This window comes from Amblyomma mixtum, chromosome 3 (genome assembly GCF_055824585.1).
Source record: "Amblyomma mixtum isolate Tamu chromosome 3, ASM5582458v1, whole genome shotgun sequence".
NCBI lineage: Eukaryota > Metazoa > Arthropoda > Arachnida > Ixodida > Ixodidae > Amblyomma > Amblyomma mixtum.
In genome coordinates, this window is record NC_143014.1 from 21918796 (window position 1) to 22062974 (window position 144179).

Below are 144179 nucleotides of genomic sequence, written 5' to 3' on the forward strand. Positions count from 1 at the left end.
ACAGATGTGCGTGCTGCAACACTTTTGGAGATAACTTATATATACCCGATTCACTTTTTGCCCTACCGGGATAGAAACCTAGAGCCATTTTTGGTGATGAACTGGAAGCGTGTGAGGCTACCGCCGCAGTGCACCTTTTCTTGAAAAACAGTTGTCTGCGATGAGCGCACGCCATGGTATTATACATGGATTTGAACGTCTCAAACATGGGCTGCGTGGAACGCTTCAGTGGAGGGCTCCGTATTAATATATGCGACTTGGGCTTATTTCACCCGCATTGACATACACAGCACACTAGTGCTATTGTATTTCGCCTCCACTGAAATGCGGCTGTCGTGGTCTGCATCGAAACCGCGATCTTGAGATCAGCGACCGGAAGTCTGGGTGCCGCGGTGCCGAGGCCTTCCTACCCACGAATAAAAGATTTTTTGATAGACTGCACACGCATTTAACCGCGGCAACTTGTCCGTACCTGTCGCAAAGTGATTCCCGCTCAATTTTGACGTTCTTGACGGTGCCCAAGGGCGGCCACGATCGTCGAGCCGGCGAACTGCTTTTATCCACGCTTCGCGTCGAAGGCGGTCCCGGGAAGCGTTCGGAGAGCGAAAAAATTCGGCTTTGCTTCCCTTTACATATTGGACATTGCAGCCGTATGCAACACATGTCGTAGGCATCGCCAAATGCGTCGTGCTGAGCGCCCGAAGGCTGCAGCAAAGCACCCCGCCGCGTAGGAAGCCGGTTTGTTTACACTTCCAGTATGTTTCGCGACACCGCCGCCAGGGGATGGGCGCATGCGCAGTCGCGCCGTGAAAAAGGCGGAATCCTCGCACACCTCGCCGTGGAAGGTCGGTGGCGTTCGCGGCTGGGGGACCAGAATTGAGCAGGTGGGCTTCTGCCGCTGGTCGTTGTTGCCGCATCAGCCCTCCGCACAGCGGGTGGAGCTCTGGTCTTAGGGGTGACTGACCTTGAGAGTCAGCGTATCGGAGTCAAATCCGCGTTCATATACGGTTGGCTGTAAAACGCGTGCATTATGTAGAGTACAGGCCACCGAGCGTTGATGCCGCGTACTTGCAAGTCCTCAAAAGCGAGCTGACAATTTACAATAGAATTTTAAGAACTCCCGCTACCGAACTCCGGCTTCCGCGCCCAGCGACCAGCGGTCCAGAGCTTTCGCCCGAATCCCGTGCTCATTGCGTCATGCAGCGCTCGTTACGTCAGTAGCGGAATGCCATCATGGGTTAGCCGCGCCAGCACCGTCGACGCCAAACCAGTTTAGGAGGCGTTGGCTCCGCCCCCTGGGATTCCCACGCGCGTCGGCGGAGGGGCGGAGTGCCTGGAGCCGGCGGACCGACATTCCAGCCTGCAAAAAGTGACGAGAGGAGAGGGAAAGGCGCGGAGACGCGGAAATTCAAATTTTGACTTTAAATAACTCAGCTTCCACAGAACAAATAAAAAAAATTTGCTGAGGGATATTTGTGACGTGTTTTTAAGCACCCTAGGCATATCACATCTTTGTTGAGACCCCTTTCACAGCCCCTTTATTTGACATTTCACATGCTACATGGTCAGCTAACAAGCACGAGTTTACAGCAATAAGAAACCCTTTGTACAAGATGTGAACGAACTTCAATTTAGATGATGCTGCGAAAGAAGTTAACCCTGTAAAACAAATACTGCTCAGGGCTGTCGGAAGGTGCAGTGGTTGTGATCAGACCTCATGCAAGCACATCTCCGACTTCAATTTGAAGGGCCAGTCAGCATTAACTGCAGGAGTACAAACAACCATGACCACCCTACTGCTGTGTCAGTGGACAATGCTCAGCCACCGGTGTGTCGCCTAGTTTACCCACACCTGGTGACCGCTTGACACCAAGCTAGCTTCCGAGACACCCAAGTAAATGCTGGACCTAGCCCACAGCTCGCAGTTCAACCATTCTATGCAACTTGGCGAGGCAAAACAAGAGTTGTCTAACAAGTGTTTCTCCTGCATTTATCATGTAGCCAGGTGCTCTGGAAGAGTTCAACAGAGGCAGCTGCAAGTGCTGCACAGCTAAGGCAGTCTGCCTAATCGGCCACACACAGGCCTACACTAGCTTATGTGCTTGGCATAAGTAAAGCCACAGCTCTGCCAAGTAAGTTTGTTTATGGTGCTTAACGTCCCAAAGCGACTCAGGCTATGAGGGATGCCGTATTTCAGGGCTCCGGAAAATTTCGATCACCTAGGGTTCTTTAACATGCACTGACGTCGCACTATACATGGGCCTCTAGCATATTGCCTCCGTCAAAATGAGACTGCCACGGCCAAGATCAAACCTGTGTCTTTCACGTCAACAGCCGAGTGCCATAACCACTGAGCCACTGCGACAGCCCCTGCAAGTACACCCCTGTCAAGCGCACAAGTTAAGTGCACTTACGAGGAGTGCACTTCAGCATCCCGAGGGACACTTTAGGCTACGCGGTGCTAAACGGGAAAGCAGAGTGCACTCGTAGTAAAAAAAAAAAATGGCGACAGAAAATGAGCGGAATTTCTGAAGTGGTCGATGGAAAAGAAAAAGTACTCATAATAACTGATTGCTTAACGTGAGAGCGCAAAGAAAACAAGGTTCAACAGTTTTTAACAATGAAAAAAAAAAGAAATAGAAGAAAAGCCAAGACCAGCCAAGACTATCCAGAATTGCGGCAACAAACAAGATGGCGGCGGGCAGCGATGTTGCATCTGATCACGTTTCCTTGTTTTGTTGCTTCGCTTGTAGCTATACCGAAGGAATTTTTTTCCCGAAAACAATGTTATAGCATGTCAAATAAAGTTATAAGTACTTTTTATGCACTATACATATTTTGCCCTTGAAGTCGCTGCTGGCAAGGGTACGCACTCAGCCCTCAAAGTGTGGTCCGTGAACGCACTCCTAGCGGAGTGCACTCTTCCGCGAGTGACACTGCACTTCCGCCGTTTAGATGTGCCAAATAACTTGGCCGCTTGACAGGGGTATAAGACCACTTGTCCCTGGACCCTCGCAAATTTTTATAACAGCAGTTGTTAAAGTGACAGCCGTTTTACTGTCACGATTGAGACGAGCAGGGAGAAACAATGCTCAGGCCAACTTTATGCCTGAGTAAATAAGGCACTTTGAGTGCACTGGCATGACAACGCAGTTACCCTCGCCGCTGTGGCTCGACAAAATCTGGCTGCATCGGGTGAAAATACAAGCGCTTTTGAAAGCATGCAGGCAAAGCAACCTCTCCAGTGCATGTAACTAGTCAAAAAAGTCAAATTTTGTCGAGCCACAGTGCCACGGGTAATAGAGCTTTCAAATTTTTAAAAACTGATATGGCTATTACCAATGACCGGCTACAAATCTATAATTGCAACAAGGTGCCTAACTGTACCAGCTAAAAAGTTAATTATTCAAAATCAGTTAACCAGCTTACTACTTGAAGGTGCACTGAAGAGGAATCTGAACTCTTTTCACCGCAGGAACTTGATCTGCACGTTCTGAGCATTCTTAGAAACTGAATTATTGTCCTGTGATTTTGGTAATTTATATGGGATTAAACATCCCGGCTCCCGCCTTTTTTTGAACTCACCGCAGACGGTAGGAGGAGTCAACTAACGCGTGGAGTGCCTTACAGGCAGTCGCGTGGCGGCTTCCCTTTCGCTTTTATTTTGTTTTTTAGGTTTCTGTGAATAAATAGATCCGGTCAGAGGCAATATAGCTGCAAATCAGGCCCACGGAAATCAAAATATATGTGCACTCTTCGCTTTCGCTGATCGCTCTGCATCACTCCACCGATGGCAGAGCGGCAAGCCGACATGGGACTGCCTGAAAGCCACTCCACACGTTGGTCGACTCCTCCTACCATTGGTGGTGAGTTAAAAAAAAAGACAGGAGCCAGGACATTTTAATCTTGTTTAAATTAAGGAAATTGGCCGCACAGGACAATAATTTGAAGTTTCTGCGGATGTTCAGAACGTGTAAATCGAGTTTCCACGGTAAAAAGACTAGTACAGATTTCTCTTTAGTGCATCTTTAAGACGATTCACCGGTTTTCTGGAGTCCGCCAACACTGGTAACACTATGTTGCAAAAGCCATATTTTTACCCCAAAAAGCCAATTTTTGAAAGTGTTCGCTGAAGCACCCCGTTTAGTTTGATTTGGTTTATTCGGTTTAATATGCCAAAGCGACTAAGGCTGTGAGGAACGCCGTAGTAGAGGAATCCAGAAATTTTGACCACCTGGGGCTCTTTAACGTGCACCGACATTGCACAGTACATGGGCCTCTAGCACTTCGCCTCCATCGAAATGCAACCACCGCGACTGAGATCAAACCCGCATCTTTCGGGTCAGCAGCCGAGCACCATAACCACTGAGCCACTGCGGCAGTCACTGAAACAACCAGTATACAGACAAAGGCATTAACCATACACAGGACAACATACACAGAAACGGAGTGAGCGACGACTACATTGCATAAAAAGACATTCCTCCTCAAAGTGACAGATGACTAGATCCAGACATAAAATCGTACTTTTTACTTTTTTTTATTATTGACTATGTACATTATATACACCTATACTGCCTATCCAGAGAGGTCATTGGCCTCGTAGAGTGTCTGGTCATACAGCTCAGCCTTGACGATCCTGCCACCAAAGAACCGGCCATTCAACGCATCTCTTGCACTTGCAGACTCTGGAAACAGCAATAACAGCCACTATCACCATTCTGCTGGGCATTCAATACAGGGATAAACTAGGCAACACCAATGCTGGCTAAATAAGAACGATGCTTGGAAGAAAATCCTGCTATTTTTATCACTGAACTCCACCACTTTGCACTATTCATGAAGGGTGCCGATGAAGTGAGATCAGACAACCATTGTTTAGCAATACTGCACTTTGCACAAAAATTTTATTCAAATGGCATTAAAAAGACATCAAAGCAAACACTGAGTCATGCCAGACTGCTGCTATGCTCATAATAAAGGCTTGCTAAAGTAAGTCTGGTCATGCATGGGACTTCTATATTTCTTCAGACTTTGTCAGTGACTGTGATTCCCTTCATGTTATGCTCAGTCCACACAATTTGCAATGAAGTGGAGGCTAGAGCTGCTGCCAGCCAATAAGCAGCACGATAATGACTGCACTGCATCCCTATATGGTCCAATAAGCTTGGTTAATGTACAGAAGAAATTAGGTGGTTTGGAATGCACCTATGTTTTTCTGGAGCATACATTTCTTCCTTGCAGTTTAAAAAAAAATACAAAAGTGGATTTTCTGCACAGGACAGTAAGACTTTACGAAATGGCTGAGCAATGAAAAGCTTGGAATACAAGCGAGCTCCTCATAGCCACCATTTTCTGGTGCCCAGCCACAGAACTGAGTACACCCCATAGATTGCACTCCAGCGCCAACAAATTATGAAACTCTTGTCAACACTTTTTCTTGGTAACAGACAACATTGCAGAAGAAAAAACTCCACGAGAAAGCCCCAATTTCAATTTCCCATTTTCTTTAATTCTGCAATTTTATTTCCACATTCCTCAGCAATCCAACTATTTGTGGAAGAAAGTACTTATGGCTCGTAAACTAGTTCATTCTGCGAACACTACTAACGACTACCCCCTGCTATTCCTAGAAACTATGCTAGGGATTCTCTTAGCCTCTGGAGCCCCAACAACTAAAAATAGGTGCTGAGGAACCCGACATACCTTGGTTTACATCCCTTCCTTCCTAGCATGCATGCAAATGCATGGCCAGCAAAAAATTACGAAATTCAATTAACGATGACTGGCTTTACAGCAAAACCTCGTTAGTTCAAAGTCACTGGGTCAGTGAAAAATACTCGAATTAACCGGTTTTTCATATTAACCGGCCACAGCAAAAAAAAATGGACCCAGACAAAAATTTCATTGTGGGAAAAGGTTACTTTTACAGGACGAACTTATCAATTACCGTATACTGCCGGGTTAAAATCAACCATCCAGCTCATAGCCCTTGCTGGCCGAAAAAAAAAAAAAGCTGACTCCAAATATAAGCAGACTCATAACCCCCCCTTAGACCTTCAATAAACCGGGCTGGTGTAAGCTGTTGCTTCGAATTATCAAGTCAAGTTTACATCACAAATTTCGAAACTGCAGAAAGTCTTCCAAATAGCCACGATTTCGAATTGCCGAAGTTTTGCTGCATAGTAAAACAGTATGCTATGAAAAATTACAGCGTGATTAGTGCCAAAATACAGTGAGCGGTAGAAAGGGAGGAAGTTGAGGCGTTCAAGGAACCCAGCATGAGAATCTGTCATCTATTATGCCAACATACCAAAGCCCTTTTTTTTTTGGCAAATGTCATCCTCTGCTAGTAAAAATAATTACACCTAGTGTGTACAGTCCCTCGGAGCTAAACACAATATTCACTACCATGAGATCACTATGGCCCACCTTGTGCCTGAGAGAATTCGACGAAAATCTTGACGACAATGTCAGCATTCTCGTCCTCAGACTGCCGCTCCTGGTAAATAATGACCCTCTTGACAGAGCCAAACCGGCCACACTCATCCGTCACTTCGGACTCAAGCTCATCGTCCAGGTCCTCCACACCCACCATGTTGCGCAGCACCACTACACAAGACTGTAAGAGGCCAAAAAGATTTCAAAAAGTTACACCTTGTTTATGCATTTGATCATCAGGTATTGCTAGCATGGTTATCAGGCCTTGGACAGGAGTAGGCATTTGAAAAAGACAGCCTGCCAGCAAGCTTTTACACAAAACACAGCTGCAACCATCAAAGCACGGCTGATGAGCACTTTGAACAGGCAACCTGTGTGACGTAGTGCAAGTCATGCACACGCGCCTAGCCGGACAGAAGTCGCCCCCATTTCTGTTATCTAACCGCTTGCCTATATAACTGCTCGCCTTCTTGAATAAAGCGTCATTCATGCACCATGCTCCGTCGTGTCCACATGGTGTCAGAAGTGGCCGGTTAGCGACCGCGCAACGCAACCGGGCAACGTAACCGACGGCAGAAGCACGGCAATCCGGGAGGCCCGGGTAATTGCATCGGACCAGAGCCATGACAGACGCCGAGCAGCACGTCCCCCAGCCCTGCCGCCCCCGTCACTTCGCTGCTGCCACCACCGAAGGCCCTGGATACAACGGGAGATGTCTGGCATAGCTGGGAAGCATGGAGGCAAGAGTTCGAGCTCTTCTCAACTGCAACCTACCTGGACCAGCAACCGGAAAGGGCTACAGACATTCTTGGGTATGGCGAACTTCGTTTCCCGCTTCATTCCTAATATGTCAACGCTCACAGCATTGCTCCGAGAACTTTTGAAAAAAAATGCTGCATGGGTTTGGGAAGACAGACATCAAAAAAGCTTTGAAGCACTGCGCGAAGCACTAGCAACGGCTCCCATATTGGCATATTACCAGAAGGGCAAACCAATCACCCTATCTGTAGACGCCAGCCAAAACGGAATTGGCACTGTGATAATGCAGGATGGACACCCCTTAGCTTACTCATCTCGCTCGCTGACAGAAGCGCAGCAAAGGTACGCGCAGATAGAGAAAGAGATGCTAGCAATCGTCCATGGCTGTGAAAAATTCAAGGACTACATTTTCGGGCAGCCAGAAGTCATTGTGGAATCTCATCACAAGCCGCTCGAAATGATTTTCAAGAAGCCATTATGCCAGTGCCCTCTCCGCCTGCAGCATATGCGTCCAAACCTACAAAAATACCATATAAATGTCAAGTATACTCCGGGAAAACAACTGTTCATCGCTGACGCATTATCACGTTTTCCTAATAAAGCACAGCTCGTAGAACATTGCGCGCATTTCCACGTTAACACTATCGCTTGTCTTCAAGCTTCAGACAGGCGCCTGGAGCAAGTTCTGCGGGAGACGGACCGTGACCCAAGCATGGTGAAACTTCGCCAGTATGCAAGCACAGCGTGGCCCATTGACAAGGCTGACGTCACTCCAGAGTTACGCAGCTACTGGAGCTTCCGCGACGAGCTGCATACTGAATCCAGACGTGTTCCGGAGCAATCGCCTTATCATTCCTGCCAGACTGCGCAGTGAGGTACTGGCTTCTCTTCATGCTGCGCACACAGCAGCAGAAAAAATGAAGGCACGCGCCCGAACCGTTGTCTTCTGGCCAAGTATAAACAGCGATATTGAAGAAGTCGCTCAACGCTGTCAAACATGCCAAAAGTACAAATCAAGAAATGCGAGACTACCGCTGTTAAGTCACGAGATACCAACTCTGCCCTGGGAGTCAGTAGGAGCTGATATTTGTCATCACAACGGTGCCGAGTACTTAGTTGTTGTTTACTTCTACTCTTTCTTTTTTTAAATCAGGCTTGTGCAAGCGCCGTCAGCCAACAAGGTTATTGCAGCATGCAATGACATCTTCGCAACACATGGCTTCCCAAGGCGACTTTGCACAGACAACGGACCACCCTTCAGTAGCCAACAGTTCAAGGATTACGCCGATAAGATTGGCCTGCAACACGTCCGGTCTAGTCCGTACTATCCCCGCTCGAATGGAATGGCAGAAAGAGCAGTACAGGAAGCTAAGAAGCTGTTAAGGCGGTTCCGTTTCGGCAGCACTGAGTTTTGTGCCGCATTGCTTGAGTGTCGAAATTCACCTCTGGACTCTTCTCTGAAGTCTCCTGTACAGAGGCTCATGGGCCGACAGACAAGAACGCTGCTTCCTGTACCAACCAGCCACCTACAGCCACAAACATTGCCACCCAAGACCGTGCGACGAAGACTAGAAGACATCAGGAGCAAGCAACGCTGCTTCTACAACAGAGGTACACGGCCTCTTCCAGAGCTTCGCACTGGCTCGACCACAACTATGTACAACGTGCCCTCAAGATCATGGTCCCCTGTCACGGTCGTACAGCGGGCTGAGACTCCTCGTGCCTACATCGTCAAAACGGAAGAGGGTCAACAGTTTCAGCGCACAAGAGAACACCTCAATCCGGCTCCTCCTCCCTCGTCTCCAGACCACGAGACTCCCGCGCCGCTGCCAGCTGTGGGAGTCCCAGACACTACAGGGACATCCGAATCTACACAACTCCGCAGGAGTGAACGGAAGCGCCAACCACCACGAAGATACCCGGCGCCTGAGTTCTGAAACTCTGCTTGTTTCGACGATAAAAAAAAAAAAAAGAGAGAGAGAGAGAGAGAGAGAGAGAGAGGGGAGATGTGACGTAGTGCAAGTCATGCACACGCGCCTAGCCGGACAGAAGCCGCCCCCATTTCTGTTATCTAACCGCTTGCCTATATAACCGCTCGCCTTCTTGAATAAAGCGTCATTCATGCACCATGCTTCGTCGTGTCCACAACCTGCTCTTGCACTTCTGTTTTTACAGTTATAAGAGAACACACTGAAGTTTAATATACCATTCTCTTCCAAAAATTAGTTCGAAGTCTCCAGACCAGGTTCAGTGTATTTTACACTTCTCTAATCACATTTTCTTCATGAAGTCTTTCAATGCAGCTTTTTGCATCTCCTACACATTAAAAATCTTCGTGTGGGTGGAAAACATGACCAGCTGGCACTGATCAATCAGGTCGGGCAACCAGAGGGCATGCTCCCAGTCAACATTTCGGCGGCAACAGCACTCATGACAAGCAAGTCCTGACGCCTATACGTGCATATTAGACTGCTCAAAGCCATGGGGAACAGAGACACAGTCTTTTCACCGCCATGAAAAATTAAATGGCTTAATAGCACTATGTGCACCTCTGTCACACACCACATATATCAGAAGAAACTTCAAACAAAAAATAAAGTATCATCCAGGCTATCACACACAATGAGAATAACACAAACGAATTCCCCACCGGTGCAAAGATTGCAATGCGCTGCTTTCCACAAGTAAAATACAGAAGCAAGAAAACAACCATAGATTTCACATGAAATGCTACCCTTTCGGCCACATAATAAAAGTATAAAATGAACAAAACCCAATGCAGGTGCCAATGAAAGCCTTTCAAAGCTTTCCGATATCAAGAAAATTCGCCAGCTGATCCCACTACACTGTTATAATTTTTCCTCCTAGCCAAATATGTAGTGTGGCTCAAAAAAAAAAAAAACATTTTCAAATTTTACGAGACCAGGCTGCGGATACGCCATGAACCAAATCAATCAAAATATAACCAGAATGCGCGTAACTGCATCATTGCTATACAACGTATTTACTCGCAAACAGGTGCACTCGCATATTAGGCGTACCCCAGTTTGGTAGCGAAAAATCATTTTTTTATTTCTACACACAATAGGCGCACCCCGAACTTGGAACTGTCACCAATACTATATTTACACGATTGCAAGCCAACGCCCTCCCGCCTACCTCATCTCAGGTGAAAAAAGAGAAACATGCACGCACATTCCACAACCCAAGCTTATTTTAACAAAGTTTTTGCTGAACTGACTACTACCCACTAGCCTTCGCAGCTACTGCGGAGCCACAGCATTTACAACGACATCTAGTAGAACAGCCGCGCATGCTGAATTCCACACACAGTTTTCAGGGATGCTCACTTTACATGTCTCTTTGAAAAGCTTCATCTCCAGCTGGAAACCTTCTAGACTTCAGCCCATGAAAACCTCAGCGCTTGTAGTCACATACGAAAATTTAGGCACACTGCACTTGCAACTGCCACACTTCTCGGCCACGTTGAATTTCCCGCCCACTGCACGCTTGCTGTGTTCAAGAGCAAACTCTCAGTCGTGTAGCTATTAAGGTGCTTGCCCGTTGCGCTAAAATAGCAATGCTCGGCAGCTGCACAGGAAAGCCACAACTACGGTGAACTAACACGCAACCACAACTCCCGTGCCTTTGACAGCCACAAAAGCCACAAAAAGCTGGAGCTGGTGATACTGATGCCGATATGGGTAACGGGAGCTCGCGGTGAAGGAAAAAGTTGACGATGACGATGATGGCCCGCAGCCTCTCGCACCATCCTCCGTGGGCGGTACACACGGAAACTCCTGCACGCGTGACAAATTTTGACAGATACTGGCTCTGGGGCACAAATGCACTTGCAGGCGGAAAAACATCGCCCCAGTGCCATCAATGACATTGGGGGCTGTTGTTCTGGGTCATTGTCACAATGAGCCACCCCTCTCTAGGAAATGAAAATTTACAAAGCTTCTCACTTCAACAACACGCACACACAAAATGGGCTTGTTGCGCTGGATATTCATGTCAATTTCAGCGAGACAAGTTACATTATTATACCAGCTAACCTGGAATCAATTCGGAGTGTACACACACACACTCTCATGATTGGTTGGTTGGTTGGTTTATGGGGTTTAACGTCCCAAAGCGACTGAGGCTATGAGAGACGCCGTAGTGGAGGGCTCCGGAAATTTCGACCACCTGGGGTTCTTTACCGTGCACTGACATCGCACAGTACACGGGCCTCGAATTTCTCCTCCAAAGAAATTCAGCCGCCGCGGCCGGGATCGAACCCGCGTCTTTCGGGCCAGCAGCCGAGCACCATAGCCACTGAGCCACCGCGGCGGCGGTTACACTCACGAATATCGAGACAACTCACCTCAGTGCGCCGCATCAGCTTTCGCATGAGCATATGCCTTGCATTGGAACCCTTTATCATCATGTTCTCCTGCTGCTGCAACGTCTGAGGCTCCAGTTCCTCGGCAATCTTCTTGGCCAGATCATCTTCTTCCTTAGGCGCCTCAGTGGCAGGCACTTGGCTCACCACTGGCTGCTTCAATGCTGCCTGGTTTAGCACCACTTGGTTCAGAGCAGCCTGGGTTATGGTAGCCTGGCTGAGTGCAGTCTCAACAGCTGCTGTTGTCGTAGCAAGGGCAGCCGCTCCAAGAAGGTCAGTGGCAGGCTTGGCTGACGCAAGTGGTAGCGTGGTCACTATGCTCGGAGGTGGGATGAGTGCTGCTGCCGTGGGTGGCATTGGTGTCACGCCTGCAACACAATCACCCAGTCCGTACATTTCATTCAACCATAGTCCCCTTTTTTCAATCTGAAAGCAAGTTGGCCCCAAACACAGGCGCAGAAAAAATGCAACAGAGTTGCACCTCAATACATCGAGCATAGATATATCAAACTCTTCCTTAATATTTTAAGGAATTTTAAACACATGCAACTTATACTTTATATACTGCACAGCTCAATGCCAAGCGGCGCTCACACAGGCAACTGGCAGTGCGGCAAAAGTTGATGCCTTTATCTCGCAGCAGTGTTCCTGTGCAGAGCATATCAATCTCACACCCATAGACAGCACCCTGGAAACAGTTGTGTGGTAACCTTGGAGTAACCATTCTGTGCTCACATCGGCTGTCACAGAGGAGGTGACTATGGCGATAGCTTTCATTCTAGCGTACCATTTTCCACATGACACTGCCATAGTGCAGAGTGGCCACCCTAGCTGGCATTTGACCTGCCATGGCTGTGCGCTCCAGAATTACCTTGAGCACCTTCAAAACAGTACTAAAATTTCAGAGGCAAAAGTTGTCCGAGTTACCATCCCTTCAATGGCTATACAGCGTGGCTCTTACGTGCTTTTTTTTTAAATTTCATATAGTGAATTTCAGCTATATCAAACTGTTTGAACTTTTCTCACATGTTAGAGAGAAAATATGAGGGTTTCTAAGAGTTAAACACGAGCACACCAGCGGTATTTACTAGTGTAAGTATTAGGTAGCTCTTAATTTTCACTAGGTAAGGCTTGAAAGGAGTGATTGCAAAAGTGCCTTCCATATTATTACCGCCCCAATTGTACTTCAAGCCTTATTCTTAAAAGAGGAGAGAAAAAAATTTGGAGATCAGAGTGACATGACCATGTCTTAATTGCCTTCAGCTTTTACCAAAAAGAAAGTAGTAAAGAACTTCGCCCTAGCTAAGACTTGTATCCGGATTCAAACAATGAGGAGAGAGTTATGTTTGGTCTCGGCAACAAGCAGAGCTTTGCATCACGATTGCATGATTACAAGTTGGCAGCCTTTGAAAGCTTGAAGTGTTAAAGCGGCTCTGAAACACTTTCTGAGGTGAGTACACAAAATCGCTCAATCACAACATCATCACATCATGAACACCTCAGCCAAATAATACACTAATACCCCTGTCACACTAGCATTTTAAATGTCATTTGAACCTAATGGCATTCGATGCATCGAAGGTCATTCGGTCTCTTTCGGTGCTACACGGAAAAAAATAATGTCATTCGAAAATGATGGCATCGACGATCAGTGAAAAAAAATAGTCCAACTGAACGACATCAGCGAGCAGAAAATATGTTTGAAATTGCTGTGTAGTATTTCAAAAGCGGGTGAGAACATTTGTGTGCCGTATTACAGTTGAACCTCGATATAACGAAGTCCTACTTGCAGCCGAAAATTTCGTTACATCGCGAATGTCGTTACGTCGAGGTTCCCATGTTTCAGCTGTCAAAATAAAGTATAACTGGTTCAGGAACACTGCTTGTTGATGGGAACTTGTAAATCACTTATTGAGGAAATACGCAAGAAAATCGAGTAATAGTATCGCTAACAAGGGCACCGGATGTTTTTTTCTACATCAGGAGCATAATGAGTGATAGCAAACACCGCGACGGCATCATTTTTCTCCGTGTGCGCATAGCAAAAGAACGAGCGCAGCGCCTAGTACTGAAAGCCGCCACAAGATGGCGCTACTGGTATCATCATCATCAGCATTGAACATTTGCAGCCGGGGACGCATCAGAGAAAAATAAAGAAAAATGTTCGCATCGCTCACGCCGGCGCGGTGGGATTGTGCTCGCGGCGCGGTTATACTCCGACGTAGCGCGAGCGCGCGCGGCACGGCGACGTCACGTCCGCGAAACAGCGGCGCCCGATCGCCAGCGTGTTCGGCGGCTACCGGCGCGCTCTGACGGCGCCCGGCACGGAATGCAGCCGGCTGCATTTCGCGCGGGCCGCGCCGAGAGTGCGCCGAAGCTGCCCACCCAGAATGCACCGCGCGCGCCTCCCACGCCACGCCTCCCCTCTACTATAGAGGCTAGAAGGTTTACCTAGTGTCGTGACCGGACAGGTGGGGGTGAAATATCTCGCTATGCATCGACAGATGGCGCTGCCGCCCGCTGGCGTGCGATGGGCGTCGCAGCCTCCAAGCCTCTACGGGTGAATGCTTCTTTTTTTTTTTATTCCAGGACTTCTGGTTTAGTTGGTTGCTCGCTTAGGGTCTGTTAAAGAAAGTGAGAAATCTTCCGCAGGCTCCTTAGATGGTCAGCATGTTAGCGCGCGCCGCGACATAACTGAAGTGTCGCCGATGGGCGCTACACGTCGCGCCATAAACACTAGCTGCAACGCAACAAGCGCGACTTACTTGCAGACGATGTCGAAGGGGAAGAAAAAAAAAACTGGACATAGAACAGCAGGGTGGGAAGTTTTTATTGCAGAGAGTTTCGCGCAAGCATGTGCCGACAAGGGACTTCCTGAGGGCTCTGCGCGCTCCGCACGGCTACTGGCACCGCCTCATTTTAAGAAGCTTTTTTTTCTCTCTCTGCGCACCGCGCTCCTTGTTCACTGCTTTTACGAAGAAATGCAGTCTTGTCAGTGCGTAAAACTTAATCAGTTCTGCCGTAACTTGACGACCATGCACTTCGCAACCAACGTCTTCAAATTCCCGCCCCTGAAGAAAATGCAGGAAACTAATCATACTATCTGCTTGTAGCTTGTTGCGGTTGAAAAAAACCGTAAATGCGTTTTCCAACTTTCCTACCAGCTCCTCAATTGGCTTTGCTGGGTACACTAAGCCTCCATGATCAAAAGTTTGAGTAAGCGAGGCATTTTTGTTGGACTTAGCTTGCAGAGGCAAGGTACTGAAACAACTTGCACATTCAGGGCAAGGAAACTTTTTAAGGAGTTTTCTCACTACATAACCAGCAACATAAAAAATTAACCGGCTGTCACTTTTTTTGTCCACACAACTGGTATGATCCCCCTCACCACTATGCTTGTCGAGTACCTCTGCAGCAGATGACAGGTCTCCACCATCTAGCAAGCCATCCACAAGTTCAGTAATTCTTGCGTTTTTTTCTTTGGGCACATCTGACGGCTGCAAGAGAGCAGTCACAACTTCTGATGACACATTTGTTCCTTTTGGTGGCTTTGCAAGGCTGTAGAAGGCCAAATTATTAATAATGATCAAAAACTGTCCCACTGAAGGATGATCGTTGCAGCCGAAACACTGACGCACAATTCCAAATACGTTTTCCATTCTGTCTTGACTCAGGTTTGCAGTTAATAAATACTTGTACTGCAGTGATGTTGTCAAGTATTCTAGAAGTGACAGTGTGCTCTGTAATGTCACCCGCAGCCCAAGCGCAGTCCCTGCACTTAAAAAACCACCACCATGCTGTGCAGCATATTGCTCCCATTCTCTCAGGAAAGCAATGAAATCATTTAGAAACTGCACACTTCCTGATTTAGCTCTAAGGCCTTTTGTTGGGACCCTAGAAGACATGACAAAAATAAGTTTCTCCATGAGCTTTACAAATTTCTCCGTTGGTTCAGTGCGTGAGTTGCAGGTTTTCTCCAAGTGATCCCGATAAAAAAAAATCCCTTTGAGTACCTCCTCACTAAAGAGCTGGAATGCCAGATTTACGCGCATTTTTTCAAATGAATTTGGGCGTAAATGGGCCTTTGTGATATGGGGCATCACTTTAAGCGTGACAGATTCTTTGTCCAGCTTCCAAGCTTCTTCAATTACATCCACATGGACATGCCCACTCGGGATCTGTGTGCCTTTCCCCAGAAATGCATTCCGAACGCACTTCACCAGGTGGGGAAAGTCCGAAATGAAGTGAATGCTTCTTCCCTTGTCAACAGGATGGGGAACTTTGCACTTGATCTCTGTGCATGAAGCTGCGCAAGGGAGAAAGCAGAACGAACATTATTGACAGACTGAAAAAGAAGAACTCCTGGTTAGTTTTAACAGAACAGCTAACATACCTTTGATGCCAAACAGCTTCCATAAGCACCGATTCCAGGGAGCACCATCACTCGTCCAGAAATCGACGAACAGGCCAGATTTCTCGGCCAGGATTGTGGCCTCCAGAAGTATTTTTGAAAGGGTAGATGCCTTTACATTGCCCTTAGCTGCAAATACTCCGAGAATTTGAGTCCATTTTCCTGCAAATATGGGAAATGCACTGTGAGTAATGTAATAATGAGCATCAGCAGTGTACATAAGCTACATTTGCTAACGTGAACTGCAGCACAAATATATATATATATAAACAAATATGCAGAACTATAAGGTATTAATTTCATTAACGCACCTTGGAATGGCTGGAACATAATCACAAGGCCATGGTCACTCAGGGTTGTCTTGCTGTTGTTGTCGCTGAATGGACCAAGGTCCACAAAACCACTCAGTTCCCCAGATGATGTCACACTGATGTTTTCAGACAGCTTGATCTTGCCAAAGACGAGACCACCATGAAGGCTAAATTCTTCCATTTTCCTCGTCTTCTCTTTAAGCGCAGAAAAGACGCTACTACTAAAACCAAATGTGCTCTTAAAGCCCTGCAGGTACTTGGCTAAGCATGACTTGCTTGGCAAAGCCATAATTTCGTGTCGTCAAATGTTCGTACAGCTGCGGGCTTCGCATCCGCATGAGGATGCACTCCAGAATCCATAGCTGGTCATAACACATTCCCCGGGTTGATTTCCTAGAGGCTGCCTCAAAGCATGCTTTGACCGCAAGGCGCTGTTTTGGTGGGAGGCCACTGATTTTGGCTTCCAGCACAGTCGTTGGGATTGACTGGGTTAATTCTCTGAGTTCTTGAACACTCTTGTTGGCTTGAGACAGTTTTTTCTTTGCCCGGAATAGGTGAACGGATTTTCGCTTCCGGGCATTGTTTTGCTTGAAAGCCGCTGCTCGCTTCTTGCCCCTGTTCATATGGTTTAGGATAAGCCTTCTAGTGTATTTGCATCGAAGACAAGACTTTCCATCGGGCATTGTCACAAAGCAACTTTTCGAGAAGAACGATTTCCCATACTGGGTGCATTGGCCAGGTGAGATAGGTTCAACCTCACAGCCTGGGCAAAGAAGCAAATTATCGGTCTTCCTCAAAGCTGCAAGGGCGTCCTCTTCACACTGTACGCGAAGCTCATCAACTTTAATGTTTCGGCAATACACTGTGCAAACATAATCTGCAGCTGCGGCACATGTCGAAAATGTTACGTGCTTGGTTACGCACACATCACCTGGCTCAGCACTTGTGTGCCACCCAAAGCACAGAACTTCTGGGTTGTTCGACAGAACAATTTTGCTGCATGACGGTGAGGGCGGGACGATGTCTTTCAACGGATGCGGTTTGTGCGGCGGCATATCTGATGAAGTCTCTTCGCCACCAAAATCTGCGCAGTCGCTGTTTGTTTGGCTGCATGATGCCCAGCGCTTCGGGGCTGGTGTACAGTTGTCCGCTAAGTTTCTCTTCTTCCTTTTTCGTGGGACAGGCTTCGTCATGTAGGAGGGAGCATCCGGAAATATTGTCGGGACGGCGTCGTCGGTGAGCGCTGGCCGCTCGCGATCTATTTCCACAAGTTTCCCGTTTATAAGATGCTGAAACGTCCTTTGAATATATCGTTCGTCAAAATGCCTCTAACACACAACACAGCTGTCATCCAAAGTCTTGTCATCTCGTTTTATGTTCCGAGCCCACTCTTACAAACGAAGGGGGTCCGACGGGGCACGGAACAACGACACTTTTTCTTTTGACGACTTGTAGCCTCCTTTACAAAGTGGCACAAAACAAGTCCTACCTTTCTTGGTCGGCATTTTCACGTGCAATGCAGGTAAATCACTCTTTGAGCACAATCAGCGACGGGAACGACACAAAATCACGCACGAATCGCGGCCCACGTGCATTTCCCGACGGAGCGAACTGCGAGAGAAGCGGCGCGCCCAGCTCGCCTAAAGGCTACAGCGCCACCTACGCTATGCATCCGAAACGGTTTCACAGCGGCCTATGGATATGGCGGCCGTTCACGACACTAGGTAAACCTTCTAGCCTCTATACCTCTACCCCCTTCGCCACTCGCCTCCTCTGCCAGGGCACGTTTTTTTTTTTTTTTTTTTCGCCGCTCACCCGTTTTAAAGGTACGACCACACTAGCTCCACGAGTTTGTCAACACTGAAGACTTTTTTTTGTTGTTGTCTACGAGGACATCGCACGCAAAAAAAAAAACAGAAAAACGAACGGACGCTGCAAGAAAATTCCGGTTTGCGCTTTCACGTTCAGAGTCTACAGCTCGCCAGTGGCGTCATGGCGCGGCGCGTCTTGAAACTTCCATGCCGCGGGCTTTGTATGCGCACGACAGATGGCGCGGCGGTACGTTCTCGCAGATTCCCACACTGCCGGCAAAATTGTCGCGTAAAAGGGCAAATACAAACTGCGTTTCGTCTCGGCTAAACTTTTAGCTCTCATTCGATTGTCAAGGTAGCTCCTGGCACATGCATGCGATGCGCAAGGACTTCGTTACATCGAAAGTGCGGAGCAAAATTACTTCGTTAAATCGCGAAAAAAAATACATGGTTTTCAATGGGGAAGTGATTGGGAAATGAAAAAAATGCGTTACATCGCGAATTTCGTTACATTGAGGTTCGTTACATCGAGGTTCGACTGTATAAGCTTAAAATATTATTTGCAGCCATTCTGCACCACTTTAGCCATCAAAAGCCAAACCAAGTGCAAAGTCAACCACAAATCCGATAAACGTAAACAAACAAAATGGCTGACATGGCGGCGTGCGGACAAGCGCAGAGCTTGGAAATGACTTCCAAAAGGTGAACTGCTCAGTTACGTCTTTAAGTACCTTCGAGCTTAATAAACAGGGCACGCCAGCCAGCAAGAATCACGCATCCCAAAATGACCAACGGTCGTGGGAAAGACGCTGCTTCGCGCTCGGCCGATGCTGTAGGCTGCTGAGACCGAGAGTAATAACTATCCACGACAGCCTCTAGTGTGAACAGATTCACACCAACATTAACTTTTTTTTAGCAGAACTAAATAAATGCACTTTCTAGGTTTGGCAGTGTGCATATTATTTTTTCGCGTCGCTTGTTCCTGCTGCGTATCTGGTGTCCAGAGTACGCATTCAGTTCGAGATCGAATGCGAATGAGTTCCCCTAACTCATTCGATGGCGAATGTCATTCGAACCTAATGACATTACATGTTCCCGTGTAGCAGTCGAATAATGACATTAGGTGCTAATGTCATTCGATTCGAATGACATTAAATTTGCTAGTGTGACAGGGGTATAATACACACAGCAGAGAACCCACAATTGCACATGAAAGTTGGAGAATCCTTTCCAGCGACTATTTCATGCTCGTGTCCTCCTATGTGTCGCTCATCTGCGTAAGTCAGTTAAGAGATGGCTGTTGGTTAGATTATTTGAGACGTCATGCAGCCGCCATCGCTGTGGCCAGTCAACAGCGTTGCTTTGGCGGGTGAGGAACCACTCCTGTGGCTTTCATACACTGACATAAGACACTGCACTTTCCATAGCCTTTCAAGTTTCAAGAGCAATTCAAGAGCATAACGGTAGGCATGGGCTGATTACCACAGAATCAATGCTTCTAGAACCACTTCTTCGGCATTAGTCATTCCAAAAACTATTGCACGTGAGCCCCAGAGCTGAAAACAATCAATATTTCTAGTCAAATCACGCTGAAGAAGCTGATCAGAACTACCTCATTTCAGGCAAATTGCATAAAGCTTAGAATTAAATTTTGATAAAAGCAAAATGCAAGGAAGCTTTCCTTCCGCACTGAGAATGCTCACCGGGCTGAAGAAGTTGCTATCGCCCTCGCGGTTGCAGATCCCCAGTGCAAGGTTGTCATTTCTGACTCGCATTTCACTTGCGAGAGCTATGTCAAGGGCGAGGTATGTCCTCTAGCCTATCACACACTCTATAACGCCATTAGAGACGCCGAACCCACGCCTAGACGCATTGCGTGGGCGCCAGCCCATCAGGGACCCCCTGGAAATGAAGCTGCAAATGTGGCTGCCTGAGCACTTATCCTCCGGGCACCTACTTCCGCATCCTCGCCAACCGCTGAGCCTAGCAGACCACTTCTGCAGTTTCAAGAAATTATTGACGACTACAAAAACAGGCATCGCCAGATTTCTCCACCTGCAAAGGGACTGTCGAAGGCAGATGAATGCATTCTGCGACAGCTACAGACGAACATCTACTGGAGTCCCGCAATGGCTGCTCACTATGACCCGAAAATGAATCCTTTTTGCCCACACTCTGACGAGCTGTCTTCTCTATCCCACATGGTGTGGGCCTGTCAGCACAGTCCCCACATCCCTCCCCACCGCCACTAAAGCGGCTTGGGAGACCTTCCTCCTTGAGTGCGATGGCGCAAGCTGACCTCACACGCCGAGCTCGCGAGGAGACGGGATCTGGCAGCATCCCGGACTAAGGACGCGGACCAAGATGATGCCAGCCAAACTTTATCTGTACTGGTACACTTCCACAATGACTAACCATGCAGTGTTTTTTTTTTTACACGGCGAGACTTCTAATGGTATCACATTAAAAGCTTAACATGGGAGTCTGCGCAACCTGAAAAATGCACCCTTCAGTGCCTGGTGCACCTCTAGGCAGGGAGAAAATTCAGCTTTTAGTGCGAAAGCACTACTTCACGGGGTCAAACCCACCAAGCATCTTGTGGCGTTCATGACCTTGAAGGTGCACGAAAAAAATACAGCTGCGACTGGGTTTTGAGCCCGCGGCGGCGCGAACAGATCAGCTTCGCTGGCCACTGCACGAGAGCACTATGCTATCGGCGCAGCCGATCACGCCTGGTGTTAAAGTGCAACACACACTCGCGCTGTGCATTGCACATCGTCATCTTCGTCAACTTCCATTGGCGGCGCGAACAGATCAGATCAGCTTGACCTTGATCAGAGCTTAACCTGAGTTTAATATCGTCGCCAGACGTGCCAATGACCCAGCAAAGCAAAACCATTAACAGGCTAAACACATGCTTCCGCACGCCTACTCTGTTTAATTACCTTAAAACCCAACCACTTTTTTCACGCTTCCAGTATTCCAAAATCTTTTAAGGGCACCTGTGGAAATCACATCAGAAGCCACAACTTACCAGTGATGATGCCCGGTGCATTGGCAGCCAGCACTGGCTGCGGGAGCACACCCGGTGGACCAACTAGGCCAGGTGGCACCAGGGTGGGAATAGTGAGGCCTGGTGGAGGGATGACCGCTGCCGCAGTTGAAGAACCTATGACTCCAGGAGATGACAGCCCCAAAGCCTGTGAAGACAGTGCCAGGATTTGCTCAGAGGACCACACTGGCACCAGCACTGCGCAACAGTGCTTCTACTCCCAGCAAACCAAAAACCTCTCAGAGACGTCTAGCTAGATGTCTCTCAGAGGTTTTTTTGTTTGCTGGGCTGCTTTGTGGTAAGAGATGTGCTCCCCTACTGAAAGTACAAAGGATGCATTTACTAGTGCACACAACGCCCAAGAACTATATCAAACCCCTGTGAAGAGGCGCAGCCCTTTTCACCAGCTGCACACACCACAGTGCACTCAGTTAAGCTAATCCCATGGTCTGAACATACCGCTCCACACAGCTGCAGGGCATGCAGTAGTGTTTCTCCACAAAAAAATTTTGCTTACATAAATTCAACAAAGAAACTAGAAGGTTGAAGGCACACGTTAGGTGCATGTGTACACGTTACAGCACCTGAATTAAACCCTGGGGGGTAAATTGTAAATTTCATGAATAAACAAAGATGTGCTTGGTTCATGTAATGCAATATCCAAGGCATTGTGCTTCACATCTACAAACAGCAAGCAAAAAGAATGCAACTGAGTACAGTCGAGCCTGCATATGTTCAACCTGGATATTTTGAATTATCAGCTATACTGAACACATAGACGATCCCCTTAAAAATCCTGTGTAAAAGTATAGGACAGTTGGGTAGTCTACTGAACTCTCATTCCGCCAGTCATTCGATATATCAAATGACGCACTGTGCCCCAGCATGTGGCGCTTCTAACGATGCTGTTCAATCACTTTTCGCACGCGGAGATGGGTCAACTGTGTGGCAGCAACCACAGGATGAGGTGGATGTCTCTGGAACTCAATTCCACAACACATTGCTGTCATGCGGTGAAGCCAACCCAGCTAATCAAAGCCTATGCACGGCTTTAGCCAGGTGTGCTTTGCTGCCAAAGAAACCCAAGTATACCTCAATTTTAGTAAGCAATTATTGTAATTATAGTGTACTCATAAAGCCACAGCATGTCACTGCAAGAAGCATGGAGGCAGGAAAGAACTCTGGATTATTTGAAGCCGCTCCAGCCCTCCCCGTCTCGGCGCGCTTGCGCAGCAGGCATTGTAGCGGGCGCCACCACTGCGCTCCGTGTCACCACTGGCTGCACCGTCGGCCAAAGACTCCCAGTAGCGAGAGTGCGTGACTCCCGGAATACTTTTTGCCAAGCAGCTCGGATAGCGAGGGCCTCTCCCGAGCTTTCCTTCCTCCATGGCAAGAAGCTTGTTTGCTAAGTGTTCCTGCTTCTAGGTTACACATATCTACTGCCATTTTTATATATCAAATTATGATACATAGGACTACTTTGCCATCCCCTTTGAAATCAATATATCCGGGTTCGACTGCACTGTTATACACAAGCTGTTCAAGGTTGAAACAGCACACAAGAAATTGATTTCAACTACAAAATGAATGGCAAGTGCATGCCGCCACTTATTCTGTATACAAGTTTTTCATGTACAGAATTATTATTACAATTGTATTATTATTATTATTATTATTATTATTATTATTATTATTATTATTATTATTATTACAGTTGACTCTCAATAACTCGAACTTGGAGGAGGTTGAAAATTTGTTCAAATTAAGGGGAGCCAGTTAACTCTTTCCTTACTGCACAAAAATGGCTGAATTTGGTTGGTTGGTTTATTAGGGAGTTAACGTCCCAAAGCGACTCAGGCTATGAGGGACGCCGGAGTGAAGGGTTTCGAAAATTTCGACCACCTGGGGTTCTTCGTGTACTGACATCGCAGAGCACACGGGCCTCTAGAATTTCACCTTCATTGAAATTCGGCCGCCACAGCCGGGATCGAACCCACGTCTTTCGGGTCAGCAGCCGAGCCCCATAACCACTGAGCCACTGCGGCGGGGTGGCTGAACTTGGGGTGTATTGAAAGAATTTTTTTTTCTTTTTATGAGAATCACCAAACATCGCACATTGCAATGCATGACATTGTAGCTTACTAGTTGCACTTTTGAACTAAACAAACGCCAGAGTTGTGCTGCAAAACTTTTGAAAATGCATTGGTTAAACAAGCTGCTAACACAAAAAAACAATAAAATTAAAATATGTAAAACCTTGCACATGTTCTTAGTTACCATTCTTGCAATTTTCAGCTGCACACATAATACCCTGCACCTTCCGTGGCCTTTCAAGTTAGGCAACATGACTGGTGTGCCGCTGGAGGAAGCAGCTGCATGAGGACATGAAGTGGAGGTAGATGTGGGATGTGCTTTATGTTACACTTGTTCTGAGCTCTGTTTTTGTTATAGCAGCACTTGCAGTCCCTACTTTTTTAAATTTTTTTTTGGTTGGTAGTAATGAAAAATAATTGGTGTATCTTGATGAGGCAGCGGGGTCATAGCTGAATTTTAGTCCATGGTCATTTCGATAACTGAATAATAATCACCACTCCCATTGTCACTTTCTCTGTTGTAACTGACGATTACGATTTCTTGCACGTTTCCGTGTCACCAACTATGAATTCCCAGGCACAACAGCTGAACCGACACCGCACTGGGGCGATGGGCATAAGTCGCCGCGAGACATGTGAAGTCATGAATGCATGTGCGCACAAAACAGAGAATAACGCCGTCCCTACAAAAATACACGGAATAAAGACAGCAATTTTAGACACTCAGATTTCACAGAAAGTGGTACTTTCACTTCGGTATCACTAACAATGAAAGCCAACTGCAAGCACTGAAGGTGGCGTAAGCACTTGCACAGCTCACAGAACACAATTTCCTATCTATCTACCACACTAGCAAACATGCACAATATTTGACGGCAGGTTTTAAAAAATGTAAACCCGAAAATGAAGGGCCCAGTACAAGAAGTTGAAAAAAATGAAGCCTGTATTGAATATGCAAAGTCTTTGGGCACTTGCTAAGTTTTCAAAAATTCTAGTTATTCAATTAAAGCTCCATACCTAGAATAAAGAACCTCGTCTTCTACTTACGAATTTTGATACTTGCTTTCTCTGCGGAGACAATGTCATAAAAGCAGCATTCTAGACACATCAAGCTCAGTAATTTTCAGCAATTTAAATATTTTTTGTTAAATAATTATGCCACCATCAAGGAGTTGACTGCTCTTTTGAAGACTACAGATCTATCCCAATCAATACAATAAAAACCAAGCATGTTTATTTTGCTGCTAATAACCGTGTGCCGCAAATAACAACGGGCATACTTTTGACAAAATTTGAGAAGAGCTAAATTCAGCCACGTGCAGGCAGCAGCCTTGCCCTGACGCCCGATTACAGTATTCACATGATTGTAAGTTCGAGTTTTCACGCCTGATTATGGGTCATCTGCTGCATGTAGAAGTGTATTATTTGGCTCGGATTTTCATGAAAACACAATCCAGTAATTGAGCGAGTTGATCTGCTCTCCTTGGAAGGTGTTTCAGAGCCCCTCGACGATTCACCGATTTTGTGGTGTCAGCCAACACTTTTAATACTATCCCGTTAAAGCCCTATTTCTGAAAATTAATCTTCTTGGAAATACCCTGTGTACTCCAGTCTGATTAAGCCCGGCAAAGCTCTGCTGGCCTTGGCTCCCTCCCTCTGATATATTTTCTTATCTTTCTCTTGAGAGGGCCGATAACAGGGCAGCTGCTGCCATCGCTGGTTTACTTTGTTTTCTCTGGCCGCACTCTCAGCACTTCGCTTCCGTGCTGCAGCCACTCTGGGGAGGGAGGGGATAGCAGCTCCGATAGTGCAGCTAAGCTGGCAAGCAGAGGGTGGGTTTTCACTGCTAGCCCAGTAGCTTGAGATTCAGATCTTTCTATTGCCCTCTCCACAACAGCATCCCTTCGTTTCATCTTCTTCCCTTCTTTCTCCCATCACCGCCCTTTTTGCTTTCTTCTCTTTCCATCTCTTCTTTCAACCTCTCTGCTGGCAACAGCGTCAGAAGTGCACTTTGGGCGGATGGAAGCTGGACAGACAAAACTTGCGGACAAAGAGCGGAATGTAACCAGTATAAATGCATTCCTGCATTAAAGTCCTATACCAGTAGATCGCTCTTCAGGGAGTCAATATCTTGCAATTCCATTTCCCCACCAATCACTACTAGCAGACTATACAAGCCTTGCTTCAGCCTGTCACCCATGCCAAACAAGTGCTTACGAGGGCATTGTTGGCAACTGCGTCCATTGCCTGAATCTTGGCCGTTGCTGCTGCTGCCGCCACAGCTGCAGCAGTTGGCATGCAGCTCTGCGCACTGGGCGGGGTGAGGGCGTTGGGCGGCGTGATGGCCTGCAAGAAAAAAAGCAGAGCCTGTATTCGGACTGCCCCGTAGAGCACACCACTAAGCAGCAGCAGCTATGACAGCTGCCACTGAAAACAATACAAGACTCCAAAAGTACCATTTGAGCCTGTCCCTTGTCCACATAGGTGCATTCATACCCAGTCAAATACACCAGGTACTTAACTAAAGGCCCCTTCCCCCTTAAATGCTCTGCAGCACTGAAATCAGCAGTTTGGTTAAGCTAATCTGACCAGGCTCAGTGGCACTTTGCCCTATGACTCATGTAATACCCCTCTGTGCTGAAAGTGCGCAAATTGCAAAAATGTGCAAATGAAATCGCACTGCTAGGAGCGACGGCTTCGTGGTGACTACGGAAATGATCCGCATGAAAGCAATCACTATTGCTCAGCACATGAACATTCGACCTGCAGACTTCAAAGCTAGTCGAGGGTGGCTTCAATGTTTTGTGAAACGGCACCAACCCTCCATCTGTTGTCGAACAACATTGTGCTGGAAGCTTCCAGCCGAATATGAGGACAAAATAATGAAGTTTCATCACTTTGTAACGCACATCAGAGGAAGCATGAGTAAGAACTCTCAAATAGGCAATGCTCATCAGACCCCGATCTGGTTCAATGCCCCTGAACATTACACAGTGGAAGCTAAAGGGGCCAAAAGTGCCTCCGTGCACACTGCTGGCACCAAACGGCAAAGGTGCACAGTGATGCTTTGCATCACTGCTGATCGAAGGAATCTTCTACCCCAAGAGAATACTGTGGGGACGCGCTTTACTCGTTCCCTGGGGTTCGCATCTCCGCAGTGCACCCTCAACTCGTCCCCTTTAGTTAGCTTCCCCACAACGCACTCTCTCCTTAGCATGGTCAGTTACCAACAAGAGAGGGCACAGGCACCGCAGCGCCACGGATGGTGCAATTGCTGCGTGCACGGGGGAGAGAGCTCTCTTCTGCTCGGGACTGGGGAAGTGTGTTGACGTTCGGCGCGAGGCTCTGCTCTTCACTGGCTGGCGCGAAGCCTCGTGGAGAGGAACGTTCCCCCGCACCTCGTCCTGTCCGGCCGCGGAGTATCCCTTGCCCTAGCGTGGGCGAACATTCATTCGTAACTGTGCTGGTGAGTCGGACGTTCTCGATTCCTCAGCGTATCTTGTTGCTAGCTGGCATCATTGTTGTAGCAATAAATGCCTTGTGTGTGTCGGCCAGAGTGTCGTTCCTTTGTTCCCTGAGAGCAAGGCCCGCCATGGTCGGCGTGCGCTCGGTAGCATACGCGACCACGGGATGGGGTCCGTGCGGTTTTGAACTGGGTCAGCTGCGCTTAAGCGGGGAGAATGTACTTATCTCAATTAAAACCCCATAAGACTCAGCCAAGAGAGAAGATCCCCTAGGGTATTGTAGTCCGGGTGCAAGAAAAAGGCTGGACGTCCAATGAATTGGTCATAGGGTGGCTGAAAACAGTGTGGCAGAACCGACCGGGAGGCCTATTACGCTGCAAAGCCCTTCTTGTGCTCGACAGCCTTAGAGGGCACTTAACAGACCTAGTGAAGACTCGGCTGACAGACTGCTGCACGGACTTGGCCGTAATTCCTGGTGGCCTGACAGGAGTGCTGCAGCCGCTTGGTGTTTGCGTTAACCGGCCATTCAAGACAGAATTTCGGCAGTGCCACACCAAGTGGATGGCTGCGGGCAACCACAGAACAACTCCGACAGGGCGGCGGAAGCGAGCGTCCCTCCTGCAAATGTGCTCTTGGATTCTGCACGCGTGGCGTTCGTTGTCAGTGCACACCATCTCAAAAGAGTTTTAGAGTCGGAGGGCTGTCAAACGCCAAGGATGGCACAGAGGACGACCAGCTTTGGGAGCACGCCAATGAAGCAAGCTCGTCCGACAGCGGTGAGAGGGCCGATGAGCTGAGCTCGTCCGACGGTGATTAACGCGAAAGAGGCGATGAATGGTGAAATAAAATTTTCGTATCTGTCGCCACCTTTTTAATTATCTAACACAGTAGTCGCAGCGGCACCACAGTGTGTTAATGTATAGCTATAGGCCTGACTCGTGTATAACCCGCACCCGAGAAAATTTGGTGAAAAAAAAAGTGCAGCTTATACAAGAGTATATATGGTAATTAAAACAGCAAAATGCAATGCAAAAGTTCATTACAGCTGCATAAGAAATTACCTAACTATGCTCTAAACTTTGCAAGATAACTTTTGGTCCACGACCAGCACCTCAAAATGTGATTGCATATTTGAAACCAACAGACATATTTGCGTGCAAAGTTACACCAAATTCTATCCATAAATAAAAAAAAAAGTAAGAACCTCGTTCTCTTTTAAAAGGAGTCTACTGTATGACAGTCAACTTATTAAAGACCAAGTAGACACAGTAATGGGTTACAAATAATTTTTTTGTTTCCTGAGCACACAAGTAAGGCACAAAGGGTAGGGAATTTCAAGTGACCCCAACTGATTCACACCACTGAGATTCTACTATTTCTGTAACCATGGCAACACTTCTAGGGTATACAGGTGCCAGAGTCAAGGCCACACGGGCAAGCAGGCGGTGGCAGCAGCCCAGCACCATGAATGGCTACTTACCCTTCCAACTCGAAGATACTGTCCACCAAGGTCAAAAAGATTCATTGAAGCAATAGCTTCATTCGCCCCCACATTGGTTTCATACTCAATGAAGCCGTACTCTCTGGAAAGAACAGAGAGGTACGAGTTGGAAGACAACCATACAATGCAGAGCAAAGAGATGAGAGAAAAGGGAATACAGCCTGAAAGGTCGCACTAGTATTTATTTCTTGCATTTCCTAAGGAATGTTACCATAGGAAAACACAATGACACTGGAACAACAATCTGTTAGAACAGGCTGTAAAAATAACAATAAAAGCGACCTGCCTGCAACCAGGACTTACAGCAGAATCTTAGCAATTTGAGACCAGTTTATAAAATCACGGTCTATGCACTCAGCACTGCAACCCGAAATGTGAATTACGGCAGCCGACCCATCTCTCAGACTCCAATGACTCAGAATTGCACAATATGTTTGCTCCTCTGACGAACCGTCACGTACCTCACAGGAATATGTCTTTCTCAGAAGTATACAGCCCAAGGGGTCTGCTTCTGAGCCCTGCAGTGCGGCTCCTCTTGCATACTGAGGGAGCCGAATCTCACGAAGGCAGGAGGAATTCAAGTCCTAAACCCTCCCAAGCTTAGAACTGTCAAATGTGCAAAAGAGACCCGCTACACGGCTTGGAAGCAAACCCCTTTGGCTGTATAGTTTTGACAAAAACTGTACAGGGTCGTCCACTCTTTGTGCGAGAAAGCAAGCACATGGCCACACTCTTTAGAGGGCCACTACATGCGACACAGCCGCTCGCCACAGCATGCAGTAGGAGACGATGGACCTGTATCTACAGCTTTGCATTTTATGCACAGCTGTGCCGGACACAATGGCCCTCCAAAACGCACTCGTGTGTTTGCACTAAGAGCGGACGACCCTGTACATATTCGTGACCGATTATTCGGACTCTGTGGAGTTAAAAAAAAAGTTTTTCAGACCAAAAATAGACAGCACCAACTTTGTGAACATTGTGTTTTCGACTGAAAGTTGGTTTCTCTGAGCCAACGTTGATGCGAGCAGGCATCGCTGTCACAAACAACCGGCCTTCCAGCCATGACAGGTGTCACGCCATCTTGGATTTAAACAGTCATTCGACAGACAGGCTTGGGTGGTCTTGCTACTTGTTATTCGGTAGTGCCCCTCAAATTAAGGCACGCCTTTTGTTGCCATCAAGGTGCCCTACAATGAAAAGCATGCACACGATCACGTTGAAAATGGTGGTTTATGGGGTTTAGCGTCCCAAAACAACTCGGGCTTTCGACCACCTGAGGATCTTGCACTACATATTGAAAATGAGACAGCGGCAGCACGCACAACGGTTCAGATGATGCCGCCTGAGTACAATCTTCTAGACCACTATAGCTGTGGCACGTAGGGAGGGAAATGTCAGTGGTGCTCGCTTCTCCTTGCAGATCGCAACCACTGTTACCCTGAGAAACCGATTCTGTTCCCCTGGCACAGGGCGTGCACTGCGATGCATTGGCGGCATGAGGTGGTGCGAACATGACACAGGCATAACTTTTGCCCAAATACAATCTAATTTTATTGCCTGCAAATTAAACAAGAGAAACAGCAAAGTTTGCAATTTTTGAGGTCAGTTTTTCTCAGTGAAACAATTTTTTTTCGTTAATTTCAAAGATTTTTTGGACTGTTTAATTCAAGACACTGACATTCCTTCAGTGCATCTCCAAAGGTTAGCTTTCCCAAATGGACCCGCAGGTGCTATTGGTGCTACGCAGCATGTGTAGACTGATGATGATGATGATGTGGATTTTCCATGCCGTAGGCAGCAGGCACATACCCAGCCAACCAGATTATGTGTTTTTCACTTGTGCCCACGTTGTGACGCAGTTCACACATATGGTGCGTCGTGCTGCCATAGGCAATTTCGCAGAGGCTCTTGCTTTCTCCATGTACGGCAGTTGCAAAAAGGCAGAGCCTCCCCTTTTCCATGAAATTAAAAATTATTGAACGAGTTGAACGAGGCGAGATGAAATCTGAAGTTGCCGCAGCGTACAAGATTCCGAGAAGCATGCCCAGCCCTGTTTTGAAGAACAAGGCCGACATTCGGGCTAAACAGAGAGAGGAGACCCAGCAGAAAAAGCGAGTCTCTGCGACGTTTGCAAAATGTGCTTTCGGTTCTGATAAACCTACCAACATTTTGCGAAGTGGCTAAAGTATTGGAATGGCGACCCGGTAGGCCAAGGTCACAACGTCTCCCTCATCGTAGACAACGGCTGTGCCCACCACTGCAGGGCTACTTTCAGCAACACTGCACTTTGTTTCCTGCCACCGAACAACATCGGTGCTTCAACCCTTGCACAACGGGGTAATTCGCACGGTGAAGGTTGGTTGTAGGAAGTGTCAGACTGAACAGCTCCTGCAGAACTCGCGGACTGAAAGACACCTAAAAATCGACCTCTTAGGCATCCTGTCTATGATAAGTGGGTCATGGAATGATTTGAAAAACGAAACTATACTTTCAGACATATGGTCTACTGTACCAGAGAAGACAGAGCAAATTCTTTGTCAGGTGAGCTCGACGAAGCAGTCACGAGTCTTGATTTGTTGAACCAGTTGTCCAAATTTCCTGGTGCTATTTGTGATGGGCAGCAGTAGGTAACTTTGCCTTCGCGGACGACAACACTGAGACCATGGGAGAGCTTGCAGACTAAAGCATCGCCGGTGTCGTAGTTAATATTACCGCGTATCATTGCATTGTGTGTTCGTTCACGCTCAAGGCAGCAGGAAAGGGTCGTTATCACTTTTGTTCGTGGCGCGAGAAGCGACCAGACTAATCTCGATTGTTCGCAGCCATGAAAGGCTGCATCTAGGTTTTTCCAGATTACCGTAGATGATCTTGACCTGTTATCTGGAAGTTTCCTTGCCGGCTTTAAATTGAGCGATGCCGCGAGCGGCGGACATTCGTAGTTCAACGACCGCCGAGCACGCTTGTTGCTTACGCCGCCGCCGAGCGATTCAGTTCTTTTGCGGGCGCAAGTCAGCCCAAATAAAGAGCTTCGTTTCCAAGACTGGTTGGTGTCTTCCTGACTGCTGGACTGCCGTCACTACAACGTGACATCTGGTGGAGGTGCTGGGTAGCCTTCCAGGTACCGGACAACCCCTGCAAGTCGCGACGCCAGCCCTTTGAGTTATTCGCCGGAAGACCTGACTCCAGTCTATCACGCAGCCTCTGGAGTCTCCAGCCATGACTTACGCCGCAGCAGTGCGCCATCCTGTACCTCGACGATGGGACCCAAGCCCCTATCGCCCTTAGCCAGCTGCGCTGGAGCGCCGCCCTCTCGCCCCAACTCACCCGTCCTACGAGCGTCGTACACGGCCGAGGAAATGCGTCGAGTGGAGAACACCAGACCAGCGCCGCCCACAATGCTTCCACTGCGGAGAAGCCGGTCACATTCTCCGGTACCGCCCATACAGGAGAATGGGCATCCGAGGGTTCCCTTACGACGCCCCACGACCCCGACCGGGCCAGCGACCAGCCGAAATCGAGCATTTTTTCCGTCGGGAAGGATGCTCATCGCCGAGCCGCCTATCGCGTTCTCCGTCGCCATCGTCATCGCGCTAAGTATCTCCTAACCGAGGCTACGCAGTGCGTGGACGCATCCCCAGCCCCCGAAGGTTAAACTGAATAAAGCAGCCTCTGGAGGTGAGGTTGCTTCTGAGCGCAAGAACTAAGATCCTCCATCGACGAAAACAGAAGACCATGCCCCCTACGACGACGACGAACCCTACGACAACGACGACCCCTACGGCAACGACAACCCCTACGACGACGACGACCCCTACGACGACGACGACCCCTACGACGACGACGACCCCTACGACGACGACGACCCCTACGACGACGACGACCCCTACGACAACGACGATCCCTACGACGACGACGATCCCTACGACGACGACGATCCCTACGACGACGACGATCCCTACGACGACGACGACTACTACGATGACAAATACGACGAAAAAAACTACGACAACACCGACGACGACGACACGGCCAGACTTGAAGCTTTTACCGCTGCCCTTGCACCTTATTAGGAACGCTAAAGGACTCTAAGTTCTCGAAGCATTCTCCGTGTTTATTTTCATTTTAAAGCATCGAGACGATGCTTCTTTGGAAGGGGGGTAATACCGCGTATCATTGCATTGTGTGTTCGTTCACGCTCAAGGCAGCAGGAAAGGGTCGTTATCACTTTTGTTCGTGGCGCGAGAAGCGACCAGACTAATCTCGATTGTTCGCAGCCATGAAAGGCTGCATCTAGGTTTTTCCAGATTACCGTAGATGATCTTGACCTGTTATCTGGAAGTTTCCTTGCCGGCTTTAAATTGAGCGATGCCGCGAGCGGCGGACATTCGTAGTTCAACGACCGACGAGCACGCTTGTTGCTTACGCCGCCGCCGAGCGATTCAGTTCTTTTGCGGGCGCAAGTCAGCCCAAATAAAGAGCTTCGTTTCCAAGACTGGTTGGTGTCTTCCTGACTGCTGGACTGCCGTCACTACAACGTGACAATATTTCCTGTCTTTTTTTTTTTCAGTGACTTGTGCCTCGTTCTTTCTGCATTTATAGCCCGCTTTACTTTTTTTTTTTTACCCGTGCGCACCGCGTGCTTTGTCTCACGGCCCCAAGGACTTTAAAAAGTTGGCTTTTCCTCACAGCTTCCGAACTTGGAGGTGAAGCTATCTCAGGAGTACAGTTTTTTGTCTTTGGTATGCATTTACCTCAGTCTACGCTGAAGAGAAAAGTATACAACAGCTGTATCCTACCGGTACTCACCTATGGGGCGGAAACGTGGAGGCTAACAAAGAGGGTTCAGCTTAAGTTAAGAACAACGCAGCGAGCCATGGAAAGGAAAATGATAGGTGTAACGTTAAGAGATCGAAAGAGGGCGAAGTGGGTGAGGGAACAAACGCGGGTTAATGACATCTTAGTTAAAATGAAGAGGAAGAAATGGGCTTGGGCAGGGCATGTAATGCGAAGGCAAGATAACCGCTGGTCCTTAAGGGTAACGGAGTGGATTCCAAGAGAAAGCAAACGTAACAGGGGACGGCAGAAAGTTAGGTGGGCGGATGAGATTAAGAAGTTTGCGGGATACAGTGGCAGCAACTGACAAAGGACAGGGTTAATTGGAGAGACATGGGAGAGGCCTTTTCCATGCAGTGGGTATAGTCAGGCTGATGATGATGATGATGATGATGATGACGACGACGACGATGATGATGACCTCCGAATATCGCGTGCCGCGTTGTCGTCATTCCGCGGGAGGTACGTCGCCATGGCCAGACCCTCTTTACTATAGCAGTTTTATTTGAAAAAAAAAAAAAAAATCTTTAGAGTACCTGAAAAAAACATGCACAGTCATCTATAGGAGGTGAAATGGGACTGCAGTTTCATTTCACTATATCAGAGTTTACTATAGCGGGGTTATACCGTATGTGCACGCAATTTTTTCCTCTCACACTCATTGGATCGCAACGAAATTTTGAACAGATGTACCTCGGGGTGCACAGTGTGTGCAAATCTTGTTTATATAACCAGTCTTACCATATTTTTATTACAGTTTCGTAACAAATGATTTGCACACAAAAGAAAATAACACTACTTTTCATCATTTTTTTTTCTGTCGAAAAACATGTCAGATGAAATTACTTCACGTAGATTTGAACATCCTGTGGCTTATAGTGGACCACCCAGTACATTTTAAAATGTTCAGTCATAACAATTACTACTAAAACTGTGTACACAAGAAAGGCATACAATATACATTTCATAGAGCATAGAAATTCAACGACTGTAGCCATCAAAGCACTGATTACACACACCATAAGAGGAGCTCGATTTATACCAGCTGTGCAGGTTTCTGCTCCCTAACTTCATTATTAAAAAAAAAGTTTCCTCAAGTAGCGTCTCCTCTTAACCGGGAGAATTAATGCAACTCAATGGGACATTTTTAGTTTTATTTTAGGTTTTATTGTACCTTCCTGCATGCAATGCAGATGCTCTATCGAGCGAACTAAAGAGGCAGTGGCTTTGAGAACATGCACACATCTCTTACTTGTGTTTCCCAGGGGTAGATGACGGTATCAGTTTGCAGCTCCTGATTTTGCCAAATGCTTCAAACACACTGTGGCGACAAAGATAAGATGCAAGCACAATGTTGGTTCCATGACACTTACAAAAGCCAAGCAAATTTACCCACAGGAATATTCTCCTTTCAGTACATACATTCTAATTATGACAGTTAAAACACCCAGCACTATGTCAATAATTCAAGTTACTGATTTAAGTTTTAGGCACACTGAACAGACAATGACAACCAAGTAACATCAAGTGCACTCAAATAAAATAAATGCCCAAACACAAAAAAAATTAAATGCTCATGGGCATAAGGCAGTACAGTCAAACCTCGCAATAACAAAGTAATGCTTCAAGCAAAAATGTGTGTTATATCTGGTATTCGTCATAAAGGTAGGCGTCTAAATTCGCCTTAAAAGGCAAATATGGGACTTTTTCAACGACCACACGTTTTACTCAAGCTAGTATTAGGGTAGCTTCTGCGATGAATTGTATATATAATGTGAAAATTCATCGATGGTGTAGAGGGCCTAAGACATTAGTACTACCTAGTGCTCACATAGAAAAGAAATTTTATAGATGGCTGCTAGTAAAAGCTAAAAAGAGGGTTGGGTAACCTCAGCAGCTATCCTTGGCTGCGCAAGGATGTCGAGGCTCCCAACGACCCAAATAAAGAGCTCAGCCTTCATCTCAAGAATGAGAAAGTGGCTGAGGTCTACTAAAATAACAGCAAAGCAGATGGTCAGAATTTAGAGATTCCCGAGAAATCCTGCTTCTCTTAAAAAGCTAAGAACGCAAGACATGTCAGCGATTGCATTATCCCCAAAAAGCAGTGTTGGATGAAAGAGACTATGTTAAATTTGAATGAAGTACTTTTTCCTTAGTTTTTCAAGTTTCACAAAAGAGAATAAGGTGCGGTTAATCGCTAATTCTTCTCCATATTCTTCACAAACAGGTTTGTCTTGTTTGGTTAACAGGAAGTTGTGTGTAAGGTGTGTGTGGCCTATTTGGAGACAGCAGAGAATCACTTCCTTGAAATGTTCCTAGTGCACACGACATCCACTCACCTAAAACCGGCTTTAACAAGTGTAGTTTGTTATTTACCTCCTTGTTCCAAGATGACTGCCATTTTTCTCTTAATTTAGGCTGTATTAAGTTCACACAATACATAAAGGGCATATTTACTTTCTTTATTTTCTTGCCACGAGCTTGAGCAGCGCATAAATCTGCTCTCTCATTGCCTTTTATTCCGACATGACTCGGGACCCAACGCAATATTATGTTTTGCCTCCTTGTGATGTTGCTGTTCCTATGTTGTGTATGATGTCCCCAAGTAGAGGAGTGATTGCATTATTATGGTTGACACTCAATTACCAGATCTAATTGTTCTAACCAATAATGTGCCTTGACAGCACTGCTATAAGCAGCTTATTTTACCATAGAACACATGGTGAAGCTGATGGTGCCACGACTGACCACTGTTATGTCCGATATATTGTTACAACCAGTATAAGTGGGCCTGACTGTATCGCCGAAATCGTAATATTTAATATTTTAATCTTCTCCAGAAATGCTCGTTTCGAACCGATTGTATCGCAATGCAGTGGCCATTTTTGGCACGGAAAGGAGGTGGCATCCAGATTAGGCGCTGCCTTTCTGACTGGTTGTGCGTCCAGTTTGCATACTGCTCCTTTACACTCGTGATATGGATCCAAAACATTATGTCTCTGAGTACTCAAAGCTTTTTGCATGCAACAAAAGCTGGAAAGAAGCATTAATAGCGAACGAAAGCTAATAAGAATAACGTTACGGGTGGCACTTTCCGTTCTGCTTCAAACCTTTGAGAGGGTGAGTGTTGTTCAAACCACACCAAGGAGGCAGCGAAAAAAAAAAAAGCCAGTCGACACACGTTGCCCTAAAATGTGAAGAGAAAGGCCGGACAGCCGACAGCCTTGCAATCCTACCAACAAAGAACCATTGGGGAGCTTCCTTTGTTGTTGGTCACCTCTGCCCTGTCTACGGTGCCATCAACAACTGCAAGCAAGCTTCCGCTGCATGTGTGCTAGGCGCGGTTCTGATTGGTGGTGCCCAATCTCAGCACTAGGGTGAGTGAAATGAGTGAGTTAAACGTGCTGATGTCTGATCTTTCCATTTCAAATTTTCAAAGTGCAGTAACTTTCCTTGGCATGCTCCGATTTCAATATTTTTTTGCACTGGTCTCAGGAACGCATGATAAATCTACTTAATGATATAAGTTGGTACCGAGGAAAACACTGCGATGCCCCTTTAACACTGCAGTTTTTTTTAAATCCCATCTGGCTAGGGCACAGAAAACTTAACAAGGGAAGAACAGGAAAACACAAGCTCAGGCTTGCTATTTTTTGCCTTTCTGTTCCTGAACAAGCCTTCCGTAGAAAAAACTGAAAATTCTTCAAAACCTTAACTCTACTTCATGAGGTTGGCATCCTGTCATCCTCTTCACGTGTGAATTAGGTCTGTGTGTTGTGGTTTGCATGTGTCTTCTTTTCTCCACATTTTTCACATGCTGTGTTTATACCGAAGAATGTACCACTCACGAGCCTGTGATTTCATGTCGGTGGCGAGAAATGAGTGGGAGCAAACAACGCACAAATGGCTCACAAAGAGTGGTCTACAGACATTAAGGCTTTCTGGTAAAGCCCTAGCATGATGGAGGTGCACACAAAGATTGAAAGAGATGCTCACCTCTGAATGTCGGATTCTGTCAGATCCTGGTGGACGGATGCGATGTAGATGCGGTTGTAGGTCTTGGCCTCTTCCATAATCTGGTCCAGAATAGGTGCTGCCTGTGGCATGTTGCTAGGTCGTCCAACCTGAACCAAGCAGTGGAGAAAGCCAGCTAAGGCATTAGCACGCACACAGTTCACACACAGATGAATACAGTAGCCAACCAATTTTTCAGAACATTTCGGACTTTATTGAAGTAACGTCACAAACATCACAAAAAAGTGTACATATTAAAAATTACTACTTGGACCCTCTGGAGTTCAAAAGTTCAGATTTTTTGGACTAGAACAGATGGCACCAAGACTTCGTGGAGTCCAAATGTTTGCTTTTCCAGCCCAACTTTGCTGCAAGTGAGCATCGTTGCCACAACAGCCCAACTCTTCACCATAGTGGAAGGCACCACCTTGCATTAAAACAGATTCGACCAGATTGATTAACATGTATAGGCCTAGCAGTTTCTGTTCCTCATTATTGCCACTCGATTTAAAGGCATGTTTCATTAACATTGAGCTGGCCACAAAAGAGACGCAAGCCTGGACACATGATCGCATTGATAACAGGGCAGCAGTAGCTCCCGCTGGGGCTCATACAGTGTTGCCCAAGGTGCAGGGGCAACAAGGAAAAGGGGGGAGACAGGTTCTCCCACATCATGAATGGCAGTTTGCCAATATCCCCCAAGAGAAATGTATACAACAGCTGCATCTTCCCGGCACTCACCGATGGGGCAGAAATGTGGAGGCTAACAAAGAGGGTTCAGCTTAAGTTAAGGACAATGCAGGGAGCTATGGAAAGAAAAATGATAGGTGTAACTCTAAGAGACCGGAAGCGGGCGGAGTGGGTCAGGGATCAAACACGGGTTAATAACATCCTAGTCGAAATCAAGAGAAAGAAATGGGCTTGGGCAGGGCACGCAATGCAAAGGCAAGATAACCGCTGGTCCTTAAAGGCCCAACTCCAATCCCACTTCCGAGGCGTCGCGCCACGCGCTGGCGTGCTGAGCACCGCGCAGCATCGGGCGTCGAGAGAGGCACACATTTCCATTCTCCGGCAACTGGCTCGCGCTGCTCGCGTCTGGGTTGATGTTGCTAAAAGCAGTTCGACTGCCAAGAGTGGTGAGAGGTAGTAATTCGCGTAAATAAATGATATTAAAACGTGTGGAATGTACTTGGTACACAAATAATTAAGCACGCCTTTTCACTGTGATGCTGTATTGCAAAACCTGCAGCGCCATCGACACTCGCTCACTCTGTGCTCGCGTGCGGCGCCGCACGTCAAATATCTGGCAGGGACAGATCGAAGCGTCGACGCTCGCGCTGCTCGCGTGTGACGTCGCGCGCATGCGCAGACTGGTTCTGGCTGACGCGCGTGACGCCTGGCGCGCGGTGACGCGCGGCGCAAGTGTGTTTGGAGTTGAGGCTTAAGGGTGACGGAGCGGATTCCAATAGATGGTTTGGTTTGGTTTGGTTTATGGAGTTTAACGTCCCAAAGCAACTAAGGCTATGAGAGACGCCGTAGTGGAGGGCTCCGGAAATTTCGACCACCTGGGGTTCTTTAACGTGCACTGACATCGCACAGTACACGGGCCTCTAGAATTTCGCCTCCAAAGAAATTCAACCGCCTCGGCCGGGATCGAACCCGCGCCTTTCGGGTCAGCAGCCGAGCACCATAGCCACTGAGCCACCACGGCGGGCTAGGATTCCAATAGAAGGCAAACGCAGCAGAGAGTGAAAGATCCTGCGTCTTTTGGGTATTTAAAGTATTCAAGAAAGAGTTAAGCGCCGTTGCACGTAAGTCTATCTTTCTTCAGAAAAACAACCAATCAAAATTGGTAAGGGGTTGACCTATACTCAGAGCAGACCTATTTGCGGAGTCTAAAGTAGTTTTGGAGGAGCAGTGGGCAGTACGCACCCCGTGCTCATGCCCATTCCCGGCAGGATGCACGGGGCTCCAGGTGTCAAAAAAAAAAAAAAAGTTGTTAATTCGTATGAAAATTGGTTCCAATAAACAAAATTTTAATTGCATGCTGTTTACCTGGTTCTTTTGTTCTGGCGGTAGCTTCCACTGACGAGTGGTAGCCAGCATGAGGGCAAACTGCCAATCATCTCAGAAGCCTGAGTCGTGCCAAAATCCGTAACTACAGACCATTTGCAGTTCGGTTTGCCGCTAGTCTGTTGGGCCCCACATGAGTGTGGAAGGCAGGGTGGAGCACAATTTTTCGCTTTTGATCTGCACTGGCTTCACACTGTTGTCCTTGTGATCCGTTCATTGTGTGTTTTGTTGCTTTGGATTGCGTGTGCCATGACGCCATGCCATGGGAAACTACAGAACAAAATGAGCCGGGTGGGGGCGCATGGGTCGACTTATATTTACAGTAAACTTTTTTTTGACCACTAAGAGCTATGAGTTAGGGGGTAGCCTTTTACGCGTCAGTATGTGGTAATCGCAAAGTTAGTCCAATAAAGGCAGCGTGTTTCCACACCAAAATTTTTGCCTTGGTCCCATTTTTTTTTTTCTGTGTTCATTAATTTGAAAACCCCAAATATTTTTCGTGGTCCCAATTACTACAAAGTAACGAGGTTTTACTGTATCTGCTTCAGAATCCACCTTGCATTATATTCAAAATCAAAGTACAAATATAGCTTGGTTTCTATTTTCCGCGCTGCTCCTCGAGATAGTTCCAACAACCGAGCTTTTGACCTGTGAGGGGTCAGCTTTTTGTCAACCTTGGGCAGTAGAGGCAAAGTGCATGGCTTGCACGGGCATAAGACAGAGTGGCTACGAACATGCACGGCCGGTCTCGACGCGCTCGCACGCTCTCTCTTACGGCCTGCGCATGAGGGGCAGTTGCTACCTATCACCGCAACTCTTCGGGGGCGCTGCGAGCCAACCCTCTCAGCTCGAAGGGAGCCGCTGAAATGTACCCTCGAGGTAGCCTTGGCGCGCGCTGGTTCGGATACTTTGCACATATTGCTCAACGGCTGCTCCGAGCACTGAACAAAAACCTGACAAAAGTATCTTATGCAGCCACCGCTATCGGCACGCAAAGCAGGGAACTAGTAGATGGATCTCAAAACATTGAAGTTGGCATGCAGTGATGGCACATAGTATTAGCGGGCAGGGCTGTATCATTTGCGACTGACAGGAATAAAAGTGAGGCAAGATATTTCACTGAGAAACCAGGGTTACGAAAAATTTATTTTCATCTTCAGGGCTGGCACACTCTCTGTCAGCACTTAAAAATGTATGAAGAAAACAAATGCACTTGCCCCTTAAAAACGTTCAAATGTATCTGTGCCACCTGTTCTCACTGCGCGAAACATGCCAGATCAGAAAAAGATACTTTGCTCTTTGAAACTCCGACATCGTTTCACATACAGTGGACTCCTTTTAAGGGGAGATGCTACCCGGAAAAACTTTATTTTTTGTCACAGCTCAATGAAACTTGCACCATTTAAAGAGTTTGAGCTCTTCTTTTCAAATTTGCTCTTAGTTTTTTGATAGCTCATTTGGTTCATTTCTTGCACACCATACAATGCTAGAAACAATGCATGTTTGTGCACACTTTGGTGATTACAGGAAGTGTAACAGTACACTAAAAGTTAGCTCATATTGCCCCAATGAACAGTAGAATTCAATAACGCATAAAAATATAGTGTTCCATTACTGTTCTCTTCTAGAAAAAATTTCGAATGTGAAGTTTCAGTTCTACCATTCCCAACAAAGAAACTTTTGAAATTATTTTACTTAATATGTTTGGTAAAAGCTTTAAAAGTAGCTTCTTTGAATTCAGGACGTGCTAAAGCTTAACCATGCCAATTTTCATTGCGATTGGACTGCAAAAAGTGCTCAAAGTTTAGGACAAAAATGGGACAAAATGATGGTTTGGTTTGGTTTATGGGGTTTAACGTCCCAAAGCGACTAAGGCTATGAGAGACGCCGTAGTGGAGGGCTCCGGAAATTTCGACCGCCTGGGGTTCTTTAACGTGCACTGACATCGCAGAGTACACGGGCCTCGAATTTCTCCTCCAAAGAAATGAGGAACAGAGAAAAACGCGTTTGAAAGTTTAAAAACATGTTTACTACCGTACTACTCAGTCAATGTTAATGAAATTTGCACAGAATGCCAGCAAGGATGTCTCATAAGAGGGCACAAAGCTAGAAGGCACCAGCCCCATATGTCAGCCCCTCACAGTCCTTGTGAGCCGACTCTTCCAGACGGGCCTTCTTCGTGCCTGCCTCGCCTGCAGTCAGCTGTCTGGCTTGTTCACGGTTTTCGGCGGCAGCTTTCGTCACGGCAGCATGCACTTTTCTGCCAATAGCAGTAAAAGCCTTGCTGTGGTGCACCGGTTTCGCAAAACCCATTATCGCACAAAACCGCAAAAGCTGCTCATGTCCGACGCCGATCACGCGCTCAGCGACCACAGATTTCACGTTCACGGTGAAGGTAACGCGTGCACTGCCGCGGACGGACGCCTCATCACTGCCATTGCACGATCGAGATATGCGGCTTGAAGAATACTTTGATGAAACAACTGTTGTCGGACACGCGTTCCAAAAACGATACGAGTCCTTTCCGTTTTGCGGCCGATTCTCTGACAGAGATAACATCGTCAGCAGGCGGGGCACCCCGAGCCGTTGACAAGGTCGTGTATGCACATTCGTAAACATTGGTAAATTGGTTTTTGAGGAAAGGAAATGGCGCAGTATCTGTCTCACATATATCGGCGGACACCTGAACCGTGCCGTAAGAGAAGGGAGGAAGGTGGGAGATAAAGAAGAAAGAGGTGCCATAGTGGAGGTCTCCGGAATAATTTTGGCCACCTGGGGGTCTTTAACGTGCACTGATATCGCACAGCACACGGGCGCCTCTTGAGTTTCGCCTCCATAGAAACGAGGCCGCCGCGGTCGGGTTCGAACCCGGGTACTCCGGCTCGGTAGACGAGGGCCTTACCACTGTGCTACCGCGGCGGGTTAACTTAAAAAAAAAACGCCCAGGAGAGCTAGAAACGACGACTTTGGATAGTGAAGTTCACCATTCTCTTGAGTACACAGAAGTTTTTACAGAGGACTGCTAGTGTTGTTCATCGTCACAAGCATGTAAGCAAGGTGTGCGGAGCATGAGGCAGCTGCATAGATGACTTCACATGGCAAACCTTTCGTTCACGCTTTTAATCAAAGCAACACAACAGTACACCATAGCCACAAAATGATATGCGCAGCTTCACTACACTTGCTGAGAAACGTCACCTTGTCAGCAAGACGCGCGAAGCATGAGGCACATGGCAGACCTTTCATTCACAAGCTAAACACAGTGACAAAACCAGCACCGTCAAACACGAGAAAAAATGTGCCCATGCGCGCTGAATGTGCAAAATCTGCTCCCGCGCTGCCGCAGAAAGGGTCGGCTCGCAGCGCCCTCTTGCGGAGATCAGCTGTGGGGCAGCGCAGAGAAAAATACTTTGTCCTCTCGGCGCCTGCTCAGGCCATAAGGAGAGAGCGAGAGACCGGCTGTGGAACACGGAAAGCAGGTGGCATGAGCCACTGAGGAAAGGAAGGCAGTGAAAGAGCTGTATAGGGAAGAGCCAATGAACACAGTAGCTCAAAACACGAAGCAGCGGTGACAAGAAACTAAAGTGTGGCAGCACAGCAGTGACGACGGCTTGGAGCTTAGCCAAGCTGTGTGAAATGAGGTGTGATGAACAGCCCCACTGCTCACACACAGATACAATGCAAATGATCATATAAAGAGGAACGTATGAGAAAAGGCTCCTTCAATGATGGCTTGTCCCCAGCAGGCGAAGGCTACATGAGAGATCACTAATGTTTGCTACCTACATTGTGGGACTTTGGAGTGCTCACAGTGATAAGCAAGGTGTGTATAATATGCAGAATTATCAATGCTTCAAGTCGTCGTCTTGCATCGTGGGGGAAAGGCATGGTGTCCTATGACAGCATGGACTGTCTTTAATGTAAGGTTTAAGTGGAACATTGGTGTCAGGTCACAGGTGCATGAGCTGGAAGGCGTCCATACAGCAAGCAGTTCTGACTTGAAAAATAAACCATGCTGCTTCTGACAAGCAGTTCGCATGCCGCAGGAAGGCTGACACGGAAGCTTTAGTAAAGGCCATTTGCTTGCAGAAAGTAAGCATCATGTTATAACCATCTTGCATAAATGCTACTATAACACTGGTCATGAAGCTTCAATGTACTTCTATGATCTTCAAAAGCTACCTGGAGTAGCCACACTATTGCTGCTTCTAATTTGAGTTTGGCATCATTGGCACGAATCTGAAGCACATGGCACCAGGTGTGACAAGTTGTGCGTGCATGTAACCAAAACTTCTGTCAGCACTGCTTAGTCAACTGCTGTAGAAAAGGAGAAGTGAAGAACTCTCTTGGCAAGAATACTTGTGCTCAACCAGAAATGCCAGCAAAATGCTTTTATCTCCCCTGCACTACTAAGTGCTACTGCTGTGCTGTCTCCATACACTTTTTGTGTCCAACAGTTACTGCATGTTATCATACAAGTGGTAATGCTTTGTGGCCACCTTAAAGCATTACCATTCCTTCCATTTTTTACAGAAAACTAATTTCTCACAAAAAGTGGAGTACCGCACAATGGCAACTTATAACATTCTACGGTCGAACCCGATTATATCGAACTCAGATTGAATTAACCTTTATATTGAATAACTTCTGAGCCCCGTAAGGCTACAATGTGAACGAATAGGAAAACGTACAGCTACATCATACAAAAATTAGATTCAGTAGATAAAACTTCAGACAACACCGGGCGACTGAAGAAGCTGGCTCTCCTGCGCTCAACACACCTCCGGGGGTTAGCGTCCCTGCAGGTCCGATCGAACTCTGGACAACTTCAGTCGACCCAAGAAGCAGGCTTTCCCCGAGCACATCGCTGGAGGTTAGCTTTCCCGCACGGGCCTGCGGGTGCTATGGTGCTGCGTAGCGCAGACAGACCAATGATGACTGATTTTTCATGACGCAGGCGGCGGGCGCGTACCCAGCTGCGCAGGATATGCATCTTTTGCCCGTTGCACCAGTTGCGGGCATGCTGTTCGCAAGTATGGTGTGTTGAGCTGCCATCGGCAATTTCACATGGTTTTCGTTGTCTCTGTGCATGCGCAATGGCAGCCGCGAAACGGTAGCACCTCTCCTTTTCCGTGAAACTAAAAATTGCCAATTGAGTAGAACAAGGTGAGAAGAAATACGAAGTCACCACAGCGTACAAGATTCCAAGAACCACACTGAGCACCATTTTGAAGAACAAGGCTAATGCGGGAAAGAAACCCGGAGCTTGTGGCACCAGATCTGTACACACAGCTGTGTAAGAAGATGTTGAGAAAACTGCATACAAATGGTTCCTCGGCATCTGCCTCACCGTAGACAACAGCTGTGCCCACCACTGCAGTGCTTGTTTCAGCAACATTGCACTTCGCTTCCTGCCACCAAAACGCTATGTCAGTGCTTCAACCCTTGGAACAGGGGATAACCCACACAGTGAAGATTAGTTGTAAGAAACATCTAACTAAACGGCTCCTGCAGAGCCCAAGGACTGGAAGAGACCCAAAAACTGACCTCTTAAGCACCCTACCTGTGCTAAGTGGGTCATCAAAAACGAAACTATACAGAACTGCTTTCGACGTTCTGGCCTCTGTTTTCCAAGAGAAGACTGAGCAAATTCATTGTCAGGTGAGCTTGACGAATCTGCCGCGGGTCTTGATATGTGGAACCAGTTGTTCGAATTTCCTGAAGTTATTTGAAGTGGGGAAGCCATAGATGATTTTGTTCCGCAGACGACAAATGAAACCATGGGAGAGTTTGCAGACGAAGAAATCGCTGCCGACATCATGGATAACCAGGACACCTCTGATGCAAATTGTGACGAGGATGTGAGAGGATCTGCGCTACATGCTCCGTGCGCTCAGCATGGTTCGTCGATATTGTGCGCTAGTAGAAGGCTGCGGTCTAAGCTGTTCGGAGTGCAACGATAACCCTGAAAAAGGTGTTTTCTCCGAGGCAATGAAGATAAAACAAAAAATTCCAGACTATTTCACTCGGTAATCGGCACGCAGTAAGTGGCCATGATAGAAATACATTTTTTCCCATCTCAATGTGTTTGTATGCTGCTAAATTTACTGCTACTTTTATATCGAATTGCAAGTTACACTGAACACACTTTTTTGAGTTGAGTATATGCGGGTTCGACTGTACTGTAGTACAGATAGGAGTGAGGAGGTAAATCACCCACCTTGATGTTGCGGCCACCAATGAGCACACCATTCATCTGTTCCAAGGCCAGCTGGGCTGCTTCGGGCAGTTCATACTCAACAAAGGCAAAGCCTTTGTGTTTCTGCGTCACTGGGTCCCAGGACATGTTGATGGACTTTATGGGGCCGAAAGGCCGGAACGCTTGCTTGATGGTGTCCTCCTTGAGCTCGAAACTGATGCTGCCCACGTACACCCTGCACCACCCGTGTGGACGACTCACCCTCTGTGCAAATGGCACATTCACACACCCACAACAATGGTCCCCTGGTTCAACTACTAACCTCAAGGTTTCTACATTCTGCTCAAACTCCAGCAAAGCGTTTTATGAAACCAACAAGCAATTAAGTGGCAGTCCGGCGCAAGATCTTGTCAACCTCTAGGAGCTCACTGTCTTGACTGTCCTCTCCCAAGTAGGCACTGCAATTCTCCAGTTATAACAACGCCCTTTAGACACAAAGGATGTTCCAAAATTCGACTTATCGGATATGCTTGATTCCAGTGCGCACCTTTTATCCGGAAAATATTGCCTAAATATTACGTGTTATAATGGAGTACAAAAATGAAACTATGCCAGCAACACCCTATTATCATCTGCGTCACAAAGTGGCGGTTTGGTATTTCTTACTTCATTGTGACATTAGAGTGGTTGCAATAAAGACTGCTTATTCCAAGCAAGAAGAAAATTCATTTCTTCATGAAAGTATGAATATCTGATGCTCTTTACAATCGAAGGCATTGCATTTTTTAGCATGAAAGCGCTACTTCACCAGCAAAGCTGGAAAGCTCAAGGTATCCGGGAAGCCTCAACCTTTGACCTTTGGCTGGCCAGTGGCAGAGGAATTGCGCAGCGAACATCGCTGCCATAAACAACAGAGCTTTCGCCATCAACACCGCTACGGAAAGTGCCATCTTGAATTCAAAGGGATTTAATTGGACGAATTGGCTTGAATGTACTTGACAATTTGTGTACCTCATTGTTGCTCTATCGCGGTGGCTATAAAGAAGACAGCGTCAGTGTCCACTGTGGCTCAGATGACGCCCTATCCTGGTGGGAAAAAGATGGGTGGGCAGTCTGGGGCATTCTCTTCTGCATGCTTCTTACCGCGACCCTCGCCTTGTGCATTCAGCAGCAACGAAGAGGATCAATGTGTAGAAAATCATTTTTTTGTGAAGACTTTTGTAAAAAAGTGCAAAACAACGGTAATGTAAAGGTCCTAAAAAGTTATTTCGTACCACCTAGTGATGACAAAGAACAAGAATTTTAGAAATGGCTAATGGTACAAGCTTTAAAGAAGGTCAGGTAACCTCAATGACCATCCTTGGCTGGGCAAGGACTTTGAGGCTCCCAACAAATCGAACAGATACATAAGCCTTCCTCTCAGCAGTGAGAAAGTGGCTGAGGTGGGATTAAAAAGTCTGGTCGTTGCAATAAATTGACTATATTTTATGAAATCTGCAGTTTGTTTAAAATATCTGCTCTCTTAAATGCTTAAAAACACATGATACATAAATGAGTGCATCTTCCCCCAAGAGCAATGTTGGTTGGAATGGTATATGTTCACTGTAAAACACAGTAAAATGTCCTCCCTGTTTCCAGTTTCCTGCACAAAAATAAAACATGATTTGTGATTTACTGTTAGGTCGTCTCAGCACTGTTCACATAGTGGCTTGTCTTGTTTTGTCAGTATGAAGTTATGTGCAAGGTGTGTGTGCACCCTATACAAAGGCAGCAGAGAATCACTCCCTTGAAACACTTCCTGATCCGTGCATGACTTCCATTCACCTAAAACTGGCTTTATCAAGTGTAGTTTGTTATTTACTTTGTTGTTCCAAATGGACTACCATTTTTTCCTTACTTTAAGATGTACTAAGTTCGTGCAATCTTTAAATGGTATATTTTCTTTTTCTGCTTACTTGTCATACAAGTCTGCTCTCGTCTTTAATTCCGACATGACTCGGGACCCAGCAGAGTTTTATGTTTTTTTCCTTGAGCTGTGGCTATTATTGTAGCAACAGAGTGATCCGTTCGGCGTTTTAATCACTCGCCACCACACACATTCTTTTTCTACAACACAACAACCACCATTTATTTACATGGATGAGAAAAGGCGGCACACTCCACCATCGCCCATGGCAAATCCACAACACCTGCACACACTCCTAAAACATACTGCCGACTCCCTCACTCACACTGCCTGACAACCCGTCTCTGTCCCCACCGCGACCGTCCCGACCCTCTCCCAGAAAAGGGCATATAATCCCCTCCGAGGTCGTCGTGCGGGGAGGTTCGGCGCGTTCGGCGCCCACTGGTCTCAAGGTAAGGGGGTAATGCCCTGTGCGGCTACCAACGTCCGTTCTAACAATTATTATGTTCAGTAAAATACCACCAAGTAGTGGAGTGACTGCATTTCTACAGTGAAGAGCTGTAAGTACACTTTAGAAGTCTGTGTTATTCATACTGTTTTGTGAGGCTCTCGGTTACTATTTTTTCTATGGCTGCACAGACTGTGCAACATTCAGCAGTGAAGATGGATCCACACTGTGGAAGTCTTCCTATTTCCTTCCAATTTCCTTGTACCACTGCGCTTCCATCGTAAACATCAGTTTTTGAACCACCAGTGTAAAGGTCCACCAAACCACTGTATTTTACTTCGAGTGCAAGAAATTCCTGTACACTCGACAACCGAAAATCCGCACTCCTTAATTTTTCGGACATGCTTAATTATTCTGACTTTTTCGCGGCATCGCAACACGGCCCATAAAGTCTATGAATGAGAGAGCTTGAAATTTTGGGCACACCGCCACTGACTGCTCAATGTTTCACACCTCGTTTGCACTCGCCGCCAATACCCAAGCCGCCATATTATGTGTATAGTGGAACCTCTAATTAGAACTGCAAGAAATATCGAGAACCTCATCAAACAAAACAAAAGCCAAGCTAAAAGGAGCCTCACAAATGGCAGGGCTATTCTACACGAGTCAGCACATTGCACCTGCGCTGTTTCGAACCACATAAACTTGAACACTAGTCACAGTTCACGGAACTCATTCATCCTCAAGTCTTTCGTCCAGATTACAGGAAGAAGAGTGAAGAGCGTGGGAGGTGTACGGCTTCACGTAGACGGTGAGAGCGGAAGAAAATGATGGTGCATATCAAAGCAAGAAAATCGGTCAACAACTGCAGTTTCGATGACAGGCAGGGCGCACACATTATGCACAAGCCACCTCAGAATGCATATCACTGGTTACGATGCCAATTTTGGCTCCAGTCACTAGGCCTAATTACGGACAAAACGCCAATGGAGTGCTTGCTTCAGCCTTTCGTCGGTTCTTATCGCTTCCCCATCTTCGTCTTCTTATCGCTACGGGCCTTTCATACTATGGGCGTAGCGCAGTTCCCACAGCGGCGGGTTCGCTTTCACATCTAGACTTTGTCCCAGCTGATGCGTTCATTGGTGACGTGCCGAAGGCAGTACCGCCACCGTACGCAGAGCTCGTGAAAGCGGTCGCCATGCGTCGTGCACACAGACGATGGGCACCGAGATTTAGTGATCAGGAGCTTCACAAGTGCACATAACTACTGACCGCACCCTCCAGCAAAAGTGAATAAGTTAGTGATTTTTTCTGGTGAAATTTAACTTTTCGGACAATTTTGTGGTCCCTATAGAGTCCGTAATATCGGTCATTGACTGTAATTACATGTTCTGGAGTTTGCTTTTTACGGAACTATGTAAGATTGAAATTGCAGATTGCAGGAAAGTTGCACCATGGAGGCAGTGGATCTCATCTTTGCGCAATGCCCGGTAATGTGTTTAGTACGACGAGATTCAGACACCTCTTCAAAATGCAAGAGCTGTGGCCTTACAGCTTGCGGCTGTTGTAAACAGTGTTCTAGATAGGCACTTTGTGACTATGGGGTAACATAGAAGTTTTGGCAGTGAACAAATTTTTAAAATATATGAGCATGCAAGCATGGCTCTCCTGTCTGCAAGTGGAGGTTTGTTGGTTTCTACATAGAGACTGTTTATGGGCACTGTCCTATATGCACCAGTTGAAAGACGCAAGCCTTAATTTTGTACTGGGTCCAGTTGTTTCAAGTAGGACGGCCTAAGCAGGAGCGCACAACACAGCGATAAATTTGTAGAAGGCATGCCCAATCAGAACCATAGTGTTCGCGTGAAAGAACTTCAAGTATGTTCAGATATTGGGAAGCTTTCTTTTTAAAAGCGTTTATGCAAAATAGGAAAGCGAGTTTTCTGTCAGAAGTTGTGCCTAGAAACTTGTGTTCATTTGTTACGGGTAACTGTGTTTTATTCAGGTGTAATGTGGGATCAGTCTGTAAGCCTTGTTTCAGTGAAAAAAGATTGGCCACTGTTTTCAGAAACCATTTCTGTCTGCCCAAGTTGCCAGTTTATTTATTGTTAACTCGATTTGTCTTTCAAATGTTGATATGTTGGTGGATGTGCAAGCTATCTGACAATCATCAACACAGACTGAATATGTAATGGACCTTGGGAATGCAGTGGAACCTCGATTATATGTCGCCCGGTTACGTGACGACACGCATTTTACAACGAATCGGTTTGGTCCTGGCAAAACTCCCATAGAGACAATGTATTAAAATCCTCGATTATTCGACGCAATTATAAGCCAACTCTGCTTCGTACAAAGGCTCTGGTACAGCGCAGAAAAAAAAAAAAGCTCCAAGCAGACGCAGGCCGTCCCGTAGGCACATTGTAGCCAGCTGATAATGAATGCGAAATCTTCCCCTTAAAAGAAGTCCCAACGAAAACAGCGCAAACTTCACGAAGGACGCAGAGAGGAGACGAGACACAGGCGCTGTCTCACACACAGACACAGCGCCCGTGTCTCGTCTCCCCGTGAATTTTGCGCTGTTTTCGTTGTGATGAAAAACCAACTAGCTCGTGATGTGTTCCCCAAAAGAAAGCAAAAGCACTCGAAAAGGCGGCTCCCGTCAACCACAGCGGTAGCCGGGGCATAAAGAAAGGCCGTGCCAACCGCGCACCGGGCCTGCTTTTTCTTTTTTTTTTTAACGGCAAGCCCTCTGGCAACAAGAATGTTGTACTACTGCATTTTAGCTGAGAAAAAAAAAAAAAAAGCAGGATCAAATCTGTGACGTCGAATAAGCACTCTGCAAGGACATTTATCACCGCCTTAGTGATACTACAAATATTAAAAATTAAATGGGAAACAGATGAGTCTTATTTTCAGATCCGAAACTGACACAAGCACTGGAATGTGCCACCACTTCCTCTATCCGGCATGGGCCGCTGCTTCTCTTTGTGCTGCAGAGCGCTCTGATAGCGTGCTTTCCTTCTTGGTCTGCATAGAATTTGGCGTATTTTCGGCTGCGACCGGTGTGGCTCACGATGTCACGGAGTCGAAAGCCGCTGACCCTGGGAGAAAAACTTCGAATAATAGAAGAGGCCGAGAAACGGAAAGGAGCTACAAACGAGGACATGGACGACGTTACGGAAGCTAGCATGTCTATTATTACCTATGCAGATGTGTTGCGCAGCGTCGACAACATTCGGCGGTTCGTTTGTGCTCACGACAAAGACTGTGACCTGCTGTCAGATGTTGCAACTCTTGAGAGGAAACTAATGCGTCGCGGCTGGGCAAATGCCCACAAAAAAATCGCAGATTTATTTTAAAGGTGAGAATTAACAGTTGCTCACACTTCCTGTGAACAAATGCTTGAGTGTTGACATTTTTCTTTCTTTTTGCCACACGCTTGCCACACGCTTGTTCAGGTCGTTGCTATCGGTTTTTCGGGCAAGACTGAACGCTACTGCCCATATTCTTCGTTTTTCGATTATACGATGCCCGGATTACACGAAGGTTTTGCGTGGTCCTCTCAAAGTCGTATAATCGAGGTTCCAATGTATTGTGCTCAAAGAATTCATTTTTACAATACAGAGTGTTGTGCTTAAAACAAACCCTTGAGGAACTCCATTTTCCTGAATGAAATTCCTTGAAAGGTTTGAACCTATGCGTACATGGAATGAACAATTACATAAGTTCAACATCCTGCCAAGGATGCCAAGCTCAGCCAGGTCGTTAAGAATACCAAACCTCCGGGTTGCATCATAGGCCTTCTTTAAGTAAAAAAGCTTTTCGGACAGTATTTTCAAGTCGAACTAAACGGTCAGTTGTCAAGCATTCCTTTTTACTGATGAACATCGAGAAGCTTACGGGTTCCTATAACGAAGGTTAATCTAATATATTCAAGACACTTTCAAAAGGTTTTGCAAGACAGCTGCTGAGAGCTAAGGGTCTAACTGCAGGAGAGGTTCGTGGTTTTCCTGGTTTTAAAAATGGAACGATAATGGCTTTCAAGCTTCGGGTATTTTCCCCCGATACCCAAACTTTGTTTAAAAATCCCAAAGGTGCTTCTACAGCATGCTCAGAGAGATGGGCTAGCTTTTGATACTGCATGTCATCAGGGTCGGGTGCAGTTGGCTTGCCAGCAGGCAGTACTGTATGGATCTCTTCAACCGCAATTAAATTACTGTATGATTCACATGTACTACCCCTTGTCAGCAGTAGTTTCTCAGCTCTGTTTCCGTATTTTAGAAATGATTCTGTGTAGTGTGATGAACTGGAAACTGCAGAAAAATATTCGCCCAAAATGTCTGCCTGTTCTTCTAATCTTGTCTGTATATCATAGGCAGTCAGGAGGGGAAATGGGAATGGGGAGTAATTGCCATTTAGTTTTTGAACCTTCCTCCACATTTTTTTATTTTGATGTGGTTGAGCTGTTTATGGACAGCACAAAACTTTGCCACAGTTCTTTCGGCACTGTGGCGGATGTATCAGGCTTTCGCTCTCGCTTTTTTTAAATTTATGAAATTCTTCTGCGCTGAGTATCTCCGAAAAATTCCCCAGGCTCAGTTTTGTTTCTTCTTTGCTTCTCTACATTCTTGTGCATACCAAACTTTGCAATTTTGTTTTACCGCTCCAGAGGACTGAAGAATTCGTAAAATTGAAAATTGGTAACATAGTAACTGTCTCACAAATCTCTATGGACACCCAAACCATGCCATACAGGAAGGGATAAATAAATGGTGGGATCAAAGAAATGGTTTGTGGTTTATGAGGGTTTAACGTCCCAAAGCGACTCAGGCTATGAGAGACGCCGCTGAGAAGGGCTCTGGAAAATTCGACCACCTGGGGTTGTTTAACGTGCACTGACATCGCACAGTACACGGGCCTCTATAATTTCGCCTCCATCGAAATTCTAGCCGCCCGCTTCATCACCACACAATGGGGAAGCAGTCTAGACTTAATGCTTCAGCGAAACTCTGCTGATTCAAACCATGCTATTGACAAAGTGGAAACAAAGTCCCACTACTTTACTGACCACCGGAGCGTCTTCATTGGTATAAACAATAAAGTTCAAGCTGTTACGTAAACCGCATGTCTTACTTTCAAGCGAAACCTAAGCATAGCCAGGGGTATGTACCTCTCTCTACTCTACCAGGTTTAACCAGAGCTAAACCACAGCCAATTTTTTCTCTCACAGTCGAACACCAGCTTCCACACAACAATGCTGGACAAGAAGGCTGCACCTTGCAGTATGACTTACCTATACAGACATCTACATGCCCCTGCTCGTGCCTCCGGGCAGCCATCAGAATCATCAGGAAAAGGTTTGATGGCAGCACAGTGCATTTTCAGTGGTCACATAACATTGGCACACCGTGTTACAAATGTCCACTTCCCCAGCAATGTTTTAATGGTTTGGCACCAATCAATACAATCCAGATGTTGAAATTCGGCAGCTATTCCAGGTGCCAAGCAACTAAGGGGCCTCCATACTGCTCGTCATCCTCAAATAAAGACTTGTTGGCCTTGAACGGAACATGTCCCTTAAACAGCTCTGGACAGCTATGCTTTCTGGACAGTTGCCGAGTTGTTTCCAGGTTTTAAGAATGATTTCTACTGACTTTCGGACAAAAGCTGACCTGCATTCTTTGTTCATCTCAAAGTCCATCACAAAAAACACCAAGCATCAAACACACAGCACTACATAAACAGAGATATCAAATGAATACGTCTGTAGAGGGACATGAAATTTTAAGGCTCCCTTTCTAGCCAAGCCAGTGCTGTCACACAATTCCTTCGTTTCACAGGTACAACTGAAGTTTAAATGTCAGTACTAGCCCTGAATTTTAATTCTTATGTTGCATTAGCCATTTCGTCCTTATGACCCAAACATTAATTGGCCGATGTAGACCTGAGCCTTCATGTTCATAACGAACACCTGAGTGCTTTACTACACTTGAAGCAACAGGCTGTCACAGTGCTGATGCTCGGCATCCCACAGCCCCTGCATAATGTAAAACGAGGATAAAGGAACTTACCGACACATGAGCACCAGCGCCTGATGCCGTTGCAGCGTCTTCTGTTGCTGCAATCAAAGAAAGAGGATCAACAAGAATGGCAGCTAGCTACAGACAGACCATTTCAACATCATGTGCCTACCAACCCAACAGAAAACAACAGATGGTGCCGCCACTTGTAGGTTGATCTCGCGGCGAATACCAAGTCACGTGACAACGATTTAATGTGACGTCATGCCAAGTCATGAGACAGATGACTGCAAAGAGTTCAGGTCCCGTGACAAGTGAGCCACATGCCAGTTTTAAGAACACACCCCAATCCCCACCCCCTAATCCATGAAGGTGTAGATAAAATCCCAGCGATGGCATCACTGGCTGACCTGAAGGTAGTGGCAGCATTCCCGACTACATTCGCACCAAGACTTTGAGCAACCGTTTGTCCTACAGCATTCCAGGCACTGTCATAGCATTTCTCTTTGCATATAGCTTACATGCTTTAGTCAAGTTGGAGGCTAGCTTGCAACAGGGGTTCGGACCGATGACATATGCACCTTCAGTTGCATTCTTTAGGGCACGGTTGAGGTGCCCACCGAGATGTCATGTGAGAGCTACTGTGCCCTTTCCTTTCCTTAAAAACCTCTCCTTTCCTCAAAAGACCTGCTGTCACATTCCTCCACGTAAGCAGACTTAAGTGCCCTCAGAATTTTGTCATTATTAAGTGTTTATAAAACTTAAAAGCGTTACAAAGTTTCAAATGGCTTCTGCAACTAGTGCATTAGTCTCTGCATGCCATCACAGAAGAATGAGGGCAGTTGTTCTGACTCATACATCTTGGACCTCACACCACAGGATTCCTGGCTGTTTCCCAACAAACAAGAACACCTTAAAGGGGCCCTGAACGGGCTTCCAATAAAGTTTCAATATGCCTAGGATGTTAAAGGACGCCGCTTCACAAATATCTTCCAGCAAGAATTTTCTTAATGCATTTTGTGGAAGCTGAGTTATCTCCCATCAAAATCTGAATTTACACGTCTTCGCGCCTTCCTCTCTCCTCTTGTCCCTTTTTCGAAAACTTGCATGTCTGCGCCTCTGCCGGCCCCACCCACTCGGTCCCTCCGCCGGCTGCCACCACGAGCTGGAGGAGGGGGTGGAGCTTGCGGCCATGGGAGCTGCATGACGTCAGAAAAGAGGTGTCACGGCGAACCAATGGTAGCGCTTCGCTGGGGACGTAAAGAGCGTGGCACGACGCGTTGTCCGCGGATTCGGGTGAAAGTTCGGCACTGCAGGTCGCTGCGAGGTGCTGGAGTGCGAACTTTTAAAGTTATACTGCAAATGATCGGTTCGCTTTTGAAGTCCAGTAGGCGGTATGAACACTCGGTGGCCTGTACTCTACATAATGCAAGCGTATTATAGGCACCCTCGAACACCCTTTTCAGGGTCCCTTTAAGGCTTCTAGGTGTCAGCCACACTCATTCTTTCATGATGCAGAAACAGATGGCATATCGACTATACTGAAAAGCCATGGATCTAAACTAACAACAAAGTTAGAGCCTAGGAGGCAAAACTTAATGAACATCCACCTGAACGTGAACAAGACTAATACTGCTGTCACACGGGCACTTTCGATCGCGATCGGTCTCGAGCGCGGTTGAAGTTTCAAGCGCGATCGAGATGGACAGCTGCTACACGTATCCACTCGATCGCGATCAACTAGTTGAAATGCTGCATACGAGATGGCGCTGCTTGTACTATCATCATCACCTGTGATTTTTTAATAAATTTATAATAACAATAGTTAATAAAACTTTCTTGTGAAAATATCAAACTGAGCAGCAAAAACACCTTAATTACTTTCTGCTGCAACCAGCAGTGGACTTGATAGCGAACAGCAGCAAAACAACGCTCGGTGCACGCGTGAATGGTAGCGCCATCTAGTGACAAGGCGCCAAAGCACATCAACGCTGTGATGAAGAAGTTTTCTTCCGTAATTACTGGTAGCTAGGGTCAGTGCATTGCAAGCCTTTTTTTCGTTCCAAGAAGAAAAACTGCAAATAATAGAAAATGTAACAACTGACTAAAAGCAAGACAACTGCTTCGCCAGGTGTCGCTCTTGCGAGGTAAACACACTGCATTTAGTTAGGCCTAAGAGCTTGAAAATCGCCAAATTATCTGAAAAACAGGGGCTAGCTGTCGCTTAAATCTCTACGCGTGGGCGAGAGTGTGCGAAATAAAAGCGAACCGCTACCATTTGAGCGAGCTATCGCGTCGAAGAATCAAGCGGTGACATGTGTTTATTCCGAAGCGGGCGAGCAGGGCGCCGCCATCTTGTCAACGCATCCCCTCGATCGTGCTCCATGCGCTCGAGCAGGATCAAGGTCGATCGCGATTGAATTCGCCGTGTAGCAACGCCGGATCTGCATCGAGTTCGATTTCGATCGACTCGATCGCGATCGAAAGCGCCCGTGTGACAGCAGTATAAGAGACACCCACCTGCTGCTGGTGGGCAATGGTCTGCTTCATGAGCACACTCTTGATGCTCTGCTCCATTGCAAATTTCTTGGCTCTTGTAACCATCTCGAGCTGCTCAGCTGTCAGCTTCATGAGGCCAAAGCCAATAAGTGGTGGCGAGGCTTTGAGGGCCCCAGGCCCTGCGAGCACTGGACCCATCTGCTCTTGCTGTGGCGTCCCCTCTTCCTTGGTGCCAGTCGAGGTGGTTCCTCCAGTGCTGCCGCTCCCACTGCTGCTGGTAGCAGGCACATCTGCGTGCAACCACAGCCTGTTTAGCAGTGTGTGTGCACCACACAGTGCTCCCTCCCAGTGCCACTTCCACTACATTGCGAGCCCAGAGAGGCAACATTAATGGCAAGCAGCAGCGTCATTCGTCACAAGAGATGCCAAGGAACCATCCCAAAGCAGCAACAGTGCAAGTCACTGCAATGGAGGGTTCCAGTGGTTAAGGTCACTCAAGAAGTAGTGTCTTCGTCACTGCCATTGAGGCTGAAGCTGCATCCTGAGATGGGCCTGAACTCTTCACTGTGCCCTGTAATCTGACCATGTACACACCTCTGCTAAAGCAAAGCTGCACGCTTCCACAGACTCAGTACTGAAGCTGCTGCATAACTGTACAGTAGGCTAAGGCATTATTTAATTAATATAATGGTCTGCTTCGCTTATAGCATGCATACAGTGTCATGCAACAGCCTTCACGAAAACAGTGGCATTGGAAGGAGCATGTGTGCTGGCTTCTACGCACAGCCAGCACGGCTCTGATCATGACAAAATACTGTGCCGAGTTACTGAATAAACCTCGACGCTCCCTGGCTTGTCCAGTGGTGGACTGGTTGCAGCCACTTGCCACCAGGATTGCCAACAGACTGTAATGGGGTAGCAAAACCCAACCGCAGCACAAGACATGAACATTTGGCGAGATCGGGCCATGTGCCTGAAGCGAGAAAGGCTCCACAAGGTAGAAAATGAATTGAATCTTAAACTAACTTGCAAACTGAGCCTGCTGGATGACGAACTCATCAGAGTAAGGCCATTCCTATTGTCTACCACAACAGCCCACAAGCTGACCTGGTTTACTGTTGGTGCGAAGAGAAATTGGGGAAATGTTCAAAAGCATAGAAGACAGCTTTATGCTAGCTGTAGCGACCAGTGCAATGCTCAGCACTGTACACAGCACCCCAAACATGGGTGAAGCTTCAAAGCAAATGGTGCACTTCACAAACATGAAGTTGAAACAGTATTGGCAGCTGCCTACTGCAAACAGAAGGCAAATTCACAAAAAAAAAACAAAAAAACAGGATCTCAGCAAATGCAGCAAACCAGGATCGCAGTGAATGATCACCACCACCTAGCCAAACCAGATGAAAGCTCAAAATCGCCATGCACATGTGCAGGACTCCTACCGGCGCGACCCTCCCATACCTCCGCTTGCCTCGCATTTAGCCGGCGGCTATGTCATGCTGATGACGATTATGATCGGATGGCCGCTCTCTTCGTAGCAAAGCGGGCAATTCGGAATGCACACACCGCTGCCTCGATAAGGCAGATTCCGCGGGGATGGATCTACCACTAAGCCGCTTTGTCCGAGACAGCTGGAGGACGTGTTAACGCTGTGAATAAACCACGTGTTTCAAACTTTTGAACACCGCGCTTCGCGTGAGCCATCCCTCGGCGCCGCCGCGGCGCGCGCTATGTCGCCGCTTCTCAGCATCGGTTTACCCCTCGCCGCTTCCGCGCGGTCGCCGCCGCCGTCCCAAGAGGAAAAGGTTCTTTCGCAAGGCGTTGCGAGAACGCGTGAGCGGCGGCGGCCGTAGAAGAGGCGCACATTCGCCATGGAAGGAGGAAAAGAAGACCCAGAAGTGGTAGCGCGGAAGTTGGCTACTACGCGCTCGCCTCCTCGCCACCGTTTGCCCTTTCGTTGTAGCCGCGTGTTTACCACAGTTGCTACGCATGCGGAAGGAGGGCTTATAACGCGCTTGCCTACACCGTTATCGTGGTGCTCCCAGTGCATTGTGCGGGAACTGCGACAGCCATAAAGTCAAACAAAGCATAACTGCAGCTTTTCGCTTGTATATCCAGGCTTAACCAGAGCTAAGCCACTGCCAATTTTTGTTGCCTCTTGGACTCATCTGCGCCTCGCTAGCAACCAAACGCGGTCGAAACACTGCTGCAGTTTCGTGTTACTACAGTCATCATTTATGATTCACCTTGCCTCTGGGATGAGCCGACGCAGTATCAATGCATGCACGCTGTCAGTCTCCCGTGAAGCACACTGCTCCTGTACAGGAACCTGCTCTTATCGCCACCGAGACAGCGCGCTGCATATGAGGAGCAAAGCTCGGGTAATCACCTTGCGTGCAGCTCCGGATCTTCGGGCGATTACAAGCAGCCGCTGTCTCACACAGGTGAATGCCGCAGCAGCGGTGCGTCACTGCTGCATGCTGCACATGTACCCGTGTCCACCCACTAATCAGAGAATGAGCCACGACAGACGCCAGCCAGCGATCCTGACTCCATTGTGAGAGCTACATTACTTCACTGCTACCGGTTACAAATAGACATCGGTCTGATTTATAATATAGCGTTGGAACCCAGAAGAAGCATCCAGCACCTCTGGGAGTAGTCACTATATTTGCAACGCTGGATTGTACTGAAAAAAATCGCCAGGACCGGCGGTTTCGTCTCATTTCAAGCTGAGCTACTAGGCCAGGTTCCAGTGCAGAAGCAGTGTGCAGAGGACAGACAATGCATTGCAGCAGTATTGGTGCCTTGTAGGAGCAAGGCGAAAATCAACGGCAACTAATTAAACGAACCCGAAACTGCTGCAGTAGATCGAGTGTTTCGAGCACATTTGATCGATAGCGAGACAAAAAGGAATCCCAGAGGCAACAGAAGTTCGAAGGACACGGTACTTTGGAAGGAAAGATGCCTACAGCTGTCTCAGATGAAGCGGCATAATGATAGCGTCGCCCCCGCGGGCTCTGCGGCATCAAGGCAGCGATCTGTGCGTGCCAAAATGCCTGCTTGCTACAAAGGGCGCAACCATCCGACCATAACCATCATTAGCGCGACACTGACGCTGGCCCAATGTGAGGCAAGCGGAGCTGTGGGAAGATTGCGCTGGTTGAGGGCATCCACATGCGCGTGGCTATTTTGAGCTTTCGTCTGGTTCGGCTAGGCAGCGCTGACACGCAGTTTTTTCTTGTGCGGCGCGCTCCGTTTACTTCTGTCCACACCTGTACATGCGCCCACAAAATTGTTTTCAGGACATGAAACTTGCCACAAAGCCTGATTACTGCGCAGCGTAAGCATGCAGCCCAGCACGACCTGCACAATACACTCCTCAGTGCCTGGCTGCGCTTCCAGCCAGCAAGGAAATTAATGTTTTTTTTACGATTTCGGCACTCCAAAAATTTTGTGGGCACCTGTACACACGTGCACCACTAGTGAAACCTCAACAGCTTGCTTGGGGTAACTGCTCATGTACTGACCTTATTTGCACTGTTCAGAATCTGACATCATCAAGAAGGATGTCATGGGCTGATCAAACTAGAACTTCTAACAGTGAACCTCCTTGACTGTTTAACTCACTGGCTTTCCCATATCCCCTTCTGACGAGGCCATGAACACTGGAGGAGCACCTTTTGCACTGCAACCCGTTTCACTCAAGTGTGCAATGCAGTAAAAGCAGCACAATTAGTGCACGCATGTAGCACGTCTATTTCTTGAGGCCCTGGTGAGGACAGGATGAAAATGTGGTCACGTATAGAACAAGATGCTCGATGTTGCAAATCACCATACTTTCACACTGTCACAATGAAAGATATCTGCTTTGTCAGAGTAACCAGTCATTCAGTTATCGCACCTTTCGATTCAATCTACTCTTGGGTTCCCAACTTTGCACAACGGTGAACTACAATTTTGGCAGAAACGCAGAGAGTATCAACAGGAATGCTAGCTTTGGTAGCGCTGCATTCGAAGTATGAAGCAGTGTATGGTGATGCAGTCCCTGAACTTCTCATGGTATTCGCATGCTTATGTTTGACAATATATATACCACGTGTTTCAGGGAAGCCGGCCACTAATTTAAAAAATAGAGTTTTTCAGGTAAAGAGACGTTTTTGTGGCATTGTAAAATACCAGTGTTGGCAGAAGTCAAAAAACAGGTGAATGTTAACCAGTAAAGTGGTTAACTAAATTCTAACAGTCAACTTTAACTATTACCGATAGGTACCTGACTGCAGTGACTTGTAGCCAGTTGTTAGTAGTAAAAGCTCGTTAATTCGACACTGACGGGACCGCGAAAAATTGTCGAATTATCCGAATGTCGAATTATCGAATGAACAACAAAAAACAATGTTTGCCGCAACAGGACGTATACCTTTAGTTGGCAAGGAAATCTGTAATCACCGTCCGCTTTTTCGAGCGAATTTGAGCGACTACGATAGCTCTAACAGCTGCCAGGTGCTCCGCGGCACACGCGCCGTCAGGGATTTGTTCACAGAAGTCCTCCCGCACGGACAAGGCTTCTGCGGCTTCTTTCACCGTGCACTTCGGCATTTGGTGCAACTGCTCACAATCGTAAATCGTCGTCGTTGTCAGCGCCTGTCACTTCAATTATTTCATCCTCGGTCAGCTGACAGGACACGAAGGCGAGGCGGCGCACAGGCCCTGCGCGCTACCCACCGGAAAGCAGCGCGGGGAGGAGGTGAAGGGAGCGCCGCTCCCCGCTTATCTGTTTTTTCAACCAGCGTCCGCGTCTTATATTTCCTCTGATCTTTTAACTCTCCTCTTATCTGCACGGGGACTGTGGACGGGTGTCTTATCTTTTCTCTATCTTTTTCTCTGATCTTTTAACTCTCCTCTATCTGCACATGGCAGCGGTGGTGGCTGAGCCAGTAGGCAATCCCTTGCGATTTCCTTTCACCCTTCTCTCAGTCGCAACAAAACAGCAACAAGTAGCGCAGTAAACACGCTGACAAAGCGCGCATTTACCAAAAAAAGGCGCCGTAAATAACCGTGATAGCGACTGCTGCGACACAACAAAGCACAAAAAAAAAAAAGACGCCAGCCGCTTCTGCCGCCGCTAACTCGCTTCCTCGGATGGATGGACGGATGGATGGATGGATGATATGACCATAGGGATGGCCTATCAGCCGTACAGTAGCGCCGCTCATGGCAGTGTTTTTTTCTTTTTGCTCTCGGCACACCGGCTTGGCGGGCTGCGGAGTGAAGTCGAATTAACCGACGCACGGCAGAATTTGTTCGAATTAACGAGAGTTTCGCCCCATAGAGTCCTATGTATAATTGTAGGGACCTCGCGCGCGCGTCGAATTATCCGATTTGCCGAATTAACGGGGGTCGAATTAACGAGCTTTCACTTAATAGCCATATCAGTTTTTTATAATTTCGAAAACACTTTTACCCCCTGCCACTGTGGCTCAACTAACATGGGCTACTTCTTGTGCCATTCGAAAACAGTATCCCAGCAGGAAGCAAAATGCGACGTCCATCAAATTACAACACTCCGTGATGCAAGCGCCACACGACATTCTCTGCCCCGCTTGCGCCTGAGCAGCAAAGTGGCAAGGTGCACTGCACCACGGGCGAGGCCGAGATTGCCACATGGTACATGCGTCACTGAGTGTCGCAATTTGATTGACGTCACTTTGCAGCTTCCCGCAAGCGGTTTTCAAATAGCATGGGAAATGACCCAAATTAATTTAGCCACTGCAGCGAGGGTAATCATGTTTTCAAAATTCTAAAAAGCGATATGGCTATTACTAACAGCCGGCTACATGTCATTAATTTCAATCCGGCGCCTATCAGTAATAGTTAAAAAGTTAATTATAAGAATTTAGTTTACCCCTATATTAGTTAAAATCATTAGCCTCTTTTTTGACAAATGCCAACACTGGTATTACTACGCCGCAGAAAATGTCTATCTGAAAAACCAATTTTTAAAAATTAGCGGTCGGCTTCCCCAAAACAAATGGTATATTGACACCTTTGCTAAAAAAAAAGAAAAAAAAACTGATACCTTACTTCCCTTACCTACAGTTGAACCTCGATACAACGAACACAGATAAGACGTATTATTGATATATAGCACAATTACCTGAATATTTTCGACAAACACATACAACTTTTACAGTGCGTGTCGCATGCAGTTGACCGTAAAACATACACATCAATTCCCCAGCACCAAGTGAGCCCCACTCTGCAGGCAGGCAGCAGGCTTTGCCACACTACATGATTGACAGGTGGTGGTGCAGCTAGCGTTCCTGCCATGGTTCTCGCAAAATAGCGCCATGGAAGATCTAGAGGCATGGAGGGTTGGTAACGAGCCTAGTGTAACCAAGCAGTCAGCATATACTCGCACCTCTCAAACCCATTGACAGTCCCCCGGAAACAGCGGCATGAACAGCTGTAGCCTTACAGTGATCACCCTACTCTCACGTCATGGAGGTGAGAGAAGTGCTTTCGAGTACCATTTTCCATGTGCTGCAATGTGAGAAAACCACCCCAGTTGGCGTCTGGCAATTTGCTGCTGCATGCTGGCAGTGCTGTGCAGGGAAGCCATCTTTTAACTGGCCTTCAGCACCCAGGGTTTTTTACAGCCTCCAGAGATGCCACAATCAGCTTTGAGACAACACTAAAACTTCAAACCTTGAGTTGCTGTGCTTCCATAAGAGTAAACTGTGCTGCCCTTGCTGTGAAGAAATTTTAAATTACGAATTTCAGCTACATCAAACTATGCTATGATTTTTTTACCTGTAGTTTACCTGTTCGCTATAACAAGGTTCAACTGTACACTGCCACCTCATCAGTTTCCCACGTTCATATGCACTCTGCAGGCACTGCAATGCTATGTACTGGTATCTGCAAGTAACAACCTCTCGGTGTGCTATAATGACAATTCAGACACGGCAGAGAGAGGTTCCTGATAATCACAAAGTGAACAAGGGAGGGAAAGACAAGCACACTGAGGTTTTTCTTCCTTCCTTCACTTTGAGATTAATTCAGATATGCAATCTTTAAATCCGCCTTTCCTGCTTTCTCAATTAAACGACCTCAGCAGTATTTTCATTCTCAAAATTTATGGCAAAATTTTTCATATCCTGAACAAGATATCCACAATACAATGCCTTTGACAAATGCACCTGGTCTGAATGCAGTCTGCACTCCCTAGCAACTGCTGCAGTAGAGTGGAGTTAACTGCAGTAATTACTAGGACATGCAAGTAGTGAAAACCTAGCATGCCTCCAGGAATTCACCTGCTTCCCTGATACTGTGTCATTACGGGTTTCTTAACAACTCAACTTTCTGACAACTTTTTCACGTACGTCAGTGGTTACTAAGGAAACAAATATGAACACTCAAACTTGTGCAAGGCAACTGCCAACCACAGTACTTGTTTCACCTTAAACAAGCGCACCAGCCACTTTCTTTCCAACAACAGCTAAGTTATACAGAACACACTCTAATGGTTGCTTAGAATTTCAAGCCCAGGTTTTCCAGAAGCCATAACTTTGGTGCAACTGGTGCATTATAAAAAACAAAGAGCCCATATATGACAGCAAGCACAGGTATCTGCTATAAAGCGGCATGCTTTTATATGCAACACACCCCATGTGCAAAGCTACGTGAGCAAACAACAGTAGATGCTGCCCAACATGCTTCTTCCAAAAATGCAAGCCACCCAGCAAAGAATTTTGACTTCTTTTGACTAGTCCTACATGCAAGCCCTTGCAGCTCTACAATAACATTCTTTTGATCCAAGGGATCTCTGAATAACAACTCCCTGCCATTTGCTTGCTAAGAAGCAACAAGTCTCCCATAAAAAGGAAAAACAAACAAAACAAAATGGGCTAACAAACTGCAAGTTAAATCTGGCATACTTCTGCTAGGACTTGTAAAAAATAAACAAAAAAGGTCTGCAAGAGGAGCTATATAATGCCCGACAGTTGAACAGCAACACCTAGTGAAAGCCATATCGCTCAAGCCAAGGCAAGGCACCTGCAGCAATCCCCCCCCCTGCCCAAAAACATCCTACCATTATAATGTGCACAAGAAATGCAAGGAGAGAAACGAACGACTTAAAGGTATATTCCTTTTGAATGCCTTCAATATTCAGCTGCCACTGTTCCACCCACAAGGCCTCCCTCCCTACGTGACCACACAGGACGTTTACATGTAAAATGCATAGAAATAAAAGCTAAGCCCTTGTGCAATGACTGATAGCACCTCCAATTCAAAGGAACTCCACATGATAGCCGCATGATATGCCCCAGTCACTAATAAGCAGAAGTGCCATGCAAAAGAACGCTTTCTCAGGCTCGCAATTCATCGTACAACAAATGAATAGGCACTGCCTCTTCAACCCCAAGAAATTGGTGTGCTCTGCTCCTGTAACATTCAGAACAATGAAAGGCCCCAAGGTAAGAAAATCAAAAGCCTGATAGATATTGAATCAACCATTATCCTCCCGCGAAAATTTTCAATGCAGCTTGTGTACAGTAAAAGCTCGTTAATTCGAACTCCACAGGGACACTGACGCAGTTCTAACAAACGAAAGTGAACAGAATATGTGGTACTCTGCAATCGCGAAGCAGTCAGTAGTGAAATTACCAATTTTATTGTTTAATAATAATCCCCAGAAAACAAAGGTCAACACCTTCTGTTTTAAAGCCCGAACTTATCGGAAGCCCTGTAATTCGCTTTCAAAACTGAAAAAGTGTACAGCTGCACGTACGTTACCTAATTTTCCAATGATTCAATGAGCGTGCTTTTTGGCAATATCCTGTTTCAATAATCCACTGGCATTGACGTCACACATGGTTTCTGTCTCCTTTTAACGCATTTTGTTACAGCAATTACCACAAATGGACCACATTGCTAAATCACCACACTGGGGCACACCACATAAGTTGACTGCTATGTTTACAGCTAACCGCACGTAACGCGATGCAAAGGGCACTGGTAAACTGAGACAAAGGCGTGCAGCAAACATCAGCGAGAATTTCAAATTGCACATATCACCAAAATTTGTGGTTTACCGCACGACTGCGTGGTTTCGGATTTGGAGCTCTGGAGACATTCCCACCTCTACTCATTTAACTGGTATCGCTAGTGACACTCTTTGTGCCCTCTACACATCTTCTCCAAAGGGGCAACCTCTCAGGAGTGTTCCTTGGTTTGAAATGTGCACAGGCCGCCCAGCTGCAGAGGTTCCAATTAACGGGCTATATTTTACACATGGGCAAACAAAGTCATACAGTTCAAATTATCCAGAAATTCAAATTAACGAGCTTTCACAGTACAACCAGTGATATCAGCAATTAAAAACAACCCTCTTCATTTTGTCCCTCAGCTCGATCACTAAAGTAAGACAGAAAAATTTAAGACTGAAAGCCAGGACCACACTTTCACTTACGAATACGTCACCTGGCTCTTATTACTTTATACTTACTTTACACAATTAACTTTCTTTTCGGCCGCTCACTCCCCTACCTCAGCACAACAATAGCGAGGAGACTGGAGGGCAGTGACAAGCCTCCATCTATGGTTGGCCAAGACCTGCATACATCCTTCGCCTGCTCCATCTACAGACATCGCTGTGGTTTTTGACCACCAATGACAGCCCCTCACAGGTGATGTCATGCAGGCAATGCTGGCAGGATTCACCCCAAAAAATGTTGCTGGAAACTGCCACAAGGCACAGGGAATGGAAATTTGTTAAAAATTACCTGTACGAGGGGGTACCCAAAAGAAACCGGACTAAATTTTTTGGTCGGCAAAGCTTCTGTGGTACCGCATTTTGCCACTAGGAGCGCATAGAACGAACATTCCAGAGTCAGTAAGCCGAGTGACGTCGTTGAAGGAGGTCAGACTAGTTTAGGCAGAGTTTTAGAGTGACGACTGTTTTGTGTGAATGTCATTTTTGCAATGGCTGATTTTCGTGAACAGCGTGCACCGGTGAAATTCTGATTTTTGCTCGGAAAAAGTTGAATGGAAACTCTTGAAATATTAAGAAAGACGTACAAGGACGATGCTATGGGGACAACTCAAGTGTTCCTGAATCGAATCCTGAATCAAAGCAACAATCATGCCAATGGAAAACTTCAAATTTACCTCGCCTCAAGAAAGCTCGTCAGGTGAAACCAAACCTCAAAATAATGCTGATTTGTTTTTTCGACGTGAGAGGAGTCGTCCATTGAGAATTTGTTCCGCAGGGTTAGACAGTTAGCCAGGCTTTCTACTTGGATGTTTTGAAAAGATTGGGCAACAGTGTGCGGTGGAAGCGGCCAGATTTGTGGCGGTCGGGTGACTGGTTTTTCCATCATGGCAATGCCCCTGCTCACACAGCCCTGTCTCTACGACAATTTTGGACCAAAAATGGCATGACCCTATTCCTCAACCCTCATACTCTCCCGACCTTGCCCCGTGCTACTTTCTTTGTTTCCTAGAATGAAAAAATAGGTGAACGGAAAGCGTTTCGCTGATGCAGCTGAGGTGAAAAAAAAAATGACGGAGGCACTGTCAAGCATCACAAAAGATGAATTTAAACAATGTTTTGAAAAATGGAATGAAAGATTCGGCAAGCGTATCATTGCAAGTGGGGAATACTTTGAAGGAGATTGAAGGTCTGTGCTTAAAATGTGAACAAATAAGTTCCAACAAAAATAAGTCCGGCTTCTTTTGTGTACCCCCTCGTACATTACCAGCTAACTTTTGAGGACTTCTGCATGTCACGAATGCTTATTGGCTTTTACTCTAGAGCATGAAATGTTTGAGATACCCAGGCATAGAACAAACTATGGTTTTGCTATGTTAAGGTATATTGTACCAAAATGTTTGAGCACTACTTTCTAAAGCAACCTAAACAAAATGTCTTTTCTGCCCTTCGCGAAGTGTTCATTGATTAGATTGCATCCATGCCTATGTTGAAATGTAGCCGTCTATCAGTTCTTTTCAATTTTTACTTCAATCGCATTGTATTACGTTTATTCCTCCTGTAGTATAGTTTCCTATTTTGTGCAATGTATGAACTCTCACTGCTGGCGTTAACTTCTACGGGTGATGAAGCCTGCCAAGTGGTCATTGTGAGCAGTTTCTTTTCCCATCACCCTGAAGTAATCATTCATTCATTATTGCAAGCATTTTTATAACCCCTTTCAAAACCGCTTTATGGGCCCTTTAAGGCCTACCATGGACCCACGAGTACCCAGTACTGTCCCCGACTCCTCTATCTGAATTTTGCCCGTAATAAGGCCAAAGGCATTATTACCAGCCATGAAGCCACATTTATCCATGCATGGTGGTGGGGGAAGAGAAGGGGAGAAGCAGAGTCATTTTAGCATGTAGGCACCATTGTTTAGGCCCAGCATACTATTCCTATTTGCACCTTCAGCACCCCTTCAGACTTACTCAGGAGCATGTCATTCGAATATAGTAACAACAGCTACTTAAAATACCAAGCAGGCACTTCTTTTTTACTCAAGTGAAGTTACAATGATGCCTTCACTTGGATGAAAACCAAATGTGGTTTTCATCCATTGCCCCAACTTCCCAACTTTTTTTTTTTCCACTCCGAAAGGTTTTAATTCAAAAGACTCGAGCTCTCTGAACCAACATGCAACATGCAAACGTGAGAATGGCAGCACTTGTTTTCATCTGGCAGAAAAGTGACACTACCTAGCATAATGCTATCAGATCTCAAACAAGACAGTCTTTTCAAGAGTAGCGGAAGTACGAGATTCACCTTTTACACATATTTAGGCTTAGCTGAGCATAGTGGTGGCCCCTCCAATGAAGAGTGATCCAATAAATTGAACACTGCAACCACATTATTCTACGCTTCCACAATTACCAGCCACTGCAGCGGCAGCAATGGTTTCAACTTGCCTTGGGTCACCAAGGGCCCATTCATGTAAACCCCAGCCAACTCATACCATTGGCCAATGCAAGTGCCTTGCCCAGGCAGCACCACACATCTGGCTGACTAATTTACTGCAAAAACTCACTACCCAATAACCAACCGACGTATCACCTGAAATACAGTAACACTGAAGGAGGCAGAACGCAGAAAAGGGAGCAGACTGAAGGTGGCCATTACCGCCAGCTCTCCAGTCATGCGCTTTGTCACATTCGCAACTGTTCGCATCGTGTCAACACCATGAGAAGCACCGCACGCCCTCTCTTGACTAAATGGTGTAAAAAAGACACAAAAAAGAGAAAAACATGGCAATCAAGATACGAAGCCAAACAACACCACAAAAGCTAACAGCACTACACAGCAAGAGTAGTCGTCACTGGCAGCTTTTGCTCCCCCTACGCAGTTCATTACAGCACACCCAAATGGACACTACCATTATGGCTACAGTTCACACAATGATGCCTTACCAGACAGGTTTCACCTGCTGTGTGGATACAATGTATGATGACGGCTGCACAATATAAAATATAGTTATGACATTGATGTGCTCAACACATACAGGCTTCACATCCCAAATGAAATACATGACATAGTTTTAGCTTCTCTTAAATGCATACAAGCATCCTGTACACAGTTACCCACATGCCGCATGCCTCTCCTTCAATGTCCTCATCTCAAGTGAGACGCCAGTAAGAAAGGATGCTCATGCTATTTGTATCAGCATCGGAATGCGGTTCCTAAAATCTAATCTGGTCAAGAGCACACTTCTGCAACATTTACTGCTAGCTACTTCTAGCCAATGCGCATGAAAGCATACCGTATTTACCCAATTCCAACGCGCACCTTTTATAGGGAAAAATAAGTCTTGAAATCGCATGTGCGTTGGATTCGGGTGCAAACCGAAACTGCCTCATAGCTGCCAGTTGTCATCGCCATTATACGATGTGGGAGCTCACTAATTGCTGGAAACCATGGGGGCACGTTTGCTCATCGTTTTCTACGTCGCAGGAGCCATTTTCAATCGGTGTGGTGCTTGTCATTTCTGTCAGCGAGCGTGGCACAAAAGAATTCACGGGACGAACCGCCTCGCCTCGCTTTTGCTGCGTTTACGACGTGAGTAGCAAGCTATAGCGTCGCCCGTAGCGCGATGGTGTTGTTCTCCGGCGGGCTCTCCGTGCGATATCATTTTTGAGAATGGATGCAGCGGCCACGAAGAGAAGTCGTGTCCGCCACGAAAATAGCTTTAAGCGCAAAGTTATTCTGCACGCAGAACAGAGTGGCAATAGGCATGCTGCCCATCATTTTGGTGTGCCAGAGACTTGTGTTCGCGACTGGCGATGACTGAAAAAGTCAATCTTTGAGTGCAAGACATCAAGTAAAGGTCGCCACGGTCCGCAAGCGGGGAGGTTTCCGGACCTTGAAGATGAGCTGGCTGACTTCACGCAGCAGCTTCGTGTGGATCACATGCCCGTCACCACCGAGGTGCTCAAGGTGAAGGCCCTTGAGCTTGCGCGCAATCGAGGCCTCTCAAGACGCCAATTCAAACGCATTCAAGAAATGCGGAATTTCTAATGCCATGGACGGCACTGAAGACGAGATGTTGTGGTCAGAGAGTAAGAAGGAGCTGCCCGAGAGTGACAGTGAATGTTTCAGGTGAATAAACAGCCTGTTCTCATCTCAAAATATAAAAATGGTTGCAAATTGTTTTCGTTCGCGAAAATCACACGAACGTTAGAAGCGGGGCTTGTAGTTTTTTTTTTTTTTTGTCACCAAAATCGGTCGCGCGTTACAATCGGGGCTTGAAATTTTTTTTTGGTGCCGTAAATTGGGTGCACGTTGGAATTGGGTAAATACGGTAATCATGGTGGTCAAGCATGGCCATGAAGAATTTACGAATGTTATGGAATAACGAAAGCACAGTAATACTTGCAGCACAACTATGCAAAGCCAAAGAAAATGACTGGAAGCTTATCTTCATAGCTCACAGGATGAAATTTCAGGGATTGAACAGGCCTGTTAACTGTTTAAGGCACTTTGTACACAATCGTGTACACTGCAAACTCTCTAGTTTTTCTGAGCATGTGCTGCACCTACCAGTGATTTCTTTCTATCAAGTGAATTTAGCATCATTCAAGTCACAGACTGGTAATATTTAAGCAATAAAATGAATACAGTAAATATTTCACTAAACAGTGAACTGGGTACCGTGTCGTCCGCTATTTATGCAGGAAGATTTTGCCACAGGTTTTAAAGTGAATTTTTTTTCTCAGTTTAGACATTAATGTGCATCTTGGAAACAGAAAATTATTCCATAATCCCTCGGGTGTTTGCCTGAGACATCTTGACATTTTGATGCTACTTTTTCCAACATTGTAACACTTTGTGCAAAATTTTACAAATCCCGGTAAAAAATAAACCACGGGTAATAAAATTCACTGGAAAATCAACAGATTGCCATTCTTCATGTCTGAAAATAGTATTAAGGCTGAAAGATATTTGTTCTCAATGGAAACAAAAAAAAATGGCACCTGAAAGGATTAAAAGCATGGGGAGGCAAAGTTGAGGGGACAACGTCTTGGTACACTGGTAAGAGGACAATGCTAAAACACCATATTTGCAGCTCCAACATTACCACTAACTGCTACCACAAACTCTAGCACCTGTCATACAAGGTACATTGTGTTAATGACAACAACAGACAGTACACTATCCTGCTTTGTGCATTTACCACAAAAATGGCAGCTTGTCATGGAGAGGCAAACATTTTTGAATTCCCCACAAGTGGAGAGTGGAGTGGGAGGAGGGGTGAGGGGGGGGGGGAATGGGATCAAAACTAAGGCGGCCGACACTGGAATGATGGGGTGCCTTCAAAAAGTGGAGGGGCACAGCAGCTGAAGGTAACACCTGCGAAGACTTGCCAGGAAGACAGAAAAAAGAAACAAAAGATGACAGGTCTTTAGAAACAGGGTGGCTGCCACGAGTCAGCACAGTAGCACGCAAGTGGGGAATGACATCATAGCTGCCCTAACCTCCGCAAATTAAATGTCACGCTTTTCACGCATTAATACAGCTAAAGTACAATAAAACCACCTAACATACTGTGGTTACATACAAAGATTTAGTGAGCTCAGTACACCTGGGAATTCTGCCACCAAATTTGCATTTGCAACCTGAAGGTTGCTAAGCCTTGAGGCCTACGAGAGCCCACCACCACATAAGCTGCAGCATTTGAACTCACAAATTTCAGTACTACAGAAAAATTTCACAGACACCTGATGGCAACAGCAGTGAACGCAGACTATGTTTAATGACTCAAAGAGATGCACAAATTAAAGCAGCCACACAGATTTAAGCATTGAAAGCACTAGGTCTCATCTTGTACCATGCATCAGCCAGAATTCAAGGGTTGAACAGGCACGGATAGGCTAGATGGTCTGCACACCTGAATAAGTATTTCTACAATTAAACAGCCTGAAATCTGACCCTCTCCCTTACCTCACTAATGCATCATTCAGCCTCACTTCAGCAATGCAGAAAAAAAAGAGGGCGGGGGTGGGGGAGGGGAGTGCACAATGGGTGCAAAGGAGAGACTGAAAACAAAAACAGTGGAAGCTGGGTAAACTCGAGACGGGTGAAAGGGCATCACTGTCGTTGCTGCAGGTCACCTTGCAGAGCTGGCCTGCCGCTAATCCAAAGAAGGCACTGTGCATTTTACCGGATCACAAAAGCATAGTGGTGTAAACGCTGTGTCACCTGGAAAAGTTAAGGCAGCTGTGTGTTTGGCAGGTGCCCAATTGCAGAGAGCCACTACCTACACCTGCCAGTTTGGGAGGGGGCGCCGTGGAAGGCGGCCATCAGCCGACGCAGATCTTCTGGTGCTAAAAAATACACAACCAGTGCCAAAGAGAAAAGAAGAAAAAAAAAGACACAGGTTTGTATATGCACGCAGACCTTTCTCACAAAACTCCATCATCGACTCGTCACCAACACTACAGAGAAGAAAACACTTGCAAAACAGCAGTGCAACTTGATAATAAGCCTAGCTAGATACATCGTGCATATCATCTATATGCCTGATGCCTGCACAGAGAATACAGGAGATAAAAGAGCTGCTTAGTTTACATGAACCACATAGCAATGTGGAGGATAATTAAGCTAAACAAGACATGTTCATTACGAATGCTGCAATCACCTCACATTTTTCTCAGTTCAAAGAGAACAGCCAAGCAACAGAAAGGAGGCGCATTAAAATGATGGTGTGCGCAGAGACCCCATGCCCACAAATCGCACTTATTAGCTGTGATCGCTATGGCAAAACAGACAGACCCGTTTACCTTGGTGCTGGATGATTTCCCCTCGCAACCTATTTCCAGGAATACGATTTTCCAAAGTGGAAAGGCTACAAGATACAAACAAAGACCAGCACACAAGCAACAGATTCACAGTTTGATCCTTAGAAATGAATCGCACTCGGCACACTAGCCATGACCGAGGAAGAAACACAGTACCTTGCAGTGCTGCCTTTTTGGCCGGAGGACCATCGCTCGAGTTTTCAGCTTCAGATGTCAGATGTTCAGCCTCTGTCTCTCCTTTCTCTGGCTGCAGGCAAAAAAACCAGTAACGCAGATTGAAAACAGCATCCCATGCTGAGACAAGAACAATTTGTGTGTTGCTGCTCATCAGCCCGCCAACCCTTGCTGACCTCAAATGCTAGTGAAACAGTGAATATTTTGGCAAGCACAGCTACCCTGCTCAATGTAAACAATGCTTGCAATAAGGAGAGATGCACACCTGCAACCTGCACTCTGGAGTGCAGCCAGCCCTGCACTTAATTTTTCAAGAAATATGTATGCTTAACAATAAACTGTGCAAAATGACACCTATCAACTGAATGCTGCATCTATGTAGGTTCATGACTTGCTTCAACGTATTGTCCCTACTATCATCAAGTTGTAAACAAACTGCCAGTTTCTCAACCAGATTCCAAAGTTCACATGAGACTTGTAAACAAACTGCCCGTTTCCCAACCAGATTCCAAAGTTCACATGAAGATCATGCTCCACGTAATTAGTTAAATAGTGAACCACACAAAACACTCAACATTTAACAAGATTCCAGAAACCATACGGGTCACCCCATGCCAAACGCACCAGAGTTTGCGCTCTACCCTCCCATATTTCGGTTGGTTTGGTTGGTTTATGGGGTTTAACGTCCCAAAGCGACTAAGGCTATGAGAGACGCCGTAGTGGAGGGCTCCGGAAATTTCGACCGCCTGGGGTTCTTTAACGTGCACTGACATCGCACAGTACACGGGCCTCGAATTTCTCCTCCAAAGAAATTCAGCTGCCGCGGCCGGGATCGAACCCGCGTCTTTCGGGCCAGCAGCCGAGCACCATAGCCACTGAGCCACCGCGGCGGCCCTCCCATATTTCTTTGAGAAAATTGATGGCTCTATGTAGCACTGTCAAAAGTAATTTCCCTTAACACTTGTGGGGAAAAAATTTTCAGGTCATGTAACAGCTTTGAATTTTCCAGATGAGTGAAAAAACTAGGTCTCCGCAAAAAATTTACAGAAATTTACGTACACTCAAATTTTTTTCTGAACAATGTAGAAGTATTACACTTTGGGACTAATCAGCCAATGACTAACCCCACAATGATCACACAGTACAATAATGATGACATTACTACAGAATTTCTCATTGGTTTACAGGGTCATGACATCATTCCACCACCATTGTAGTGCCTCTGAAGAAAAGCAGGTGCGCTGACAATAAAAGCAGTCAAGGCAGGACTCTAACTGCTGCCCTTTGAGTCATGAGTAGGGCATGCTACCCCTCGACCACTGAAGAGCTTTTTTTTCTTTATTGCCTTCAAAGGCGTCAGAATACAATGCAATACAGGCCACGTGGTTATTTACAAAACTGCAGCACTGTTAGCTGGCAGTGAATATTCCAACTTCTTCAGTTGTGTTAATTTCAAAAAATCAATACGGTTTGGTTTAGTTTAGTTTATCAGAGTTTAATGTCTGAAAGCAACTCAGGCTATGAGGGACGCCGTAGTGAAGGCCTCGGAAATTTTGACCACTCGGGGTTCTTTAACATGCACTGACATCGCACAGTATACAGGCCTCTTAGAATTTCACCTCCATCGAAATCTGACTGCCACGGCCGGGATCGAACCCGCGTCTTTCAGGACAGCAGCCGAGCGCCGTAACCACTGAGCCACCGCGGCGGGGCTGAAACAGCAATACAATTTCATCATCGCAGTCCCTGTCCATCATATTATGGATTTTTAAACATTTGACTTGGTTAAAGGGAGAGTTTGTGAGAAATGAAAAAAATAATAATTTTTCAAATAATAAAATAAATAAAACAAAGAACAGCGTCCGTGTCTGCTAAGTGATATGCAAAGACGGCCCCAAGCCGCTGAAGGGACCCACTGACGAGGAACCGCGCCAGCCACACCGTCATAAAGGCTAATGGGCACACCCAACGCGCACGAGTGCAGGGCCTACGCGCCCATCGCCGCGCCGCGACAAGTATCGGAAAAGATACGCAACTCGATGGCCTGTCGCCTCCTGTCGCTGGTACCCATGGGTCCACGGAGGAAAAAAAAAACTGAGGGAGCGCCCGGCGACAGCCTTGAAGCCTAGCCTTAACAAGTAAAAAAAATATAGAAAAAAAAGACAGAAAAAAACACTCGGCTTGTGAACGGTGGCCGCGTGACGTTACGCTCCCTCCATAGTTTTTTTTTCCTCCTTGCTGGTACCCGCGCTCAGCTCAGCGAGGAAAACGGTGAGAAAGGCCCCATTGAATGCCGAGAGAACTGCGCTCTCTGATTGGTTACACCGACTGCAAAGCAGCGAGCCACTTCCGGCGCCGGAGCGAGCGAGGCGCAAATATCTGACATGGATGTTTGCCAAGGGCCCGCGCCAGCTCGCGTCTGCGCCTCGCGCATGCGCAGACCGGCCCCGGTGTACGCTGGTACGCGTAGGCGCTGCGCTCGTGCGCCTCGGATGGGCCCATGGAGATGGGCCTTTAATCTCACGAAAGCGCCCCCATCCTAGCAAAAAGAAAATAAGCGAAAATTCCAGCAACCTAGGTCATTCGGGGAGCTCGCTGAGAGTTGAGGGCGCGCTCTCAAGAGCTACCCATCCAAGGGCGTCCGCAGAACTTTTTCCAGGGAGGGGGGGGGGGGGGGTGCTCTCCGCGCCCGGACGGAACCAACTTCATCCGCCGTGTGAATGGGGACACGTGCGAAAACTTCGCCGGAGCGCCGCACCGATCGCCGCTTGCGAACTGCCGCCCCACTGCAAGCAGGGACACGCGGCACCGACACAGCATGCGTGCTTAAAGGCGGGGACACATGTGCGAAAAGTGCGTGCGATTCGCTACGGCGCGTTTTGACTGGGATTCTGCAAAAAATTAGTATCCCGGCTATTTTATGCAGGATTCTTGCAGAAAGCTTGTGCTCAAAAAGCGGAATTTCATTGCCAGGTTTATTTAATTTCTACGCATTTAGTACAAGTACCCTGATTCTTTGACATTAGGATATATGATTATTGTACTAAATTATCACCCAGTCGTTCAGACGTGGAGGCAAAGATTTACCAGGAGCATGTTGCCCCTGAAAACGTGCCTTTACTGTCGAAAAAGACGCCGGAACTAAGGTAAACGATTCTTTGCCGCGCAAAATTTGGGCTCCTTCCTAACGTGTGACTGCGGGCGAGTTTCGCGGGGCTTTTTAAGCTCACATATTGTTGACAGCCAAGTCAATGACCGGAAATCGTGGGTGCAAGAAAAGGGAAGGGTTCCCAGAGAGCCATTACCATTCCTCCGAGTCTGCTGAATTTGCCATGAGTCAAAAACCTGTCTAGGAGGTAATGCATGAGTCACGTAAGCGTCTTCCGCACGGGTTTGACCATTGTTTGACCAGAAACCGCGCGCGCGTATTGCCCGTCGCGAAGGGATGGCCGTCTCCCAATGTCGCGTTGGAAATCCATAAAACCTTGCCCGAGGCGAATTAATATATGTATTATTGCATCCTACAACACAATGTGTCCTGCAACTCAGGCTATGAGAGACGCCGTAGTGAAGGGTTCCGGAAATTTCGACCACCTGGGGTTCTTTAACGTGCACTGACATCGCACAGTACACGGGCCTCTAGAATTTCTCCTCCAAAGAAATTCAACCGCCGCGGCCAGGAGAGAACCCGCGTCTTTCGGGTCAGCAGCCGAGCACCATAACCACTGAGCCACTGCGGCGGCTTATAAAAAGCGTACTGTTCACATCGCTTTACTGTCAACAGCATCACCTCACAAAAAGTTGCCGAAGACACTTTGGAAATTCTAAAGTGTGCTTGGCGAAAGCCTTGTGGTCAACCCACTGCAGCTTCCCCGAACCGCTTGGTGCGTGGCGAGCTTCCCGCATGTGCGGTATTTATTGTAGTGTTTTAGAGCGCAGCTCTTTGGCGCCCGTTTCGCGGCGTCGAAGTCGCCGTTGCCCGTTCGGCGTTCATTGTGTTCATTGGCGTTGGCGTTGATGTTTTACACTCCTATCATTTAAAGGAGAGGAAGTGCGCAAACTGACTGTCTGGGTCAGTGGACGCCTGAATCGCGCTGTTGTGTTGTTGATGCGGCCCTATGAGCCGTTGCCTAGCAACCGTCGCGGTGGACACCTGAACCGCACCGCACAGGAAGGGAGGAAGTGGCAGTGAAGAAGAGGGGCCGTAATGAAGAAAATGAAAATTGTATTTGAGGAAAGGAAATTACGCAGTGACTGTCTCGCATACCTCGGTGGACACCCGTCCGTTTGTAGAGGAAGGGAGGAAGTGGGAGTGAAAGAAGAAACAGAAAGAGGGCCCGTAATGAAGAAAATGAATTTGAAGAAAGGAAATTACGGAGAGGAGGTTGCGCCGCAGCGCGGAGGAGAGGCTACAGTTGGCACGATTCCAGCGCACGGAGGGACGCGTACACGAGCATGAGCCATTAAAGGCTTTCGCCTTAATAAAATAATAGTACGGTCAATTTCCGCGACGCCTTCGGCAGCGAAACGAGCGGGCGAGCCGGACCCCAACGTCGGGCCAGCGGCAGCTGCGAGGAGGTTGTGGCTAGAAGCTTGCTCGTATCACAGTCGTTAATTCTACCTACAAATCGGTATTGGTCAGTGATCCTCAAAAATATATTTTGCATAGTTCTTATCCCAAGGTTTATTATTTACGTCAGGAACAATCATTATACCCGTGCCACACGCGCACAAGAAATGGCAGTAAATGCTTAAGGCCTTAAGTTTGTTAATGCCATTACTTTCGGAGTTGGTGCTACATGTCCACATTTAATGGTTTGGTTTATTGGGGTTTAAAGGGACCCTGAAAAGCTCTTTGCCAAGGTTAGCAAAAGCCCACGAGAGATCGGTATTCCATCACTTGTCGCCGCACCGCAAAAATTGTTAAGCGAACTCCATCAACACCGAAGATATCGCCGATTAAAAATGATGTTCCTCCTCTCCCCCACATACCACCCTCAACTCATACACGCGGGGCTCGCTCCGAAAAAAAAAAAAGAAAAGACGGGCCGATGCTCCGCCCATGCATACGTCAAGCAATGGCGCTCTGCTTGTTTACTTCCGGTGGTCGTAGACACATGTGCAAAGGTGAGTGCGATTCACTGCGGTGCGCTGTTGCGAACGGCGTCGCAACGTCCGATCGCAGCTCGTCGCCTGCGTGCAACTTGCTAGATGTCAATGACGAGCCGCGCACGGCAGACGCAACGACGGGAAGCGGGAGCCAAAGCGAGCACGGAGAGCGGCAGCGTCGTGATGACGTACAGCGCGCTCCTCAGGGCGCTCGGGGCCGAGCCACGCCGGGCCGGCCTGCCAGCCTTGATGCCGGCCGCCGGCGAGCGAAAAACGCGCTAGTATTGTTTGTTCACGTTTATAGCAAGCCCTGGGATAGGTGCATGTCAAAAATGCATCACTTCTGACGGTCGTTGGCCAATACCGAGCTGATCGTAAAAGTGATGAATGCGATACTAGCAAATTTCATCCCATAGCCGCTTTGGTGCTGCTGCGGCGCTTCGCCTGCCGCCTGCTAGCTCCGTTGCTGAAGGCGTCGTGGAAATCGAATATATATTCTATTATGGGAAGAGTTCGCAGTAAAGCGATGTGAAGAGTAGGCATTTTGATATAGCGCAAGCGACTTCCGAAGCGCCGTCAGCCGCGACTTCGATGCGAAACCATTAGGCCTAGAGACGACTAGGGCAGCCTGGGACCAGCGCGCAGTTCGTCGCCCGGCGTTGCCGCAGTCGGTGTCGTTGCCGAAAGATCCACTTTTGAACAGACATGTTGTCGTTGCTCGAATCTAGGAAGCATCATCTCTGGTAGAATGGCTGTTTTGTATTTCCTTGTGCGAACGTGAAGTACGCCGAGCATGCCGGCCGGCCGGCCGGCCTGAATCAGGTCTGCCGGCGTCATAAAAAGAGCTAAAGAGTGTTCTTGCCGTAAATAATAAACCCTAGGCCAAGAAATGTGAAAAATGTGTCATTTTTGAGGATCGCTGACCAATACTGAGCTGCTGGTAAAGGTAACAACTGTGATACGAGCAAATTTCTGTCCACAACCGCCTTGCAGCTGCCGCTGGCCTGACGTTGGGGTCCGGCTCGCCTGGCGCTCGCTCGCTTCGCGGCTGAAGGCGTGGCGGAAAGTGACCATACTATTACTTTATTGTTAGATGATGCTGTTGACTGTAAAGCGATGTTTAGAGTAAGCCTTTTATTATAGCTCAGGCGACTTCCGAAGCGCCGGCCGCTGTGGCTTCGACGCGAAACGAGCTATAGGCCTAGCGACGACCACGACAGCCAGGCAGCAGCAGAGCTCGTCGCTCGAAGAGCCCGCGAGCGGTGTCTTTGCCGAAAGCTCCCAACATAAGCAGGCATGCTTTGTTGCTGCTCGAGTATAGCTGGCAGTCTTTCTGATGACGACCGGTGCGGCGCGCCGTCCAAGTTTTCGCACATGTCTCCTGATTGCTGCTCGAACAGCATGGATCCGGAGCTCGAAGCGCGGCTGCGTGCAGCCACCGCTGAGATGGGCTTCGAGCCTTTCAGTACACGCCATACCGAGACCCACAGGGCGACGACAGCAGCGATATATATAATTCTAGTACACTATAGCAGCGACTCGTCGGCGCAGCTAGGAAACTCGCAAAGGCGGGCGCCAAGATTTGACGAGAACACATGCTTTTGTGAGCAGACGTATTTCCTTCTTTACCGGAAGTACCACATTAATTTCAAGAAATGCGCTGGATTCTTACCTCTGTATACGTATGTTTTAAAAAATAATAAGCAATCAATAAAATAGTATTTCAAGGAGCATCAGTGCTCAGTTTCAAATGAAATATTGCAAAAATTGCGTGTGACGTCATATGGCAGAGCCAATGAGAAGGGTCGCCCAGTCCATGGCCAAGGCTGCCCAGTTTACGTCATGTGGTAGGGGCGGGTAAAAACGCGCGGTGAGGTGTCGCCCTAATCGGCTGTGAGCGGCAAGTTTGAAAAATTGCTTGTAAATTATTGGTTCCACGCGCAGCTTTCTGAATCAGACTAGAATACTCGCAGAGACCACCTCTACAGAGTTGTTGCAATATGATTGAAGAAACCATTTCAGGGTCCCTTTAATCAAGCTATGAGGGACGCCGTATTGGAGAGCTCAGGAAATTTCGACCACCTGGGGTTCTTTAACGTGCACTGATATCGCACAGTACATGCACAGTACAGTACACAGGCACAGTACACGCACAGTACAGTACAATTTCGCCTCCATCGAAATTCAGCCACCGCGGCCGGGATCGTACCCGCGTCCTTCGGGCCAGCAGCCGAGCGCCGTAACCACTGGGCCACCGCGGCGGGGCTGTCCACATTTACTGCCATTATCGAAAGTGAGGATGACGATAACGCTTGCAAGGCAGTGAGAAGTTTCATCTGAATATAAACAGTGTTAATGAGCACAATATACCCGGAATGTTGTTCAAATGTAATGTAAAAATGATTTTCCAGAAAATGCGGCTGTTCTTGCTTTAAGTCGAAAAAGTAGCCATAAACTCGCACGTCGGCCCACAAGTCGAGAGTACCTGTCAAAAAGGCTGGATAAAATGGCGCTTCATCTGACAAAGTTACGAATTAACCATTTTCTACTGGTCAGGAAGTTGTTACTCGTGCTTTTCTGCGTGTGGAATGGGAACGAGAGTACGCATTGCACGGGCGAATGAGTTGTGGTGAACTCAGTAGGTTGCGAATGGCAGTAAGGCTAATGCCATTAAACTTATGCTTATGCCACCGCACGAATGCCATTAAAACTTAAGGCAGTAAGCACTTAATGGCATTAAATCTGGCTGTGTGGCAAGGGTATTAGACGCCGACAGACGGGATTGAGGCTGGCCGGCTGGCAGGCTCGGCGCACTTCATTTCCGCACAAGAAAAAAAATTCAGGGGGCACTTTGACTGTATAAAAGTGCGTAGAGGCAAAAGATTTTTCCGCACCACTTTGACTGCCTCTAGCTGTGGCACTGGTGATGGCACCACTGGATGACGTCACACATAAGTACTAATTACTAAATAATGACAAATTACTCATTAATGGCAAATTACTGGTTGCTGATTAATGGCGCTTAAAGGGCCACTGACCAGGGTCCGGACATTTTTGAAAAACAAGCCCACTGCATAGATGAGGCATCGAAGATAACCTCTGCAAAATACTAGAGCCATGCGCGCCCCGAAAAGCTGCGAAAATTCAAATCAAAGCCCGTTCGTTCTTTCCTTCCTTCAAAAACGGGCCCGGCCCACTACTCTGCACCCCGCTGACGTCAAGGGGGGCTACTTTCGCTAAAGGCACTCCATTGGTGCATCGTTCTGACTGACGGGAGAAGGTTGGGCGTAGCCTTGGCGTCGCGTCGTCTGCACAACGCTTTCCGCAGCGCCTTCTGTTCTGGCTCATGCCTACAAACCCGCATGAAGGAACAAAAAAAAAACTGCGGAGGGAGCGTGCGGCGACAGCCTTGAACCCTAGCCATAAAAAGTAAAAAAACAGTAAAACTGAGGGAGTTGGCTCGCCCCCCCCCCCCCCCCCCGCCGTGATCCCGTCACGAGACGCTCTGCGTGCGCGCTCCCTTCTCAGTTTCTTTTCTTCTATGCGAGCCCCCCAAAACAAGGTTTTAATTAGTAGTGCAGCAGAGCCTTTCCCTCGCTCGCCCACTTTACCGCTCCGCACACATACCGCTTATCTTTCGTGCATCTTGCGTACGCCTTGACTCCAATGAATGACATATGCTTTGGAGCGGAGAAAAGACACAAACACACAGAACACAAACACGCATGGAGAAAAGCAAACGGGCGGTTGCCGGGTCCGCGCTTCGCCGTGTGTTTCGAACACAACCGACTTCCGCCCCTCCGCTCGTGAAACGGTGGGGAGGCCTAAAAGAAAATGAAAAGGTGGCTCGTTAACTGGGAATGACAAACAGATGTATGAAAGGATGCGCTCGCTAACAAGTCTAGGTGGTCGAGCCGATCGCGCCTCTCGATCGGTCAGTGTGCGGAGAAAATGCAAAAACCAAGAAAAGAATTCTATTGAAGGCGGGGCCATGACGTCGCCCTGTGACGCACTCCACAGACACCACGCCTCCGGCTTACACCGGAGAAGGAAGGGGTGATTTTGCCTTGCCGAGCCTACTCGACGAGGAGCGGGAGAGAAAAATTTCGAGGAGGGAATGGAAGGAGAGGAGGCTCGCTCAAAGTGAGGTAGAGAGTGTCTGCTGGCCGCGGGTGGGCAGGGGGCCTTTAAGCTTCGCCCTTAGGAGTGAAACGCGACAGCGTGTTGTAACGCTGCTCATCAACCCAATTTCCCTCTACAAGATCCAGAGGGGACTCAGGGAGTCCACGGAACGCCACCACCCGTTCAGCGCGATGCCTTGCCCTTTGAACGCACGCTTTTTGAGCAAAGGAAATGGCGCAGTAATTCTCTGTCATCTCGGTGGACACCTCAACAGCACCGTACAGGAAGACAGGAAGTGGGAGTGAAAGAAGAAAGAGGGTCCGTAATGAAGAAAAGGAAAATTGTATTTGAGGAAAGGAAAATACGCAGTAACTGTCTCGCATATCTCGGTGGTCAACCGTCAAAAGCGTGACACCTCTGCTGACAAGCTTCTGTCGACAACGATGAGGCATTAAAGGCTTTCGCCTTAATACGAAACAGCCATCCTACCAGAAAGGCTGCCTCCTAGATTCGAGGTGCAACGACAGCATGCCTGTGCACGAGTGGAGCTTGCGGGAACGCCGGGCGACGAACAAGCGCTGCTCCCCGGCTGTCCTGGTCGTCGCTAAGCCTAGCTAGTTTCGCATCGATGCCGAGCTGAGGGCGCTACGGGACTGGCCAGCGCTCAAATAAAGGCGCTACTTTACTGTGAACCCATCCCATCAAAAAAGATGTCTGATTTCCGCGACGCCTTCAGCAACGGAGCTAGCAGACGGCCGGCGAACCGCACCAAAGCGGCTATGGGATTAAACGGGTGAGGTGCGTTTTCACATTCATCGCAGAGGCTCATGGGAAAGTCGTCTGCTACCGCTAGTTCCGGTTCCAAATTTCTCCCAGTACTCGTTTGCTTCACGGCAGTCGCTGTGAAAATTCGCTTCTTACACTAATTTATTTCCAGTGCAGCACCGCTGATTGTATTGCATCATCGCAATATCAACTAGACGTGACTGTTCTGCTTCGTAGCGTGTTTTCACATGAAGTACAACCAAAATAACGCAAATGGTAGGAGTCTTTCTATGCGTATGCAAAGCGATGTGTGTGTTGAGACGCGCTGTGCGCACAGTTGCATGTTGCTATAGCCCACTGGCAGCTTTCACATGCTGTGAGGAAAACACATGTATCGTTTGCTGAACTGTTTAAGCTCAGCCCTTCGTTTGCCTTCGCAGTGCAGCGAAAAAGAAACTAAAATATAATGATCGAAGCGTTAAACTAGTTCAACCGCGCACACAACCGACTGCCGTACATACGCAGAACAGCCAGCCTACGCTGGCATATTATAACCACGAAGAAACACTCGTACCTTTCGTTATTTTCATTTTCCGTTCAACGCAGCACGCGCTGATCTTACGGTGATCAGCACAGAGTAGCGAATACACGATGCACGAATGCATGGCAATTGCTATACAGAAGTCAGTGCGAGGGAGAAATTTGGAACCGGAGGTAGTTGACAGACGATTTTCCCATGGTTCTTTGCGTACTCTTCGGAAACGCACCTCAGCTATTTGCTTGTATCGCAGACGTCACTTCCACCAGCAACTCGGTATTGGCCAACGATCGTCAGAAATGATGCATTTTTGACATTCAGTATCCCAGGGCTTGTTACGAACGCAAACAAAAATACTAGAGCGCATTTTTCAGCCGGCGGCGGCGGCAGGCATCCAGGCTGGCAGCAGGTCGGCCCCGAGGAGCGAGCCCCTACGTCATCATGACGTTGCCGCTCTCCGCGCTCGCATCGGCTGCCGCTTCCAGAGAGTTTCTTAATATTACCTAGAGGGAAAGCTGGCAACCCGTCTATGGGAGTTTGCATGGAGGCCCCTCGTGACTACTTCAGCCACGATGGGCGCTCAAAGCATCATGGGGCGGTGAGCTACCGACTGCAGAACTTCAACTTTTGGCCAAAAAATAATAGAAAAATAAAGCTGTTCGAAAACTACGAATGTCCTAACATTCAATATCCTGTCTGTAAATTGCAACAAACAAGCAGAAAAGCATGTAAATGCAAAGTTTGCCCAAAATAAGAGATGGCTAGCTTTCCTATTGGCCAAGTAATGAACACTATGAAAACTAATATTTCGTAATTAACAGGCGCATTTCTAAAAATTAATGTTTTTTTTTAAAAATGTTGTTGCTTAGATACTTTAAGAGGTTTTTTCAATAGCATTTTGGAAAAGTGAAGGCTTTTATTGGCGTCGTGTGTCGTTGCGTTTTCACTACTATGGCTTTTGCACACTGCGTTCGTGCGAAAGTCGTCTGCGCACACACGAACAGCGTTTTCGGAATGAAACATCTCAGTAGGCCGTGTTCCCGAAAAAATACTACTGTCCCGCAACAAGTAGCTCACCGCCCCATGATGCTTTGAGCGTCCATGGTGGCTGAAGTGCAGCGCTAGCTTTCCCTCTAGGTAATAGTAAGAAAGTCTATGGCCGCTTCCCGTCGCTGCGTTTTTCTAGCAGGCTGGACGCAGGCGATGAGCTGCGAACGGACATTGCGACGCCGTTCTCAACGGCGCGCCGCAGTGAATCGCACTCTCTTTTCGCACGTGTCAACGCCTTGATGCTCGCAGTTGAGGCATACGGACAGTTTCTTCACCGAAAAGAGGTTTTCACCGCAGCGGGCAGCTTGCGGGAACGAGGCCCCTATCGCAAGCAAGCGTTGAAATGATAGCAGTTTTAGCTGTGCGTCCGCAAGGGCTTAGCGTACGCAAGGAGCTTGCGGGGACCGTAGTGCGCATGCGCAGAACGCAAGCCCTGCGTCTTGCATACGTACAGTTTTGTCAAAAGTTTAGAGCCCAGGGGGTTCCCTTCAAAGCTTTATACTGGGACTCCAGTAGCATTCGTGGAAGTTCTACCTATTGCAGGAGGCAGTACCAGAAATCTTCTCACGTTCAGGAAATTTGGAGCGCTAGAGATTCATTAAGAACGACACAGTGTGGCTCAAAAGAAAACCCCCTGGGCTCCAAACTTTTGAAAAAAGGCTGTACGTGAGCCAGCGGACATTGCGTTGCGTGGTTAACGTTGGCAACATGGCGGCGCCCTGCACGCCCGCTTCGGACCAAATACTGCATCGCCGCTGCATTTTTCGACGCGATAGCTCGCACTAAACGGTTGTATTCACTTTTATTTTGCGCGTTCTCACCCATCCGTAACGATATATGTGACAAATAGTCATCGTTTTTCAGATAAATCCAAGAATTTCTTGATGTTAAGCCTAACTATCTACGGCGTACACTGTCGTCATAGCAACGACCTCCGATAGAAGTACGGAGAGTTGAGCTATAGTTGGTGCATGGCAGGACTACGCTAGCCACTCCCAACTAAAACTGACGTTGCCAGGACGGGTGGCACTGCGCGTAAGGTGCGCCCGTAGCGCACGCACAGCTAAAACTGTCTATTAACGAAAGAAACAAAACATACCGTGCTGCACTTATTTTCTAAAAGACGCGATATAAAGGCGGCGGGCTACGTGAACGCGCGCTGTTACCGCTGTCGACTTGCTGCGCACCGAGCACGACGGGCGCACGGTTCGAGCCACGACCACCCGCCCGAAACCACGAAGGCGTGCGCCTAGTCATCGTCCAGCACAGTGCGGCTCGTACTCCATCGGCGCTTTTCGGCGCGCGTCCTGCGCACTTGAGGGCCCTCGCGTCGGCCAGAGCAGGTTTGCGCATGCGCGACGCGTCCACGACGCACGCATCCCACAGTGCCAGATATCGGCGCCTCCGCACGGGCGCTCGCGCGCGCGTCGGAAGCGGGGTGCGGTTGACAACAATCGGAGGACCGCGGGGCTCTCGGGGAGTCTCTTCACGGCTGAAAGCTTTCATGTTCCCCCAAATTTTCTCGGAATCCTTGCAGCTCCCCAACCATCTTCTGTTCACGGCTTGACATTCTTTCAGTCGGCTCGCGAGGGGGAGAGAGCCAGCACCAGGTGCATGGAGATGCCTGCCCCTTTTCGACGCTCGTCGCGGCGCGTGCTGGTCGCGCAGGCGCTCCGCGCGCTCACCGAATTCACCGAAAAGCGCCGATGGAGCTAGCTTTGCAACGGCGCACCAGCGTCTAGCGAAATTTTGTCCATTACTGCACAGACACCAGAATTTTGCTTGCATGCTTTCTTCGTTGTATTGATGCGCAAGACATTAGCAAACATGGGTCACTCCGTGGCATTCGCCCACGACCGCTAAATAATTTATAACCAAATTTCTCACTTTCTTCGATTTTAACTGCTGAGCGATGGCTACGATGGCAAAGGTCAGTACAGATCGCGTGCGTGTTGAGCTGTCTGCGCGCGCGCAGTGTCGCATGTGTGAGTATATGTTCGTAGGCTCGGCCTCGCCTTCTCTTCTGCAGCCGTCCTGGCGCACCGTTTTCCTGTGGTATCTCCTTTCGTTTGGTTTGCTCGATGAGATGAGATAGGGGCGTTGTTCCTCCTTGCTTGGCAGTTGGTTTGCTTTTTTGTTGTTTTTTTTTTTGCTGGTTGAGTGCGCATGGGTTCGCCTGTCATGCCTCTGATAATTGATTCCATTTGGCATATAAGCAGCTCGTGTCTCAGAAATAAAAACTAGTTGGAAGCTTGCGCTCTGTCCTGTCCTCACGCCTCTTGCGTTTTTCTTCTCAATCCCTTTGCGCAATTTTATTCCTTTAATAGCTGTTATGAACCAACTGGCCCAGACGAAAGTGCTTACAGAAGCTAGTGCCGCTAGTACTTTATACGCACAGGATAAAAAGGGTCCTGCGATTACAAGTATGCTGTCCTGTTTCCATGCCGATTTCCTGTCACTGTCTGTGTTCGGAGCGAAATACGCTCTGTCACATGCTTGAGCTGAGGATTATAAGCGTACGTCTTTTCCGACTAATAAACTGTTGGTAGTGCGAGCATGTGTAGTCCTTTTCTTTTGCCGCTGTTGTTGCGCGGCCGTTCATTTCAACAGTCACCTTTGCTTACCGCATGCATTAGTGCTTCCAAAGTAATAAAAACGCATTTAAGCAAGAACACCTATATCCTTTACAAGTAGCACCAATGTTTACTCTGTCAAGCAGATTGAGGGAATGGCGTTAAGAAAGCCCAATGCAGTGAAAAAGTAAACGGCAGCAAGGTTGAGTCGCTTGGTGTCATACGCCTTTAAAGAGTTCCGAGAGCGGGAGATTTTCGCTCACACGTTTTTCAGTAAATAGTTGTCGCGAAATGTGCAGATATGTCATTTCACACGTTTATTCACAGATGATGCGTCATGCTTGATCCTTTTGAAGCGTTTGCCTTGCATACAACGCACGAAGGGGGCATCGCGGTGCATGAGAGCGCGAGTGACTGTCATATGCGGCTCCTTGCATTAAGTGCCTTGATCCGTAGCTTAACCCCCTTAAGCAACCAACCCGAAACCTGGCTCGAAAGCAGAAGTTACAGACCGAAACTCCGAGAGCGTTTACTCAGTCTTCTCGTGAACATCATTCACAATCGACCGATACTAAAAGAAAGGATCGCAATCAGTATGCTAAACATTACAAAATGTGTTTAAAACATTGGAAGTATGCGTAAGAGTGACATATAATTATTTTCTCTGTCGCGGTTTTCCGAATTCAAGTTGAAAAATTACTCATCCTTGGCGAGAAAAACAGTGCTGGCCACAACAATGTGTTGTAAGATGGCGTCCACGATGGCGACTTACATGCGTGGACCGCTTTGCTAGCTCAGCTTTACCCCCCTGGGCTACACCATGGAGCGCGTCGGTAAAGCACCCGTTTCTCCGGTGGGTGTGAGATGGCGCCATGGGTACCAGTCTTTCGGTTGTGGTGCATTTTTTTAGTATGTTATCTCCGAGAGTCGCACTGCCGCACTAGGTCACCGTTCCCAGAATGCTTTGCGTAGTCGAATGACCTTCAAAATTGTCAATTAGATGTTTGCTTGTGATCTGTGGCGTAGTGTCACTTTTCATTATGGAAGGCACAGGCAGGTGATGAAGGACTTGGACACTTCATTAGCTGCTAAACTTCCACATCTATTGGCTATGGACAAAAAGGTGGGGGCAGCTGCATGGAGACGACGAGTTTACGCAGTAAAGAAATCCGCGTTAGATGTTCCACAGCAGTGCAGAAAGGAAAGGTAACTCAAGAAAACCACCATTGTGCAGAAAAGGACAGGCAGGGAGATGATCGATGTTGTTATTATGGCTGACGGAGTGCAGACGCCAAATCTTTGCTTGTTTTCTCCTTCGTAATTATGTGCAAGACATTAGTACAGGTTGCGGTACGCACAGCCGCGGCGATGCGCCGCCGGCCGCCATGATTGAGTCGCACGTAGCAGACAAACTCCTGCAAGCACGCGTTCTTCGCGGGTCGCATTCAGACTGGCGTTTGGCATCCGCGTGCGCCGGAGATTCGGCCGGCAGTCGCTGGGCGCGATGGCCGCACGTTACTACGTCGTAAGCGAACGCCACTTCGATTGGGCAGGTGCGCATATGTTACCGCTGCTCGAGCCTGTTGAGGAAACAGGCGCAGCGACGAAACATGCTCGCGGGTTTGGTTCCCCTCGATTCTAGGATAGAAGTTCGGATTGTGGTCAATGACAGCAAGCCCGGGAGCCGCACGTAGTTCAGGCACATTCGCAGGGAGGAGGTCAGTGATAGCTGTGACGCGTCTGCGGTGCGCGAGCCCATCGGGTAAATATCTGACAAAAGGCGCCGATTATATGTTGTGTGGCAGTCCTCTGCACGCAACGCATACACATGGCCGGACTTGGGAAGCCTTGTTACCTTTCTGGACCAATCGTTCTTTTGCCCAGTGGTGGTCGTACATTGTCAGAACGGCCTCTCGTATGGCAGCTAGGAAACTGGGCTAGGTAGCTGTTCACTTCTGCACTGTGCACGCCGTGTTGACAAAATTCGACACGATAGTATACCTCATAGCTGTCACTCGATAGCCCACGCTTCGGTTTGGTTTGTGGGGGTTTAACGTCCCAAAGCGACTCAGACTATGAGGGGCGCCGTAGTGAAGGGCTCCTCGGGTTCTTTAACGTGCACTGACATCGCACAGCACACGGGCCTCTAGAATTTCGCCTTCATCGAAATTCGGCCGCGCGGCCGGGATCGAATCCGCGTCTTTTGGGCCAGCAGCCGAGCGCCGTAACTAGTGAGCCACCTCGGTGGGGATAGTCCGCGCTTCGTCAGTGCAGTAGTAGTTTGTTTAAGAAGTAATAATAATAACAAAAGGAAGGAAAAGATTTTTGCTAGCCCAGGCTGCTGCCATCGCTGCGGGAAGCACCTGTGATTCCAGACAAGGGAACAACACCACGAGCGCACCCTCAGAAGAGAAAGCTGCGTGTGCTGCAGATGCACTGCTCTGAAAACCGAAGAATTTGTGGCCGAGAACGACATGAGGATTTTGCAACCGGACAAGACGGGTTGCTCTGTGGTATTATGGGCAACGGAGTACAAGCCGAAGGACGTGGAAGCAATTTCGAAGGACTTCCGCAAGGTGGAGAAGCATGATGAAAAAATGCTTAAAAGGTACGATGCCAAGCCGCAAAATGTGCGAAGAAGTAGGCCAGAAATTAGGAGCTAGGGGCAGTAGGCAGCTTTCGTTAAAATCCTTCTTCACGGTCAAAACCCACGAAACGGCTACCCTTCCGGACAATTGTGCAAGACCAGGGCACATGGCAACGCGACGTCCCGCTACCTACAAAGGCTTCTGAACTTGCATCCGTTGGACGACCCTTCCATGATTCGCAACTCTGACGAGGTGGTGCGCTTCTTCAAGGAAGACCCAAAAGTGACATCCTTCGCTATCGATGTCGAGGACCTATTTTACACCATTCCGCGTGGCGACGTGCTGCAAGCTGTGGGAGATTGTTTGGACACCTATGGAAGTGTCAAGTTTATGAACCCGAGTAGGATTAGCACTTCGGACTTCCTTGCACTGTTGTATCTCTCTTCCCTGTACGTGCAGTTTGGTGGCGAGGTCTTTTTGCAGAAGGACGGGATATGCATTGGCTCCAACATCGCGCCAGTGCTGTGCAACATTTTTTCTAGCCAGAGGCGACCGCGTCCTACGTGACACAATGTTTCCGCTCGGCATCACGGCGTGCTACAGGTGCGTTGATCATTTTCTGATATGTGCCGAAGTGGGGTCCCCAATGAACGATCTGGTGGAAAAAACGCTGATCGAATTCCAGCTAGCTCGTCGAGGACTCTCACGTACGAAACCCCCTCTGACAAACTGCCTCCAATTTCTTGACTCAGCCATTGAAATTGGCCCCCACGTTTGCTGGCAGTACAGAACAAGGAGGGCTTGCTTCCTTACGGTTCCAAGCTGATAAAGCGGAACATGGCTGATTCCTGTTTCAAGCATGCGCTACAAAAGTCTGGCCATCATAAGATGCATGACAGCAATAACTTGCAGGCTGCTGGATACCCAAATCTGTCGCTTGCTAGTCTCGGTCGCGGACAAAGTTTTGAAGACAGTCACTAAGGGGAAGCCTGCAAATGCGAATGAAAGAGATAAGAGACCTGTTGTTTTGCCATATGTGCATTCCTTGTCGCACAGGCTAAAAAAAAGTGGCGAAAAAGTATGATGTACCCATTGTATTTTCCGCGCCTCAGAAACTCAAAAGCATACGTGCAAAAGTCAATTCCGGCCATGCAGACGAGCACGACGCATGGTCTTGTGGCGTGAGGCACAAGAACCTGTTTGTGGCATGCGTTGAAGGCGTCTTGTACAAAATACCGCTGTCTTACAGCAGGGCCTACGTCGGCCAGACAGCAAGGTGCTTGAATGAGCGATTGAGAGCACAATTGCAACAAATATCTGGTCAGTGCCCCTGGCAACCTCGCAGCACACTGCGCCGCGCACAAGTGCAAACCTCTTCTGGACAGGACGGTGGCGGGTACGTTAAGGCCGATTCACACGACGGACCGTTCGCCCGCGCACTACGTGTGCCTGCGTCAGCACTTTGAGGGGCGCGCTGGATGCATGGATGGATGGCGGCCGACGGCGCGCCCCTCAATGTGCTGACGCATGCACACGTAGTGCGCGGGCGAACGGTCCGTCGTGTGAATCGGCCTTTAGCGACCCGTCCGTGGAGAAAAGATTGTTTTTTAGCCGGTCAGTTGTAAAATTCATGACTTGCGAGGACAGTTTGTATCTTGCATACCCGGTTTGTACCCGGCTGGTTTTAAAGCTTTTGTTTGTGCGTCCCATGATTTAGATGCGTATAAATATGCGCCATGTCGAAAATAAACCCCAGTTTAAAGTTTGCGCTCGTGTCTCGTGGTGTTGTTCCCTTGTCTAGAATCTAGTGCTCTCCAGTGACAGTATGCACGACCAACTAGCCCCCTACAACGCTTTATTGAGAGCACCGGAGCTGGGGCAGCGAAAATATAGGGATAGCAGGCAGACCGGAGAAATGAAAGAGGTGAGGATGGGGGGGAGAGGTACAGTAATTATATACGCCATGACATATCCCTTCGTCAGGGTCCTGTCTTATACACAGCGAATATTTTACTGGCCTAGGACGAGCCAAGGTCACCGGGACGCTACATTTGACCCTGAGGCGAAAAAGCGGAGGGGGGTCTGTCACGCGACTAACCACGTGGTTCGCAGTCTTGCCAGCTGTGGTCACGTGACTAGCTGCATGACTCGGTCCGCTTGAAAAGGCGCCGCTCTCGCGTGCGCGCCCAGCTGCCAGTTTCGCGCTACGGACGACGCGATCTGCCCGCAGGCGGCGGGCCGAGTCTGGTCTCACATTGGCAAACATGCGAGGGATTTGGCGAACAGAAGGGGGCGGAACCGTGCAAAGCTGGCGGCAGACGAAGAGCGAGAGCATCGGCGATTGAAAGACGACAACGAAGAGCCGCGGAGGCTGCATCTAGGGAGCCAACCGATGTGAGTTCTCGCAGTGCAGGACGTACGACAGACCACGTCACCCGTCTGCCAAACTGTTCTTCGGCTACGAGGCCCTTCGAGAGTGACTTTACGTGTAACCAATTTGGATGTGTTCTAAGACCATCGATCTGTGTTTGTAGCAATTAATAATTGCCAAGTAGCAATAAATGTTGATAACCTTAGTCTATGTCTGTCTAAGCAGCAGTTAATCAAGCATAACCACGGCATAATATAGCTTTCGCTTCTATATCCAGACACAGCGCAGGGTGCAAAAATTTGTGTGCTCTTTTGTTAGGGATCGAGGTTGCAGTATCACCCTGACGCAAGCGCAGATTTTACACCGTCAACGATATAAAGAGTGCACCGAAAAACGAAGCGCATGCTCCAAGAATTCATTTCAAGATCAAAGAAACCACGAGGTCACATCTTTTCATTCAACATTCAAACAAACATTGGTGCCGTCCAGAGCTTGTTTAGGATGCACTTCGTCCAAAAATTTTGCAGGTCAGCTGAAGATTAAAATCTGAAGCATTATATCACGGACAGATATACAGTAGAGCTCGGATATCAGCGGCTCTGCGTAGGCATACGCAGTCCACAGTTATGCAAGGAGCAGCGCAGACGTGCCGCAACTATCGACTAGTGCCTGGTCATCGATCTCTCACCCGCGAATGTGCCTGAACTACGTGCGGTTCTGCGGTTCCACGGAAGCGCTGCTGTCATTGACCACAATCCGAACTTCTATCCCAGAATCGAGGGGAACGAAACCCGCGAGCATGTTTCGTCGCTGCGCCTGTTTCCTCAACAGTCTCGAGCAGCGGTAACATATGCGCACCTGCCCAATCGAAGTGGCGTTCGCTTACGACGTAGTAACGTGCGGCCATCGCGCCCAGCGACTGCCGGCCGAATCTCCGGCGCGCGCGGATGCCAAACGCCAGTCTGAATGCGACCCGCGAAGAACGCGTGCTTGCAGGAGTTTGTCTGCTACGTGCGACTCAATCATGGCGGCCGGCGGCGCATCGCCGCGGCTGTGCGTACCGCAACCTGTACTAATGTCTTGCACATAATTACGAAGGAGAAAACACGCAAACAAAGATTTGGCGTCTGCCCTCCGTCAGCCATAATAACAACATCGAACATCTCCCTGTCTGTCCTTTTCTGCACAATGGTAGTTTTCTTGAGTTACCTTTCCTTTCTGCACTGCTGTGGAACATCTTTACTGCGTAAATTCGTCGTCTCCATGCAGCTGCCCCCTCCTTTTTGTCCATAGCCAATAGATGTGGAAGTTTAGCAGCTAATGAAGTGTCTAAGTCCTTCATCACTTGCCTGTGCCTTCCATAATGAAAAGTGATGCTATGCCCGAGATCACAAGCAAACATGCAATTGACAATTTCTGAAGGTCATTCGACCACGCAAAGCATTCTGGGAATTGTGACCTAGTAGTCCAGTAATGACTGCATGAGACTGCTGCCATTGGTGTCACTAGTTGTTCCTGTGTCGCTACGCTTCATTAAGCACAGTTTCTTGAGTTGGTTAATACCTGGAATCACAAGGAGATTGTTTATGCTAAAAGCAGCTGGCAAAGCTGTTGATTTTCTTTTTCATACATTAAAGGTTTGTGCACCAAGTGCTTAAGAATGGCAGAAAAAGCATGCAAAGTGAACAATAAAATGCACCCCATGCAGGTACTCCCGCAAAAGAAAACAATATGACACGCATCAGTCAAGAATCTGGCTCCACGTAGTGCCGAGATGAAGGTGCCTTTGAACCTTATATGTTGCAAATCCGTTTTCATGTACTGTACGTACTAGCTTGTATACGCAACTGTTACTGTACCAGGAATTCAGAATCAGAATCAGAACTTTTTATTAGTCAATCATTTGAGCAGTGTACAATGATATGCAGAAGGAGGTCCCATAGTCGAATGACTGAAAGGGGACCTCCTGTTCATAATAACATTGAGTTCAGTAAATTAAGCGCAGCATTTTAAGAATGAAAGATGGTACCAAATTAAGACACAATACAAACATTTGTAGACAAAGAACGCAAACTAAGGAACACATACTACAAAGAAAAAGGAAGATAAAGAAAGAAAGAAACTAATGGTCAACTGTCTGCTATCAAGAATTGTTTTAAGGTCTGTTTAAAATTAAATACCGAACGCGAGTTTTTAACATTCAAAGGTAAGGTGTTCCATAGGGAAATCGATGAGTACTGAACAGTCTGCTTGCCATAGTTAGTACGAACTTTTGATAGGAGGAAATTGTTGTTAGAAGCAAACCAGGTAGTGTTGGAATTCGTGAGTGTGGAAGATAAAAACTCAACTGTTGGTAATTGGTTGTTGATGATTCTGAAGAACAATATACCTAAATGAAATTTTATGAGCTCTGAAACAGTTAGGATATTGTTCATATGGAGTAAAGATCTCGCGTTAGTAATCAACGAGCTGGATATAATAATTCTTATAGCTTTGTTCTGGATTACCTGAGTTGATGCAAGGTGAGAGCTGTAAGTATTACCCCAGCATGTTAAGCCATAAGTGATGTGACTATGTATAAATGAGTGATAAAATGCGATCAATGTGTTAAAGCTAAAGTAGGGTCGTGCTTTGACAAGAATTCGTATCCCAGGTGCCATTTTTTTTTATTAACATAAGTAATATGGTCATGATACTTCAGATGGTTATCGAGGTGGACACCAAGGAACGTAGCAGTGTTAGAGGGAAATATAGTTTGGTTAGCGATATTAATAGACGGAATAGAGGCTAACTTTCTTTGATGGCAGCTGAATAGCATGAATTTTGTTTTAGAGGTATTAATATGAAGCATATTATCGTTACACCACCGAATAATATTTTGTAGGTCATTGTTTAGTTTAGAAATGAGACGATCTAAGTCGTTATCGGAGCTAAATATAGTAGTATCGTCTGCATATAAAATGCATTTTGAGGATGACAGATAATTAGGCAAGTCATTAATAAGAAACAATAGTGGACCAAGAATGGATCCTTGAGGTACACCTATATTAGTAATTTGAGGCTTAGAAAAAATGCTCGAGACGCAAACTGTTTGACTTCTATCTCGTAAGTAGCTTTTTAGCAGGATAAGCGGTGGTCCACAAATACCTATTGATTCAAGTTTAGCAAAGAGAATGTTGTGGATTACTGTGTCAAAAGCTTTTGTTAAATCAATAAAAACTGATGCAGCGTGAAGCCCTTTATCTATTGCATTCTTTAGTTGGTCAGTAAGTGTAATGAGGGCAAGATCTGTCGAAAAACCTTCTCGGAATCCGTACTGATGAGGGGAGAGGATGTTAAACTTATTGAGGTAGTTAGTTAAACGTTTTTCAATTAATTTTTCGATAATTTTGCTGAAAAAAGGTAGTACGCATATGGCTCGGTAGTTAGATGGTAGTAAGCAGTCACCCTTTTTATAGACGGGAATTATTTTGCCTTTCTTCAGTTCGTCTGGAAAAATGCCCACCTTGAAAATTAGATTAACAAAAAAAGAAAATACATCTGAGATTAGAGGTGCGACCATTTTGATGTGGTTGGGGTGAATATTGTCAGTACCAGGACTTGTTGTTTTCTGATTATTTATGGCAGTTAAAATTTCATCGGGTGACGTTGGAGACAGGAAAAATGAGCATGAAATGCGGCTAGCCGTTCTTATATGGTGAGGTGACGGTGGAGGCTCGTTAGCGAAGAAGAAATCGCTAAAGACTTCAGCTAATTCAAGTGGTTGGTCATAGTCGACGCCGTTGTGTGAAATCCTGGATAATTGGCGATTTCGTACATTTCTATTCAGAAACGTGTTAACTACATCCCATTTTTTCTTTGCATTGTTACCCGCTTCAAATAGTCTTTGTTCAAAGTATGCCCGTTTAGCCGCTTTTAATTGAGTCGTAATGTTGTTGCTGAGTTTTTTGTATCTGGCGTGTAACTTCTTGTTGAAAGGCTGTTTTTTAGTTTTTTTGTATAAGTTCTCACGCTTTGGCAGAGCAGATAAGAGTTTCTCTGCTGCAGATGTAAGATCTGCAGCAAGCCATATTCCTAAAAACGTGCTTTGTTGCACAGCGCCATCACAACTGCCACGATGGCGGCCTGACTGGGGCAGAAAGAAAAGCCAGAATGCTTCACTCCGTCACGCGACTGAAGCAGTGGGTGAGCTCAGTATCAGCAGCACGCAGTTGTGGTAACAGTGGGCAGGAATGCTGTGCTTACTTATTTAGTTCCCCTGCAGTGCCTCAAGTGTGCAGCACAAGCTCAGGCCCTAGTCCCACTAATGCTAAAAGGCTGCTCCCGAAACGAACATACAATGGTTGTTTGCTCACCTTGCATCACCACTAAATTGCAGCCCATTGTGTGCTGCGTAGATTAACAGCTACTGTCAGCCCAAACTGAAGAAAGAAATTTCACACAGCAAATCCGAGTTGGCATCAACCAGCCCCAGGAAACTTGCTTTTCTCAAAAACGTCCTTGCATGCATTACACTGAAATGCTGCCCACAAAAAGATCACATTTCCAATCTAGACTTTACAATGCACCTCCTTTTGTGAAAGAACTACCACTTTGTTAAGACAGCAATGATTTCCTGGGGTTACTTCACGCAGCACTTCATCATGATTTGCTGTTTGAAATTTCTTTCAGCAAATTAGGGAGTGCAAGCCACTCGTGCTACACTGGGCATGCACTTTTACAAACCAAATACAGAAGCACAACAGCATGTGCACAGTTTTGCCCCTTTAATACGGGCCCCGTTAAAATGGATGACTTGAATTGTGAGCAATTTTTCTGGAGACCAAACTTTTTAATGTATTTAAGCCTCGTTAATATAGAAACTCTTTGTCCAGGCAATGCACAAGGTGAAAATGTATGGACCCCATTGCAGCCCATATATTTTTGCCCCGTTATTATGGACAGCGATGAGAGTAAAATGCAGAGTGCGTTTGCCAGACTTTTCCACCCCTGGCACCATCACGTCTCATGGACCACTAGGCACTCGAAACATGCTAAAATTTGCATTGCATGGCTTTAGCGATAATGGCGACACAAATAATGTACCTGGAGCTTCCAAGATTGCTTAATTCCCAATTCACTGCCCGCCGCTACGCAGAGAAGCAGGCCGTGATCATAAAGCATGTTTTATATTTATTTGTTTTCCTTCATTATTCATTACTACGGACAACTGGCTTTATGGACACATTTGCTCGGGAACCAAGGTGGCTATATTAACGAGGCCGGACTGCAGATCTTTTGTACTCATTTTAATTTTTCCAGTCCAATAGGCACTCGTAAAAGTGCTGCAGATTTTGAACTGCTGCAGTAAGAGCAGCCAAATCAGATAGGTGTTCTGAATGTCCCATACCCCACCACAGTGACGCAAATATGTCTGTGGCAGGCGACTGCAGATAGGGGATACATTGTCACGTAGTGATGACTGCAGTCCAGCGAACAGGAAAACAGCGAGAATCGCTTCTAAACGAAACTCTTTATTGGGCTGACTTGCGCCCGCAAAGAACCGAATCACTCGGCGGCGGCGTAGCAACAAGCGTGCTCGGCGGTCGTCGACCAGAATGCCGGCCGCCCTCGGCCACGCTCTTTTTAAAGCTGATAGCGAACTTTCGAGATAAAGCTTGGGAAGTGACTACAACATTCTGGAACAACGTGGAATCGGCTCCGCCTGGATGCGATCAATCGAGATAAATCTAGGCGCGTCTTGCATCACAAAGCGATAACGCGGCGTGCCGGCAGCTTGGAAGAATGAACAAACACTACAAACATTCGCGTGAAACTGAAAATAACTAGTTTAAAACCCTCGCTATCTTCTACGGACTGCTCGGCGCGACGAATGCGCGTCGCAGAATTTTATCATACCGGACATCACACCAAGCGCAGCAAAGAGGCAAGACGAGGGGATCGGTTAGCGAGCTCGACACACCTGCCCGCGAGCAAACCTCTTTAGGCGCCACTATCATTCACTGGAAAAATCGGTTTTTGAGGAAAGGAAATGACGCAGTAACTTTCACATACCTCGATGGGCACCCGACCTGCACCGTAAAGGAAAGGATAAAGGAGGGAGTGAAAAAATGGAGGTCTCCGGAATAATTTCGACCACCTGGGGATCTTCAACGTGCACTGACATCGCACAGCACACGGGCGCCTTTTGCGTTTCGCCTCTATCGAAACGCGGCCGCTGCGGTCGGGCTCGAACCCGGGTACTCCACCGCAGTAGACGAGCGTCTTAACCACTGAGCTACCGCCGCGGGTGATTCACTGGTACCGATTTCGAATTTCGGATAGCCTTGTGAACAGACGATCCCTAAGTGCCGATAAGGGCTACAACAATAGCGAAAGAATTCCTCTCACGTCGTCCTTGGTAGCCTATCATTAAAAGGCGAGCGCCAGGCCAGGGCCGCAAGAAAAATCTTTTCACTCTGGTGACTCTCCGGGTGGCCAACAGAATAGGCATTCACGAAAATAAGCCGCAGCTTCGAAAAACCTGAAGACGGTAAAAATATGTTCCGAGCTTTAGTGAAAGATTAAAATTAAAAAAAGAAGCTAAAATCGGTCCTCAGGTCCCACTTAAAACCCAGGCAGTACTAATACGCACAAGTGGCAAAAACTAGTAGAAATACGAACACAGAAATCACGCCGCAGAACAATGCAGCGGTCAAGTAGAGAGACAAAGACGCAATAGGTTAGATGACGTCACCAAAGCTGAAGGCCGCTTCAACTCCCCAAAAAACTGAAGGCTATGAAAGACAGGATATGTTGCAAGACTCGGATAAAAACTCCGTCAATTTGAGCCTGTACCGTCCGACCCCGCGATCGCCATGATGGCGGCGTCGAACTAGAGGCGCACACAGTCTGTTCGGAACGTACTCCGCGGGCCAATACCACTTACATGACAATCCTTGCCGCCGTTCTGTAGCGATACATCGTTTTCCACCGGCGCCTGGCTGGCCATTTCCGCTGGATGGGTAGGCAGAGCAGACGGTGGGTCACACGCTCCTAGAAGCAAACTAACAGCGCTCAAACCGAGGCAGCCAGCGGCGACGGCGCAACGATCGCGTCTGCATACCGCCCCGCCAGCCCCCGCCGCCGGAAAACGTGCTTTTTTCTTTGAAGTGCGTGCCTTCGGGAAGGGCTGCCGCGTCAGCGCGCGCGGCGCGCTCTCGCTCTCTCTTTCTTTTTTTTTCTCTCTTTCATTTTTTTTTTCTCTCTCTCTCTTTGTTTCCCTCTACTAGATTAGGCGTGCCGACCAGCAAGGGGCACAGCGCAGTTCCGCACGCCTCCGCCTCATTGCAACAAAACTGGCGCTGCTGTTCTCTGCCCGGCGCTCGGGTGCGGATCGTCTGCTACTGGTCGCGGTTGCATTGGGCTTTTCCATGGAGGAAGGAAAAAGAGAGGAGAGGCCCTTTCCACACAACACCATGGGAGAAAAGTGTGGCGGAAATCACGTGGTTTTTTCGCGATCGGGAGGCCATCTAGTCCGGGCAGCTTAGCAACGGCGTCGTAGTTGCTGCTTGCAAACCGGGCGGTAGCAGACGGCCGCGGCGTAGCATTTGAGGTGCGGCGTAGGCGTGCTTTCCTCAACTGCTCGAGTTTGTTTTTGATCGTGCTCACAGGCTGACGTTGGCGCCGTTCACTCATATCTCAGGTGGAATTCGCTGCAAAACTCTCGTTGTTGCGTGCATTGATTTCAACGTGCTCGGCGACCACGATCGCACGGGCATTTCGTCTACTGCGTCACTGCTCGGAGCCGTCGGGAGACTACTGCTGCTCACTGAGGAGCACTCGCGCTGTTCGTTCACCAGTGATTCAATACGCCGTGCGCTAGAGAGGTCGGCGGCGTATTGTGCGGACGTTTCACGTCCTGTGCGTGCAGTGTGCGTGTACCATTCGCGCTCCCGTTTCCATCGGCAGTGAATCCTCGTTGCTATTAGGCGTGTTCTTGCAACGCTCCAGTGATCGTCACTGGTGTTAGTGTAACTATCATTTTCGTTTTTCGCGATTGCGCTTGTGTGAGCGGCGGGGGCCATGACATGGGCGGAGGGCGATATTTTAAAGGAAGCATGCAGCTGCGCTCACTTTGCAGAAACTTTATTACACGCCCGTTTCAAGCGTGTAACGTTTGAAGCGTCTAACGAGCTCTAGCTTCTGGGACGTGCCGGGCTCAAGCGTATTCGTTCATATCGTGGCCAAGTCTGTGTTTCTGGTCGCGCGCTATGCTTAGACCGGTTTCCTGTTGCAGGTTTGCAATTGCTTTTCTATCTGATGTCATAGTCTAGAAGTGCGAAAAAGGCGAAGCTCTAACTGAATTAGGAGGCCTTTTCTCACGTGTTTATTGTGCCCATGTCCTGTGATTGTGTTTTTTGGGGTAAAAAGTACTTAGTGAAATGAGGACCCACATGTGCGCTGAATTTCATTGATGTCTGTGGTTATGTTGAAGAAAAATAATTTGATGCATTCGATCATTACGTACAATAGATCAACTTTCATTTATGTGTTGTCATAACGAGTAAAGTGTGCTACTATGCAGTGACATTAGAAGCTAGTATTTCATCAAGTTGCGAAAAGCGGTGCGTGCAGCTGCAGCTCTGCACATTAAACATGAAACACGGCATTGAAATGATGCACAACACCGTGAAACTTATACTGCAGCCACTGGGTACTCCTAAACTTCTAGAAGTCTGAAAAGCTACGGTTATATAGATTATGCACAATACTAGATCTGTGGATATGTGAAACATGCTATGTTGCCATGCTACAAAGGATGGATTTATGGAGAGGGGCAGTCACATTTTAAACATTTATTTCTTGGACTTTTTTCATTGAGAAAAAGATGTTCAGAATGGTTATCCTGTGTAAAATTTCAGATAAACCCTCCGCTGCTGTCTACTATATGCACTGTGGCCCTCTCCGTTTCTGTCACCTGCGTGAGTGGCTGTTGGAGTTGTGAATCAAAAGTCATTGCTGGCACGGCCACCAATACAACACGTTATGATATTACATTTTGCGTTCAGGGTCAAGAACTCAAACTTTTTAGTATATACTTGCCCATCCTCACTGCTGTATACGAGAAAGCATTCCTTGCATCACCAGCCGCACGAAAACATGCTGTGAAGATAAGTATAGTATTTATGGCCAATAACAAAGTACTGCAGAATTTTTCCTACCCTCACTGCTGCAGCACAAGGCAACGTTGACATAGCCAGCTTCCCAAACATATGCAATGGAAGCAGATGGCAACATTCAGCAGCAAGAGCTGCATTAAAAGGCAGGTTGAACACTAAGGTGGGGTGTGACCATGCATGGCAGCATTGTTCACGACTCAGCCGAAAGCAGACAAGTGCACACTCATTCAGCATAAAACTGAGAGGTTTGTGCTATCCTCCAGAGAGCGCGATTAAAGTGCGGCCAGTAGCGGCACACTTTTATGCGAGCATAGCATGCAAACAACCCAATATCAATAACCTTGCTCAGGTATCTCATGCATGAACCTCTAAACTCATTCTAGCAAAGAAGGATTTTTTTACAACCACATGAGCACATTTGACAGCTGTCCACTCAAAAATCATTATGCTCTCAAATAGAAAGTGTTGCAGAGTACCATTCAAATATAAGTCTCGTGCAAGCAAGCTGTACATGAAAGGCTTCCAGGGTAGCCATATACTAAAGCATTTCAGGAAGCTTAAGTTTAAAGGGAGTACTTTACACTGCATTAAGGTGGGATAGTTTGTTCGGAAGCTTCATGAAATACACTGAGATCCAAGACACACAGCATTAAAAAGAAAAAGAAAGGAAGAAGAAAAAAGAAAGTGCTTTCAGGTAATCGGTATGTGAAATCTCTTAATTTTAGAACGTTCCCCAAAGCTCTTATAAAATTTGACAAAATATTTTTGCAGAAATGACTCAAAAAACCTGAGCTACTGGTGACTATTGCATGCCATACTCAGTAAAGAATGCAGGGGCTCGTTCGGTTGAATGTGAAATTTACCGTTGATTTTATATGCGACTATTGTTGCGTATACCTTTATGCACTCGCTGTAGTTTCTACCGGCATCTTGCTTACACCTGCGATTAATTCGATCCCGACTTTACGTATTCATTGATCACACGCGCCCTTAGGTTATTCTAAACTCAAGGTAGACACGTGCGCCAAAGCAGATGAGTAAAATTCTTTCACAATACAGCCACTACCAGTGGCGTAGGCAGAAGTATTTTTCGGGGAGTGTTATACGCCGCCGGTAAAAAGAAAGAGACCCTGCGCTTAAACAGTACCTTAGAGATTTTTCTTCTTTAATAAAGGCGAAGGGTTAGTTTTGTTCACTGCAATATATATACCGGGTGTCCCAGCTAACTTGAACCAAGGGTTTAAAAATGAAATATTGGAGTCAGGAGAGTGAAACTACCTGCATATTGGTGATAGGCATTTGGCGCACCACGGGAAATTTTTTGTATCGCAATTACTTAACTAGTAATTAAGATAATTTTTTTAAATTTTTTAATATTGACTTTAGACACTAAATGTGATTCGCAAAGTTGGAGAGCACTTTCAGAAACCCGCATTCCATTATTCGCCATAAAGAAAACCTTACGTGTACCTCTTTTTCCGAGCTCGAAAGAAAGCCCGCGAAATACAAAAGAAATCACGTGACGAGCACATTTGCGCGTCGCGATCGTGCTGCTCTCAACCGTGCTTTCAGTGAACGAAATCAGCTCCGGCCTTTATTCGACGGCCCCGTTGCAGCGGCAGGCCGATATCTTGGCGGGGGTTTTTCGTCCGCGTCAGCTAGTTGGCACCCGGCGACGACGACTTAGTCCCAATCTGATAAGATACTGAGATGGCGAGTCTGCTTTGTCACTCAGAAGCAAAAGAGAAATACAGGGAATAATGTTTCGCCGCGAGGTGTTGGCGGCTGTGTGTTGCAGTTTCCTAATGAGGATTTTGAAAGCTGGAAGCAGCGGTGAAGCACAGTTTGTCGTGTGCTCTTCTTATGCCACTCTCATGCGAGACTGAATCTTTGGTGTAGTGATTACTAGCACTGCAGACATGCCGTTTACAAATGAAGAGAAAGCAGACATGGTTCTGGCTCTAGGTGCATGTCATGGGAACAGAAGGCGCGCTGCAGACCTTATGCAACAATGGCACCCAGGCAGGCGGCAAAGTTCAGTAACGATCCTGCGTGCCTTCGAGACGCTGCGACGGATGGGCAGTTTTACGTCCACACGACACAGAGCACCTGTTTTTGACGAGGACTTCGAGACGCATATTTTATCGCTGTTCGCTCTGGAACCCCAAGCAAGCGTGCGCAGCGTGAGCGAGGATACCGGAGTCTCCAGGTCATCAGTTTGGCGAATACTGCGCAAACACCGCCTGCATCCGTACCACGTACAGCTTCATCAAAATCTGTTGCCACGGGACTTCCAAAACAGGACCGATTTTGCTAATTGGATTCTGATAAAGATGCAGGACGACCCGGATTTTTTGAACAAAGTGATATGGAGTGACGAAGCTAGTTTTTCGCGCAATTCACAGGTGAACCTGCACAATGCTCATTACTGGAGCGATTCAAATCCCTACTGGGTTTTACAGATGCAGCACCAGTACCAGTGGTCATTTAGTGTTTGGTGTGGACTTTTCGACGGTAGTTTGATCGGGCCTGTGTTTTTCGACCAGACGCTGACAGCAGATCGCTACACCAATGATATCCTCAGAGGACCCGTTGACGACTTCCTTTCGGATCTACCGCTCGCCAGGGCCACAAATGTGTGGTTTCAACACGATGGCGCCCCCGCGCACAGCAGCGCCAAGGCTCGGACCTGGCTCGACGCAGCGTTCCCGCAGAAATGAATAGGACGACTAGGTCCCGTGAACTGGCCAGCCAGGTCTCCTGATATGACACCTCTGGACTACTTTTTGTGGGGTCATATCAAGGACAAGGTGTACAGCACACCAACTTCCACACCGCAAGACCTTAAAGACAAAATAACGGAAGTCTGTTTAAACATGCCTGAGGCTGTCATACGAAATGCAACGGCTGATTTGGTTACAAGATGCCATAGCTGTATCGTCGCACAAGGTGACCTATTCGAGCACTTTTTATAATTGGTAAGAAACCGAAATGAAATGGAGTCAGGACAACCGCATGCCACGGCTGTCATCGCCGCACAGCCAAGCCATAAACCGCCACTTTTATTTTCTTTGCAACTGGCAAATAAAACTCCTCTCATTTGAAAACTTCGAGCTTGGCAGTCTTTATCGCGACTGCAAAGCGCAGCGCACTCGCTGCAATTTACACCGTCACGCGCGAACTGGCTGACACGGCCGAAGAAACCACCACCAAGATATCGGCCTGCCTCTGAAACGGGGCCGCCGAATGAATACCGGAGCTGATTTCGTTCACTGAAAGCACGGTTGAGAGCAGCACGATCGCGGCGCGCGAATGCGCTCGTCACGTGGTTTTTTTTGTATTTCGCGGGCTTTCTTTCGAGCTCGAAAAAAGAGGTACACGTAAGGTTTTCTTTATGGCGAATAATGGAATGGGGGTTTCTGAAAGTGCTCTCCAACTTTGCGAATCACACTTAGTGTCTAAAGTCAATATTAAAAATTTAAAAAAAATTATTTTAATTACTAGTTAAGTAATTGCAATACAAAAAATTTCCTGTGGTGCGCCAAATGCCTGTCACCAATATGCAGGTAGTTTCACTCTCCTGACCCCAATATTTCATTTTTAAACCCTTGGTTCAAGTTAGCTGGGACACCCGGTATATAAAGATACGTATGCACACAGGATCCCGAGAACTTCATTCATAAAAAACACTTAATTTCTCACAAAAAACAACTCATACGGAAAAACGTGGCTATTTACAATATTTTCACATCATATACAACAACACAAAAGCTTCTGCTCTACAACAAAGTCATCAACTGCAAACAAATGGCATTTGTCAAAACTTCTACCCCGTACATGCAAACCTGCGGCGGCCTGTGCCCATGCGGTAGCACGCTCCTTCGTTGGCTTTGAAACGCGCGCGCAATCGGCGCGGCGGCGAAACGTCAGCATGACGTCAGCCCGGACAAGATGGCGCCGAGCTTGTTTCCGGCTTCACAAAATGTCACGTGACGGCCTCTCTTCTAATTTTCCTTCCTCCAAGGGTTTTTCGCTCACTTCAGTTTTGGCTCACAACGTTACTTTTTGTGTTGACTATCACTAGATATTGCGGCTAAAGCAGATATTCACTATTTGGCAAGGAAATCCTACTCAGCAGCTACTGTCTTTTCTTCTGTTTCCGACAGGTCTAGCGCAGTGCAGTTCGCAAGGCCTAGTGCTATATGGTAAAAATAAAGAAAAGCTTCTAGCCAGCTCCAAACCGGCAAGGAAGAGGCCTAAATTTTCATTGTTCTTGTGCCGTGGTGTAAAGCAGATGCATTTACAACGGTGGCGAAGACGGGGCCCAAAAACGGTTTAGCGCGACTTTGGGCTAGAAGGGGGCAGTTTGACGGGCGGGAACCGGCGGGACGCACAGAGGAGCGATCAAGGGAGCGATGAAAGTTGTAGATGGCGCCTGATGGCGCTACTTGCAGCTGGTGTGTAAAGCCCCTCAATAATTTGAAAGTAGCGACACTCTCCTCCACTCCGGCGTTTTCCTCCTCGAATATCCTCGCCCGCCGGCTGCGCGCGCTGCACACGGCACGCTTTTTTGGGCGTCGCTCGCTCGCCGTGCGGGCAGTTGGCTGGCACATGCGCGCGCTCTTAAGTTCGCGCTTTTTCCACGCTCTGTTATTGAATAAAAACGCGAGAAAGACATGCGACACGCGTGACTACCACGAGCCACATAAATTAGCGTCTCGTACGCGCAATGAAAGTGCCAATTACGAGCGCTTGCGGCACGAACAAAACCACTTGCTGCATACATCTCACATTCTTTTTTACTTTTCAGTACCGTAAGCCTCAACAAGGCATAGTATATGAAGCATAATATTTACAATATATTTGAACATTCCTGAATATTTTCAGCATACCAATGTTTAGTTAAATGTGTATTCACTTCGAACTAATTATCGCGGAAGTACAGTTTATGAAGTTGTTCACGAGTGGAGTTTCAGAAGTGGGATGGCTGCTGGGAACAAGCTGGGGCATTTGCTTCGATGGCCGTTCTAAAATTTTTCATTAAGGTTCAGACTGAGTTTGGCACCACGCAGTGCACATGCAACGGCTTAATCGTTTTTGTAGTTGAGAATTTTCGCGGTGGCTTAAAAACGAATATGAACTTTTCATATACGCATGAAACGACTTCAGCTCCCGCTGTGGGCGACCTTGAGGTGATGTCGAGCCGAAGCTGAGAGCCAAAGATCCGCGCACCGATTTTCCGTCATCCAAGGAAAGTGTCCGCACCCCAAAATTTGGCCCTCTCAACCACCGAAATTTGACCTTGTCCGAATTTCATCAAAATTGGTGTGAAGCCTAATTTTAATATGACCAATTCAATGGTGAGCTCCAAAATTAGGTGGGCTATCCCCAAAATTTGTCTCTCTGGACCCCATAAATTTGACATCCATATTTGACCAACATTGGGGTCCAACCTAATTTGACTATGGGAAACTCAGTGTTGGCTTCCAAATTTAGGTAGACCACCCCCAAAGTTTGGCACACTTGGGCATTTTCCGCCTACATTGTACTCCTTTTTAAATCCGCTTAAAGAGATGTTTCGTTAGGAAAGAAAAAACTGATAGCAACGACCGTGACAACACCCAAGAGAAAGTTATAGGGTGTTAGCAATTTGATCAGCCACAGTCAAGGCTATCCTAAAGCAAGTGCCTGACTAATATAATTATGCCTTGAGTATAAATACAGTCACAATTCGACACACAGTTTTTCAGATGCAATGTTTATTACAGATGAGTCGTGTAGTTTTACGCCGAAAATATACATAAAAACCACGAAGAAGCCAGCTGTGGACATCTGTCTCCCGTTGGGTGCAGTTCTCAAAACAAAACACAGAAAACAAAAACATAATTAGGGAAATGAAACAGCTCAGATGTAGGCCTATAGTTTTTGAGCGGATGATGTATTCAACAAAAGGCTACGCGACCATGCTCAACTGAAGCAAATGATCGCAAACTGTAGAAATGAATATACAAAAATGGAATGCATTGGATATTTACCAATACTTGAGTAGATTCAGGCAACGATGGAAAGCACTGAAGTTATTAAAAGTGAATTATTTATGTGAATGCAATATGAGGTCTTTTCCGAGAATGTGGCATTGATAATCTCACCTGGTAGAAGCGTAACGGTTCAGCAAAACAACAAATAAGCATAGATCGTTAGACAAGTTGCATTCATAAAAAAAATCTAGGTTAAATCGCGCTCGGGACACGCGCCGCATTACTGCGATGTGCACCATTACCAGAGGTGCGAAAAATTTACCGCACCGCGGGTACCGCTGCACGCATACCAACACTTTTGCTTCCACACTTGCTAACACGTGCACACACATTGTATGCATCAGCCGCCGCTATTATAGCACGTTGAGCGGAACCATGAAGTGACAACAATAACACGCATAATGACGCAAAATGATTTTTTCCCGACTCCATAGTGCTCTGGAATGGCCTTCCCGACAACATAATAACATGCTCCGATCGCCGCCTTTTCCGCGAGAAACTGGCTAATTACTTCTCATAAACATATTCATACTGCGACACCGAAGTGCCAACTGTTCCTTGTTTTCTTTTTGTATGTTTATTTCTTGCTTTTAGTTTGTATATTATTGTACTCTTTTTGTACCCCGTGTATTTTTCCCCCTTTCTTTTTTTTGTGTGTTCTCTGCCACTACCCTCCAACCTGTATGTACGCCCCCCCTTATGTAATGCCTTCGGGCCTTTAAGGGACAAATAAATGAAATGAAATGAAATGAAATCAGTGAATTAAGTGAGGTTGTTGGCTTTGTGATGCGCATGCATGCAGTTTCAGTATACACAGTCGCTTGGAAGAAATGCACAGTTGCTCGCAAGGTGGGCAGTCTTCGTCGGGGTAAAGTTCTTGCGGCCGATGTTGTGCAGCCGCTTTTTTCTTCTAATGCTGTCTTTCTTGCCGCTCGGAATCGCGAAAAGAACAAAGGCTTTTTCACGCTGGCTTGTGCACTGAAATGCGCAGCAACTCGGCATAGCGCTGCTCTAAAAGAGCGCGAATGACGCGAAGTGCAAGCGCGCAATGCCAGGGAGCTCGGTCGTAGCAGCGGCGGCTGGCCAAAAAATGGCGCCGACGAAAAATGAAAACACAAAAAGAGCGAACTTTCCGCGCGCTTTTCCTGGAGACCGCCCGCGGAGCCAATCAACGTTGAGAAAAGCGCCGATGGGAGAGGTGAGAGAGGAGGATCGGCGAGGGTGCGCGGCGCGGCGGCATAGTTCACAGAAAGACGCTACTTTCAAATTATCGAGGGGCTTTACTGGTGTGCAGCTGTTGAAGGGGGCGGCGCAGGGCAGCTAGCACGCGCGTCGCGTGAATTTTGCGTCATGTCTGCAGCTCAGAGACGCATTAATAAGAATAATGAAGTTTCTGCGGAGAGCAGAGAATGAAAAGATTCGTTATCGTTATTTGCTACATCGCAACGCGCACCAGAAGGTTAGCCATGCGATTTTAAAAAAGAGGATCTCATTTTACATTCGGACGCACAGCAGAAAATTCACTCTGTATGCGCTGGTTTTCGCTAAGTGTTAGCGCAAGTGAACGTGGAGAGCGAAGAACTCGGAACGCTGACTTGTGATTCGACCATCTGCCGCAAATATGGGTTGTCACAGAAAAAAAAAAGAAAGCTTACTAGCAAAGCCGCGCATGATAACATTCAGCCCGAGGACATCATCATCATCATCAACACGCGGCAACGGCTTGTCGTTCTGTTCACTGTCCGCATGCCCAGCAGCATGCCTTTTATATAAGCTGGAGCTTTTTTAAAAGGAAATAGATTGCATATGTGGGTGCTTCGGCGAACCTCAACATGCGCTAAATATTTTCTATCACTGGTTTTTTTGTGCAGGTCTACAAGACCAGAGGAAACACTTTATTACATAGCAAAGCAGTCACATACACACAACATCCACAAGAGTATGAATGATGTTTTTTTATTAAATAGTGCAGTAATCCAGGTGCACACATCAGACCGACCGAGGTCTCTACCTGACTCAGGAAAGACAGTTGGAATTGCGTCGACAGTCAGCTGCGGCCGACCACGCGGAATTTTGACAACTTCCCCATTTATCACATGCCGAAAAGTCTTTTCGATGTACTTCGATTCAAAGTGGCGTTCGCAAACGACACACTCTGTTGTCAGCTCCTTGCCAGCACGTGTTGATATTTCGCGACCACAGTTCGCGTCGAGCTGCGTCTCTAGGCGGTCTGAAAAGGGAGGCCTTGGCTTTTCATGTTCTGTACCCGCTTCTGCACCCGGGTACAAAACTTGTTCGCGCTTTCGACGCCATGAGTGCACGCAGCGTTATCTACTACACAACATGATTAGCACAATATCGCCCACTTGAGAGGAAAGAGTCAAATAATCACAGTGGCACACGTGCGACGCTTCCCAGCTTGTAAACAAGCGCAGTCTACTTGCCCAGCAGACCATCTACTACAAAGCACACGAAGAGCACAATATGACGCACTTCATGCGTCAAAATAATTACAGCGGCACACGTGCAAACGAGCGCAGTCAACGCAGCCTACGCTTGCCCAGCGGACCTCGCCTGCGCTATAGCATAGAGTAATATAGAAGTAAAGAGCGGACACTCCCGTAGGCCCCAGCGGCCGACTTTTGTGCACAGCGCACCTAGCGGACCCGGGGAAACGCACTGGCCTCAGAGATGATAGAATTTAACAGGAATCTTGGAGGCTCTACTTTCATTGCGTCTTGTGCGTTCTCCACTCTCGCGGAGGAGGCGGTGTCACATTGCCCAGCTGAGCAGCCGGCCACCAGCGTGACGATTACGGAGCACGCAACGATTATCCAGGTTTCGACGCGCAACGCTCGTCAAAAGCGTTTGGCTTTGATCGCTTGCCTGGACGCCGCGGCGAGCACGTCACCCACAAGCCGCAAAGGCGTTATGCCACGCATCGCGTGTGCTTGGCAAGCGGCAGTGAACCTACTACGTGCATTCTGTCAGGGTGACAATGAGCGCATCAGTCACTCCGCAGAAGGAAGCCAAGACCATACTCTTTTTCTTTTTTTTTTATTTGCACGTTCAGTGCCATCTGGCGGAAACGGGGAAGCGCCGAACTCGGCCGCGAAAGGGCCCGAGTGTCCGCTCTTTACTTTTATATTACTCTATGGCTATAGTGCCTAGAATATACTGCGCTACCATGGCGCTACACCCACCCGCCCGGCAGCTTATCCTTGCACACATGGAAGAAATATAAAAGCACAAATTAAAATGCTATACAAGAACAAAAAGAAACAAATATTTTAATGCCAGGTTTTATAAAATTAGGTAAATTATTTTAGCAAGACATCATGCCGGATTTGCAATTTTGCAACGCTCTTGTTGCGCTCCCTTTTCGAGTGCGTGGGGCATTTGCCAGTGGCGGGAGCTTACGACCTGAACATCGGGAGAACAAACTCGGCAAAACTTAGCGAAGCGATTCCTTATCGCCAGCTGTTTGCAACAGCGCGTCTGGGAAAGCGAAGCTCGCCGGTCTCGAAATGGCCCCTTTGAGAAGTTTTTGTCGTCCTTGCTGGTCGCTTCTCTGTCACCGTTTGGCAAGATTTCAAAAGGGTTAAATGTTGGGCTAGTTGGTGTTCAGACTTCACAGACATATTTTAGCGCAAAAGAAGGGACGACAGAAAGACAGGACGAACACGGGCGCTACTGACAACTGCTTTATTGAAGCGAGAACGAGGCATGCAAATACGCTTCTGGCCTGCGCCAGCGCTACCTACTAAGGAACTCGGCAAGACTTGCACCCCGCTGCATCGTTGCAGCAGTTGGTTCTATCGTTTCCTTCGGTGTACGGCCAGTGCGAAACCTTTTCCCGTCGTTGTGTCATACTTCGCGCTCTTCGTTTGAAGCGCTTAGCTCTTCATTTCGAGATGAGCTCGTGGCATGTGAAGAAACTTTACTCCGTGACACATTGCGACAGCGTGGACTGTACCGCCGGCGTCTGACTACACCGCTTCCCGCTGGACTTTCATGGGTGAGCTCTTGCCATTGTCGTCTGCTCTACAGGGCCTTGAATATTTGAGGGCCGGGTTTTAAAAAATTCCTATGCAAAATCTACTACCCCATTCGAGCTGAAATAACGTTCACAAAGTAGCAAAATGTGGTCTGCGTTATCTGATAAGTGATTCAACATCGGTACTTGCCTAGATTTTCCGGAATGGACGGAAAATTTCGCAGAAGAGGGTTCACCAGTGGCAGTGTCCGTAGGAAATACATGGGAACTTTCAGAAGCTCTACCGTGTCTAAACATGGCTCGATTTTCATGAGGTTTGTGGCAGCGCTTTCTTCTTGAGCGAATGTTGCGGGCAGATTTTATTTTTTAAGTTTCATTTTTTTACAAATTAAACGCAAAGTTCCAGAAAAATGGTGTTTTTAGATATATCGAACTTTCATGTCATCTCGGGAAAAAACTAAGCCAAATATCAAAATTTCGTCCGCAACATTTCCTCCCTTTTTCTTTCTTGATTGCTAAGCCGCAATTTTTATCCATATCGAACCTAGTGTTTGCGTTTTACAGGCTCTGAAAGTTGTGTATGTATTTTCTGCGGGGATTTGAATTTCGCGCTAAAATTTTACTAGCGGGCCGTGGCTCCACCTGGCGGCAAATTATTTTCTCGCTACTACACTCTACCACCAACTTTTTGCTTCTCTGTGTTCGTGCGCACACTTTTTTCTTAGAACCTGGAAGAACTTGATTTCTTTCTTTCCTTTCTTCTCGCTTGGGCTGTATTTCGAAAGGGTTTCTGCTTTTCTTTTTTCTCGACCTTGTGGTGAGAAAAGGAAGCGGGATGCAAGGCCACACCCAAAAGCACCCCCCCCCCCCTGGGCAGCACACACAGCATTGTTCGCACCCAAACACATGTGAGCCGAGTTATCGGGTCAAAAACCGGTTACTGGGTTCATGTAAACGCGCCGAGTCGTTTCAGGAGTCAAGTGGTCGGGGTCAGTAAACTCCACTGCAGGGGGGGGGGGGGGGGGGGGGTAGGTTGAAGGGCCAGGGTTCGAGCTAGTTCAGTGGAAGTTAAAGGGACCCTGAAAAGCTCTTTGCCAAGGTTAGCAAAAGCCCACGAGAGATCGGTATTCCATCACTTGTCACCGCACCTCAAAAATTGTTAAGCGAACTCCATCAACACCGAAGATATCGCCGATTAAAAATGATGTTCCTCCTCTCCCCCACATACCACCCTCAACTCATACACGCGGGGCTCGCTCCGAAAAAAAAAAGAAAAGACGGGCCGATGCTCCGCCCATGCATACGTCAAGCAATGGCGCTCTGCTTGTTTACTTCCGGTAGTCGTAGACACATGTGCGAAAGTGAGTGCGATTCACTGCGGTGCGCTGTTGCTAACGGCGCCGCAACGTCCGATCGCATCTCGTCGCCTGCGTGCAACTTGCTAGCTGTCAACGACGAGCCGCGCGCGGCAGACGCAACGACGGGAAGCGGGAACCAAAGCGAGCGCGGAGAGCGGCAGCGTCGTGATGACGTACAGCGCGCTCCTCAGGGCACTCGGGGCCGAGCCACGCCGGGCCGGCCTGCCAGCCTTGATGCCGGCCGCCGGCGAGTGAAAAACGCGCTAGCATTGTTTGTTCACGTTTATAGCAAGCCCTGGGATAGATGCATGTCAAAAATTCATCACTTCTATACGGAGCTGATCGTAAAAGTGATGAATGCGATACTAGCAAATTTCATCCCATAGCCGCTTTGGTGCTGCTGCGGCGCTTCGCCTGCCGCCTGCTAGCTCCGTTGCTGAAGGCGTCGTGGAAATCGAATATATATTCTATTATGGGAAGAGTTCGCAGTAAAGCGATGTGAAGAGTAGGCATTTTGATATAGCGCAAGCGACTTCCGAAGCGCCGTCAGCCGCGACTTCGATGCGAAACCATTAGGCCTAGAGACGACTAGGGCAGCCTGGGACCAGCGCGCAGTTCGTCGCCCGGCGTTGCCGCAGTCGGTGTCGTTGCCGAAAGATCCACTTTTGAACAGACATGTTGTCGTTGCTCGAATCTAGGAAGCATCATCTCTGGTAGAATGGCTGTTTTGTATTTCCTTGTGCGAACGTCAAGTACTACGCCGAGCATGCCGGCCGGCCGACCGGCCTGGATCAGGTCTGCCGGCGTCATAAAAAATGAGCTAAAGAGTGTTCTTGACGTAAATAATAAACCCTAGGCCGAGAAATGTGAAAAATGTGTCATTTTTGAGGATCGCTGACCAATACTGAGCTGCTGGTAAAGGTAACAACTGTGATACGAGCAAATTTCTGGCCACAAACGCCTTGAGCTGCCGCTGGCCTGACGTTGGGGTCCGGCTCGCCTGGCGCCCGCTCGCTTCGCGGCTGAAGGCGTCGCGGAAAGTGACCATACTATTACTTTACTGTGAGATGATGCTGTTGACTGTAAAGCGATGTGTAGAGTAAGCCTTTTATTATAGCTCAGGCGACTTCCGAAGCGCCGGCCGCTCCGGTTTGACGCGAAACGAGCTATAGGCCTAGCGACGACCACGGCAGCCAGGCAGCAGCAGATCTCGTCGCTCGAAGAGCCCGCGAGCGGTGCCGTTGCCGAAAGCTCCCAACATAAGCAGGCATGCTTTGTAGCTGCTCGAGTACAGCTGGCAGTCTTTCTGATGACGATCGGTGCGGCACGCCGTCCAAGTTTTCGCACATGTGTCTCCTGATTGCTGCTCGAACGGCATGGATCCGGAGCTCGAAGCGCGGCTGCGTGCTGCCACCGCTGAGATGGGCCTCGAGCCTTTCAGTACACGCCATACCGAGACCCACAGGGCGACGACAGCAGCGATATATATAATTCTAGTACACTATAGCAGGGACTCGTCTGCGCAGCTAGGAAATTCGCATAGGCGGGCGCCAAGATTCGACGAGAACACATGCTTTTGTGAGCAGACGGATTTCCTTCTTTACCGGAAGTACCACTTTAATTTCAAGAAATGCGCTGGATTCTTACCTCTGTATACGTGTGTTTATAAAAATAATAAGCAATCAATAAAATAGTATTTCAAGGAGCATCAGTGCTCAGTTTCAAATGAAATATTGCAAAAATTGCGCGTGACGTCAATGGGCAGAGCCAATGAGAAGGGTCGCCCAGTGCATGGCCAATGCTGCCCAGTTTACGTCAAGTGGTACGGGCGGGTAAAAACGCGCGGTGAGGTGTCGCCCTAATCGGCTGTGAGCGGCAAGTTTGAAAAATTGTTGGTAAATTATTGGTTCCACGCGCAGCTTTCTGAATCAGACTTGAATACTCGCAGAGACCACCTCTACAGAGTTGTTGCAATAAAATATGATTGAAGAAACCATTTCAGGGTCCCTTTAAGCGCTTGTGTTGTGTCCATTCAATTGTGTGCGCTATGGTTCCTCATCTTGGGAAGGTTGACTCACCCACCCTGCCCTGATGTGCTTGTAAACGCTGTCGAGCTGAAAAACGGAGGGGAGAGGATGAATGCAAATTTGTTTTTCACTTGCGCCGTCGCACCTCCGAAGCAGCGGTGGTGTGCCTCAATCATGGATGCTACTCAGATTTATTTTATGCGCACAGATAGACGACACAATAAGACAAGGTAGACAAGACGGAGCGCAAACTTTCAACTATTTTATTCCGGAAAAAGTACGTGACATTTAGGTTTGGTTGGTTTATGGGGTTTAACGTCCCAAAGCGACTGAGGCTATGAGAGACGCCGTAGTGGAGGGCTCCGGAAATTTCGACCACCTGGGGTTCTTTAACGTGCACTGACATCGCACAGTACACGGGCCTCTAGAATTTCTCCTCCAAAGAAATTCTAGCCGCCGCGGCCGGGATCGACTACGTGACATTTATACCAAAAAAAAAGAATGTATAATCATCATTGCCACGTGCAAGCCAAAACCCGGGAAAAGCACATAGGAAGGGCACAGGTGACTCACCTCTTATGTAATTTATCTAAAAAGGCGAAATCTTTATCATATATTGTCACAGATGGTACACTGACACATGAACTACCGCTTTTCCTTATATGGTAGGCCTCAGCCAATTCTCGCGCAAGCGTTTCAGTGCTCCTGCACAAGATGCTGGTGCCTTGGAGCGTTGCATCACACAGTTTTCCTGCTTTCTGTTTTTCGTCGTTGTCTTTTCCACACTCACTGTTGTGCGCCGGCAGGTGCGAATTTTGTACACTACCCCTTTTTCACACTTCACAAACTTATTAACATGTTTGATTTTGCAATCTGAGTTGCGGCTACCATCTTGCGACACTAGGCGACACAGTGAAGAAAGTTTCCTTGGGGCCGAGAAAACTGTGATGCAACGCTCCAAGGCACCAGGATCTTGTGCAGGAGCACTGACACGCTTGCGCGAGAATTGGCTGAGGCCTACCATATAAGGGAAAGCGGTAGTTCATGTGTCAGTGTACCATCTGTGACAATATATGATAAAGATTTTGCCTTTTTAGATAAATTACATAAGAGGTGAGTCACCTGTGCCCTTCCTATGTGCTTTTCCCGGGTTTTGGCTTGCGCGTGGCAATGATGATTATACATTCTTTTTTTTGGTATAAATGTCACGTACTTTTTCCGGAATAAAATAGCTGAAAGTTTGCGCTCCGTCCTGTCTACCTTGTCTTATGTGTCGTCCATCTGTGCGCATAAAAGAAATCTGAGTATGAACCAACTAGCCCCACAACGCATATTAATGGTTGCTACCACTGCTCGTTCGCAATGCTGTGCTCGACGCTTGGTGTCGCTGCTGATGAACCGGTCTCGACTAGCTAAAATCGAGTTCATGTAAACACGCGTTGGTCGAGCTGGGTTGACTTCGCTCAGCCCGACCCCCGACTCAACCTAACGTCATTGGTTCACGTGAAAGGAGCTAAGCAAGAACTCGCTTATGCAATGCCAAAGTTTGCGTTCAGTCACCATGCATAGCTACAGGACGCTCTTGGTGCTTTTGCAAACCACACTTCTCGTCCTTTTAAGTTTAATCCAACTTTGATTTGTTTGGTGCATTTTTGGTGCTGAGAAGCGGAAGATGGGTGTTCGGCGCTGGGAAGGCTCGTACGAGACTAGGCAAAATAAGCTAGAGGCTGTCACTACAATCGAGGACATGCTTCTGTAGCTATGTAAGGAAGGCTACGCGGGAAAGGGAAGAAAACCAGTTATAAGGCCTTGTGCTAGGAGCTCCTTTCTTTCCTTTTATTTGGAGACTGACTACACAGGTGTTCAACACAATGGAACCTTTCCCGGGTAATGTCCTGCGGATGCACCAAGCCTCTCTCCGCCATTTTAACCGGCCACACCTGTCTGCTCAGGCGAAACCATTAACCCCAGCCAACCATTGTAAAAGAATTTTCGCAGAAAAGACCGAAGGAAGCTTAGGCAACCCAAACCGGAAACGCTAAATTGGTGGGTTACTGGGAAATGGTCCATTGTCTGAGCCCCACATCCTTCTTTGCACAATGGCTTGAGAGGGGTTAACTTTTTTGTGCTTCGATCCCGGGAACCTTGACCGCATACCTACAGAAAGTTCTGGGCTCTACTTTTTTTACGGGGAAGAACGAATACTTTCGTGTCGCGGTGTAGTTTACACACCTGGAGGGGGAATAGAACTTACCTCCTTTTTTGGGGTACTCAGGTGCTGCCATCTATCGACAGAAAAAGTTCAAATCTGCAGAAGCGAGTCGAGAAGCTGCGTTACTTTAAGCTGCGTTGACATGGAGCGCCATCTGTTTAGCGGCGAGGCAACCGCCATCTCCGGCAAGGACGTTGGCGCGCTTGCTTCGAATGTTCACATCGTCTGCTCGTTGAAAATAATGCCACAAGGAAGAGTCACCGTTTCTCTTACTAAAAACCGTAGTGGAAATGCTACATCAGCAGCATTAGAAACAATAATAAATGTTAACTCGTCGCTTGCTCTTCCGCTATGATTCCGGTGCCGTCAATTTCTGGTCCAATCTAGTTGATCATTTTCTGTGGTTCAACGCCCGCAAGCTGCTCATGGGCTATGAAAGAGATCGTAGGGGAAACACCCGAACTGTAACACTCACTTACATCGAACAGTACTCATGCGTTGATGTCGTAGTGCTTGCTGTGATTTATACCTCAAAGTGTCCTCCGGCGCGTCAATACATCTTTGCAATCTTACTTCATATATTCTTTGAAGACAGATGCCCTCATGCGCTCCGTGATTTCTGCAGAAGCAGCCTCAATTCGCTGCTTCAACTCAGAACAACTGTGAAGTCGGCCTCGGCTGTACACGCGGCTTTTTAGATAGCCCCATAAAAAAATCGCATGAAGTTAGGTCAGGTGAACGGGGCAGCCATGGCATGTTGGGCGAGCCTCGACCCATCCACATGTTAGGGAATGTTGCATCCAGCCAGTTACGGACACTTCTGGCGTAATGAGCAGGAGCTCCGTCCTGCTGAAATATGCAGACCTCCTTCTGCATATGTATATATATTTCTTCCAGCTCTGGCAGAATTTTCTGCTGCAGCATTTCCAAATATGATTCGCCAGTGACGGTGTCCTCAAAATAAAAAGGCCCAACGAGCCCCTCGCGACAGATGGCGCACCATGTCAACGCAGCTTCTCGACTCGCTTCTGCAAAAATTGTGCACGCCGCCGAGAGCAGTTTTCCGTCCATTCCGGAAAATCTAGGCAAGTACCGATTTTGAATCACTTATCAGATAACGTAGACCACATTTTGCAACTGCAACTGCCAATATCGAAACTCAACCAAGTGTAAACCTTGTGGGGATCCACGTTGCCCCTCGCCCGCCGGATGCACCCTTCTCTCTCTCGTGGCCTACCGCGGCTCTTCCTCTGGCGGCCCCCGACATGGCCCCCGACTAGGCGCAGCGGTGGAGGGAGCGGAGGGGAGGCGCCCGCGACTACGCGTCGTCACGTGGGCAGCCCTCCTTACCCACCCCTCTCGGTTTCGGCGGCCGCGCGGGCCGCGCGCACGGGCACAGCCTGATGGAGAGTTGAGAGCGAGCCTTGAGAGCAGGGTGTCGAACCGGAACCGAACCTGAACCCGAAACCGGAACCGAACCCGAATTTTTGCCCGGAACTGGAACCGAACCGAACCCATTTTTTTTTCGCCATCTTGGAACTGAACCCGAACCGGAACGATTCAAAGGAACCGTTCCGAACCGGTTCGGGACTCGGTTCAGCCGCCCATTTTGTGCAACACGGCATACTTTTTTTCTTTTTTTTTTTCAGAACAAATGGCATATGCCGTGGCTTAGATTTACCCAGCGAAAGCTGTCGGCGCTATAGAGTGCGAAATTGGCATCCAGTCGAAATGGCATCCAGGTCAACAACAAAACTGAAAGAAGTCTCGTGTGTAGGAAGAAAGCTAATTGGCGTTTCTGCAATGTGATTTTGGTAATTGCAAAGTATTTTAAATCAGATTTACGTGAATGTTGGATTTTATAGTATCCCCCTTTCACGTGCTGACGTACAGCTTCACTCGAATTGTTAGCACTGCTTTAACTCGTAAAGCACAGAGTGAGAATGGTTTCCTTTTCTTTGTGTCGAGTACCACAAATATGTGAATCATAGGCGCAATGACCCAATCATGTTGTGCAACATTTACTTTCTGAGGTAGTCCTTGTCTCAGATAGCAGATAATGAATAAGACCCCTCACGATGGCTCAGTGGCTGTGGTGCTCGGCTGCTAATGCCAAGGTCGCGGGTTTGATACCGGTGGCAAGGTCGCATTTTGATAGCGACGAAATGCAAAATGCGTGTGTGCTGTGTGATGTGAGTGCATTCTGAAGAACCCCAGCTGGTCTACGCTAATCTGGAGTCCTCCACTACAGCGTTCCTGATAGACTCCGCGCCGCTTTGACGCGTTAGAACACACGTAATACTATTATTAAAAAACAAAGAAATATACATATGTGTTTTATTTTTAAAGAATCCGAACATTATTTGTTGCACGCGACGAAAATAAACAATGAAAGGCGGGCATGTAGCAGCGGTGCTATACTTAGAAAAAAAAATAGTGATTACACAAAGAGGCAATGGGGAAATACATGCGCTCGCTGAGATGTGAAAAAAAAAAACGCCTAGAAAGGTGCTACTGAAATGAAATGTAACTGCGATGAAGTGATTTTCGTTAATGTCGATGCATTGAAATTGTTCTGCTTATATAAAAAAATGCCAATCGCTAGCGGGCAGCTTCGTCACGCTGTTCTCAGATTGCTGTATCTTGAATTCTCTGACGGGCGGCTTATATCTGCCTCTCTGCCGCACATGAGGGAAGCCAACAATAACCGAAACCAAGGAGCATAGCGGATGTACTTTTTTAAAAGTAATTTATGGTGTTCATCAATAGGAGCTTAAAGAGTAATTACTTTTAACGATAATTGATTAAACTAAAAAAAACACATTCCGAAAATAGGATCCGAACCCTTGTTCGAATTTTGCGTCCGGTGCTCTACCTTCTGAGCTACGGCGACGATTTTTTTCTTTATTGCATGGAAATAGTGCCGAAAAGGAAAATCGGAGTAAGCCCATGCCATAAAACACCAGGCTGTGCAATACGAGCCCACCATATCCCTGCAAATCCCCACCTCCCTAAACATCAGAAGTCTGAGAGGCCCACCCAAGCATCTAGATAGGGGAGCCAGCAAGGCGGCCCTTCCAGGGCAACGTATACTCCCCTCACCAAAGCGCACTGCTCACGGAACAAAGATTTCGATGACCCCGCTGATTCGGCGGTGGTCCACCATACGGCTCTTGACACTAAAGAGTCACAGCAACATAAATAGATCACACGGCACAACACAGTTTTTCTACACTGGAAAAAAACGGGTACTAATCCGTGTGATTTCAATGTCCTTCTCAAGTGCACGTTTGCCGTAATTACATGGTCTGTTCTGAAAGTAGTAGGACTCATTTTTTTAAACAAAATTTATTCAAGAGAATAGTACAAACGATTACAATTTTTCAAGGAAGCACCCTTCCGCACCTACACGCTGCTGCCAATGAGTTTTACAGTTTTCGTACGCCTCCAGGAACGCCCGGACCGGAATGCTGTTTAGCTCCCTCGTCACGGCGTGTTGAACCACCTCTACCGATCCGTGATGTTCCCCCTTGAGCGTCGATTTTATTCTCGGGAATAGAACAAAGTCTGGTGGGGTCAAGTCGAGGCTGTAGGGGGGCTGAGGCAGCGTTGCCGCTATGTGCTGGGCAAAAAATCGGGGTCCTCATTCACATGATGAAGAAGATCCTACCGGTTGGCCTTTTCGTCCTCTGACAACACTCCCGGCACCAACTTCGCGCACGCTTTCCTCATGGATAAGTTTTCTGTCACGATCTCAAAAACTTGGGTTTGAGGAATGCTCAAGTCGTCAACAATCATTCTGATACTCATTTACGATCACTGTTAAGTAAATGTTTCCCTCGCTACACATTTTTGATGGTCTTGCTGGTCGAAGGGCGCCTAAAGCGGTCTTCTTCCTCCACTCTTTCCTTACCTTCTCGGAAAAGCTTGTGCCTATCAAAAACACCTTATCTACCCATGGAAGCGTCACCGTAGGCCTCGTTAATCATGTTGTGAGTCTCCTTGCCCGTTTTACCAAGATTTACTAAAAATTTGATCGCGTATCGCTGATCCAGTAAACGCTCGATGATTCTGCGTGACGAGACGTTTCGACAGGGATTCGCAGTACAAGCGACCTCCTCTCTTGAACGGCCGAGAGCCGACTGCCGATTTTCCCCAGCATTCCCAATGTCCCCCTTCAACGATCCTGCACGCGCAGACCACCTCTCGTCTGCCCGTTCGCCCAGGAAAAAACCAGTCCTACTACTTTCAGAGCAGACCCTGTATGTCCCAGAAGAACGTAGCATCATTGCACAGAATAAAACAATGGTCAATGGTCTTTGGCGCATTGCGTACGCGGCAATTTACCGTACATGACACAAACATCTTCTCAGTATGAAGTAATGCCTTGACAGGCAGCGTCGGTGTGTGAATTTTAGAGAAGAACGCTTTTGCAGCAGAAGAAATAAATGTACATTTGCTTTACACTTTTTAAAGCACTGGTGTTAAGGAACTCCAGAAAAGGTCGCCGATACATCAGTGCAGGAAACAAATACCCTGTAAGTACCTGAATCGTCTGCCTTCTGGACAGGGTATACAGGTAGTCTAAAGAAAAGTGCACAGTGAGGAAATTTAAGGGGTCCGCTACTTCCGCGCGGCGGCGACGACTGTCTAATCTTTTTGGCTTTCGGGGGTGCAACCGAGGTGTAGTGCAACCGAACCATGAGAGTGTTCACCAGCGCCACCCTCGTAAATAGCAGCGAACGTAATGCGTCTTCTTTTACCGAGAGTGCCACATAAAAAATCTCTGCCTCTCCCGTAACCGAGAGTAGACTAAGCATGAAATGTTTACGGGCATAACACATTGGTTCTAGATGGTACTAGTCAAAATCTTGAAATGGGTCTAGTGTTCAACACACCACACCACACTCTTCTTGTCGCGTCGAAATGATCGCCTGCGATCTTAGGTAGGCGGCCGCGAGCCGTGGGGGCTTGTCGCTTTCGGGAGCGGCCACATAATCATTGCGTTGTCGGCAGGGGCGAGCAGTCTTCTGCTGTGGCGTATCACTCGCAAAGCGATCGCTTTCCGCAACACGTTTCCTACCTCTCCTTTCATCAGGCTCCATTGCTCGGCTTAAGCAGCTGTGACGGTGGCGGCATTGAAATGCAGGACGATGCAGAAGTGTACGCGGACACGACGAGACGCAGGCCTGACAAGAATGTATTTGCAGCGCGTTCGAATACTCCGCCAGCGTGTATACATCTGCCTGCCAAAGGGGGAAACGTCATGAGCTGAAGGCCCAGCGGCCGGTCTTTTACATACGTGAGTGCGGGACCGCGGCGCCATCCTTGGGGACGGCGCGGAAGCAGTTTTTCCGCCCAAAGCCCTTCTCGCCCTAGAGCTCCCCTTTTGCTCTAAGCGGCCCTCTCTCAAAGCTCCTAACAGATCACGTATGAGTCTCGTTAAATCTCGTACGGTGCCCGGATGCTCTCGTTTCAGCTCTCGGATGAGTGGAATTCAGTGCCCGGATGTTGGCTCTCGGTCTCGACAACGGGAGCTGTCGACACTGCCGACAACGGGAGCTAAAAGCATTTCATGCTTAAAACGTGGTCGAACGGTGAGGGCGGAAGCTGTGCGAGAACCCTCGCTTCGGGTTATTTGTGTCTGAGGCGAGAGGCTTAAGGTTGGTTCACATGCAAGCGAATGGGCAACTGAGCGGCGTGTCCCAGCGAAAATTTCCAACTTGTTGGAACCTCGCCGCTCACCACCGCGACGACTCAAAAACAAGTTTTTGCATCGCGGCGTCAGGATTCGCTAGCGTTTTCGCGTTCTTTTGTGGAACGCTTTGCGACGGCACATGTGCAGCATTCACAGCATTCCACCTCAGGTAGATCGGCTGCAGGTAGATGGGGAATTTTAGACCGCAGCTATTATGCGCCCATTCCCGCGATCCGCGTGGTAGACGGCGTAACCAGTTGTCCAAGTAGCAGAGCGAATTAAACGCCACCTGGAAGGTGGCTGCCACGGGAATACCCCAAGAGTGGCTAGCAGTATAATACGCCACATGCCAGGTAGCGTGTGATGAGCTGCGCTTAAACTTCGCATTACCGACAACTGCAACCGTCTGTCAATTTTTTTGCCAGGGAGTGCCTGGATGTGCGCCCACCGAATTGTGCACGCGTGTGCATACGCATGCTTAAGCGCACGCATGCATGACACACGCACGCACGCACACACACACACACACGCGCACGCACGCACGCACGCGCACACACACGCGCGCGCGCGCACGCACGCACGCACACACACACACACAAACAACGGATTTTTTTTAATTTTCGAGAAAGGAGACTAAACTGCTAACACAGTAAAGAAACCAACTACAATTCTCTAACCCTGAGTGGGATCGAGCCAGTGATGGCGGGCGCAACAGAGAAGCTTCGTTTACTGATGCCATAGGCTGCTCGGCCATCTTCGAAGATTCTTTTTGTTGTTGCCGCATGGGATATCAGGAACCTCCCTGACCTCGTCTTACCTTACTTGACTGGGTCGAATTCAGTGACCTCGGCATAAGGCCTCATGCCACTATCTCTCCCTTGCTCTGCCCGCACACAAAAAATTCTGAAGGCGCACACGTCAAGAAAGGGCGATCAGTCAGGTGGTTGAACTTTCGCAGCATATACGTTCTGAGCTAAAATGAACTGTTCTCTGAACAGTGACCTCACTGAAAGTGGCAATTGTGCGTGTTTATGAAGCATACGGCTTTCCCACACGCTAAGCAGTCTTATTAACTGGAAAAGTTCACACGGAATTCCGGTGCCCTTCATTACTGGCACAAATCTTATAGTGTAAGGCATGACCTCAATGTCATTTTTAAGAGACTGCTGAAGAGAGCTATGTCTCAAACGAACATAGCGTCACAAATAATTTCCTTGTTCAATAGTTCCTCCTTGCTTGCAGATATAGCAATATACAGATCACGGCACAAACGTCCGCTTGGCTCGATGGCATGTCCTAACACGTAAGGTCGACGTTTGAAGTCTAAAAAAGGTTTTGGGGGCTTATTGAATGTACAGTCTTTGTCAAAAGTTTAGAGCCCAGAGGGTTTGCTTCTAAGTCTCGCAGTGGGACTCCTGTAACATTCGTGGCAGTCCTACCCATTGGGGGAGGCAGGAACAGAAATCTTCTTACCTTCAGCAAATTTGGAGCGCTGGAGATGCATTACAAACCAGACAGTGTGCTTCAGAAGCAAACCCCCTGGGCTCCAAACTTTTGACAAAGGCTGTACATCCTCTGAACTTGCCTTAATATAAGGCCGTCAAGAAAGGCTAGGTAAGGCTGCGCGTAGAGGAAGTAATGACCGATCAGAACCTTTGTCAGCTGCCTTCTGGAGAAGCCGTACAGGTATTCTAAGGAAAAGCGAATGTTTAAGAAATCGAGGGTGTCAGCACAAAATTTCCTCATGACTATGTACATAAAAGACAGATGAGCATTTAGTCACCTAATCAGCACAGCTGCCAGGAAGCGGTGGTTTTCGGTTTCGAACAATAAAAATCATGAAACAGGTTACTGGACAAAAACTGCACGAAAGACCTACCATACTGTATCAATTTAGGTAGCATGAAATTCTGTCCACGCATGGGCTCCCTTTGAAAGCACCCCAGAAAAGTCACAGAAATTCTATTTAACGAATTTACGGTCCTCCTCTTGCAATGCACCAATTGCAACATTGTCATAACGCAACGTCGCATCGAAGACGTCGCAAGTTTGTGTCCGTACAGACACGAAGTGCCCCGAACCAATGCAAACCTGCTTTTTTATCATGTTCTTTTCATCAGAGCAAGAGACGGAGACTACATCAGCATAGGCCAAAATCTTAATTTTACACGGTACTAGCGACAAACCACGATTAGCTGCGCTTTTGAAGAAACTGAGCTATAGGTGGTCGAGATATATGTAATGCGAGTTACAAAGGCGATGTAGAGCAGAGGATGAAAATAAAATATTTTTGGTAAACTCTCTAGATGTATACTGCAGGTGAGCCAGAGGGGGGGGGGGGATGATGACTAGCAAGCCGCTTTTGGGGTGACAGAAAGATGTCTTGGCTGTATATACCTGCAAATACAAGGCAACTTCCGCTCATAGTGGGCGCATGCAGCGGTCCTGACGGCGCCCGCTTAATCATTTTGCGCCGCAGAAATTCCCGATTGACACGAGCTTCAAGAGCGACCTGTTACTCGCCTGAAGGGGACTCCGAAACTGCGGAAGCTGAAAGGTTTTGTAGATGAAAAATCCATCAGCTTTTCTTTTTATGTATCTCATCAGATAGAGCCTAGTAAACATAGCCGGTGTACACTAATTCTGAGTTCATTTGATTTCGTGGCTTTTGCGTAAATTTAAATCTTTTTGCCGTGGACAGTAAAACATCTCCCATTGTGCAAATTTTGCAGCGCTGTTTTATATGCTGACATCACAAAGAAAAGCAAACAGCAAAACAAGGTTGAATAAAAACCTACGTTCGGAAGTTTTTATAGTCTGAACCCGTTTGAACCCGTTTGAACCGGTTCGACGCTATCCGGAGCGGTCCGAACCGGAACGGAATGTCGCTCCGGAGCCGAACCCGGAACTGAACCCGAAAACGTGAACCCGAACCTGAACCGAACCCGAAAAAATTCCGGTTCGACACCCTGCTTGAGAGAGAGCGGACGCGACATCAGCGGCGGCCCAGGTGACCCGAACTGTTATGTGTCTGTCTCCTGTGCCTGTGTCCTGTGCCTGTTGCCTGCCGCTGCTGCCTGCGCGCGACCGAGGAAATACATTGGGAGATCCCAATTAAAGGTTTTGCCTGCGGGCTTATTCCTCGGAGGTGTGTTCTTCGCGGCCACAGGTGTGGTCGAGCTAGCGGAGTGGCGTTGGCCCTGAGTTCAGGGTCCGAACCGTGCCAGTAACCCCACAACCTTGTTTCGTAAATCAGAGAAAATGGGGAAAAAATTCTCTCGGCCTAACTGCATGTTTGTTCGGGCTCAAATTTCGCACACAGGTTGCATTTGATGGTCAGTTTTGTTTTACATTACATTTAGGTGGGGTACTTGCCTGATTCTGTCAGAAATGTTCAGAAATCCCCATCGTCTGCGGCGACGGCGAACCAAAATTGAAAGACTTCGCAGGAGTGGTACCTATGGAGCCGTCTCGCACCACTCGCACCCACCGGAGAAACCCAGCTGTTCTAAGTTGGTGAGCAAGTTAACTTTGCTTGGTGCTCTCTGCTGCGAAGCAGCGCCAGACATCACCGAAAATGCGGTCGTACAGCGATCAAGCGAAGGCCATCCGTGTCTTGGCTATGCGAGTCCAGCTCCTCTCCGCCCCCCTCCCCGGTAGAGGGCTCGTTTCTCCGGTGGGTGCGAGGTGGCGCCACGGGTACCACTGTGGAAAGTTTTTCAGTTTTGGCTCGCCGTCGTCTCAGACGATGGTATTTCAAAATAATTCTGACAGAATCAGGCAAGTACCGCACCTAAATATGGTATAAAACAAAACTGACCACCAAATGCAACCTCTGTGCGAAATCCGAGCCCCAACAAACGTGCAGTTAGGCCGAGAGAATTTTTTTTGAAGCTAAAAGCTTCACTAGGCTAGTCAAACTCGAGTCTGGCGTATGTGCTCCGTGATCAGAATTAGCCCCAGCTGCGCATGCGCAGAACCGAGGGACGTCACAGGAGAGGCGCAAAAACAAACAAAGACAAATAGTGCGCCAGGAAACTGTCATATCTCGGTGGACACCCGAACCACGCCGTAATGGAAGGAAAATGAAAAGAAAATTGGTTTTTAAGGAAAGGAAATGCCTGTCCCTCATAGCTGCATTCGATTCAGCCGTGGTTCTCTGCACCCCCGGAACCGGTTCACGGTGCGCTGCACCAAAGCGCTCGATTCACAGCGCCCCCTGCACCACCGTCCGCGATTGATTTTGGTGCAGTCGTGGTGCCGCTTCGGTGCAAAGAACCGCGGCACCGTCAGAGACGGAGGTGGTGCACGTGTTTGACGGCGTAAGCAGACGACGCGCGCAGCCGACGTTTTGTTTGTTAACATCAATGGCCAACTAAAGAAAGTTTTTCCCGTTTCTCGCGACAGCCTGAACAGCCTCTTGAATTCGAAGCTGAAATACCTAGGTACTACGCTTTCGTAATAGTTGGGGCTTCTGTTGCGGTCTGTCCACACTGTGTTGCTGCAAAAGAAAGCACCACGTCGGCTTCCTCATCTTCGCTGTCTGACGACTCAGAAAATTCCATAAAAGTGGATTCGGCGATGTCGTAGTCCATGACTCCACGAGGCACGAAAAACAGACGCGACGACCGCAAAACAACACACCACGACGGACGAGAACCGGATAGCAGACGACAAGGCCTGTGCGTGCACGCGCTGGATTGAAAATCTCCGCACCAGTGATTTGTGACGCTGCTGACGCGCTGCACCTGCACCAAGAAACTGGAATTGCACCGCGCCGGCACCAACGGAACTTCAGAATTAGTGCAGAGAACCAGTTCTGAATCGAACAAACCTTTTGTACACTCGAAAAGAGTGACGTCACACACGGCACAAATAAAATCTCTGCCTCTACCGTACCCGAGAGTAGAGTAAGCATGAAATGTTTACCGGCATAACACATTGGTTGTAGATGGTACTAGTCAAAATCTTGAAATGGGTCTAGTGTTCAACACACCACACCACACTCTTCTTGGTAGGCAGGCGCGCACCGTGGCGGACTTGTCGCTTTCGGGAGCGGCCGCATAATCATGGCGTTGTCGGCAGGGGCGAGCAGTCTTCTGCTGTGGCGTATCACTCGCAAAGCGATCACTTTCCGCAAGACGCTTCCTACCTCTCATTTCATCAGGCTCCATTGCTAGGCTTAAGCAGCTTTGACGGTGGCGGCATTGAAATGCAGGACGATGCAGAAGTGTACGCGGACACAACGAGACGCAGGCCTGACAAGAATGTATTTGCAGCGCGTTCGAATACTCCGCCAGCGTGTATACATCTGCCTGCCAAAGGGGGAAACGTCATGAGCTGAAGGCCCAGCGGCCGGTCTTTTACATACGTGAGTGCTAGGGTGCCTCAATGCCAGCGCCGCCGTACAGGGTGGAGACAACATCACGGGCGCCGCCATATTGAATCACACGGGATCAGCTGCGCTAGCGTGTGTAACGGCGCCACTCTTACTTTCGGCGGGGGTGAGAGTGCTTTTGACTGGAACTGTCTTTTTCATCAACATCGCACTGCGTATCTTTTCACTCATAATAGCCATTTTAACATCCGAGGGTCGAAGACGTAATTGCATGACTTAATTTTACAGCCCCAGGTGGTCGAGGTTGAACATTTACTGTTCCGTCTGTTAGTTTGAAAAACGCGCTAATATTTTAAAGATCTGTTGCCGGGCAGGTGCTGCTGCTCCATGCGGATAGAAGAAATTTCTGCCTCTTTTTTTTTCACGATATTTTGGATTTTATTTCCCACGTTCTGTTAACGCCCGCGTGTCGTCAGCCGCTCGAGCGCTGCGGATGGTTTCGCTATCGTCGTGCGGGCTGTTTCCGCTTCTTCTGCTCGCAAAAACTGGTGTCAGTTTGCTTTCTAATCTTTCAAAGGGTAACTGCGAGTTGCTCGCCGTTTATTGCTCACAAGGGCGCAATTACATCTGCTTATGGGGCGGGCGCTGGTATATACAAATGATGCCGCCGTACACCGACGTTGCCACTGCTCCTGCGTTTTCTTTCTCGAGGCCAAAGAAAACGAATCGCCCCTGTTTGGCGATAGCATAAACTATTATTGGAAGTTTCTCACTCGTTTCATTTTTATGAGGGGCGCACAACCACCGAATGTTCTTGCGTGCGAACGCATGCACACTTCGCTTGCGCCCTGGAGTACACACCGGTTGCTCTCCTGCGATTCCTCAGTTTGTGAAACACAATTCTACATATATTTTTTATATTTATTTTATTCAAGCCAATCGGTATTCATTAATAAACCATGCATTTAAACCTGCTCAAAAAAGATTGGATTTTAGCCATTAAAAAACTGCAATAATTCTGAAAATTTTAAATTCGAAATCGAATTAATCGACATTGAAAAGTCACGCTTTTCGAAAAAATCGACCATAGAAAGTTTTGTTTAAAAAAACGCGGTTTTTAACGTTGGCTATCCGTGTATTTCCTATTCTGTCCACAAAATTGTGTGCTGATGGGTTAGGCTGTTCGAAAAATAACTCCTACCCAAAAGTTGTTCTTTATTACTGAGGGAGACAAATATGTAACATAGCCTTTCAGCCTACCCTCTTACAGAGTGTACAGAAAACAAAACAAAAGATAATGCAAATTAATCATTTAATGCCAACTGTAATTGCAGGTCATGAAAAAAAACACGAACTACAATATAAGCAAGCAAGACATTGGGACAGAAAAGTGAGGCACGTACCGTGGGGTGTAACCTTAAAGGAAAACATAAATGCAAAGCATGAAAAAAGGTTCAAACCACGAAATAAGTCAAAAGATTTAGGGGGAAAATATTGTTGTGCACAGTGTGGTGCAACCTTCGCCGCAAACATGAAAACGAAGCATGAAAAAAAAAAGGTGCAAACCACGAAATAGCAGAACGAGACAGAGTGGTAAAAAAGCACAGTGAGGTGTAACATTTAAAGCAATGTACTCTAGAGCTGATCCCGCTTTACTTGAGCTTCCCATTTTTTCCTTCGCTCGGAGTCCGGGGGAAGCGAAAACAGCGTAGGCCTTTACGCGCTGACCCGGCGCACACTGGCACACAACCCGCCATGCTGCCTCGTTGGACTTGACAAGCTCTTTAGTCATGCGGTAGAGCATTGTCAAACAAATAAAGCCACCACCGATCGTCCGCAGCCGCTGGGCCTCGAAAAACGGAAGCTCAGCTGCTTGCACCAAGCAACTGAGACCAGCCCGACCGACCGCTGTGATTCAAAATGGCGCCGCAGGGAGAGAGAGGCGGCGTTGGAGCGGTCAAAGGATGGCACCACCCTGAACGGCGGCGCTGGCATCGAGGCACCCTACGTGAGTGCGGGACCGCGGCGCCATCCTTGGGGACGGCGCGGAAGCAGTTTTTCCGCCCAAAGCCCTTCTCGCCCTAGAGCTCCCCTTTTGCTCTAAGCGGCCCTCTCTCAAAGCTCCTAACAGATCACGTATGAGTCTCGTTAAATCTCGTACGGTGTCCGGATGCTCTCGTTTCAGCTCCCGGATGTGTGGAATTCAGTGCCCGGATGACAGGAATTCAGTGCCCCGATGTTGGCTCTCGGTCTCGGCGTGACGTCACCACACTGCCGACGACGGGAGCTAAAAGCATTTAATGCCTAAAAAATAAATAAAAGACAATCAGTGCGCGAGGAACCTCTCATATCTCAGTGAACACTCGAACCGCGCCGGAAGTGTAGTACTAATTTCTGACACCCAACACACAATACCACGTAAACATGCATATAAACCACAACTCTCCTTGCTGAAATGCGAAATGTTTCCGAAAAGGGTAAGAATGTGAAGTATCTAGAGCTTTTAGTTTGTTTTAGTGATTTCACGTTGGCACCGCGAACCAATGATAGGGCTGCGCTGGCGACATAAGGAGTACTAAAATGACGTAATGAGTACGGATTCGGGCGGAAGTTCACCGCCGCTGATCGCCGCGAGGCTCGGGAGGCGGTAGTTTTTGAAAATGTATTATAAATAATCTACTCGCTTTTGATGTATTGTACGCGGCATGAGCGTTCAGTGGCCTATGCTCTACATAATGCAAGTATTTTTTAGCCAACCTCAGATACCCCTTTCTGGGACCCTTTAAGGAAAATGAAATGAAATGAAAATTGCTTTTAAGGAAAGAAAATGCCTGTCTCATATCTTGATGAATACCCGAAAGGAATGCACACCACAGTACATGTCTCTAAAGCAACCTTCTAAGACATCACTGTATTCACTACACGCGCGGCTCCACCTCCGCCTCGCCGCATCGCTTCGAGATATCCAGGCTTAACCTTAGCTAAGCCATGGCCAATTTTTTCGATATTCTCTGATTTACGCTACAGTCGGTATGTGCGCCGCCTTGAAGGTGTTTTAACTGAATTCGGTCAGCACTAGTCACTGCCGGTCTACATATACATGACCGTCAATCTAGTTTTAAACTCATTTCGTTGCTTCGCTCTCGTCACTCTTTGAGCATAGAAAAGCAGCTTAGCCGCGTGGTATCATGGCGGGCGTAACCGTACTCTGAGGCGCGTAGGCTTGCCGCGAGCATAGACACTTTTGGTTAGAGGTACGCAGTAAGCTTGCGCACGCATCGCTTATTGCGTTGCGTACGCTTTTAGTGTAAACACGACACTTTTAGCTGGCCGTGCCGTAGCGTCCCTTAGGGGTGATGATGATGATGGTGATGATATTGTGGCATAGCCCTTTGTAGCGGACGAGCAATGAATTTGTGTCCTAGCCGAAGAAAAAAAAGAACGAAGCACATGCAACCAGAAGTCACAGCATACGTGCACCGCGACTACGTCTGGTTTGGTTCAGTTTGTCATTTGCCACCATCGTTGTAGCCGGGCCTTCGTGATGGACACGGCTTTCATTGTTGTGCGCCTGTTTGCACCGCTATCTCCCTCGTCTTCCTCTTCGCCTGCCTCAATCCCAAGCCCGTGGGAAGGCGGCGCCATCTGCATGTGGAGGGAACAACCCGTCGCAGTGAAGCACCAAGTGCTCCGGGCGCCGGCGGAGGGGTCGAAGTGGCACACCAGCACGCGCTTCGAAGAGGAGAGCGCTGCCCCCGCTGTTGTCGTACAGCTGCTCCGGGCGATTTCCTTTTTAAAGCGAAAGCTTTACTACTTGCACTTTCAGCCTTTGCCGTGGCGCGGCGGTGCCACCATTGACCTTTAGTTGACCTCTGTGTGACGTCATGTGTGACATCACGCCGAAGAGAAGGGCGACCGACTCGCGCCGTCGCAAGCCGCGGCGGGGCCACCACCGGCGCCTAACGCCTGCGCTCTCCGCTTGGAGCGTAACAGGTGTGACGTCACGCCGAAGAGAATATAGTCGCAAGCCGCGGCGGTGCCACCACCGGCGCCCAACTCCTGCGCTCTCCGCTAGGAGCGCGATTGTGGCGTTACGCTGAAGAGATTAGGCTCGACTCACGTCGCTAGAAAGCAGTAGCTGTGCCAACCACCAGCGGCTTAACATTGTTTCGCGATCTCGCGCCGTCCGTGTGCGACGGCGGTGTACATGAACGGCGGCCTGACTGGACTGGATTGTACTGGACTGGATTGGATTGGATTAGAATAGATTAGCTTAGATTAGATTACATTAGATTACATTGGATTGGATTGTATAACAGATGCATCGCCACAAGTCTAACCACAAGCACCACCACCAGCTACACTACCAGCTGAACCATGACGTAGGTACGGATATTGCTTTCGCAATTACCGGGCTTAACCAAGCTAAGCCACAGCGAATTTTTATGCGCGCGGTGCAGTTGAAGCGTCGCCTTCTTCTGCATATCGGATTGCCACTGAGCGGTTTCCGCAGCCTGTACCTGGGCCCTTACTTTGCGGCTCGGTTGGCGTTCGGTTTCTTCAGTGCTCTCGATGGGCTGGGCAAAGAAACCGAATTTGCCGCGTAGCCGTTGGACGCGAGCACGCCATTGCGTTCTGGTCCCTTTAATGTATAGGTACTGGAACACTCGGCGCGCCCAGCGGGTGTCAGGTAGTATGCGTAGCCGCTCCTCGAAGGCGACTTTGCTGCTGGCGTCTCGAGCCTCGAACGACGACCAGCCGAGGTCGCCCTGGATTGCCTCAACGGCGGCTCAACCATGACACCCCAGGGCCACTCGGTCAATTTCGTGCTTTCCGCGCTCTAGCCAGGCACGTGTGGAGGCCGACATACACACGACGGCATTTGCAAATGTTAGGCCCGGGACGTGCACGGCCTTCCACAGCTCACGCACCATCACATATCGACTACACCCCCACAGACAACGTCTGCGCAGAATGCAGCAGGCGCGCTGGGAGGAGAGTTGTACACGCTCCTCGTGTGCAGCGCATAGGTCTCCTTGGGCACTAAGGGTGACGTCGAGATAGCGGTATTCGGGTGTCTGCGGTATGGGCTCTCCGCTTGGCAGATGCACCGTGGAGACGCTGGTCTTGTCGCCCACGAAGCGCAACACAGCCGACTTCTTCACGTTGAAGCATAACCCCAGCTGTCTATAGATGGTCGGCAGACAGTGAGATCAGCTGCTATAGCTGCACCTCATCTTCGGCCATGTACACGATGTCGTCCGCGAACACAAGGCCCGGGAGAGCCCATACCTCCGGGATGCCGTCCCGTGTGTATGAGAGGGTAAAGACAACGCCGAACCGAACCAAGCGGCGCTCCAGCTCTGCCGTGTAGAGCATGTATAGGATCGGCGACATCGGGCACCTTGTTTTAGCCCGATTTGCACCTTTACAGGCTCAGAGTGGGCATCGGCAAAGAAGGCCACCACGGTGCTGCTGCAGTATAGGCGGCGAAGCAATCCGGTCCACGCTGATGGCATTCCAATAGCTGCCATTCGATGAAGCAGTGGCTTGTGGGGGACGGTGTAGTAAGTCCTACTTACATCAAGGAAGCACGCCACCAGCCCCCGTGACTCCTTGCGAGCGATCTTTGCGAAGGGGAGCAGGCGAGGCCGCGCGCGCGAACGTACGAGTCGATGATGTTGAGGGCCAATTGTAGGTTGTGTTCCATGTCGCCATCACTGCCTCGATTGGCCCAGACAGTGATGTCGTCAGCATAAAAGCTGAAATGTATGTCGGGAACTTGGGCGAGTTGGTGAGGGAGTTGGAGAAGGGCTATGTTGAAGAGAATAGGAGACAGCACAGCACCCTGAGGCGTTCCCCGTGCTCCCAGCGAGACACCGGGGAGCTGGTGATCGCCCAAGGTGAGTGGGGCTGTGCATTTGGAGAGGAAGTCGCGGACGTAATTGTACATCCGTGGACCTACGCCTAGGGCGTGAAGGCCTTCTAGGATGGCTGCGTGGGTAACGTTGTCAAAAGCTTTTGTCAGGTCGACACCGAGGATAGCCTTGGTGTCGCCCGCGGGGGAGTCAAGGATGTGGTGTTTGAGTTGTAGAAAGACGTCCTGGGTGGATAAGCCTGGGCGGAAACCAAACATGCACGAAGGAATTAGGTTGTTATTCTCCAGATATCGGCTAAGCCGGGTGTGGAGAACATGCTCCATGAGCTTGCCCACACACGAAGTAAGGGAGATGGGACGAATGTTAACGGGGAGAAGGGGTTTGCCGGATTTGGGAATAAAGACTACCTTGGCGTCTTTCCACTGAGGTGGGAGGGCGCCGCGCATCCAGCATTCATTGAAGTAGTCGGTTAGGGCTTTGACGGAGGGGGAATCAAGGTTGCGGAGGGCCTTGTTGTGCACTCCGTCGGGGCCAGGAGCTGAGGACGTGTTGAGGCGCTGAAGTTCTGCCTGACTTCCGCCTCAGTGATCGGTAGGTCGAGGAGGTCGTTGGTTGAGCCTTTGTAGTCAGGGTGGTCTGCGGAGGGATATGCGGGGAAGTATAGATCACGAAGCTCCTCGAGGAGTTCCTGCGGGGAGGCCTCGGATGTGTGTATGAGCTTTATGAGGTTGTGTTGCTGGTGTGTTTTGGACTGAGTTGAATCAATGAGATGGCGGAATAGGTTCCAGGTCTGAGGCAGGCTCATGTTGCCGTCCAACCTGTTACAGAGGGAATCCCAATTTTGGCGAGATAGGGTCGCGGCATGTGTCTCAATCTCCTTGTTGAGCCGGGCCAGCCGGCGTTTGAGTGTTCGATTCCAGCGCTGACGCCGCCACCTCCGCTCAAGACCCGCCTTGGCCTCCCATAGGGGCATGAGATGAGAATCCATTGCGTCTGCAGGGCATTCCTCTGGGAGGGGGCGAGTCACGGCGCGGACGTCACGCTGGAGTTGGTCGGTCCAAGTAGCTATGTCTGATATGGTGTTTAGAGTACGAGCTGCTCGGGAGGTGCGGAATGAGTCCCATTTCGTGATGGTAGCATCACGAGGCGGTCTGCGTGTTTGGCCTGAGTGTAGGTGAATCTCGATAATGTATATTGATCACTACCCAGATTCTCCTGGGTGTTACACCACGCAGCGTGGGGGAGGCGGTGGGTGAAGGTGAGGTCGGGAGTAGTGTCTGCGCAGACGCTGTTCCCGATGCGAGTAGGGGTGGTGGGGTCTGTGATAAGGGAGAAGCCGGCCTGTTGAGCTGCGAGCCATACCCTGCGTCCCTTTGGGGTGTCGGTTGTGTAGCCCCAGGCCGTATGTGGGGCGTTGAAGTCCCCTACAATTAGGAGGGGGCATTTGTGTGCGGCGCGCTTGGCAAGCGTGAATAGTCGGTCGAAGTTGTGCCGCAGGCACTTCGGGTGGCTGTATACGTTGAGGATGAAGAGACTGCTATCCCGAGTGTGCTGCGGCACCAGTTCGATGAGGAGATGATCTATTTCAGGGACCTCTAAGGTGTGGGAGATGGTAGTGAGCGCACGGCGTACAAGGAATGCAACCCGAGGGGGTGTAGGAGAAATGGGGACGATGGGAAGGTAGCTGGGTAGGGTAAGGGGATTGGAGGGCTCTTGAAGCGCGAGCACGTCGGGGCCGTCTGCCCGAGCTAGGAACTGGTGAACCAGTCCCCGCTTGGAACCAAAGCCGCGACAGTTCCACTGCCAGATGGTGAGGCTAGTGCGTGGCCTCGCCATCACTGATGGTGTCGTTCGCCGTGCAGGAGTTAGAGAGGGTGTGGAGCTGGGCCTGCTTTTTAGGCTGCGCGGCGGCACTCTCCCCACCAATATGTCCAAAGAGGATCATAATGGCAGGCGCCTGGCGCGGGCGGAAGCCTTGGACCGCCATTTTCGGAGCAAACCAGGAGTCTTCTACGTGGACGCGTCCGGCCCGGACCCCAGGGGATGGTACACGGCCGCGGTTGTCCGCGAGGGTAAAACATTAGACGCCCTTACTTTCAAGGCCCAGTCAGCAATTCACGCAGAAGAGGTTGCCATCGCTTTGGCAGCCTCTCACACCTCCTCCAAAATACATAGTCACCGACTCGCGAGGGGCTTGCCGTAACGTCACGCAAGGGTGGGTTACTCCGCTAGCTTATCGCATTTACCAAAACTGTAGCCGAGACTCGGATCCCGCGCACCGATCTCTCGTTTGGGCTCCAGGTCACCAAGGCGTCCACGGAAATGAGGCAGCCGACGCCGCCGCCCGCGCGCTCTCTCTCCGGGCATTTCCCACGGGACCCGACGCCGACCAGGACACTGATTTCAATCCGATTTATACTTTTAAAGAAATATGCGAGTATTACAAATCCACGCACCAAACTCTTCCCACCCCGTGCAAAGGGCTGGGGAATGTCAACGAGCGGGTACTCCTGCGCCTGCTCACCAACACGATGTTGTGCCCGGCAACTCTGCAACATTTCGATCCTCAATTCGACGGGCGGGGCTCACACTGTGGGGAGGTGTCTGACACTTACCACATGGTGTGGGCCTGCCAACAGAACCCATCCCTACCCCCTATCCCAAACTCCACCCGAGAGGACTGGGAGGCGACCCTGTCCGGTTGCTGCACCCTCGAGGCCCAAAGGGCCTTAACGCAGCGCGCCCGGGCTGCGGCAAACCCCAATGGGGTACCTGCCTAGGCATCCCACCTAGTGGTTGTAAGGGCGTGACCCTTCAAGTCACGACCCCCAACACCTCTCCCTATGATTTAATAAATGTTTTCATCACCACCACCACAAGCTGTCACGTAGCGAGCCTCTTGCTCCTAAAATCTTTCGTCCATTTGGCGAGCGAATTCGTCTAGACGGGTAGTGAGCCTGGAGAATTCATTGGCGAAGGCCTGGATGGCCATCTGCACCGCAGCCTGAATTCTGGCTTCCATGAGTTCTTCGAATTTTGGAGGTAGGACTGGGGTTATCTCGGCCGGGGTTGCTGTGGTCAAGGAGGTAGGGGATGTTGCAGCCCACTTCTTGACTGGTGGTTCGCGAGTAGGGAGGGGTGGCGGTGGAAGAGTAGGGAGAGGTGGCGTTGGAAGAGTTGGGGTAGGAGCGGCCGGGGCCGCTGTGCCCGGGGTAGGAGTTTGGGCCTGCTGATGAGCACGTAGCTGGGCCTGGAGGTGGAGGTTGGTGGTTTGGAGGGAGGCGAGCTGCGTGCGGACACCCAACAGCTCTTCATAGAGGGGTTTGGCGGAGTTCTGGGAGACTACGCCTGCCCAGCTCACCTGATTGGTGGTGCAGCGGCCGGGTGCTTGGGCAGGTGGCCTCGGGGGGACTGGAGGTGGTGGTGGCCTGGTTCCGGTCCAGGAGCGGGACCGGGCCTTGGGCTTGGTAGTGCTAGGCGGCTGTTTCGGTGCGGTAGAGGACGGAAGAGTAATAGATGTGCTTGGGCACCCAGTCTTTTTCGAAGAGAATAATGATAGACTCTGTCGAGCCCATCCGTCTAAAGTCGAGGATTGGAGGGTTCCGCTCGTGACTGAGACGGTCCTTGATTTCTTCGTATGAATGATCGAGAGGGACCCCATGGACCACGCCGCGGGCGCAGTCCTCCGGGGCTGCTTGGTAGGAGTATATGTCGTAGGATGTTCCTTTGATGAGCACGGACTTGATGGCGACGTAGCGGAGTCGGCGCTGCGGGTCGGGTGTGTTGATGAGGATGAGGTGTTGGAGGGTATTGATGATGACTGTGTCAGGCTTGGCCTCTTGAGGTCCGAGGCGAGCTGCTTGCAGAATGGCATCGCGAAGCACTGCGCCATTCACGGTCTGAAGGTTGAGGCCGCCACGGGGACGAAGGATGAACTTATGATCGTCGATGGGTAGCTTGGGGTGGCGTAGCGAAGACAGTTGGGGCGGCCGGGGCAGGCGTCCGGCCGAGGCTTGAGGCAGATTCGGAGTAATGGTGAGAGGAGAGTTGCGACTTGAGCATCGCTTGTCGTGCGCTGATTGCCAGCCGTTGGTAGAGGTCAGTTCGGAGGGTGATATGTCTTCTCCCTCTACTACAATGGGTTCCATGCCGACTTCGAGGCACCGACGCGCCGGTGGTCCGAGCGCGAAGCTGCTTCTCTAGCGGCGTTCGGTATCGGTGACTGCTGCGTCGCGAGGCTTAGCCTCTTAGCGCAGCGCTGTGAGGAAAATATATGGACAAACCGAGAAAAGTTGGTACCGGCAGGTTCCTGACGAGAAGCGGAGGCTGATGATACTAGTTTCAGACGGCTGGAATGAGTTAACCCGGTCGTAAAGGATGAAGTTTGCGGAGCGCATGTGAAGCGCGTCCGCTCACACGGCCTCCGAACGCTGATCTCGTCAATGTGTACCCTAGTGATGCTGGCTGCCAATCTGGGCGACACAAGCGCATAGTCTATGGTGGACCGACTGTTCCGGGCACTCCACGTGATTTGTCCTTCGCAGTCGACCCGGAGGTTGGCTATTTCGAGGCCGAGTCCGTGAGCCCAGTTGAGCAGGAGGTCACCATTGTGGTCCTGGTAGCCATCAAGAGACTGAATATGTCCATTGAAGTCCCCCATGAGCACCACCTCCCTGTTCGATGCCCATCTCCGGATGTCCTCTGTGAGGCAGTGCATAGTCTGGGCATTCCCATCGTGTTGACCGCGCGTCACGGCGAGGTATACCACGCCGACAACAGGCATGCCCAGGATTTGGCCGGCCATCCAAAGGTGCTCATCGCACGTACCTGTCAGCGGCTCCCACTCAGAGTCGCTTCGCCATAACTTTCCGACACCGCCTCCTTTTCGGGACCCATGTTCGCGATTTCTTCCAGCCCAGTGCCACTTGTCGTGGACAAGGGGCTCCTCTACATCCCGAAAGTGTATCTCGGCGACCACAAACAGGGTGAAGGTCTCTTGGTCCAGTGCCCGGTATAGCTCTTCCCATTTTGCCTCCTTCCGTGCGCCGTGGAGGTTCAGGAAGCCTACATTGACTGTGACGGATCGGTGGCGGCGACGTGGGCGGCGCCGTCGATGTCCGAGTGGGGCATTCGGTGGGGCTAGCATCAGGTGGTGTCGAACCAGCTCCCCTACAGCTCCGTACATTGCAGGTAGGGTGACTTGGGGGTCCTTAGGGGGGTTGGAACGGTGCCCCAATGAGGGAAAGTTGGGACTGCGGCTGTCCCCTGTGCCTGCTGAAGTGGATGCTGTGCGTATATGGTGGTCGCGTTCGCCTCTGTCTGTGTCGTACAGTCTGTTGACAGAGGCTGGTGGTGCTGAGATGGTGCCCAGGCATTGCGTGGCTGTCTCGGTGAGTTTCTGTGGTCACAGCGGGGGCGCTGGGCTAAAAAAGAGTTCGTGGCTTCGCTCACCTTCACTGCAACAAACTGGGCTCCCTTAGCGGTGTAGTGAATGCCGTTCTTATCCATCGTTGTTTGGGTCCAGCCCTTGCTCAGGTAGAGGAAGCGATGTCGTTTGCGTGTGCACCACTTTTTGAGCTGCGCATTGGCTATCAGCACGGCCGCACGGATCTCCCCTCCACGGGTGGTAACCTCGGGTATCGAGCATACGATGAGGCCCGCTGGGCGGCCCGCCCACGCATTGTTCAGAGATTGAATAATTAGCTCTGTCTTTCGTCGTAGCACTTCCGCGAGGCCTACATGTACCACGTAGCGGCGTGGGATACGTCTGGCGCGGCCCTCATAGTGGTTGACAAGTCCCATTGCTTGTTCAGTTGATGTTCGCTTGCCGTACAGGAACCCGAGTGCCTGTGGCACAGCGATCGCTTCCCGCAGTGCTTTTGACAGTTTGCCCACGTTCTTATCGACGACGAGGATGAGTTCTCGAGTCACACCAGACGCAGGGTGGCTCCTCTCCTTGACACGTTGGTTGGGACCTCACACTGCAGCATCGCGTATTGAATTGTGCGGCTCTTGGCGGTTGCGTGAGGTTCTTTCTCTGCTTCCTGCGTTGGGACCGTTCACCTTTTTGTGCTGGAGCGTACTGGGTGCATTGCCCAGCCCCGTGGTGGTGTCGGCGACCTCTGTCGGGGTTGCGAACACGTTGTTGGTGGCCAGACTGTTTTCCGGAGTGTCCAGTACTGTAGCGTTTAGGTGGCTCTTTGAGGCCTCTGACTGATATTGTACACTGCCATTCACCCGATGTTCGCCGTCCGCAAATTTTTGGGATGTCAGCTCGCCTTGATCATTTGGTCGGAGAACTGGTTTCGTTTGCTCATCCGAAGCCTGCAGCATAGCCTCCTGTCCGAGCCGCGCGCAGCCATGGTCCTGTGCCTGCTGTGACGTGGTGACCGCGTCCTGCAGCGCTGATCTCGAGGCGAGTTCCCGTACGATTTTTTCCAAGGCGTCTACCCTGCTTTGAAGTTCCTCGCGGGTTTGTTGGTCCTGTGCCGCCAGTCGGGGTGAGAACTCCTCGATTTCGAGGCATATTTTGCAGACGAAGATTTTGTCCGCAGCAGCAATGCCGTCGAAAGGCGTCTCTTCGAGCTAGATCCATCCTCACGCAAAGGGATGAGAAAGGAAGGGAAGGGACGATGGGGGGACCCACAGGCGAAACGCTGGTTCACCTCGTTGGCGGACTGGTGCCGCCATTTTCTGCGGGCTGGTCGAAGGCACTGCCGCGATGTCTGTTTGCTTCGATAACAGGTAGAGCCACAGCGTCAAGGTCGCTGGATCTTGACTGGCACATGGGATTTTTTTTATTAATTTATTTATTTTGTGGTGTTGATCAAATTAGAATATTACTGAATATGTTATCGCTTAAAGCTAATTGATTAGAAAAGCAGAAGAAAAAACAACCACATGCCGCCGGTCGGATCTGTCATATTTATAACGAGCCCCTCATTCCCCTCCCCTTGTTTGCTTAAATGCTTAGCGAGGGCCTCGGTTCTGGCAGCCTTGACGCCATAGGAAGCACAAGAGGGTTATCATGCAGCTTCCGCCCTCTCCGTTCGATGACATTCTACGTCACACCTGCGGTAACTCAGGACGTTCTACGTCCGCCGCTTATGAACGTGGGTGGCGCTGATGAACATTCTCAGGGTTAGGTTACTTGTAAAACATAAATACCCCCGAAAGCAGAAGGTTTGACAGCCGTCGCCGTAGCTCAGAGGTAGAGCACCGGACGCGTAATTCGGAGGTCGTGGGTTCGGATCCCACCGGCGGCATGTGGTTGTTTTTCTTCTGCTTTTCTAACCAATTAGCTTTAAGCGATAACATATTCAGTAATATTCTAAATTGATCAACACCACAAAATAAATAAATTAATAAAAAATCCCCTGTGCCCCTTGGTTTCTGTGGCTGTTGGCTTCTGTCATATATATATATATATATATATATGCATGTGTGCGTGCGCGTGTGCGTGCGTGTGTGCGCGTGTGTGCGTGTGTGTGCGTGTGTGCGCGCGTGTGTGTGTATGTGTGTGTGCGCGTGCGTGTGTGTGTGCGTGTGCGCGTGCGTGTGCGTGTGCGTGTGCGTGTGTGTGAGAGAGATCTGGACACACGGGGAGGAAAAACTAAGTTTATTTCCAACTTCAACAACGCTCACACTAGCATCTCGTTTTCATCTTCATATTCAGCTTCGTCATTGAATTTTCTTGATGTCCAGATGACTATCACGGGAAACAAACTTGAGACAACAGTTTACAGAAAACCCATTACCGACATCAGTACTTACACTTCCAGAGCAGTCACACCCGACATTGTAAAACCTCCATCGCTTACAGTCAGTCCCTACGTTTCCGGAGGATTTGCTCTAAAGATAGCGACTTTGAATCAAACTGCGAGCAACTCCGGGCAGACCTAGCACGACAGAAACACCCATTGTCAGTTATCGACGATTCAATCAAGAAAGCTTCAAGGCATGACTGGCGCGAACTCATAAATGGCAAGAAGCAGCCACGCCCGAACTCTCAAGTCAATCTTGTCCTTATACATTCGGCGTCAATCCCCAATGTTAATGCAGTTCTTAAGAAACACCACAACACCCTTCTACAGAGTGAAAGGATGAAAGAAGTCATCCCTGCTCCCCCACGCGTTGTGTATAGGAACATCCGTGATATCATAACATCATCTACAATCGGGAACCGTAGCTTCAGAGGATCTGCGCCGTGGAATAAACCTAGGTGTAAACTCTGTCCGATGATGGAAACAACTACTAGCGCCAAAAGCTCAGCGTCATTTTTTTATTTATTTATTTATAGATACTGCGATCTTGTACAGATCATAGCAGGGTGGGACAAAACAAAATACAAGCATATAAACACACACAAATTCACAACATTTACAGGCACTTTTCAAACAGAAGTAAAGAATTTTGATTAACAGTCTCGCTATTAAGTTTGTTCCAATCAGTAATTGTCCTCGGAAAAAAAGAATATTTAAAGCAGTTATTTCGCGCGTTCAAAGGGGTGATTGTTAGTGCATGCCTTTGTCTCGTGTTATAACCTGAGGAGTAAGAAAAATAATTAGAGGTATCAACTTTATAATGTCCTTTTATAAGCTGGAAAAAAAACTTTAATCGACAAACACGATTGCGCTCAGTGACGGGGGGTAACCCACTTCGCCTCACGAGCTCACTTACAGATGCACGGCCATATGAGTTAAAAACAAATCTAGCTACTTTATGCTGTATTCGCTCTAATTTCTGAATATTTGTTAACGTGAAAGGGTCCCAAATGATTACGGCATATTCTAGTAACGGACGGATGAGGGAATTGTACGCCAATAGACGAACACTAGATGGGGATGACTTTAGGGAGCGCCTCAAGAAAAATAGTTTCCGCATTGAGTTTGCTACTACAGCGTCTATGTGTTTTGACCACGAAAGGTTGTTAGTAATCCATAGGCCCAAATATTTATACTCTGTCACTTCTAATAATGATATGCTGTTAGTACCGTACACAAAATGAAGAGGCATTTTCTTGTTTGTAATTTTCATGAACACGGTTTTTTCAAAATTAATGCACATCTGCCATTTGTTGCACCACGCAACCACCTTCGCTAGGTCATTATTTAGACGCACCTGGTCGTCAACTGAAGACACCATTTGATACAGGACACAGTCATCCGCGTACAGCTTCACGCGAACTGAAAGATCTGCCACAATGTCATTAATAAACAACAGAAATAAGAGTGGTCCCAAAACAGATCCCTGGGGGACGCCAGACATAACCCGGACACTGCTAGAAGAAATATTGTTCAGAGTGACGAACTGACATCTGTTCGAGAGATAAGCTTTAATCCATGCAAGTATCCTGTCGTTTTTAATGTAATAACTTAATTTATGAATTAGTTTGTTATGTGACACCTTATCGAATGCTTTACGGAAATCCATGAATATTGCGTCTGTTTGTTTTCCCTGGTTAATCGACTGAGCAAAGTCATGCACAGTTTCAACTAACTGTGTACTTGTGGAAAACCCACGCCTGAAGCCATGCTGAAAACCTTCTCATTCCAGATAAAAGGTAACTTCTCATGCGACAGCGCTAATGTTGTCTACCTCCTGGAATGTGGCACCTGTAAAGCTCAGTACGTGGGGCAAACAGTTACACCGTTCAGAATTCGCATCAACAATCACAGATCACATGTGCGGACGCAGCCAAATCTCCCACTTTCAAAACACATAAACAACTTTGGGCATCCATTCGATAACTTTACAGCTATTGTACTTCAATCGGGGTTCAAAACGCATTATGAGCGCGAGAGCTGTGAATCATACCTGATTCACAGATTTAACACATTCTCAAGCGGCATCAACGAAACAGTAGGCCGGCCATCATGCTTACACCCCTAGAATACCAAATAATTATCCAAGACATGTTGATGGCAGACACTGACAGAACGGGCGTCAGGAAGCATAGCAAGCATTTCTTTCTTCTTTTTTTCCTGCATTGCCAATTATTTAGTGTTTTTTCCCCCTTTTCTATAAATTTTTTATTTTTTGTTTTTAAGTATTTTTGTATTGTCATGCCTTGTATTGCATTGTCACGCATTTCTCTTCTGCGCGCGCTCACGCGCAGTGAAGAATTACATTTGTCTTAACACGGTATATTGTACTTGCCACTGACTGCAGTTCGTTTCTGGTGTTGTGTGTGTGTGTGTGTGTTTGTTGTTAGCCTTGCGTCTTTTTCTTTTGTTGTGTATTGAGTGGTTGTGTAAGGATTCTCCTTTTTTGTGTATTGAGTGGTTGTGCAAGGATTCATTAGAAACTTGTGTTTTTTCCTAATGACCTATCTTGTATCGTGTTGTGCTGCCACAACCCTTCTCTGAGTGGGATTTTTCATATTCTTGTGTAGTAGCGTTTTTTTTTTTTGGAGATGTTTCTTTGACATTCCTGCGGACTTCCATGCCTAGAATTTTCACCTGAAATGTTGCCTTATCGCTGTGCGGCTGCCAGGCGCTTCGCGCTTGTCGCCGCAATGCGTCATGAGGGCCATTTTGTAGTCTTGTGCTGTAAAGTTTTTTTTTTGGTCACAACCCTGTGGCAGGTGTGCGCTGTAGAGCTTCACGCTTGTCATCGACTTTTC

The 144179-nt window shown here is 48.1% G+C and overlaps 2 protein-coding genes and 1 pseudogene across 19 annotated transcripts; 1 reads left to right on the forward strand and 2 right to left on the reverse strand.

Moving 5' to 3' along the window:
- Positions 1-4516: 4516 nt before the first annotated feature.
- Positions 4517-99006, reverse strand: hfp (Poly(U)-binding-splicing factor hfp). 18 transcript variants are annotated; one of them, XM_089578330.1, is made up of 17 exons: positions 98776-98822; positions 72714-72804; positions 71959-72083; positions 68386-68473; positions 56250-56518; positions 53779-53827; positions 45374-45594; positions 37063-37190; positions 34319-34387; positions 28210-28312; positions 25483-25611; positions 21155-21320; positions 15981-16160; positions 14976-15893; positions 11570-11955; positions 6433-6622; positions 4517-4688 (listed from the first exon to the last, which is right to left on the reverse strand). In XM_089578330.1, exons 5-17 carry the CDS (start codon positions 56424-56426, stop codon positions 4579-4581), a joined length of 2826 nt encoding a protein of 941 aa, XP_089434456.1. In that variant the 5' UTR covers positions 56427-56518; positions 68386-68473; positions 71959-72083; positions 72714-72804; positions 98776-98822; the 3' UTR covers positions 4517-4578. The 18 variants fall into 18 exon arrangements, with proteins under 18 accessions (XP_089434456.1, XP_089434462.1, XP_089434455.1 ...); XM_089578336.1 differs by lacking the exons at positions 68386-68473; positions 71959-72083 and having other exon boundaries at positions 14976-15084; positions 15808-15893; positions 98776-99003; XM_089578329.1 differs by lacking the exon at positions 71959-72083 and having other exon boundaries at positions 98776-98824.
- Positions 7154-9137, forward strand: LOC149349412 (uncharacterized). Its single transcript, XM_089578343.1, has 2 exons — positions 7154-7236; positions 8354-9137. The coding sequence occupies exons 1-2, from the start codon at positions 7154-7156 to the stop codon at positions 9135-9137; spliced, it is 867 nt and encodes a 288-aa protein (XP_089434469.1).
- LOC149349413 (uncharacterized) lies at positions 16167-21145 on the reverse strand (annotated as a pseudogene).
- Positions 99007-144179: the final 45173 nt, after the last annotated feature.

Coding starts and splice junctions, on each gene's coding strand:
- LOC149349412 (XM_089578343.1), top strand. CDS start 7,154: ATGTCTGGCATAGCTGGGAAGCATGGAGGCAAGAGTTCGAGCTCTTCT. Junction 7,237..8,353: donor TGGACCAGCAACCGGAAAGG/GCTACAGACATT, acceptor TTTTTAAATCAG/GCTTGTGCAAGCGCCGTCAG.
- hfp (XM_089578324.1), bottom strand. CDS start 98,838: ATGGCCAGCCAGGCGCCGGTGGAAAACGATGTATCGCTACAGAACGGC. Junction 11,956..14,975: donor GGTACTCGACAAGCATAGTG/GTGAGGGGGATC, acceptor ATTGTGTTGCAG/GCGTGACACCAATGCCACCC. Junction 6,623..11,569: donor AGCTGATGCGGCGCACTGAG/GTGAGTTGTCTC, acceptor GGCCTCTTACAG/TCTTGTGTAGTGGTGCTGCG.